At 43.9% G+C, this 144179-nt stretch overlaps 1 protein-coding gene across 1 annotated transcript; it reads right to left on the reverse strand.

The window, feature by feature from the left end:
• Positions 1-3346: 3346 nt before the first annotated feature.
• Positions 3347-66626, reverse strand: TNFSF11 (TNF superfamily member 11). Its single transcript, XM_044286743.1, has 5 exons — positions 66382-66626; positions 29803-29955; positions 28923-28968; positions 27849-27935; positions 3347-5685 (listed from the first exon to the last, which is right to left on the reverse strand). The coding sequence occupies exons 1-5, from the start codon at positions 66544-66546 to the stop codon at positions 5258-5260; spliced, it is 879 nt and encodes a 292-aa protein (XP_044142678.1). The 5' UTR covers positions 66547-66626; the 3' UTR covers positions 3347-5257.
• Positions 66627-144179: the final 77553 nt, after the last annotated feature.

A 144179-nucleotide genomic window follows, 5' to 3' on the forward strand; every position in this document is an offset into this window, starting at 1 on the left:
AATGTTTGCAGTTTTAGCTGCAGATTTCACCCTTTTCCAAGGAAGGGAGAGATCTGTGGCAAAACCGCATCAAATCCGCACCAAAAACCTCTGTTGGAAATTGAGGATTTTGGTGAGGATATGATGCAGAAACACACATAAATACGCACAGAAATTTGTGCAGATTTGATGTGCGTTCACCCGGACCAGTGTGCAGGTGGCCTTAATGGAATTCTTTTTCTTGAATCAGAGGGTCACTTTAATTGGAAAAGAGCAAAATTGGTAGCACCTCAAAATTAGTGAGAATGTCCAGAGTCTCTAACTTCATAGACTAAGCATTTAATACCAATGGACTTTTACATTATAATATCATACAGGTATATAGGATTGCCTTCAGCTGCTAAAATAAGACCATGTCACAATATTCAATAATAAGACAGGAGCTGTTAATGCAATTAAGGCCTCACAACCGTAGTTCGGGTCAACATCCGAGCCACAGTTTTTGCGGCTCGGGTGCAGACCCATTCATTTCAATGGGGCCGCAAAGGATGCGGACAGCACTCCATGTCCCATGTCCTATTCTTGTCCGTTTTGCGGACAAGAATAGGCATTTCTACAATGGGCCACCCGTTTCGTTCCACAAATAGCGGAAGGCACACGGGCGGCTTCTGTTTTTTGCGGATCTGCGGTTTGAGGAACGCAAAAAACGGCCCAGTCATGTGCATGAGGCCTAAGGCTCAGATTTTTTTCCCCAAGACAAGAAGGCGGCCATAGCTACTGTATATAGTCATTTGCTGCTGTTTGTTGATCGGCACCAGCAGACCATGGAATTAATTAACTGAAATGACAGTGCAATCGCTTATTTATAACCTCAGGAGGCGCGGCACATTTGTGTGTTAAGCCCTTTGATTTCAGTGGTCACTGTGTAATTAATTCCCATATGGTATTCCTGCAGGGGAATTTATTAGTTGCTGTCTGACTCTCCTGCAGATTAGTCACTTAAAGGGCTTCTGTCACCCCATTAAACCGTTTTTTTTTTTTTCTTTACTAATAATCCCTACACTGCGATCTCATCATACATAAGCTAATTAATGATTTTCGTTCAGTAGAATTTGTTAAAAATCGATTTTTGAAATATGTAAATTACCTTGCTACCAGCAAGTAGGGCGGCTACTTGCTGGTAGCAGCCGCATCCTCCGATGGTAATGACGCCCCCTCTGCTTGTTGATTGACAGATCCCGTCCGCTGGCCCTTTCTCTGCTGGCCCTGCCTGTTTTGATTCAATATCTGGCGCCTGCGCCGCGGCCGTACCTCTCTTCAATCTGCGCAGGGGCACTGAGAGGCGGCCGCTCGCTCCTCAATGCGCCTGCGTCGGGTGTAGATGTGACGTCATCGGCGCAGGCGCATTGAGGATGGAGCGGCCGAGCGAGTGACCACCTCTCAGTGCGCCTGCGCAGATTGAAGAGAGGTACGGCTGCGGCGCAGGCGCCAGATATTTAATCAAAACAGGCAGGGCCAGCAGAGAAAGGGCCAGCGGACGGGATCTGTCAATCAACAAGCAGAGGGGGCGTCATTACCATCGGAGGATGCGGCTGCTACCAGCAAGTAGCCGCCCTACTTGCTGGTAGCAAGGTAATTTACATATTTCAAAAATCGATTTTTAACAAATTCTACTGAACGAAAATCATTAATTAGCTTATGTATAATGAGATCGCAGTGTAGGGATTATTAGTAAAGAAAAAAAAAAACGGTTTAATGGGGTGACAGAAGCCCTTTAATGGGGACATTGTGTAATTAGCTTACTTTTGAGGTGGGTGGGTGTGAGGGTGGGTGTGTGGGGGGGGGGGGGAGTCTTAAAACCATAAGAAAAAAACTCTTTAACTTAATACAAAGGTTGGATTCCTTAAATAAGATATTTGAAGAAATGAGGATTCATTTATTTCTTAGATTATACATGGTGGGATTCAGGCATACTGTAAGAAGTTCTGCAAGATATCTACCCTAAACACATTTTCAGTAAGAATTCAAAGAGAAAAAGCTCTTCCTGTCAAAACTCCCCCACGCAAAAAAAGTTTATCAAGTAAAGCTGAAAAGAGCAAATGTCACTTCATACGACACAGAGGACAAAGTGTATTGTGACTATTATTAAATACTGCTGTAATGCTCTTAGATATTCTCTTTAAAGAATTTATGGTTGAAACTATATAGAAGAAAGCATAACAGAGCTACATAATTCATTTTATTACATCTGTGGCATAGGTTACAGCTGATGTGAGGTTCCTGGAAAAAGGGGACTCGTTCCAGGTGGTAAGAAGCTGCACAGGGATGTGATCCCCACATGTGCTGGAGTGTTAGCAAATTAAGTAAAAATATGTACTTAAAGGAGTTTTCTGAGAGAGACCTTTTAACAGACAATCAGTATCTGATTGGTAGGGGGTCCAACACCCAGGACCCGCCAATCAGCTGTTTGAGAAGGTGCGGCGCTCCTATGAGCGCCATGGTCTTCTCCAGCTTTCCCTAGGTCAGTGACATGACGTTCATTGGTCACATGGTCTAGGCGCAGCTCACCCCATGAACAAACTAGCCCTTGTTATAATTACTAATTTCAATAGTATATTCCTCCCCCTTTTTTTACCTTAGTAATATAGTACCTTTGCATTCCCTGTTATTCATTTTCCCGACAATTATTTAAAAAAATGAATGACGTAATAAACCACGCCCCTTTTATCATCTACAGCTCTTTTTTATTTTATTTCTGGCTATGAATTTTCATCTCAAATTCCGCGCATGTCTGATTAGTGTGATGACGCACATTCATAGCTGAAAGTATACTGGGCATGCGTCGGTTCATCCTCACTTGCGGTGGACCAGTACAAGCAGGAGTTATTTAGCAGGCAGAGTGTACATCTCGGGTAAACATTCTCCTGCTTGACTTGTACTGTGCAGTGGGCAGGCAGCAGCCAGCCTCACTGTTCACACAGACTCTCCCTGCTGCCCCACACTTTTTTGGTTTTGCATTTAGAACATTGGGAAGAGCTCTGTACATACATGTGACATCGCAAGCTGCCGGCCCTGATGCGCTCTCACTATGATAGTGAGATAGGACTGCAGGGATGGCAGCGTGCAATGTCACATGTATGTACAGACCTCTTCCGGATGTTCTAAATGCAAAACCAAATAAAGTGTGGGGCAGCAGGGAGAGTCTGTGTGAGCAATGAGGCTAGCTGCTGCCCGCTCACTGCACAGTACAAGTCAAGCAGGAGAACGCTTACCCGAGATGTACACTCTGCCCGCCAAATAACTCCTGTTTGTACTGGTCTACTGCAAGTGAGGATGAGCCATCGCATGCCCAGTTTACTTTCAGCTATGTATGTGCGTCAATACACTGGTCAGACAGCGCGCATGCGCGGGATTTTGAGATTCTGAACAAGTGAATAGGGGAGTGGCTACAGCACTGAATAGAAAAAACGATGGAATCATATCAAAGTTAGGCGTCACGCTGGACTCAAATCAGCTCATTAGCAAGTGGCATGTGGCATCTTTGTGAGTATATTATGAGGCTAACCATCTGTCACACCAGTAAGTGAATAAATCTAAGGTACTTTTTAATAGTTAATGATTGTATATAATGAGTTATATTATAATCAAATACCCACATGACAGGTTTCCTTTAAGTGAATGGGGCTGAGCTGCAATACCAAGCAGAGCCTTTTTTACTAATGGTCTGTTGCTGCACAGAGTCAGAATGCAAGCGAGAGTAAAGAGAAAAATGACATAATAGGATTTAGCACCACATACACTATACACCTGTTAATCTAGTTCGTGTGGTGTTTTGGAGCTGACAGACTCCCTTTAAGCAGCACCTGAAAGATCCTAATGTTATCTTTGCTTATTCTCTATGTATGCCACTGATCAATATTATCCCCCCAAAAAAACACATGTTCTGTATGTACAGTGCCTTAAAAAGTATTCATACCCCTTTTCCACATTGTTTCATGTTAAACCCACAAACCTAAATGTTGATGAGAAAATTGTTGGAAGGCATTTCTAGAGGAAAACCTGGTAGAGGCTGCAAAAGACTTGAGACTTGAGCGGAGGTTCACCTTCCGGCAGGACAACGACCCTAAACATACAGCCAGAGCTACAATGAACGGTTTAGATCAAAGCCTATTCATGTGTTAGAATGGCCTAGTCAAAATCCAGACCTAAATCTCATTGAGATTCTAAGGCAAGACTTGAAAATTGCCATTCACAGACGTTGTCCATCCAATCTGACTGCGCTTGAGCTATTTTGCAAAGGAGAATGGGCAAAAACTTCAGCCTCTAGATGTGAAAAGCTGGTGGAGACATACCTCAAAAGACTTGAAGCTGTAATTGCAGGAAAGGTGGTCCTACAAAGTATTGACTCAGGGGCTGAATGCACGCCACACATTTTCTTTTCCCTCCACATATACTTGCTACTTTGTGTTAGTCTTGTACCCAAAAAAATACATTTAAATTTGTGGGTGTAACGTCAAAAAGTTCAAGGGGTATGAATACTTTTTCAAGGCACTGTGAATCAGAATATGCACTTACACAACTCTGAAGTGGATACATACAGGTAAGTAAAAGTCCTTTTATTGCTGTTTTTATACTATAAAAAATAGTATTTTTGGCGTATGGACAATTTGATCTAGTTCTTGATTCTCTCAGGTACTGTAGCTAGTTCAACAATTTATTTTTATTTTTATCGTTAACCTAGGATGTAACCCCCTCTTTCTTCTAGCACCAACCTAAAATATTTTACTATTGACCATAGAAAGCCATGATAAGGCACAGCGTGAGAAACAAAAGACATAGCCACTGAAACAGTGTTACTAAGTAATATGTATATTGCTAAAGTCATTCATTCCTGGTACCCATTATATAGAGGCATTACGAATAAAATAAAATTACATAATTTATATTAGTAGATAAAACATGATGAATTCAGCAACACAAGACTCTACTGGATAAACACTGTAGACACCTAGTAAAGAAAAATTAAATAATAAAGATGCATGTCATGCCAGCATGAAAAAGAATCACCTGTGTTCTTATATTGCTCCTGGAAGTATTAAATGTTTATGACATTGTACTCAACTAGGTGATATATAAATAAGGCACTGTATGATATACACAAGTAATAACGACACATATTTAAAAAACAACACGGGTTTACAGTACCTGGATGCCAAAAATGTCAAACACTGTAGGTAAAAACATTAAGATTAACCAGCTGCCAATAAAGACAAAAACATTACAGGTGAATATCAAGGACCTTGAAGGCTCCAAAATAGGTTGCTTCTTGTGCGGGGTCCAATAGTGCCGCATTTGAAGCCTTGATAAATATTTCCTCTCCAGCAAGCAATCTGAAAATACCTCCTTGGTAGACAGAGTAGAAGTTGTACACTGAATCATTAGACCACATTGCAGTGCTCCCACCCTTCAGTAAGTATTCAGGAGGTAGTCCACTCTTATTTGATTTACATACATAAAGCATGAGCTGCAAAGTCTTCTCTGGGAGCTTCTGCGCCATCTTATGATTTCTAAAGCAAATATTAGCATACACAAAATAAAATCCATCTTGCAGGACTTTCAATGTTCCATTGTTGTAGCTCATATTTTGTATATTGGCCCAACCTTCTTTATGATTCCAAGATCTCAAGTGCACTATGGCACTGTCTCCTTAAAAAAAAAAAAAGTAAATCAATGTTAGTGTATATACCCGTGGTCTCCAATTATTCTAAAGGAGTGTTCACATAAAATTTTAGCACTCCCCTGAGCATCTCACTGGGGGCTTCTTCACTTCAAAGAGGAAAGCAGGAGAGTCCAGAATATTTAACTTTGGATTCCTTTTGACCTGCTTTCTGTCTGCGTACTTTTGTTTTTGAAGGACACAATAACAAGAACTGTTGCATCACCACATTAATAGTTAAAATACCAGTATTTTTTATATTTATGTATCTAAGCCATAATAGATTGATAAACTACTATTAACTGCATTCTCTGGGAACTATAGGTTATTTGTTATTGGCTGTGCATGTATAATTAAAATACTGAAAACACACTGAAATATATCCATGCAAAGACCTCAAATCAAATTAACCTAATTCCTAATCTATTTAATTATTATTATGATTATTATTATAGGACCTGCTCTGCTCCTTCACAGTAAAGTTAAGTAAAAAGCAGCTTTTGTATAGATCTACCAATCTAAAAAGCGTGGGAAAATTCAGGTGCGTGTGTCGTGGGGGATGGGTGGGTGGGCTGAAAAAGAGGTGTGGAGATTATATGCTAAAAAATTTAAAACGTGTAATATATATATATATATATATATATATATATATATATACAGTGCTGCCCATAATTATTCATACCCCTGGCAAATTTTGACTTAAAATTACTTTTATTTAACCAGCAAGTGACATAGGTGTCTCCAAAAAGATAATAAGACGATGTACAAGAGGCATTATTGTAAAAAAAAAAAAAAAAATACATTTCTCAGCTTTTATGTACATTTGAGCAAAAAATACAGGATGTTCCGCACTGTGGAAAATCTCAGAGGACATGGTCGGAAGCCAAAAAAGACACCTGTGCTGGCCAGGAGCATAGTTAGAGAGGTGAAAACAAATCCAAGGATCACCACCAAGGCCATCCTGGTGAATCTGCCCTCTGCTGGTGGCAATGTCTCAAGGCATACAATCCAACGGACACTGCACAATGCAGACCAAGGAGGACACCACTTCTCCAGATAAGGCACACAAAAGCTTGCTTGGCCTTTGCAAATGCTCATATGGACAAAAAAGAAGACTTCTGGTCTTCTGTGTTATGGTCAGATGAAACAAAAATTTAATTGTTTGGTCACAATGAAGTTTACTTCATTTGGTGTAAAAAAGGAGAAAGAACACCATCCACACTGTCAAACAAGGGGGTCGGAACCTAATGCTTTGGGGGTGTTTTTCAGCCAATGGACCAGGGAACCTAATCACAGTAAACGGCACCATGAAAAAAGAACAATACATGAGGATTCTCAATGACAACATCAGGCAGTCTGCAGAGAAACTTGGCATTGGGCACCAGTGGAAATTTCAGCATGACAATGACCCAAAAGACACAGCAAAAGTGGTGAAGAAATGGCTAGCAGACAACAACATTAATGTTTTGGAATGGCCCAGCCAGAGTCCAGACTTGAATTCAATTCAGAATCTGTGGAGGGAGCTAAAGATCAGGGTGGTGGCAAGAAGACCATCCAACCTGAAAGATTTGGAGCTCATTGCTAAAGATGAATGGGCAAAAATACCTGTGGAGACATGCAAAAAGCTGGTCTGCAATTATAGAAAGCGTTTGATTGCTGTAATAGCAAATAAAGGCTTTTTCTATTGATTATTGAGAAGGGTATGAATAATTTTGGACTGGACACTTTTTGCTCAAATGTAAATAAAAGCACAATAATGCCTCTTGTACATCGTCTTATTATCTTTTGGGAGACACCTATGTCATTTCCCGTCAAAAAATTACTTGCTGGTTGAATAAAAGTAACTTTAAGTCAAAATTTGCCAGTGGTATGAATAATTATGGGCAGTGGTATGAATAATTATACACACACACAGACAAATTTGTTGGTACCTTTACATTAAAGAAAGAAAACCCCACAATGGTCACTGAGATATCTTGAAACAGACAAAAGTAATAATAAATAAAACATTTACTGACATTGTTTCTGATTTGTGGTTCAACAGAATAATTTATGAAACAAACTAATGAAGCTGGCCTGGACATAAATGATAGTAGCCTTAATTTTGTTGCACAACCTTTTGAGGCAATCACTACAAACAAGTGATTTCTGTAAATCTCAATGAGACTTCTCCACATGTTCACAGGTATTTTGGCCCACTCCAGCTGTCTCATGTTTGAAGGGTGCCTTCTCCAGACTGCACGTTTCACCTCCCTGCACAGATGTTCAATAGGATTTAGATCAGAAGGCCACTTCAGAATAGTCCAAAGCTTTCCTCTTAGTCACTCTTGTTTTTAGCTAGGTGTGTTTGAGTCATTATCCTGTTGGGGGGCCAAGCTTTCTGACATTGGGCTCCAGAATGCCTTGACAGTTTTGAGATTTTATTGTATCCAGGACAGATTCAAGACACCCTGTGCTAGATGCAGCAAAGCAGCCCCAAAACATAACCAAGCCTCCTCCATGTTTCACAGTAAGTACAATGTTCTTTTGTTTGTATGCTTCATTTTTGCGTCCAGTTTTCTCCCAGAAGTTATGTGGCTTGTCAATAAGCATTTTGGCAAATTCCAGTCTTGTTTTTTCATGATTTCCTCCTTGGTCGTCTTCCATTAAGTTCACTTACAACAAACTAATGATACTGACCTGTACATTCCAGTTACCGTTTTGAGTAGTGATGAGCGAAGCGAGCGTCGGATCCTAGATCCAAAGTCGCTTCGCTCCGAAGCAGAGCAGACGGCTTCTCTGGCACCTCTCCGCATCCAGCTAACATCAAAAGCCATCTGGCTAATCCTTCCCCATTAGCAGGCTCAGTCTAGCCTCAGTTGAACTCCCCTTCTTGTTATCCATGTGGGGACCCCTCTCTCGTCCGTCTGGGCCCTTCAGATCTGGACTGGGCCTGGTCTGGCCTACAAGTCCTCGGCCTCAATTTCGGGCTTCAGCGCCGAGGGAGAAACCACTTCAGAGGCAGGAACTCCTCTACTCAAACTTGGGACCAGCAAGCGGTGTGGTGACCTTCGGGGGAGCCCGATGTGGCAGACCCTACGCAGATTGCCCCGGCGTCATTCACCTCCAGGCAAGTGCTCCCCCACCCGCCATTACCTAACCGCACCCACGGCCTCCGCTCACAGACTTAACCTGGTAGAGCATACACTAGACCCTTGCACTGGGTCCCTCTCGCCAACACACCTCAACCGGAGCCTCCTGCTGAAGTAAAAACACTCACTGCACCTCAATAGTCCTAGCGCTAGTTGGCATCATATTACTGGCACTAGTCCCCATCTCCCAGGAGCCCTAGTCTGGAAAGTGCTCCCTGACAGGTTCCAGGGTCCCATCTAGACCATTTCTCCAGTCCTTTACTTCTGGTCACCAGCCCTCTGCCGCAATCTTTGAGGATCCACCCCCTACCTGTGAAAGAGCCTCGCTCTAATTTTTACCTGTTCGCCCCGGGCAAACCCTCCATATATATCTGCACAACAGCACTAGCTCTTTAGTAGAGATGGCCTTGCGGTTCACAAGGCCTTTTTACGGCAAACTTTGCGTGTTCGCGATTCGCCGAACATGCGAACAGCCAATTGAGACATTTCAGCACTTGGACATACCCCCTACCTTATAAATAAATCTGATCTGGCCTCCATTTTACATTCAGTGTTTTGCCAGTGTAGGGAGAGGTTGCTGTGTGGAGCAGGGACAGGCTGTTAGGGACACCAAATGCTAGCTAATAGGCTAGGCTAAGCACTAGTATAGGTGTGCTATCGATATGTGTGATACACAGAGGGGTGAGATATACCTATAATATACAGTGGGATGCGAAAGTTTGGGCAACCTTGTTAATCGTCATGATTTTCCTGTATAAATCGTTGGTTGTTACAATAAAAAATGTCAGTAAAATATATCATATAGGAGACACACACAGTGATATTTGATAAGTGAAATGAAGTTTATTGGATTTACAGAAAGTGTGCTATACATTTGGGCACTGTTGTCATTTTATTGATTCCAAAACCTTTAGAACTAATTATTGGAACTCAAATTGGCTTGGTAAGCTCAGTGACCCCTGACCTACATACACAGGTAAATCCAATTATGAGAAAGAGTATTTAAGGGGGTCAACTGTAAGTTTCCCTCCTCTTTTAATTTTCTCTGAAGAGTAGCAACATGGGGGTCTCAAAACAACTCTCAAACGACCTGAAGACAAAGATTGTTCACCATCATGGTTTAGGGGAAGGATACAGAAAGCTGTCTCAGAGATTTCAGCTGTCTGTTTCCACAGTTAGGAACATAGTGAGGAAATGGAAGACCACAGGTTCAGTTCAAGTTAAGGCTCGAAGTGGCAGACCAAGAAAAATCTCGGCTAGACAGAAGCGACGAATGGTGAGAACAGTCAGAGTCAACCCACAGACCAGCACCAAAGACCTACAACATCATCTTGCTGCAGATGGAGTCACTGTGCATCGTTCAACCATTCGGCGCACTTTACACAAGGAGATGCTGTATGCGAGAGGGATGCAGAGGAAGCTTTTTCTCCGCCCACAGCACAAAAAGTGCCGCTTGAGGTGGGCTAAAGCACATTTGGACAAGTCAGCTTCATTTTGGAATAAGCAGTATATAAAAGACTGGGCACACCTCAAGATATTAAGCCACTAACTTTAATTAATTAAGACAGTTCAAAATAATACCATTAGAGTAACAATCATAAAACAGTATATATAAAATACGTAATAAATTATTGTGACGGTGCAATCGTATTAAATACACTAAAACCGCTAGTGGTCCTGATGGGTAGAGATATGTTTATACAACAGCTGAATATATGTGCGCAGCAGCTCAAATGACTTGCGTAATTTTGTCCCAAATAGCAGAGATAGTCAATCACTTATAGTGGAAACAATGTCCTTAAAAAATAGCAGCACAGCATCGGAACAGAAAGCAACATTTTTTAAGGACGCTATTTTTTAAGGACATTGTTTCCACTATAAGTGATTGACTATCTCTGCTATTTGGGACGAAATTACGCAAGTCATTTGAGCTGCTGCGCACATATATCCAGCTGTTGTATAAACATATCTGCTACCCATCAGGACCACTAGCGTTTTTAGTGTATTTAATACAATTGCACCGTCACAATAATTTATTACGTATTTTATAGATACTGTTTTATGATTGTTACTCTAATGGTATTATTTTGAACTGTCTTAATTAATTAAAGTTAGTGGCTTAATATCTTGAGGTGTGCCCAGTCTTTTATATACTGCTGTTACACTTTTCTGAGTAGCGGGGTGATACTACTCGACTGTGGGCACCCCGGCTGGTGGTCACACAAACCTGTGCGTCTGACTACCTTTGATTGTATCATTTTGGAATAAGGTGCTGTGGACTGATGAAACTAAAATTGAGTTATTTGGCCATAACAAGGGACGTTATGCATGGAGGAAAAAGAACACAGCATTCCAAGAAAAACACCTGCTACCTACAGTAAAATATTGTGGTGGTTCCATCATGCTGTGGGGCTGTGTGGCCAGTGCAGGGACTGGGAATCTTATCAAAGTTGAGGGACGCCTGGATTTCACTCAGTATGAGCAGATTCTTGAGACCAATGTCCAGGAATCAGTGACAAAGCTGAAGCTGCGCGGGGGCTGGATCTTTCAACAAGACAACGACCCTAAACACTGCTCAAAATCCACTAAGGCATGTATGCAGAGGAACAAGTACAACATTCTGGAATGGCCATCGCAGTCCCCAGACCTGAATATAATTGAAAATCTGTGGTGTGACTTAAAGAGAGCTGTCCATGCTTGGAAGCCATCAAACCTGAATAAACTAAAGATGTTTTGTAAAGAGGAATGGTCCAAAATACCTTCAACCAGAATCCAGACTCTCATTGGAACCTACAGGAAGCGTTTAGAGGCTGTAATTTCTGCAAAAGGAGGATCTACTAAATATTGATTACATTTCTTTTTTTGTGGTGCCCAAATTTATGCACCTGCCTAATTTTGTTTAAACAATTATAGCACACTTTCTGTAAATCCAATAAACTTCATTTCACTTCTCAAATATCACTGTGTGTGTCTCTTATATGATATATTTAACTGACATTTTTTATCATAACAACCAACGATTTATACAGGAAAATCATAACGATTAACAAGGTTGCCCAAACTTTCGCATTCCACTGTACTTTTATAATGAGTCAAAAACACATAGATCTATATAGTGATCACCTGGAAGTCAGGGGCCTAGGGGCTAGGGGCTTACTAGGGCCATTTTTTTTTATAGGGTAAGGTTCCGGACGAAGTTGCTCTTATCAGGGCGGGTGGTCTGTGGTTAGGCTATCAGGGCCAGCATAGCACCCCCCTGTAGGGCAATATCAGGGACAGTTCTTTGCCCACCCTGTCCTTCAATACCACATCATCATCTAGCCCAGGGATGGATGTTTTTTTGCTTTCCCTCCTGGATTCATCGATGTGCACTGGGACCCCCCGGATTGTGGTAGGACATATGGTTTCTGATTTGGTGCCGCCGAGCACTGGTTATTGCCTACCACATCTATCCTTTTTGCTTAACTTTAATCATTAAATTTATTTTCATTTTGAGGGATATCTTTTCCATTCACACCTCTGCAAAATGGGTCTGCATCCATTCCGAAATTTTGCGGAACGGGTGCAGACCCATTCATTTTCAATGGGGCCTAAATGTGCTGTCCGCATCCGCATTTGCGGATCCGCACTTCCGCATCTGTGCTTCCGTTTCCACAAAAAATAGAACATGTCCTATTCTTGTCCACAATTGCAGACAAGATTAGGCATTTCTGTTATAGTGCTGGCGATGTGCGGTCCACAAATTGTGGAATGCACATTGCCGGTGTCCGTGTTTTGCGGATCCGCAAAACACTTACGGACGTGTGAATGGACCCTCATAGTAACATTATTAAAGGTTACATTTTATCTTCATGTATATTCTAATGGAATGCCTTCCGTGTACAATGTTATAATATACTTTCTATGTTAGAAAGTATATTATAGTGCATTTCTATTGTGCGGCAGTTGTGTGCGGTTCTGCTGTGATACTGCAGGTATATAGAGGTACAAGCTTTATTGGAACAAATCATTTCTACTGGTGTGATATACCAGTCGTTCCCCCAAAAAACTGATTGAAACGGGGTGTTATATACCAATATACTTTCTTTATAGTGCATTTGGGTACTGTATAGTGCATTTGCGCATGCGAGTACGCGAAAATTATATTGCCGATATTTCGCATTGAAAAAAAAAATGTATGGAGATCGCAAATTCGAATAATACATCTGGTATGTCACTGTCCATGTTGTGGGACTATTTGTGCACTTCTAGTAATTATTTCTTGGCTGCAAATATGAGCTGAAGGTTTTTCAGGTTCGCCTGCCATTAAAATGAATAGGACCCGCCGCGAACTTGCGGTTCGCGAACCATCCCGGCAGATGTTCGTCCATCACTACTCTTTAGGGTCTTTGGCCAAATTTTTCCAAGTCAAGAAGCAATATGCAGGCTAAATAGTATCTCTGTCACCCGAAGGGGAGATCGCCCTGTTCCATGTGCATCATGCAAATATGTGAAACACTGTACAAAAGCAGCCCTTCTCACCCTAAACCTGGACTCCCATCGCCTGGGTTCTCGCTATGGTTAAAGTAGGCAAACAGTCTGAGATAGAGAAATTCTGGAAGAAAGGGGTAGCCCCTTCCTCAGCACCTTCTAAAGATAAGACATCACCTCCACCTGGGAGTGAACACATAGATAATCCCACCCCAGAAGAACCCAAGAGAGAGGAACTTTAGGAGGCAGATCAGATCCTATCAATCTCTCAATCCGCAATGCAGCGAATAATTGAAACAGAGAGATCAAGCACGACGTCCGTAATATTGGTCTTAGAGTGGAACAACTCTATAGTCACGTTTGGGGAAGCCACAACAGCCACTCTTCACTCATGTCACTCCCATCTCAATGCCCTTGTCTCTCACCTGGAGGATCAGGAAAACAGGAATAGGTGGAACAATTTACGGATCCGCGGCATCCCTGAAACTATCCCACCCTCTTCTCTAATGGACACTGTTTATGATATCCTGAGATCCTTGCTTCCAGAAGAAGAGGCCCCTCATCTGGTTTTTGAAAGAGCCCACAGAGCACTTCGCCAGAAACCGAGAAAGGGAGACCCTCCCAGGAAAATCATTTGCAAGACTTAAAATTTCCAATATCGCAAACTTATTTTAAAGGCAGCTAGAGATTCGGAAAATATTACATGCACGCTATATCATTCTATCAGGACTTATTCCCTATGACCCTTAACAAGCGCAAATGTCTCAAGCCGTTTACGAAAATCCTAAGGAGGAAGAAAGTCCCCTATCGGTGGCTGTTTCCATTAGGCCTCTCCTTCACCTTTAATGGTTCGCTGAAGGTTATCCGCTATCAGGAAGATCTTCCTCCCACCTGTTCGGATCTGAAGCTGGATGCCTCCACTATTCCCTCTTGGTTCCAATTCTCAGATGTCTTGAACCTTCCCCGGCTTCCCGAGATCTCGCCGTGGCAGACCGTGAGGGGGTCCGCTTCAACAAAGAGATCTGCAGTCTACAATGAGGACTATCTTCTCTCTGATCTTCAGCCTAAACCAAGGGAGGCTCTATGCTTAGGTAACACCATCTTGTTCTAAATATTTCTCTCCGCAAACCAGAAAGGAACAGTTTTTTTCTTTCTTTCTTGTGCTTGTGTGATCTTTTAGTGTCGGGGGTCAGCGAGGGGGGGACCTGTTCTTCCCAACCCGCACCCTTTGAGGGGAGTCGGTCCGTGCCCCTTTCCTCCTCCCTTAACCCCCCCTCACACACACACACACACTTTCATTTCTAGCTCCTCAGGATATATAGGATAGGATATAGCCATAGGATTATTTTGTATTGTTTCTGTATTTACTTAGTTTACGTTGTCTACCCATTTCCATTTCTCATGACTACTGTTCAAGTGGTCACGTGAAATGTCCAGCGAAGAGGTCCAGGGTCTTTCAACACCTACGGTCTGTACATGCGGACGTTGCGATCCTCCAAGAGACTTACAAACCGGATTCCCAAAAAGTTGGGACACTATACAAATCGTGAATAAAAACTTATTGAAACAGGGTGTTATATACCAATATACTTTCTTTATAGTGCATTTGGGTACTGTATAGTGCATTTGCGCATGCGAGTACGCGAAAATTATATTGCCGATATTTCGCATTTAAAAAAAAAATGTATGGAGATCGCAAATTCGAATAATACATCTAGTATGTCACTGTCCATGTTGTGGGACTATTTGTGCACTTCTAGTAAATATTTCTTGGCTGCAAATATGAGCTGAAGGTTTTTCAGGTTCGCCTGCCATTAAAATGAATAGGACCCGCCGCGAACTTGCGGTTCGCGAACCATCCCGGCAGATGTTCGTCCATCACTACTCTTTAGGGTCTTTGGCCAAATTTTTCCAAGTCAAGAAGCAATATGCAGGCTAAATAGTATCTCTGTCACCCGAAGGGGAGATCGCCCTGTTCCATGTGCATCATGCAAATATGTGAAACACTGTACAAAAGCAGCCCTTCTCATCCTAAACCTGGACTCCCATCGCCTGGGTTCTCGCTATGGTTAAAGTAGGCAAACAGTCTGAGATAGAGAAATTCTGGAAGAAAGGGGTAGCCCCTTCCTCAGCACCTTCTAAAGATAAGACATCGCCTCCACCTGGGAGTGAACACATAGATAATCCCACCCCAGAAGAACCCAAGAGAGAGGAACTTTAGGAGGCAGATCAGATCCTATCAATCTCTCAATACGCAATTCAGCGAATAATTGAAACAGAGAGATCAAGCACGACGTCCGTAATATTGGTCTTAGAGTGGAACAACTCTATAGTCACGTTTGGGGAAGCCACAACAGCCACTCTTCACTCATGTCACTCCCATCTCAATGCCCTTGTCTCTCACCTGGAGGATCAGGAAAACAGGAATAGGTGGAACAATTTACGGATCCGCGGCATCCCTGAAACCATCCCACCCTCTTCTCTAATGGACACTGTTTATGATATCCTGAGATCCTTGCTTCCAGAAGAAGAGGCCCCTCATCTGGTTTTTGAAAGAGCCCACAGAGCACTTCGCCAGAAACCGAGAAAGGGAGACCCTCCCAGGAAAATCATTTGCAAGACTTAAAATTTCCAACATCGCAAACTTATTTTAAAGGCAGCTAGAGATTCGGAAAATATTACATGCACGCTATATCATTCTATCAGGACTTATCCCCTATGACCCTTAACAAGCGCAAATGTCTCAAGCCGTTTACGAAAATCCTATATTTCTCTCCGCAAACCAGAAAGGAACTGTTTTTTTCTTTCTTTCTTGTGCTTGTGTGATCTTTTAGTGCCGGGGGTCGGCGAGGGGGGGACCTGTTCTTCCCAACCCGCACCCTTTGAGGGGAGTCGGTCCGTGCCCCTTTCCTCCTCCCTTAACCCCCCCTCCCCCCTCACACACACACACACTTTCCTTTCTAGCTCCTCAGGATATATAGGATAGGATATAGCCATAGGATTATTTTGTATTGTTTCTGTATTTACTTAGTTTACGTTGTCTACCCATTTCCATTTCTCATGACTACTGTTCAAGTGGTCACGTGAAATGTTCAGCGAAGAGGTCCAGGGTCTTTTAACACCTACGGTCCGTACATGCGGACGTTGCGATCCTCCAAGAGACTTACAAACCGGATTCCAAAAAAGTTGGGACACTATACAAATTGTGAATAAAAACTGAATGCAATGATGTGGAGATGGCAAATGTCAATATTTTATTTGTAATAGAACATAGATGACAGATCAAACGTTTAATCCGAGTAAATGTATCATTTTAAAGGAAAAATACGTTGATTCAAAATTTCACTGTGTCAACAAATCCCCAAAAAGTTGGGACAAGTAGCAATAAGAGGCTGGAAAAAGTAAATTTGAGCATAACATGGAGCTGGAAGACCAATTAACACTAATTAGGTCAATTGGCAACATGATTGGGTATAAAAAGAGCTTCTCAGAGTGTCAGTGTCTCTCAGAAGCCAAGATGGGTAGAGAATCACCAATTCCCACAATGTTGCGCAGAAAGATAGTGGAGCAATATCAGAAAGGTGTTACCCAGCAAAAAATTGCAAAGACTTTACATCTATCATCATCAACTGTGCATAACATCATCCGATGATTCAGAGAATCTGGAACAATCTCTGTGCGTAAGGGTCAAGGCCGTAAAACCATACTGGATGCCCGTGATCTCCGGGGCCCTTAAACAACACTGCACCACAAACAGGAATGCTACTGTAAAGGAAATCACAGAATGGGCTCAGGAATACTTCCAGAAACCATTGTCAGTGAACACAATCCACCGTGCCATCCGCCGTTGCCAGCTGAAACTCTATAGTGCAAAGAAGAAGCCATTTCTAAGCAAGATCCACAAGCTCAGGCGTTTTCACTGGGCCAGGGATCATTTAAAATGGAGTGTGGCAAAATGGAAGACTGTTCTGTGGTCAGACGAGTCACGATTCGAAGTTCTTTTTGGAAATCTGGGACGCCATGTCATCCGGACCAAAGAGGACAAGGACAACCCAAGTTGTTATCAATGCTCAGTTCAGAAGCCTGCATCTCTGATGGTAGGGGGTTGCATGAGTGCGTGTGGTATGGGCAGCTTGCATGTCTGGAAAGGCACCATAAATGCAGAAAAATATATTCAGGTTCTAGAACAACATATGCTCCCATCCAGACGTCATCTCTTTCAGGGAAGACCCTGCATTTTTCAACAAGATAATGCCAGACCACATTCTGCATCAATCACAACATCTAGGCTGCGTAGAAGAAGGATCCGGGTACTGAAATGGCCAGTCTGCAGTCCAGATCTTTCACCTATAGAGAACATTTGACGCATCATAAAGAGGAAGGTGCAACAAAGAAGGCCCAAGACGATTGAACAGTTAGAGGCCTGTATTAGACAAGAATGGGAGAGCATTCCTATTTCTAAACTTGAGAAACTGGTCCAGACATCTGTTGAGTGTTGTAAGAAGAAGGGGAGATGCCACACAGTGTTGAAAATGGCCTTGTCCCAACTTTTTGGGGATTTGTTGACACCATGAAATTCTGATTCAACATATTTTTCCCTTAAAATGGTACATTTTCTCAGTTTAATCTTTTGTTCCGTGATTCTGAATAAAATATTAGAAGTTGGCACCTCCACATCATTGCATTCAGTATTTATTCACGATTTGTATAGTGTCCCAACTTTTTTGGAATCCGGTTTGTACTTCAAAGTAGGTAAAATTCCTGCACTCACACGCACTAGCTCCTCACAATGGTTCCATCCATTCCACACCACTTTTAAGATTAGAGGAGTCTCTATTGCCTTCCAAAAAATCGGTCCGCTTTATGTTGTTATCCAGCTTATCCGATCCAAAGGGCAGATTTCTGTTTTTGAAAGGCACAATCGCCAACACGATTGTCTCCATTATGGGCTAATAAGCCCAGAAAAGCAATCACGCTCACTGGCTACAGGGGGCTCTAAGACAATTCGATTTGTTCAAAGAAGGCCTTTGCATAGTGGGCGGAGACTTCAATGTTGCTATAGTACCTCATTTAGATTCCTCTTCTCTTAAATCTCATTTGTCCTTCCGAAAACTCATATACGTGAAATTGGCCCTTCAGCCACTGGGAGTGAGAGATGTTTGGCACACCTTATACCCATCACACCATGATTACACCTACTCAACGCCCCACAACTCCTACCAAAGACTGGACTACATATTCGTCTCCACCCCTCACTTACACCTGGTGTCCAGAGCACATATCTAAAGATTCAGACACTCCCTAAGCGCACATACACCTGGAGGTTGAATTAACTTTTCCTCAATAATGAGCTCTTCAAACAGAGGATTTCAAAGGTCCTCACCTACTATTTTTCCAAAAACATGTCTGACTCTATTTCCCCAACAATACTATGTGAGGCCCATAAGGCTGTGGTCCGATGTGAATTTCTCTCCATAGGCACATATGCTAAAACTTGCCGGACCAAGGAAGTTGACTCGTTAAGTGTCAGAAAATTGCTAGGCTAGAGAGATCTCATAAACAATCATTGGCCTCTTCGACCCTAACTGATCTTACCAAATTGAGAGAGCAGTTAAAACAACTTCTCAACCTGAAGGCTGCAAAAGCATACTTGTACTCCCAACATAGGGTCTGCCAGCATGGCAACAAAGACTTTAACTCCATAGCCTTGCTAGCCAAACGCAGACAGGACCAGTTACTTTCACTCCCTTCGCTAACCGAGGCCCAACGATCCGACCTGGATAAACAATTCACCTTAGAAGAACTTAAATTGGTCCTCTCATGGTCGTCCCCAGGGAAAAGAGCCCTGGCCCCGATGGTCTCCCCATACAGGATTACAAATCCTTTCCAGAGATCTTGCTTCCTCAAATGTTGAACACCTTCAACTCACTAACGGAAGGAACAGAGTTCCTGGCACAAACCCTAGCAGCACATATAACAATTCTTCCAAAAGACGGTAAAGATCCCTCCCCCCCTATATCTCTCCTCAATGTGGACATAAAACTATAAGCAAAACTACTGGCAAATCGACTGAATGCTATGCTTTCAAATCTAGTAAATGCCGAACAAGTGGGGTTCATGAAGGGGAGAAAGGGTAAAGAAAATACGCTAAGGGTTCTGCAGTTGATCCAGCTTGCACAGTCTACTAAGACCCCCTTGCCTCTCTTATCCACGGACGCAGAAAAAGCGTTTGACCGAGTACACTGGATCTTCATGTCTCAAGCTTTGGCTAAGTTTGGTCTTCCTCCACACTTCATCTCCCGTATAATGGTGCTTTATTCTACTCCTACAACATCGGTACGAGTCAATGGTACTCTTTCTCTCCCCTTTCTTATATCCAAGGGGACACATCAGGGTTGCCCTCTGTCTCCTTTACTTTTTACTTCACAATAGAGACTCTCATTCAACACATTAGGCAACACCCAGATATCTCAGGTATAACGGTAAGAAACCAAGTGCACCTTACAGCAGCTTACACAGACAATTCTCACAACAAATCCCAATTAACACATGTGGAATTATATACATAACAAAAAAGTGTGAAACAACTGAAAATATGTCATATTCTAGGTTCTTCAAAGTAGCCACCTTTTGCTTTGATTACTGCTTTGCACACTCTTGGCATTCTCTTGATGAGCTTCAAGAGGTAGTCACCTGAAATTGTTTTCACTTCACAGGGGTGCCCTGTCAGATTTAATAAGTGGGATTTCTTGCCTTATAAATGGGGTTGGGGCCATCAGTTGCGTTGTGGAGAAGTCAGGTGGATACACAACTGATAGTCCTACTAAATAGACTGTTAGAATTTGTATTATGGCAAGAAAAAAGCAGCTAAGTAAAGAAAAACGAGTGGCCATCATTACTTTAAGAAATGAAGGTCACTCAGTCTGAAAAAGTGGGAAAACATTGAAAGTGTCCCCAAGTGCAGTCACAAAAACCATCAAGCGCTACAAAGAAACTGGCTCACATGCGGACCGCCCCAGGAAAGGAAGACCAAGAGTCACCTCTGCTGCGGAGGATAAGTTCATCCGAGTCACCAGCCTCAGAAATCGCAGGTTAACAGCAGCTCAGATTAGAGACCAGGTCAATGCCACACAGAGTTCTAGCAGTAGACAAATCTCTAGAACAACTGTTAAGAGGAGACTGTGTGAATCAGGAGTTCATGGTAGAATATCTGCTCGGAAACCACTGCTTAGGACAGGCAAGAAGCAGAAGAGACTTGTTTGGGCTAAAGAACACAAGGAATGGACATTAGACCAGTGGAAATCTGTGCTTTGGTCTGATGAGTCCAAATTTGAGATCTTTGGTTCCAACCACCGTGTCTTTGTGCGACGCAGAAAAGGTGAACGGGTGGATTCTACATGCCTGGTTCCCACCGTGAAGCATGGAGGAGGAGGTGTGATGGTGTGGGGGTGCTTTGCTGGTGACACTGTTGGGGATTTATTTAAAATTGAAGGCATACTGAACCAGCATGGCTACCACAGCATCTTGCAGCGGCATGCTATTCCATCCGGTTTGCGTTTAGTTGGACCATCATTTATTTTTCAACAGGACTGTGGCGAAACCAACCTCGCCACTGGGTTTTGGAGAGGCCTGTTTAAAAGCCTCTTGCCTCAGGATTATGGCCCATACTAACTTTAAAGAAGACAGGCCGGCCACACAGCTTAAATCTGTCTTTGGAATTGTATTTTGTTATGTGAGGGTACCCAGATGGCTAGTTTAATTGTATTCGTGTGGTCTGAGTGTCATTCGCCTAATGATATGCACTCAGACTTGAGCTATCTGGGAATATGTTAAATGTCTGTGGTTGCTGGGAGGGTGTGACATTGTGTTTTTAAATGGTGATGTCTGTCCTGTTGTCTCCACATGTGTATTGGCGATCTCCCCTTTGTCCTGAGAGATAATTGGATTATCCCCCGGTTGTCTCTGGGGCAGAGAGGAGGAAACCATGATGCATTGTGGGGATGTGTTGTATCTGTTCGGTGTGTCGCAGTCTCCATTCTGGTCCCCTGGGGGCGTGGCCACCAGATGGGGACCTGCATAAATACGGGCGGGTAGCCCTCAATAAAGTGTTCCTGTTTTATCCTTCATCATGTTGAGACTGGTGTTTGGATAACTGATCAAAACTGGGGGATTGCTATACGCTGGAGATTTGCTATACTCCCCTGGCATAACTACTAGCTCTTGTAAGAGCTGTTCCTGCTCTCTGGCTGTAGGAGAGGTTCACCCACTGGAGCCTGGAGCCTTGTCGTAGGTCCAGCGTGGGTGGAGGACGGTGAGACCCCAACCAAGCTGCGGCGGTTCGTGGGGTCTGCAGGGTGTACGGTGTCAAGTGGAGTGCTTGGAGTCCTCGGAAAGCACTAGGAGCATCTATCGACGGAGGTACCCGGTCGGGGTGCTAGGAGTTCCGTTACATGGACAATGACCCCAAACACACCTCCAGGCTGTGTAAGGGCTATTTGACCATGAAGGAGAGTGATGGGGTGCTGCGCCAGATGACCTGGACTCCAAAGTCACCGGACCTGAACCCAATCGAGATGGTTTGGGGTGAGCTGGACCGCAGAGTGAAGGCAAAAGGGCTAACAAGTGCTAAGCATCTTTGGGAACTCCTTCAAGACTGTTGGAAGACCATTTCAGGTGACTACCTCTTGAAGCTCATTAAGAGAATGCCAAGAGTTTGCAAAGCAGTAATCAAAGCAAAGGGTGGCTACTTTAAAGAACCTAGAATATGACATATGTTCAGTTGTTTCACACTTTTTTGTTATGTATATAATTCCACATGTGTTAATTCATAGTTTTGATGCCTTCAGTGTGAATCTACAATTTTCATAGTCATAAAAATAAAGAAAACTCTTTGAATGAGAAGGTGTGTCCAAACTTTTGGTCTGTACTGTATATATATATATAGAGAGAGAGAGAGAGAGAGAGAGAGAGAGAGAGAGAGGAATAGCATTATTTTTCCCTCTTCTATCCTACAAATAATTTTGTTTACAGTTTTGAAATACAATATATGAAACACTGTAATGGTACTATTAAAAAGAACAATATGATCTAAAAACACCAAGCCCTCACATGGCTATGTCTACAGAAAAAAAAAAAGTCTTGGCTCTTGGAAGGCAAGAAGGAAATAAAGAAAATGCTAAAATGAAAACTGGCTTCACTGGGAATAGGTTACCGAGAACCTGTTACCATAAAATGCAGTGCATTCTGCAGGCAGCATGTTATAGAGCAGATGGAGCTGAGCAGATTGATATATAGGTCTAGGGCAAAAGATTAAATAAAACTTTTAATTTACCGTATTTTTCGCCCTATAAGATGCACCGGACCATAATACGCACCTAGGTTTTTGAGGAGGAAAATAAGAAAAAAAATATTATGAACCAAAAGGTCTGCTTTTGGTGGGTTTTGAACCAATGGTGGTCTGTGGATGACACTATTATGGGGGATCTGTGGATGACGCACTGTTATGGGGGTCTGTGGATGACACACTGTTATGGGGCATCTGGGGATGGCACTGTTATGGGGGCATCTGGGGATGGCACTGTTATGGGGACATCTGGGGATGGCACTATTATGGTGGCATCCCACTTTTGGGGGGGGGGAAAGTGCGTCTTATAGGGTGTACGTTTAAATCTCTGCTCTTTCGGAATTCAAGCCCTGCCATTAGCAGTGATTGACTGCATTCTGTGTCACGGTGCGCCGACTTCGCACTGCCGTGGACGCCCTGCGATATGTTCGGAGCGAGGACGCGTGCTGCCTCCTCGTCTCCAGAGCAACGAGGGGCGAGGAGGACCCAGCCGCGCACGCCTCCCGTAGCGTGGCCTGCGTTCACTGCTCATATAGTGACTGCGAAGTGTCTGAGCGCCAAACTGAGCACTCGGCGCTCAGCTATATGCACGGGGATGAGTTATGTAATGTCACGTGACTCTTGCTCTCCACTATTTAACAGACAGCCTGCTGGCCACAGGTTGCCTGAGATTAAGGTCCTATACCTAGTATATACTCTGTTTGCATTTCTCCTTGTATTGAACTTTGGCTAGTTATTTGACTTTGTATTCGCTTGCTCCCTTCGTCCTGTTTTAGCTTCACCTGGTATTGACTTTTGGTTTGTTGTTTGACGCTGCTTCTGCTTGTTCCCTGGTACCGCTGGGATATCCTGGTTTTGACCTTGCTTGTTTGACCTCCCTGTATTTGTCTGTTTTTCTTTCCCTCCGCACTTATGCAGGTTAGGGATCGCCGCCCAGTTGCGCTCCGTTGCCTAGGACGGATAGTGCAAGTAGGCAGAGAGAGAGGAGTGGATGGAGTCAGGGGTGCACTACTCCCTAACCCCTTTTCGTGACAGTGTGTGTATATAGAGAAAGCTGTTAGTCACTGATAAGAGGCAAAGGATAAAAATCACCAAGTGGCGTCTGACCGCTAGTAAAGTGCAAATTTGTAGGCCAATAAAATCAATAAAATATACACCGATAGTGAGAGCTATGGATAAAAAATAAAATAAAATATAAACAAATATAATATAAACCCCTTACCATATAAAGGAGGGGAGCATTGCAGTGCTCAGTAACCATATGATACAACCAAGAATTAACTGGTGATTAATATCAAATGGAAAATATAGAAACAATTAGACGGGGATAAACACCAAACTCACTTCACCAGGGAGGGGTGTAGTGGGATAAAACTCAAGACACCCAAAACAACCACCTCCCTCGCCTGGCTCGCTTGTAGAATGACTGGAAAATACGGCAGTCCACACCGGGAACTTCTGGTATAATCCTTTAATGTAAAAATAAGTCAGGTGGGCATCCCTGCTTATAGTCCATCACCTAGGCTGCCCTGCTTCTGTTCCACGACCTTACTGTTCAGTATTTCCTGGACTATAATTCATTTTTGTTTTTTTCATTTATTAATAACCTCCTCTTCCACTTTGGTCTCCACCTTTGGCGCCCTGTGCGTTTATCCCATTTCTCCTTCCACAGGAGTACAGGATTAACCCTCTTTTTTTTCTCCCTTTACCTCGAGTCACTGATAAGACAGCCCTGTGTACAACTGAGCTCAGAAAGCGCACAGCCTTAATACAAGTTTTGCTGAATCTTTTCCCTCAGAACTATATATCTGCTCAGCCACTTCCTTCCTGTGCATCTCTTTTTTCAATTCTAATTAAGGTGCTCATTGATATCACAACTGAACAATACTTCCAAGAATGAGATGAGACCGTTATCTCATTGAGATAACCAATTGTTAAGAGAAAAATATACTAGAAAACGCTTGTTAGCTATTATCTGGCGGTGCAAAAGTGTCATCAATTACCCGATGAATGAGTAAAATGTTCATTCATGGGGTAATAGATAATTTGCACTGACACAAAAATAGTTTGCCGGCAGCAGATCGTGCTGAGTAAACAGCCTCTTCTGTGGACAAACAATGAGTCTGTATGGGGACGAGCAATGGCATTAGAGATCGCTCCTCCCCATACTGTGGAGGAGATCGCTGCATGTAAATACAGTGGTCTCCTTCACTGACAAGAAGGCTTTTGCCAGAAAGGAACGATTCCTTCCTGACAATCGCCTGCTGTATCGTCCTGTCTAAAGAGACCTTAAGATACAGATAAATTAGCTATTAAAGTTAGTATCACTTTCAAGACAGAGACATGAATGTACATAACTAGTATCAGGTTTGCAGACAAGTTTTCATTTTTGCAGATGGAACAATTTAGTCATAGAGAACTCCATTAAGGATTTGTGAAAGGCCTTCACTAAAAAAAAGCCTGGTCATCATCCATTAGACATTTTTTCCCATTCTCTTTAGGAAACTGAAGGCATTAAAAAGAAAAGTAGGCAGGAGTTTATTTTCACATCCTGGACCACAATTTTGTAAACTGTTTCCATTAGTAATAGTTCCAAAAAGAAAGAAAAAAAGAGGGTGATGAACTTATGTACCTACATGGTGGCTAAACATGCAGATTTATGCAGAAATAACTCTAGCTGATGTCATTCATAAAACTAATGATAAAAAGCAAGCATAAAAAAACATGTTATAACAAGAACATGTTGAAAAATGCTTTTGCTCAGAGATTAGACAAGTGGTTGAGTGGTCAATATTTATTTAGGACAGGCAGACTGGAAGCCAGCAAAAAATTATATATTTAAAGAGGAATATAAAAAGCTCCCGACAATTTTCTGGCAAGATGCGCTATGGTTTGGTTAATTTTAAGTTATGGTCAGTATATTACTATGTGCTCTCACAGACCTTATGTCTGGGTGGTCAAATAAGATTGCTCAAGTGACAAAATTCAAGATGTTAAAAAGACTACCAGAAGAAAACGAATGGAAGGTCAGTAAAAATAAATGTGTACTGGACTGGTCACTGATAAATATTTGCCCATTGACCATAAGCTAAAAGTAAGGCTATATGAACATACTATATCTGTTAAACACTGTATAGGTTTCATAAAAAATGTTGCCATTAAAAAGGACAATCATTATAAAAAAAAAATGAAAAAATAATTCCCCTGACCCACATCAAAGGCCTCAAGCCCAGCCAAACTGTAACCCTGCATTTGCACTGATGAGGGACAAAACCCCTGAAACAGCTGTCTGCAGTTCGGTGGCTTTTTCTTCCGAAAAAGATTCTGGGTTTGGCTTCTATTCCAAGTTATTGTTCCAAGGCCTGCTTAAAAGGCCAGACAGTAACTTATAGGGTAGCCATCCAATAGGGGCACTAGAGTTTTTGTCCTCCTGTATAAGAGCTTATTAAGAAAACACATTTATATGATTCAAAAGCATAGGTTAGAATCCTGTGTCTAAGGAAGAGTTCACATCAACGTTATTTTTCTGTTCTTCTGATCCGTCAGAAGAACAGAAAAACAAAGAAAAAAAACAGATCCTGTAAAAAGACAGATCCTGTGCATCCGCTATGCACATTTGGAATCTGTCTGAGCCATTTCCATCTGAGATCAGTTTTTTTAGATGGAAAAAAAAGACCTGCATGCAGTACTTTTTTCCGTCTGAAATAATGGATCTCTGATGGAAATGGCTCAAACGGAGCGGATGCACAGGATCTGTTTTTGACAGGGTCCAGTTTCTTTCTTTCTTTTTTTTCCTGTTCTTCTGATGGATCCCTACTCTATGATGTTCATATGCCCAATATCACACAAAGAGGGGGAGATTTCTCAAAAGTGGTGTAAAGAAAAACTGGCTTAGTTGCCCACTGCAACGAAACAGGATTCCATCATGAATTTTCCAAAGGATCTGTGAAAAATGAAAGGTGGAATCTGACTGGTTGCTATGGGCAACTATGCCAGTTTTCCTTTACACCACTTTTGGTAAACATTTCAGTGTGTTTCAGAAAAAGGCATTTTTATCAATTTTATTCGTTTGGCGGAGGCAGATGTTGTACTCAAGTCTACAGTATTAAGCTCCAAACAAACAGGGCACTTTTTTTTCATGCCACTTATCCCGTTGGCTTCTCTGTGGGAGATGAAAAATACCATAAAAAGATGCATGTTAGAAATGTACCAAAAAATAGGACATCAAAAACACAATACACACATGAAATTCGAGGTGGGATAGGTTTTTTAAAAGAAAGAAAAATTAAAAGTTGGAAAAAAGTAGGGTTGAAGGAGGAATAAGAGCTTTTGTTCCAGGTTGTGTGTGCCACTAATTATAGGAGATGTCTATGTACGCGCCTGCCCTATTCAATGACAGCTGCCCTTCGCTGGAAGCAGAAGGAAAATGACAACAAGACAGACAGAAATGAACAGTGAACATGATGCCTATAAGTTACCGTAGGCCTCTTTCACACGACCGTTTTTTTTCCGTTTTGCGGGCCGTTTTTTGCGTTCCGTATACGGTCCGTTTCCGTATTTCCGTTCCGTTTAGAGATAGAACATGTCCTATTATTGCCCGCAAATCACGTTCCGTGCCTCTTTTCAAGTCAATGAGTCCGCAAAAAAAACGGAACACATACGGAAATGCATCCGTATGTCTTCCGTATCCGTTCCGTTTTTTGTGGAGCCATCTATTGAAAATTTTATGCCCAGCCCAATTTTTTCTATGAAATTACTGTATACTGTATATGCCATACGGAAAAATGGAATGGATAAACGGGACGGAAACGGAAACACAACGGAAACAAAAAACGGAACAACGGTCGTGTGAAAGAGGCCTTAAGAAAGACAAAGCTTTTTCATGTTTCTACCCTTCCTGGTTTTTAGTGGACAGATATTAGCTATTTTTTCCACAACCATTTTTTTATTTTTTTTATGTGGAAGATACATGTTAATGAAGAGACCTCTTTTCTGAATTGTGGCGGGGGGTGCTTTTTCTTCCAAGTCATATGCAGTCTATAGCACCCATATTCTGCAGAGCGAAATGCAATCAAAATACTAATGGGTGGTGAAAGCCAGGGGCACTGCATATAACTAGTAATAAGAAAAGAAGCTTAAAAACTGTGATGTGTAGAGGTAGTTATATTTTGTATAATCAACAACTGTACTATTGTGATGTACAACTTACCTGCAGTACTGCTACCTAATGTAAGATGTGCAGCTGGCCACGTCTGGTAATTATGGCTTCTTGACAAGATTGGATCCTGCATTATATCTAAAAAATAAAATAGAAATTAAGCGACGTGAAACACGGACCGTGTGATACCGGCCTGGATTTCTTCTGAGTGCAGGAGCACAAGGCGTCATTGGTTGCTATGATCTATACCAGTGTATTACTGTACTGCGGTGGCAGCAAGAAGCGCACAGCGGCACAGCAACCAATGACGCTGTGCGCTCCTGCTGAAGAAATACAGGCCGGTATCACACGGTCCGTGTTTCACGGACGTGTGCATGAGGCTTAAGGCTGTGTTCACATGAGCAAAATCTTCTGCTGACTCTGCCATCAATAGCTTCCCACCGACTTCACTGTAAAAAAAAGTGAGTATGTGCAAATGGTTGTGTCTTTTTACGCAGCTTCTCCCAAGTGAATTTGAAGGTGTTTTTTTGCATTCAAGCCAATGGAGAAACCAAAAATGCTGCTGGGTATGTGAAGTGTGTTAAATGGGTTGTCCCACAAAAAATATTGTACAGTTTTCAAACCAGCACCTGGATCTAAATACTCTTGTAATTGCATGTAATTAAAAATTTAGTATCGCTACTGAGTTATTCAATAATATGTATAGCGTCACCTGCTATTTGTTCTTTTTCTTATTATTCTGTCCTGCTCACTGAGAAGGCCGCACATGCTCAGTTTCATCAGTCAACTGCCTCCTGAGCTGTGATAGGGTGAGAACTCCAGAAGAAAAGACACGCCTCCTGACACTCCCCTTGAGCTGTCAGCCTGATATAAATCTAGCAGAGCAACAAACGGAGATCTCTGGATCCATGTGAGGTACAGGACTGGTTCTAGCTTTGTTTGAAAGTCAGAGATTGTCATGTACTATATGATATCTGATTTTCATTTTTTACAGTAATCATGGGATAACTACTGACAAAGTTGTAGCCTGAAAGGGGTTGGTTTGGTGGCTGTCTGCAACTGTATCTGCCGCATGTGAAGGCACCCTTACAGTGCAAAGATAAATATAACTGAGCAATAGCTTACCATTTCCTATATGAAGCTGCTTTTGTGAAATTAGTCCTTGTAATGCCTATAAAGTTCAAAACACAAAAACAAGTTAGGTGACTGGCATCATGATCTGAAGTTAGGGGCCATACAGATGACAACACTATATTAGGAAATGAGTGGTCACACATCATTAATATATATGAGAAAAGGTTGAAAAAATAATGAAAAACCTCTTTAAAGGGGGTTTCTGAGTATTTAACACTGATGACCTGTCCTCAGGTCGGAACCTCACTGTTCAACTGTTTGAAAAGACTGTGGCATTGCTTGGTATTGCAGCTCAGTTCCATTGACTTCAATGGGACTGAGCTGCAACTAGGACATGTGACCAATCAATATGACATTCCTGGCCTAGGAAGAGGCCGCAACGCTCAAATAGCGACGAGACCTCTTCAACAAGCAGATCTGCAGAGGTGTTGGGATTTTAAACCCCCCCCCCCCCCCCCCACTGATCAGATACTGATGACCTACCCTAAACACTCAGACAACCCCTTTAATTTATGAAGGTCTATGATTAGTGTCTTGTACTGGCCCACACGTTGGGCTGGTTTACAACAAAAGAAAATATAACCTACAGTAATTAACATGGGCCATATGTAACTGCATGAGCTCTGCAGCTCTATCATATAATATCATATCATAGGTTTAATGCCAAGCTTATCTAGGACGAGAGGAGGGAGTAGAAGAACAATTACAGAATTATACCAGCCATTTACTCAGGAGACACATCCGATTCCCTTCCCTATGTCATTCAATGTGACAGACAGAGGCTAAATATGGGAAACTAGCAATTGTAAACTCTTCCACACAGGAAGAAGAATCTTGAGGAGTAATTCACCATTTATTTCAGTACACATACCTTTTCTACTGCCCCATTAAAAGCCAGCTGTATTCCTTCACATTCAATTCCTTCTTCTCTACCAAATGTATCCATAGTAGGAGGTGCTTCTCTCATCTTCAGAATAGACTTCCAACACTCAAGTTCTTTCTTAGTCATACAGTTTGGCTCCACCTTTTAAAACAATGGTTAAGATAAAAAATTAAGAACCTTAATGTGTACCCATACTTTAGGAATACTGTTGATATCTCACAGTGACACATGAAAGGTTTCGATCGATGGTGGTCCAAGTGCTGAGATCCCCATGAACACTAAAACAAGGATAAAGAAACAAGGAGAAAGAGTACTGTGTGTCCTCGCTGCAAGAGATGGACTACAGATGGGCTCATAGCATTATCATCTCTACATCAGTGTTGTGGTGTAAAAACCCTGGGTTTGTAACTTTTTTTTACTTTTTCCCAACTGCCACCCATAAATATATGGTGAAAGTTGGGTATCTAAAGACTGCTTGTGAGTGCAACGGGCATCATAGCCACCGGATACCTGCTACCTGCTAATGCACTGGAGTCTATGAGAGAAGCAATCTAATGATTGTTTGTTCATGGTCCCTAGGGGCACTATTGAAAAGTGTTAAAAAAAAGTTTTTTTTATTACAAATCACCCCTTCTCCAAAATAAAAATAAACTATTTAAAAAATAAACATCATGGGCATAATCAAAACAAAATCTGATTCGCCATTTTTTTATCACTTGGCCTCCCCAAAATTGAATATAAAGTGATCAAAAAGTTGTACACATGCCAATGGTATCAATAAAAACTACAGAACATGTCTTTAAAAAAAATTGCCCTGGCACAGCTCTGTAGACACAAAAATAAAAAAACTTATGGGGCTACTTTCACACTAGTGTTTCTTTTTTTATTGAGATATGTCATAGGATCCCAATACCGGAGAAAAAGCACTTCCGTTTTGTCCCCATTCATTGTCAATTGGGACAAAACTGAACTGAACAGAACAGAATGCTCCAAAATGCATTCTGTTCTGTTTGGTTGTGTTCTCATGCCGTAGAGTAAACCGCAGCAAGCTGCGTTTTTCTTTCCGTCATGGGATGTGGAGCAAGACGGATCCATCATGACCCACAATGCAAGTCAATAGGAGCGGATATGTTTTCTCTGACACAATCTGATAGGGGTGGGCGATATGGCCTAAAATCTATATTGCGATATAATTTTAAGCATGTGCTATATATATATATCGCGATATATTCTATATTTCGGGGGGTGGGGGTTAAACTTTTTTTTTTACTTTTTATTTAATAACTATTAGCCTCCTCAGGGGCTAGAACTCTTGTCTTATTCACCCTGATAGATCTCTATTAGGGTGAACAGGATCTCACACTCTCCCTGCTGCCGTATGCATAGTGCACACGGCAGCAGGGAGCTGACTATAGCGGCCAGGGCTTGAGTAGTGTCCTGGCTGCCATTGTAACTGATCAGAGCCCCGCGATTACACTGCTGGGGCTCCGATCAGAAGCTGCCACCCTGGGGCCACTGCCACCAATGATTTAATTGTGTGGAGGGGGAGCCGCAATTAATATAATACTTAGAGGAGGGGGAGTAGAAGGGAGGTGCTGTGGCCACTCCGCCACCAATAAAAATAGTTAATATGCCTGAATACAAATGTAGCCTGCATGTGCCGGCCATATCCCATACCTGGCCTCTATTACTGAGCGCCTTGATCCGCCGCAATTAACCCCTCAGGACCTGACGGCGCACAGTAATAGAGGCCAGGTATGGGATATGGCCGGCACATGCAGGCTACATTTGTATTCAGGCATATTAACTATATTCATTGGTGGCGCAGTGTCTACAGTCCCTCCCCTCCTCCTCCTCTCTGTTCTCATTGGTGGCGCAGTGGCCACAGTCCCTCCTCTTCCTACTCTGTTCTCATTGGTGGCGGAGTGGCTACAGTCCCTCCCCTCCTCCTCCTCCTACTCTGTTCTCATTGGTGGTCAGCGGCAGCTGCACACAGTGGGGAGGGAGGGACTCCCTCCCTCTCCACTGTGCTGGCTCAGGAGAACATGGTGCGTGCCGAGAGTGGCGCATGCCATGTTCTACCGCGATATGGCGATATAAACGAAATCTCAATCGTTGGCCAAATTTATATTGTTTATATTGCATATCGTCTATATCGCCCACCCCTACAATCTAACACAATAGAAAATGGATCCGTCCCCCATTGACTTTCAATGAAGTTAATGACAGATCCGTCTTGGCTATGTTAAAGATAATACAACCGGATCCGTTCATAACGGATGCAGATGGTTGTATTATCAGTAACAGAAGCGTTTTTGCAGAACCCTGCCGGATCCAGCAAAAACACTAGTGTGAAAGTAGCCTAATATGGTAATGCAGATTGATTCCTAACATCCACATCAAGAGTGCCTTAAAAACATATCTCTTTGTCCCTATGACATTCCTAATGTAACTTTTTTCTTATGCTATCACCTAGAACCTGTACCCCTCATTTGACCATAGCTCTGATACTCCATACACTTCAGTGCACTTAATATTTATATTATATGCGGCCTTATATGTACTTCCCTATACTATATTAAAAATGGCTGGATCATGGTACAATACAAGCACTTATGCTTCATGTATCACCCCTATCTCCTCATAGATTGTAAGCTCTCGTGAGCAGGGCCCTTATTCCTATTGTTTGGACTGTTGACTTTTCATTCTGTAATTTCCACTTTGTAAACATTTCCTCTGAATTGTGGCGCTATATATACAGTATAAAAATTATTATTATTATTATTAATAATATTATTATTAATACACAGTAAATAATACAGAGAGGAGCATATCCCATATCACATCCTACAAATAGTCTCACCGATTGAATAATCAGAAAAACATTGTTAACCGATAATAATAAAATAAATGGAATGAGTTTGGTTGGCATTATTTCCAGTTTAAATAGGGAAATACCCAGTACATATACATGGTGATTACAGCATAGATTACTTGTGGTCGGGTTCTCACGTTCCAGAATCCCTCTGTAAAACCTCACTTATAATTAGCAGGGCTTGCCTTTACCACAGGTCAGCAATCCGATATGATTCTTATATGAATTTTTGCAGAGTTATATTACTAAACATCAGTAGTGTTCAATTTACAGTAGAAAAACCCCAAATCACCCTTTTATGTTTATTGTAGATCAGTGAGAAGAAACGTTCAATGTCGGCCACTGTAATAGCAATGAGAAACTTAGTTGCTCCATTATCAGAAAAGAGTCTTTAGTCCTGAATATAGTTTCCTCTCATAGAGGACTTTAAATTAAAGGCTATACAGTATAAGAAAACAAATGACCCCATAATTAAAGGGAACCTGTCACCGGGATTTTGTGTATAGAGCTGAGGACATGGGTTGCTAGATGGCCACTAGCACATCCGCAATACCTAGTCCCCATAGCTCTGGGGGCTTTTATTGTGTAAAGAAACCGATTTGATACATATGCAAATTACCCCGAGATGTGTCCTGTCCCTGACTCATCTCACATACAGGACTCATCTCAGGTAATTTGCATATGTATCAAATCGGTTTCTTTACACAATAAAAGCACACAGGGCTATGGGGACTGGGTATTGCGGATGTACTAGCGGCCATCTAGCAGCCCATGTCCTCAGCTCTATACACAAAATCCCGGTGACAGGTTCCCTTTAACTTATGGCTCTATTATTTACTTTTTATTATTTACATTTTCTATTATCTTAACCAGAAAAGGTGCTTCACAGTTTTTTTTACTTGAAATAGTGGGGGGATGCATAATTCCCCCAACGCCAGTTTCCTGGCATAAACAAAAACTCATAAAACTTGTGTTTGCGTCTTTTTAAATGCCACTGCACCTAAATCCATGCTGCCCTCGTCACTTTCCCGAGAAGGCAGTGTGGCAGGGTGAGGTGGGCCAGTGACCCTTCCACATTTATCTTCTTTTGCGCCAGTTTTCTGGCATAAAAAAAGATTGAGATCTAGATTTCAATTTCAGCACATGTACAATAATAGAGGATGCGCCTAATTTATGACTTAAAATGCGGGTCTATGATAAATTCTTGCTACTGCCTGCCACTGCAGGGTAGCAGTTGCATGTATCTGTACAGTGGGCCCACAGAATGAATTTTCTGGCAGGTCCTAGGCACCCCAGTCTAACCCTGTGAGCTACTGTACTATTATTGTAGTGTCCCACTAGGTAGGGGTGGGCACTACACAAGGGTCAATTGGTGTGCGCGTTACTCCTACTCACAAGGAACAGAAATGTCATATTTAATTGTGCATTTAATGTATGTTTTAATGTGTTGTTATATGCAATGTACCCCTGTATGATGCAACAGCAGGCCTAGTTGGGTGTAGTTAGACATCCCAGACACTAGAGGGAGATAGGGAGCCCCTAGTATAAATGTCCAGGCCTAGACAGGGAGAGGCAGTGCAGAGTCAGGAGTCTGAGAAGACAGAGGTTAAAAAGCCTGCTCCTGACATGCAGCTGGATAGCCCTGGCTGCTAGTGATGTCCAGGAGGCTAGTGAGAAGCCCCAGCCTGCCTGAGAACAAGAGAGCCTAAGTTAGCTCTGAAGATACCCCAGTTGCAGGATCCAACCTCCTGGGAGAAACCCACAGTTATCCACCTTACAAGAGAAGGCGATCCAGGGTAAGCTAAGTAACCCTGATGGGCAGAGGAAATTAGAAAGTGCAGCAAGAATCTAATACCTGAGGAGGAAAGTAACCAAGGATTTAAGCCACCCTTTTAGGCATCCGGGCCTTGGGAGATAAAGCCAGAGCAGGAGTTCTAGAAAGGACAGTGTACATTGATTCTGAGGAAAGGTACAACCTGCTGCTGAGTGCTTGTGAATTTACCCTCTGCGTATCTTGCATGAATATTACCTGCCATTGTGTGATTAAGCCTACTTGTGGAACTGTGATTGAAAGACTGTACTACTACCTGCTGTACAAAGTTGGATTGTTCAGTAAAGTTACGTTTGGTTCACTATATACTTGTGTTCCTCCATCATTCCAACCACCAACCGGCGTGCCACCGTCCAAAGGCACTGGCGTCACGAATACAACAGGGACCTTGCCCCAGGCACTCAAAATACCTGTAACATCCAGGGCACCTCATCCACCATCAGGCCTGGTCCCTATATACAGAGTGTGCCCCAGAGGAACAGTCTCTACCTCTCCTTCACTGCCACGCGCCTGCCCAGGGTTCTTCAAATATAGTGAGTACCCTCGATTGCCCATAACCGTGACCTCACTTCGTCATACCCTGCAGGTCTGGCGTGTTGCATAAATTGGCGTCACGAACAGGATCCGAATATTCCTGCGCCATAGCGGATTTAAAAACTGTGTGCTGAAAATTGTCTTAAAGTGACATGCCCCAATTGTTTTATTGAAAATTGCTGGGCCAAAGTGAACTGTAATAATTGCGGTGTGAAAATAGCATTGTGTGGACTGTTTTCTACTTATTTAAGCCACCGCTTGCTGTCAATGAATAGACAGCTATTTTGCTCAAAGATGGCCGCTTAGCTTGATTGAAATTGTTTGCTGCGTCATCTTCATACTAAATTGGCGGTAAAAATTGGCGCCTTCTGCTAAAAGTGCGGGAAGGCTGTATGCTGGCGCCACCGCCCTGTCTGGACATTTGCATGTCTGCTGTGATGGACTCCGCCTCCCCCATACTGGAGTACCTGGGGGGCGGCCTCCCAGTGCAATGGGAGGATCTGTCTGAACTTGTTGGCGCCACCCTGTCGCTCTCCAGAGAAGGATCAAGCATGTTGAGGAGTGAGGACTGTTCTGCTGAGATGTCCGCGCCTGATTTATTAACAATGAATGTGACTGGTGTAGAGCAAGAGGATGCTCCACCGGCCTACTCTCCGGGACCGGAGAGACCCGCCTACGCGCCACCGAGGACGCAACCGGAGACCTACTACGGCTCCTGGAGAGACTTCTTCCAGCCCTCGTTCAAGTGGTCAGCGTTGATGGCAGAGATTCGGGAGGCCGCCATAAAGAAGACAACTAAAACCAAAATATACTATGAAGAACTGGCAAAGACCGTTCACGAGTGCCACACTGACACACAACCCCGCCTGGAAAGGAGAATGGGGTTGGTTGTTGCCTTTGACAAGGACCGAGGCTTCGGTTTCATAAAAGACTACCTGACTGGAAGAGACTTGTATGTCAATCGGAGGTCCGTCAAGCGGAGCTACCTCCCAGAACATTTACATAACCTCGGCGAGGGAGAGGAGGTTGAATTTACCCCTGCTGAGGGCCTGCGAGGCCCCTACGCCACTGCCGTGTCCCGTCCTAAAAAGAAATCGGAGGACTGGGACCTTGATGAGGACCACCCTGGCTGCGAGCAAGAACCTGTGTGCTCTCCAGAACCGGCCCATCACGCCTTTCAAGAAAGGGGCTCCTTCATTGGCCCGAATGTATTTTGGCAGCCGACAGTGGTGGAGAAGAGGGTTAGCCCATGGCCCTCACCTGAGTTGCCTCGCAGGGAGAAAACTGTCCGTGAGCTTCAGGATGCCGAGAGATTCCGAGCTACCCTGGAAAATATCCGCAGAGGGAGGAAAGCGGACACCTCACCTGAGCCTGTAGCGGCTGCGCAGGACGAACCACCCACCTTCCAAGTGCCGATGGCGACAGCGGAGACCAGCAATCCCAACTCTGAAAGCCTGGACGACCAGATTGTGCGGCTGGAGTTAAAGCTACGGGAGCTACGCCAGATTGCCTCCGCCAGGATCCGGACTCCACCTGACCTACAAGAAAGAGGACGTAAGGACTCGGACGTCTCCGGGTCTAAGGTGAGAGTACCTGTCCCTGCCAGTCGTCCCTCTTTAGTACCGGCACCTGCAGTGGGATCCTCATACGCTGTGCACCGGCGCACAGAGCCAGTTGTTCCAGAACCCACCGGACCGCTTGCAGCAGCGGTACCCAGGCCAGTGCAGCAGCCCACGATTGTTATGCCTGCTCCGGTGAGGTCAGCGACTTTGATTACCCCTAGGCCTATGGGGCCTATACCTATTAGGGGTCCGTTTATGTTGCAGTTGCCCCCCAATACAGTGTTGTGGGCACATCCATCTATTGAACCTCAGTACAGGCCCGATATACAAATGGAGCCAGGGAGCACCACTGAAATGCAAAGTGGATATGACTTGCCCCTGTGAATTGGCCTGCTAGGCCCTTGATGTTTGATTTATTTACCAAGGGATCCTAAAGAAGATTTAACCCTTTCAGGACAGGAGTCCTTCGTTGTTTTGGCCCTCTGTTGCTGCTGCCAGTTACCCACGGCTCAGTGGAGGCGGCAAGCCACTGAAATACCAAGTGCAGCAAGGCCATCTTGTTTACAGGACCTCCTGCCTGCTTTCTCAGAGTGAAAACCCAGTTGTGCCTGTTTTCATAAGTTGCACCTTTAACCCTTTAACCCCCTTTTCAGGTTGATTACGGGTATTGCAGCACTTGTTTTATATATGCCATTTGAATAATGTGGACTATTTTATGTGCTGCTATTTTATTATGCAACTTGAATTTCAAGAATTGGGCCCAGGGATAGACTCAAATGCACATGAGCCTCTGAGATTTTGCTACTATTTTAAAGTATTGTGCCCAGAGATGGACTCCACCTCGTGCGAGCCTCTGTGATCCTTGTACTTCTGCCCTTACTTAGCTTTCTCACTGGAACTGAACAATTATAAAAGAAAAGAACCTGGGTACGGACTCATTTTATATGCTTTGAGCCTCCAAGAATTGCTATTTAATGTTTTACATTTTCCATGGACTACAACTGTTCTTGCAGCTGGATAGCCCTGGCTGCTAGTAATGTCCAGGAGGCTAGTGAGAAGCCCCAGCCTGCCTGAGAACAAGAGAGCCTAAGTTAGCTCTGAAGATACCCCAGTTGCAGGATCCAACCTCCTGGGAGAAACCCACAGTTATCCACCTTACAAGAGAAGGCGATCCAGGGTAAGCTAAGTAACCCTGATGGGCAGAGGAAATTAGAAAGTGCAGCAAGAATCTAATACCTGAGGAGGAAAGTAACCAAGGATTTAAGCCACCCTTTTAGGCATCCGGGCCTTGGGAGATAAAGCCAGAGCAGGAGTTCTAGAAAGGACAGTGTACATTGATTCTGAGGAAAGGTACAACCTGCTGCTGAGTGCTTGTGAATTTACCCTCAGCGTATCTTGCATAAATATTGCCTGACATTTTGTGAATAAGCCTCTTTGTGGAACTGTGATTGAAAGACTGTACTACTACCTGCTGTACAAAGTTGGATTGTTCAGTAAAGTTACGTTTGGTTCACTATATACTTGTGTACCTCCATCATTCCAACCACCAACCGGCGTGCCACCGTCCAAAGGCACTGGCGTCACGAATACAACAGGGACCTTGCCCCAGGCACTCAAAATACCTGTAACATCCAGGGCACCTCATCCACCATCAGGCCTGGTCCCTATATACAGAGTGTGCCCCAGAGGAACAGTGTCTACCTCTCCTTCACTGCCACGCGCCTGCCCAGGGTTCTTCAAATATAGTGAGTACCCTCGATTGCCCATAACTGTGACCTCACTTCGTCATACCCTGCAGGTCTGGCGTGTTGCATTATGACAATAGTTTGGTGAATAAACGCTAATTAAGCAGCCTATGAAATTCCATGCAGATTAAGGCCTCATTTACAAGGGAGTACTTTACTCATGATTATCTTTCTGTGTTCCAAATGTAACACATCTTGCAGTTGTTCTCTAAAGCCATATATATACCGTATGTATATTTCCATATGGTGCTGTAAGTTTGGTTCAGGGAGGCAGGGAGAGAAAATCTGAGAATCATACCTACTGTGAGGTGGAGCACAGTGAGGGCGTAACTACTCTGAAGAGGGCTCAGAGAGGGCATTGCTATTGTGAAGGGGCTTAAAAATTGTTATAGGGCACAGAGAGGCCATATCTACTGTGAAGGGAGCACAATGAGGGCATAACTACTGTGAAGGGGCGGAGAGAGCCATATCTACTGTAATGGGGCATAATGCTGGCATTACTACTGTTAAGGGGCACAGAGAGGGCATTACTACTGTGAAGGAGGTACAGAAAAGGCATTACTATGGTAAAGGGGGCACAAAGAGGGCATTACTACTGTGAAGGGGCATACAATTGTTATGGAGCACAGAGCGGCCATATCTACTGTGAGGGGGGCACAATGAGGGCATAACTACTGTGAAGGGGCACAGAGAGGGCATAACTACTGTGGGGGAAGCATAATGAGGGCATAACTACTGTGAAGGAGCACAGAGAGGACATTACTACTGTGAAGGGGGCACAGAGAGGGCATTACTACCTTGAAGGGGGCACAGAGAGGGCATAACTACTGTGAGGGGGTACAATGTGGGCATAACTACTGTAAAGGGGTGCAATGACAGCATTAATACTGTGAAGGGGTGCAATGAGGGGATTAGTACTGTGAGGGGGGGCACAATGGGGGAATAACTAATGTGAGAGGGTGAAATGTTTTAAAGTATGCAAGGGGGGTCAAAGAAAGGACCCACCCAGGTGCAAAACACCTTAGGTACACCACTGGCCCCCAATACCTGTTTTTCATGTCTGTACTTTCTTTCTCTCTGTCTGGGCATCAGACTTTGCTGGCAGATATGCTTAATTTCCTAGTTTCCTGTTGAATAGGTAACTTTATTGAGAAAGCCTGGCTGCACTGCAGAATGATGAGTCACAGGCTGGCCCCACCCACACTATTCAGTCTGCAGAAGCTACTCCCACTACATGTGCCCATGTTACTGCACCCACACATGAATCCTGCTAGTCTAGTTCTCACTCAGCACACTGATGACGTCATAGAGTTTTCTACATTTGTATGTCAGTTCTGCAAAAGACAGAACATGTCCTATTCTAGTCCTCAAAATGCAGACCTCAAACCCATAGAAGTCAATGGCTCAGCAAAAAAAAATACCTGATCACACACAGAGAGAATCCTTTTTTAGCAGATTCACTAAAATAAGTCCAATCCTATCTTTGTTGGTCCTACCTGCTGAAGTGTTTATCTTGGTCTATCATGTGTGATACACCGGTGATACGACCACGATCAGCCCAGGAAACACGGTCCGTGTGCAGGCCACATCTTCCAGGTCAACCACACTCTCATGACCTGAAGTGACTGCATTACAGTAATGTATGATACAGCCAGTCTCTTATCTGATGGGGGGGGGGGGGGGGGGGTAAATACATGATGAGGTGAGTACACGACAACTGCCTTGTGGTAAATTACTATCATTTATTTTTTACTGTCATCTTCAGTCCCCTTCGGAGACTTGAATATGCAACTCTCTGATCCCTTCTAGCACTGATCGCTTATAGCATTATACCACTGCAGTCTATGGGATTTATACAGGCTTCCTATTACCAGGCAGTTTCCTAAGGCAGACCAGGAAGCCTTCACAAGGCCCCAAACTGCCACAGAGGATCAAACATCCTCTGTCTTAACTGTCAGATGCCACGTAGCATCTGAGGGGTAAAATGACTGGGCTCAGAGTTATCCCAGTCGCTGCAGATGGATGTCAGCTGTATTACACAGCCAGCATCCATTGCATATGGAGCCGGCTCACTACATCCTTTACACGCAAATGATGTACAGTTATGTCATTTTGCGTTAAAGGATTAATGAGTCTTCTCCGCTGACAGGAAGGCAAATTAACGCCTTAAAGAGGTTGTCCGGGTTCAAAGCTCAACCCGGACATATCCCCATCTTCACCCCTCAGGCCCTCCAGAGCATTTCATCACGCAGAGCAAGGGCCTTTTTACAGGCTAGGGCAGCGCTAAAGCCATTCCATTAGTGTCGGTGACGTCACTGGGCTCACTGCTAGGTGGAAGCCTCCATCTAGAAGTCCCTATGAAGAGCCCGGTACGTCAGCGGATGTCCAAAAAATGCCTTTTCCCTGCGCAATTCAGCGCAGGGCAAAGAAGAGCATTGGAGCATGAAATGCTCCGATGCTCATAATAGGGGGGCTGGAGGGATGAAGATGGGGATATGTCCGGGTTCAGCTCTGAACCCGGACAACCCCTTTAACTTAAAATGATGTAAGGAGATAAAGGACCTCCATACTGGTTCAATTGGGACCTTCTCTTTTCTACGCATACCAGCAACCCAGCGATTTTCTAGGTTTTTCACAAGTGAAAAACGAGAAAAGTCACCTTCTCTATGAAAAGACATTCTGGTCTTCATTTTTCTTGCCAAAAACCTGCTTTTGGATAGCTGCACTGCTACAGTACTTGTAAAATGCATTAGATAACAGTTTACTACAACAGAGGCCAAGTATTTTTATTTAAGCTATATATAATTGTAGGCAAAGGAAATATCATTCTAAAGTTAAAAAAAAATAGTTTTTCTACCACTTCCTCTTTTTGGACTCAAAAGGAAACAGCTAAAAGATGCAAAGCTCACAGCTTATCATGGGAACATGGTTTTGCCTGTGAGAGCTTCCACACAGCATAATATCCTGTCAGATCTGATCACAGATTCTCTTTCAGTTGTAGATGTAAATATTACCACTACCGGTGTGGCAGCCCCAAACTAATGCCACATTTCTAAAAATGTTTAAAATTCACATTTTTCAGATTACATACAAATTATACAATTGAAAACTAGTGACCCACAGTTGCACTAGTTGCAAAAGTGAACTCTTTTGAATTACCTGTATTTCTGCAGTACTTTATACTGCATTTATTTATATTTCTACAATTATAAACAAGTGCAATCTATCTAAACTAATAACACACAAACAGTTGTACCGTTTATGTACTGTTCATGTCTTTTGAGCACACTGAGTAAACATCCATAGCGCAAGGAGAAAAAGTAAGCGAATCTCTGTTCTAATGACTGCAAGACCTATTTGGAATAGGTTTTTTCAAATAGGTTAAAATTGTGAGGGTTCCACAGATGGTTAAATAAAGGCATACAAAGCCTGGTTACTGACAAATCTGTACTTCACAAGAAAGAGTGGCTGCTGTAAACCATGGCTCTATGCAACCAACTTTCAGAAGACCTCAAAAGATGTATTTTAGTGATAGATGAAGCGGTAAAAGGTTCCAAAAACTGTGAAAAAGTCTTGGGTGTACATCTGTCCATGGTCAGAATAATTATGTACATGTGGGTGTCTTGCTGGGATCACTCCAAAAGCCCAACAGGCAATCATGAAATAGGTGAGAAAGACCAATAGAATAATGGTAAAAGACCTACAAGAAGACACTACCAATGGCAAAAGCTTCAGTTCATGGATCCGGCATTAGAAAAAGACTAAACAAAATGGTGTTCAGGGAAGGACACCTCAAAGACAGCCACTGCTATCCACAAAAAATACTTTGCCGCCCCTCTCAGGTTTGCCCAAGACCACACGGATGTTCCACAATGCTTCTGAGTAATTACTTTATGGACATATGAGACAAAAGTAGAACACATTTTTGTGTACAAATGCACAACACATTGGAAAAGAAAAACTGCATACCAAAACCTCATCCCAACTATGAAGCATGGTGGACGGAGCATCATGGTTTGTGGCTGCTCTGCTGGCTCAGCGCCTGGACTCATTGTGCGAATAATGAATTCTAAGGTGTATGAAAACATTTTACAGGAGAATGTAAGGGCAGCAATCCATGACCTCAAGCTGAAGATACATTGGGTGATGCAACAAGACAATGACCCAAAGCACACAAGTAAATCAACTAAAGATTGGTTCAAAAGGTAGATTTGTGTGTTTGGAATGACCAAGTCAGAGTCCTAACATTAATCCTATTGAGATGCTGTGCCATGGCCTGAAGAAGGCTATGCATGCAAGGCATCCCTTAAATATTTATTCCAACTGAACATTGTACTGATCTTTATTTGCAGCTACTAGAAATGCTTGGTGTAGCTCACTGCTGAAAAAAGAGGTATCTACAGGCAGTAGAGTAACTAGAGTTCTATGGGCCCCAGGCCAAACTATGAATTGGGGCTCCCTACCCCCCATTAACCCGCAACCCCATTACCCCACCCCCTCCCCCCACCACTTGCTCTGTATATATATATCATTTGGCCCCCACCCAGACTGTATATATTTCATTTGGCCTCCACCCAGACTATATATATTTTTCATTTGGCCCCCCACCCAGACTGCATATATTTTACTTGGCCCCCACCCAGACTGTATATATTTCATTTGGCCCCACCTAGACTGTATATATTTCATTTGGCCCCCACTCACCCAGACTGTATATATTTCATTTTGACCCCTGTATATAATTAAATGATTGGCTGCCCCTGCCCCCTCTTACTCTGTATAGATTTTATTTATTTGTGGCCCCCCCTTTCTAAATTCAGTTCATAGGGCTCTTTTTGTGGACCCCCTTTCCCTCCCCGGCCCTTTCTAAATTCAATTCATAGTGCCGGGTCGGTGCCGGGTGCCCCCAGTATGGCGCGCAGCATGTGCATACCTAAAAAAATTAATAAAAATATTTACCTCTGCTCTGCTCTGTTCGGTCGTCCTGTCTCATTGGCAGCATCATCACATCTTCCTGTGAGACCCGTGACCTCTAGCGCCAGGTCTCGCCGACATTGAGCAGAAAGGGTTTATGTATGGGATTCTACGCAGCGCAGCCGCACTAGTCACTTATGTTTTAAAAAGGCAAAGCAAAGTGTAGGGGGACTGGCCTGGCTAAAAGCACTTGCAGCCCCCCCCCCCCCCCCTGCCAATCACTGTAGCACCAGCACCCTCTGCGACCGCGATCATTACGCCCCTGTCTACAGGTTATTAAATTTAAGAGTTTATTTACATTTCCACCCTGCACAATGGATGTTTACTCAATAAAATACATGAGTGGTAAAAGTGTTTGTGTGCTATTGGTGTAATTACACTGTGTTTTGATTGTGGCTTAGATAACAATTAAACCACATTTCATTAGTAATCAATCCAGAAATCCAGTTAAAGGGGTTGTCCAGAATTAGCAAAACATGGCTGCTTTCTTCCAAAAACTGCACAACTATTGTCGATGGGTTGTATCTGGTATTTTTGGTGGTGCGGTTTTTGGATGAAAGAAGCCACGTTTTTCTAATCTATGGACAACCTGTTTAATTATAAAGGATTCACTAAATTTTTGTTGCAACTGTACATAAAACGAATGAGGACATGATCTGAATATCTGAAAGTATACTATAACATCCAAATTAATTATTATAAATATTTTTGCAAGAGTCAGGCATATATAGGGAGATTTATCAAGAGAGACTTTTAAAGACCCCTTTACACAATCAATAGCAACATGGCACGCATAAACCATTCCATCAAAATCTGCCCTCCAAAAACCATATGGCACTCCATCTCTTTTGATCCCTGCTGTGTTGGGTGCTTTTTCTCCTGTTACCCCATGTGAAAATGAAAAATGGGGAGCTTATGCAACATTTTATTGGAAGAAATTAACATTTTCATTTTCACAGAAGTGTTTCTAAATTTTATGGGACGCCTGTGGGGTCAAAGTGGTCAGTACACCCCTAAATTCCTTATGTGCCTTTAAATGTGTCATGGTACTCAAAAACCATTCCAGCAAAATCTGCCTTCCAAAAACCATATGGCACTCCTTGCCTTCTGAGCCCTGCCGTGTGCCCATACACCAGCTTACGAAAACATATGGGGTGATTATGTAAACTGCAGAATCAAGGAAATAACTATTGATATTTGTTTTGCTGTTAATCCTTGCTGCCTTACACGGAAAAAATTTATTGAGAAGTAAAACCAGCAAATAAAATTGAAATTTTAAAATTTCACCTCCATTTTCTTTTAATTCTTGGGAAACATGTAAAGGGTTAACAAAGTCTGTACAATTAAAATTATTTTTAATAACTTGAGGGGTGTAGTTTCTAAGATGCGGTACGATAATTTATGGGTGGTTTCTACTATGTAAGCCCCACAAAGTGACTTCAAAACTGAATTGGACCTTAAAAAAGAGAATTTTGGAAATTTTCTAAAAATTTGAAAAATTGCTTCTAAAATTCTAAGCCTTCTATTGTCCTAAAAAAAATTAATGACATTTACGAAATGATGCCAACATTAAGTAGACATGGTGAATGTTAATTAATAAGTATTTTATGAGGTATCACTATCCATCTTAAAAGTAGAGAAATTCAAATTTTGATTTTTTTTTTTTATAAATAAAGCTAAAACATATTGACCGAAATTTACCTTTACCATGAAGTACAATGTGTCACTAAAAATCTATCTCAGAATTGCATGAATAAGTATAAGCATTCCAAAGTTATTACCACATAAAGTGACACATCAGATTTGCAAAAATAGGCTCTGTAAGGCTACTTTCACACTTGCGTTTACATTTTCCGGTATTGAGATCCGTCATAGGATCTCAATACCGGAGAAAAACACTTCCATTTTGTCCCCATTCATTGTGAATGGGGCCAAAATGTAACTGAACAGAACGGAATGCACCAATTTTAGGTTCACTGGCTACATTCTAGCAACATTGTTGCATTTACTAGATGTCTGCTCAGCTCAGGTGTGCATTCCAGCTGAAGTTCAGCTCTTTAGGCTACTTTCACATTAGCGGCATCCTTCTCTGGCAGGCTGTTCCTGCGGGTTGTACTTGATGGACTTATGTCTTATTTCAACCATATTAACTATGTAACTATGTAACTAGCAAAACATGTCGGGAAGCAGAGCCTTCAACAGATTTTAGTTGAGTTAGAGATGCACTGTAACAGGAGAGGAATTAGACATAGGTAAGGCTACTTTCACATTAGCGGCAGCCTTCTCCGGCAGGCTGTTCCGGCGGGTGAACAGCCCGCCGAATCTGTGCTGCCGCTAGTGCACACGTGCCGCCGGTGGTCCGCTCTGACCCCATTTACTGTAATGGGGGTGGGCCGGAGTTCCGGCCGCACTACAGCAAACATGCTGAGAGGCGGCCGGTATAAAACTACGACATTATAGTGAATGGGGCCGGAGCGGACTACCGATGGCACGCATGCACTAGCGGCAGCACGGATCCTGCAGGCTGTTCACCCGCTGGAACAGCCTGCCGGAGAAGGCTGCTGCTAATGTGAAAGTAGCCTTACCTATGTCTAATTCCTCTCCTGTTACAGTGTATCTCTAACTCAATTAAAAACTGTTGAAGGCTCTGCTTCCCGACATGTTTCGCTAGTTACATAGTTACATAGTTAATATGGTTGAAATAAAACATAAGTCCATCAAGTACAACCAAAGGATAGGTGGGAACGTGAATCCCAGAAACCTGGCGTCTTCAGGGGTACGGCAGCTAACACTGAATGGGCAGAGATCATATTTTTATAGCTTCCTATATGACAGCATCGATCGTACAGCCTATAGTAGTGTATTACTTAGGGCCTCATTTATGAAAAATGTATAACAGAAAACGGTCTTCGGGTACTTTCACAGTAGCAGCAGGGGACTCTGAAAGGCTGTTTCGGCGGGTGAACAGCCTGTCGGATCCGTCCTACCGCTAGTTCACGTGTGCCTTCGGAATGCCACTCCGTCCCCGCTGACTATAATGGGGGTGGGGCGGAGTGCCGGCGGCAGCAGTGCAGTACTTTTAGTCCTGCTGCTTCTCTGTGTGCGCTGCCGTGCTGCTGCCGGACTTAGGCGCCCGCCCTCATTATAGTCAATGCGGATGGAGCGGCAGTCCGGGCGCACATGTGAACTAGCGGCAGGACGGATCCGACAGGCTGTTTACCTGCCGGAGTCCCCTGCCGCTAGTGTGAAACTAGCCTTAGTTGTCTTAGAGCTCACCTTTTATTTCTTAAAGTGTTCTGAAAAATTAACGGTCAGCTCTGATTGGTTGCTTTGGGCCACTAAGACAAATTTCCTGGTAGACAGTCTTGATAAATGAGGGTCTTAGTTGTTAGATGTGTTATTCTCTTTCAGTGTTCATTATTGGACTGTCTGACTCTTATTCCTGCCCACCTGGGCTGTTCGTTCATTGCATGGTAGGAGCTGATCACTATCAGGGTGCATGTTTGGGGACTTATAGGGTCATTTATCAAACTTATGTAAAGTAGAACTGGATTAGTTGCCCAGACTTGTTCTACTTTACACCAGTTTGATAACCGACATCATTAGTCTTTTTTCTTACCTTTAGGTGCTGCTGCGCATGTTTCTCCACTTAGAATCTTTCACTCCCGGCTCACAGCATAGGGAGTGACAAATCGCATTTTCTATCTGTAGTCTGATGGATAAAATCCACTTTGCAGACATAAGTAGGTTGTCTAAAGTCAGCAAAATATGCTGATGGGCTTGGAATAGTTAAAATCTGCTAACTCATCCATTTTTTTAAATCTAAAGTGTTCTGCCAGCTTTATGCATGCAGCCTCTGTGTGTTTTCACATAAACTTTTCTGGGCCGGTGATCTTGCAGTCAAAGGGGTTATCTAAATTTCTTAACTGCTACAAAAATGAAAGGATACATCTGATCTGTTCCAGTAAGGCCCAATGAGCCTATGATACTGCTCCCAGACCACAGAGGTAGGAAGTATTGACCTTGGGACACACGAGCACTTCTCACTGGAGATGGCTTACTGGCGTTTTGTGAAATATGTCCTTTCGTACATGTCTAATTTGAAAAAGGGGAGAGAAAAAAATAGAATACCTAGAGCGAGCTGTGTTTTCGGCACAAAATTAAAAATATATATCCAAAGGGTCTTTGAAAGATAAAATATGGGAAAGCAAACATCTGGTTACAGATTTTTTGACAAAAATTAGGTATCAATGACCAACTAAAGTCCTATTATATTATAAAAAGACGTTATTAATTGGGAAAGAAAAATATGCTTGGAAGACTTAAATGCAAAAGAATTAAAGATTAAGCTGTAATATTCATTTATATGATCACACAAGTCAAGAGGATATTGAGGAGACAAATAAAAAAATTGGATTTTAGTAGAACACTAATGAAATGACTGCTTTAATAGCAGATAATAATAATAATTAATAACCATAATATTAATTATCTGTGGATCTAAAACGATGCCAACTACTGAACTGCTCTAGAACTGGAAGTTTACATAAATTGAGATCTAAGCACAGATGATTTATGGAACAAGCAGACTAGGAGAGATTTCCACAAGATAAATGTAACTGCAAGGCTGAAATAATAATCTTAAAAGCCTGAGATTAACATTCTGTCTCTTTTCCACACATCCTGTGACTGATTTTTGTGGTTATAACATAAGCATGTAGAGTAGAGCTTGCAAACCCTTATAAACTTTCACTCATCTTTCATTTCTTTGTGGTTGTCCAACACATTCTTCTTACAAGAACTCAATCATTTTAAAGTGGAACTAAGCCTAAATATATTATAAAGAAGCATCAACACTACTGCCCATTGTTTTCTGGTTAAAGCACACTTTGAACTAAAAAATAAATAAGAAAATATTGATTTAGATGTAGTTAATGTAGTAAGTAGCATTAAACAGTTAACACCTATCTGTATACAGAGGTCCTTCCAGTTACAATATCAATTGGCCCCTAGACAAACTTGAAACCATTGTAATTTGAGACCATAACACTATGGAAAACTGTCAATTGGTTCCAAAACCTCAACATGTCATTCCAAGATAAGAGGAAATTAAGATTTCTGAAGAATAAGCAGATAACTAAGAGAGATAAAGCAAGTCGCTACATATAACAGTCAGGTATATATTCTGGAAGCTGTAAATCTGTGAGGACAGGAGCTTTGTCAGGGTCCCTTACAGCAATAAAAAAAGATAAATAATAGTAATAAAAAAAATAAAAAAAAAAAAGAGCCACCCTCATCTGATATCCAAATGAGCAGTTTGTCTGGCACAGATAGAGGGCGGTACAGATCATGTAGCATCACACTGAACTGTAAAAAGCAGCTACTAGATAACGCATACAGGTGTTTTACTAGACAAATAGCAATGTTGATTGGTTGGATCTGAGTCTGAGGCACTGTATATTGAGTCTGGTTTCGATCGCCCAGGAAAGACCATTGTATGTTGAAACTATTGTATCCTGAGGTCATTGATCTGCATCTTCCATTGGTACAGGGTCTCTTGAATTGATGTGCATAGGCAGGAGCACCCTCTGCTCAGGTAAATCCTGGCATAGAACGTAGATATGTGATATGCCGGGATTTAGCCAAGCTGGGGAACACAGCCAGGAGCAGTGATATGCGCTTCCGTCTGTAGTGTATTTGCTGCTGCCCCCATAACAATGTTCCAGTGGAATCCATACACCGCTGGCATGTCAATCATGTACAACTATACTGATTCTAAAGTCACCCAGGACATAAATGGCAAAGAAACAATCATCAAAACTCAGAAGGCACCAAGCTTATCTCCTTTATGATTCCACGGTCCCCTTTCTGTGTGCAGTCGGAGGTACTTTTGATAGAATATAAAAAACACACACATACAGAACAAAAACCAATACAAGGATAGTGATACAGTATGTCAACCACTGAGAGCAGGCCCAGGAGAGCCGTTGAAGCAATATGAATGTAAGAAATGGGTGATGAGGCCCAGGAGGGATTGCAAGGCATATAAAAGTAGTGTAGAGGAGATGAAAAAAGGAAAGAGATAAGGGTAGGAGAGAAAGGTATGTGAAACCACCTGGTTAGAACTTTTACGTTGTTTCACGCACAAGAGTATTCACAATCCAATTGGAGGTCCAGATTTGGGACCATTTTCAATCAAGACAAGGCAAATCCTAAATCCGGTTCCCATTTAGGAACATTTGGGAGCAAAATGGGCAATAGGTCACTGTAGAATAGACAGTTAAGAAAAGGTCTGAAAAATGAGGATGATCTACACCTCTTTTCAAATGGAGTAAGTGTTTGGGGTCAGATGATGACATAAAGGGTGAGACAAAGTGTTTCTGCTGAAAATACGTGTAAAGAGTCTCACACAACTAATGCCTTGTTTCCGTTAGGCCATGAATGCATTGCATAGGATTGATACATGGGCTTTACCATTCTGCCTGTTTATTCAAAATTATATGATTACCTATTATATAAACAAATAAATTAAAAAAATAAAAACCTGAATACCCCTTTAAATGCTTGGAATTAAGGGTACTTTCACACTTGCGTTCCTGGATTCGGCAATCTGTATGCAAACGGAAACCATTTGTAGACGGATCTGGATGCGGATCTGTCTCACAAATGCATTGCAATACCGGATCCGTCTCTCCGGTGTCATCCGGAAAAACAGATCTGGTATTTATTTATTTTTTTACATTGCTAAAGGTCTGCGCAATCCGTCAATGCAGCAATTTTACATTCCAATGGAAAAAAATTGCGGATCCGGCATTCAGGCAAGTGTTCAGGATTTTTGGCCAGAGAGAAAAATGCAGCATGCTGCGGTTTTTTCTCCGCCCAAATACCGTAAGAAGGACTAAACTGAAGACATCCTGATGCATCCTGAACGGATTGCTTTCCATTCAGAATGCATTAGGATAAAACTGATCAGTTCTTTTCCTGTATTGAGCCCCTAGGACGGTACTCAATACTGGAAAACTTTGACGCAAGTGTGAAAGTACCATAAGACTGATTAACCACTATGCTGACCCAAAAGTTGACAGAATGTCCACAAGGTTGACTCAACTTCCCTTCAGGGGGGAACTCCCCACTTGAATAAATTGGGGGAAGGGAGGGGGGGAGGGAATTCTAACAGTACTTTCACAATGATTGCATCCTCTTCCAGATTATGATGGAGCCATGGGAAATGCTCTTCGAATACTGTTCCTTTAACCGATTTTTCGATCCTTGCCTATATGGAGCCATAACTGTTTTATTTTTTCATTCACATAGACATATGAGAGCTTGTTTTCTGAGGGACAAGTTGCACTTTCAAATCGCACCATTTAATATTGCATAGGATGTAGTGGAAAGCTGGAAAAAAATTCCAAATGGGGTGAAATTGGGAAAAAAAAAAGCCATAGTTTTATGGGTTTCCCTATGTGGTAAAACTGACCTGTTATGGTCATTCCCTGAGTCAGTATGATTACAGCAATACCACAGTTATGTAGTTTTTCGTGTTTTTTAATACTTTGAAAAAAATTTACTTTTCCTTTGCATTGCCATACACTGATAATACTTTTTTATCTATATTTTTTGTCTATGGGGGCATGTGGGCATTCAATTTTTGCAGGGCAACCTGAATTTTTTATAGATACAATCTTGGGGTGTGTATAACTTTTTGAGTACTTTTCGTTAAATTTTTTGGGAGACGAAGCGACAAAAAAATGTAAAATCGGCTATATTAATTTTGTTCCCGTACAGGTACTATTTCAATAGTACAGGCATTTTGGGACATGGCAATAACTATGTTGTTTTCTATTGTTTATTTATTATTTTTAATATGCTGAAAAAGGGGTGATTTGAATATAGATATATTTGACCACAGCATCTAAGGGGTTAAATGTCCTTAATCACAGACATTGCTTCCAGGTGTTTGCTGTGTTAAACAGCGGGCACCCGGCGGCTATGGTGCTCACTCTGCTCCAATGTGGGTGCCATCTTTAAAGACCTGACACGCTCTGTATGTATAGCGCATTTTGGGAAGGGGTTTATCTGACCCTATCTATATTAAAGGCTGGGAATTTTTTATTTCCATAGAGCTCTGAATCTTATTATGGTATCACAGCAAAAATTAAGTTAGAGGGGTTTTCCCATCACAGATCAATAGTTATAGTGACATATCAAAAGTATAGAATTGGTGGGGATCTGAGAGCTGAGACCCCCCCCAATCTCTAGAATAAGGGGAGAGAGGCTCTTGCTTAGTGCGTTCTCTCCCCTCGCTGCAGGACAGGAAATGAGATGGACTCAATAGAAAGTCTATGGGCCCACCTCACTCCCGTCTTGTGTAGCAAGGAGAGAGAGCGCACTAAGCGAGTGCTTCTCTACCCTCGTTCTAGAGATAGGTGGGGGTCCCAGAGCTTAAAACATTTGATATGTCCCTATAAGATAGCAAAAGTTTTCTGAAGGCATAGTGACCCTATTAATAGACATAAAGTAATGTGCATAGTCTGAATTAATTGTATTACTGCAGGTAAAGTAAATGAAGTAATACTGGGGAGAACAGAACAAGTAAAGGACTTGGGTATCCTGGTTACAAGTAAGGCTTGGTTCAGAACTGCAGTAAAATTCCTTTTTTCTGTTCTGGCATAGAAAAACGAAAAAACTGAATCGCCTGATCTGGCACCACCAGCGGCCAATGGATCACAATGACTATAATGAGGTCCATCAGCATAAAATACAGATAAAATACCGCTGCAGGCGTAACCTGTGAAAGTGACGGATGCCATAATTTACTGTACACCACAGATGTGAACCTAGCCAAAGATAAGCAGCAGCTGCAAAAAGAAAATCAGATTTTAGGGTGTATGAAAAGAGAGATAAAGCCAGTGATCCCAGCTGGAATATGCAATTCAGTTTTGGGCTCAATATTCTAAAATGGATATAAGAGAACTAGTTTGTTCTCAAAGGCAGGCGTCTAGATTATTAAATGGGATGAGAGTCTCTCTTATAATAAGGGTCCATTCACACGTCCGTTGTTTCTTTCCTGATCTGTTCCGTTTTTTGCGGAACAGATCTGGACCAGATCTGTACCCATTCATTTTCAATAGGTCCTGAAAAAAAATCTGACATTGTGCTGTCCGATTTTTTTCAGGACCCATTGAAAATGAATGGGTCCAGATCTGGTCCAAATCTGTTCCGCAAAAAACGAAACAGATCAGGAAAGAAACAACGGACGTGTGAATGGACCCTAAGAGTTGTGAAAAATTGGACTTCTTTAGCTTGGAAAAAAGATACATTAGAGTATTAGATCTGTAGCAGGCGTTCTCCCTCAGGGGGGAGTAATATTCTTTCCCCTGCCATTGTCTACTCATTATTATTGAACAGCCCCAGTGTAGGCAACTGTATTCCACACTGCTGCATAATTCACCTATTGGTTCCCATTGGTAAAAAAAAAAAAAAAAACATATACTGCAAAGTATGTCGGATCCCTTTGTATGGAAAAGCATGGTCAACTACTTTTGTCATAACAGTGCAATACAAGGTTTGCTAATATATCACGAGAATGTATGTCAAAATGCCCTTTTTGGTAAAGATCATACCCATTAAAGGCCATGGACACACTCGGCATTTACACTGGGAGCATTTCCCAGCCTATGTGACAAAGTCAGACCTCCAACATGTTGTGAATATAGCCTTTCTCTCATGGTGTCTTGAAGGATATTCAGTTTTTTGCCTTGGATAAACTTTGCAGTATTTCAATGATAACATTTGATGATTCATCATAACATTGTTTCACTACCCTCTTTGAACAGTGTGATTCATATTTACATAACAAAGGAAATAAAACTATGAAAAAAAACAAAAACAGCCATTAAAGGGAACCTGTCACCGGGATTTCGGGTATAGAGCTAAGGACATGGGTTGCTAGATCACCGCTATCACATCCACAATACCCAGTCCCCATAGCTCTGTGTGCTTTTATTGTGTAAAAAAAACGATTTGATACATATGCAAATTAACCTGAGATGAGTCAGAGCTTAAAAATATGACTCTTCTCTAGTCACACAAGTAAGATATGATTCTTTTATGTTAATTTGCATATGTATCAAATCGTTTTTTTTTTATACACAATAAAAGCACACAGAGCTATGGGGACTGGGTACTGCGGATGTGCTAGCGGCTATCTAGCAACCCATGTCCTCAGCTCTATACCCCAAATCCCGGTGACAGGTTCCCTTTAAAACGGATAAACTGTCAGTTTTTCATGCCATTTTGCATCAGTGTGTGCATCCATTTTCTGGCTGTTCTAAAGGCCCTTTTGCATCTGTTTTGCAAAGGCCATTCGAGATGGCTTTTTCTGCGACTGTTGCGTCGCAGTCACAGCATGTTGCAATGTGACACCATAGACTGCCATTATAAAAATTGTCGCGCGACATTAGTGCAACAGAATGTTGTGCTACAAATGTTGCAGTGTAGTTGTGCCCTACGTCGTGTAGACGTAGCCTAAATGAGAATTTGGCTTCTGGGGCAAAGTATCCTGATTATGAATTTCAGGACCACCTAATCATTCTTTCCTATAAATTCCTCTTCCAGATCAATCTCTGACTTCAGTTCAAGGGGAGGAGAGGGGGACATGGCCTGGTGGAAAGTTTGTGTGCCCTAAAGGTTTTTTTTTATACTTAGAAATTGATCACCTATGCTATCATCAGGTAGGTCATCAATGTCAGATTGGTAGGGGTATGATACCATGCTCCCCCTCGATCAGCAGTTTTGGGAAGCTTTCAGCACTCAAAACTATACAGTTTCCATTGCTGGAAACTAAATAGTGTATAGTCCCAAAACAGCTGATCAATGAGCGTGCCTATTAGAGATACGTAACTAAGTACTCGATAAACAGTTAAAGTGGCGTCAGTAGGCACTAAAAAATGTTGATAAAGTAAGCCAACTACTAGGTGATATGAATGTAGACTAGACAGTCTACATTCTGGCGTTTTTTAATCAATGGGTATTTACTTCAATACAAAGCTGCATTCTCAGCTTGAGGCTTTTGACATGGATCTGCGTCAAAAAACACGTGGAAAACACACAAAAACCACATGGAGCTGTTTTTTTATGCTTCCCAATCATTTCAATGGGAGATTCAGCATTGATTCTGCTTCATTTTTTCCACACCTATTTTTTCTATGTGTAAAAAAAAAAGCAAGTACTGCTTCCCATTGAAATTAATGATAGGTTGATTTCAGGTGTTTTTTGCAGCTGATTTTGAGGCAAAAATGCTCCAAAATCAGTGCCAAAAAACTGGCCCTAAAGATACACCAAATTTATCATCCACCATCAGCCACTTTGAGAAACCTGGGGCATTTTTAGACTGTGTAGCCTAAGGGGGTAATACCATACAGACCAAAAGTTTGGACACACCTTCTCATTCACAGAGTTTTCTTTATTTTCATGACTATGAAAATTGTAGATTCACACTGAAGGCATCAAAACTATGAATTAACACATGTGGAATTATATACATAACAAAAAAGAGTGAAACAACAGAAAATATGTCATATTCTAGGTTATTCAAAGTAGCCACCTTTTGCTTTGATTACTGCTTTGCACACTCTTGGCATTCTCTTGATGAGCTTCGAGAGGTAGTCACCTGAAATGGTCTTCCAACAGTCTTGAAGGAGTTCCCAGAGATGCTTATCACTTGTTGGCCCTTTTGCCTTCACTCTGCGGTCCAGCTCACCCCAAACCATCTCGATTGGGTTCAGGTCCGGTGACTGTGGAGGCCAGGTCATCTGGCGCAGCACCCCATGACTCTCCTTCATGGTCAAATAGCCCTTACACAGCCTGGAGGTGTGTTTGGGGTCATTGTCCTGTTGAAAAATAAATGATGGTCCAACTAAACGCAAACCAGATTGAATAACATGCCGCTGCAAGATGCTGTTGTAGCCATGCTGGTTCAGTATGCCTTCAATTTTGAATAAATCCCCAACAGTGTCACCAGCAAAGCTTCACGGTGGGAACCAGGCATGTAGAGTCCATCCGTTCACCTTTTCTGCGTCGCACAAAGACACAGTGGTTGGAACCAAAGATCTCAAATATTGACTCATCAGACCAAAGCACAGATTTCCACTGGTCTAATGTCCATTCCTTGTGTTCTTTAGCCCAAACAAGTCTTTTCTGCTTGTTGCCTGTCCTTAGCAGTGGTTTCCTAGCAGATATTCTACCATGAAGGCCTGATTCACACAGTCTCCTCTTAACAGTTGTTCTAGTGATGTGTCTGCTGCTAAAACTCTGTGTGGCATTGACCTGGTCTCTAATCTGAGATGCTGTTAACCTGCGATTTCTGAGGCTGGTGACTCGGATGAACTTATCCTCCACAGCAGAGGTGACTCTTGGTCTTCCTTTCCTGGGGCGGTCCGCATGTGAGCCAGTTTCTTTGTAGCGCTTGATGGTTTTTGTGACTGTACTTGGGGACACTTTCAAAGTTTTCCCAATTTTTCGGACTGCCTGACCTTCATTTCTTAAAGTAATGATGGCCACTCGTTTTTCTTTACTTAGCTGCTTTTTTCTTGCCATAATACAAATTCTAACAGTCTATTCAGTAGGATTATCAGCTGTGTATCCACCTGACTTCTCCACAACGCAACTGATGGTCCCAACCCCATTTATAATGCAAGAAATCCCACTTATTAAACCTGACAGGGCACACCTGTGAAGTGAAAACCATTTCAGGTGACTACCTCTTGAAGCTCATCAAGAGAATGCCAAGAGTGTGCAAAGCAGTAATCAAAGCAAAAGGTGGCTACTTTGAAGAACCTAGAATATGACATATTTTCAGTTGTTTCACACTTTTTTGTTATGTATATAATTCCGCATGTGTTAATTCATAGTTTTGATGCCTTCAGTGTGAATCTACAATTTTCATAGTCATGAAAATAAAGAAAACTCTTTGAATGAGAAGGTGTGTCCAAACTTTTGGTCTCTACTGTATATCAATATGCAACTTATGCAATTTTTTGGAGTGTCTGGATGGTTACAATGGCACATGCCATTTAATTATGTTGCACAAAATACCATATTTTTTCCCCTATAAGACGCACCTGACCATAAGATAGAGTTGCAAGAAAAAGTATGTGAACCCTTTGGAATGATATGGATTTCTGCACAAATTGGTCATAAAATGTGATCTGATCTAAGTCACAACAATAGTCAATCACAGTCTGCCTAAACTAATAACACACAAAGAATTAAATGTTACCATGTTTTTATTGAACATAACATGTAAACATTCACATTGCAGGTGGAAAAAGTATGTGAACCCTTGGATTTAATAACTGGTTGAACCTCCTTTGGCAGCAATAACTTCAACCAAACGTTTCCTGTAGTTGCAGATCAGACGTGCACAACGGTCAGGAGTAATTCTTGACCATTCCTCTTTACATAACTGTTTCAGTTCAGCAATATTGTTGGGATGTCTGGTGTGAATCGCTTTCTTGAGGTCATGCTACAGCATCTCAATCGGGTTGAGGTCAGGACTCTGACTGGGCCACTCCAGAAGGTGTATTTTCTTCTGTTTAAGCCATTCTGTTGTTGATTTACTTCTATGCTTTGGGTCATTGTCCTGTTGCAACACCCATCTTCTGTTGAGCTTCAGCTGGTGGACAGATTGCCTTAAGTTCTCCTGCAAAATGTCTTGATAAACTTGGGAATTAATTTTCTTTTGATGATAGCAATCCGTCCAGGATCTGACGCAGCAAAGCAGCCCCAAACCATGATGCCCCCACCACCATACTTCACAGTTGGGATGAGGTTTTGATGTTGGTGTGCTGTGCCTCTTTTTCTCCACATAGTGTTGCGTGTTTCTTTCAAACAACTCAACTTTGGTTTCATCTGTCCACAGAATATTTTGCCAGCACTGCTGTGGAACATTTTTGGACAGCAGTGGCTTCCTCTGTGGTATCCTCCCATGAAATCCATTCTTGTTTAGTGTTTTACGTAGCGTAGATTCGCTAACAGGGATGTTAGCATATGCCAGATACTTTTGTAAGTCTTTAGCTGACACTCTAGGATTCTTCTTCACCTCATTGAGCAGTCTGCGCTGTGCTCTTTCAGTCATCTTTACAGTACGGCCACTCCTAGGGAGATTAGCAGCAGTGCTGAACTTTCTCCATTTCTAGACAATTTGTCTTACCGTGGACTGATGAACAGCAAGGCTTTTGGAAATACTTTTTATAACCCTATCCAGCTTTATGCAAGTCAACAATTCTTAATTGTAGATCAGTTTAAGCAGACTGTAATTGTCTATTGTTATGACTTAGATGAAGATCAGATCAAATTTTATGACCAATTTGTGCAGAAATCCATATTATTCCAAAGGGTTCACATACTTTTTGTTGCAACTGTATGCACCTAAGTTTTAGACGAAGACAATAAGACAAATTATTTTTCATTAGACCTCAGATCACAACAGCAATCAGACCCCCAATGTTAATCAGACCTCAGCTCACAGCCCCAATCAGACTCCCAATGTTAATTAGACCCTAATAAGACCTCAGATCAATCCCACAATCGGATGTCAGCTCAGACCCCAATTAGAATGACCCCCAATCAGACCTTAGATAAGAGTACACCACAAATAAAGATAGTCCAGATGGCACCACTCCCCTTATAAAACGCTGAGTAATAACATATTGCTGTCCTCTGTGTAAATCGGGTATAAGGCGACAATATGGAGGTGCCTGCTTTCCAATAGTGAATATACTTGTGTAATCAAGAAGATAGAAAAAATCTGTGGCACTCACCAGTTGCAGGTTTTCAACACATCATCACTTTTATTGTGACAATAGGTGCATGCTTCTACAGGGCTGAGGCGGACAAGCCTTTCACGGAAATCAAAAACCGCCTAGGCGGTGTGTGGCAGCGACGGCCGTTTCACACAGAGTGTGCTTCTTACCTGAATGACGTGCACAGGTGTGCCAGCCCATTTAAAGAGGAGCGTGAGAATTAACCCTGTATGGGGTAACTAGATCTCAATCGCAATTAAAGGCAACACCTGTGTACGTATACAACTGAAACAAAATCAAAGGCAAATCAGTACATTCAAATGAATACATTGAGGTCATTCCGATGGTTCAGACCTAGGGGTCCCATGGCATCTGTGAGGATTATCCATCTCGCTTCTTTCTGTAACAGGAGGCGATGCCTGTCGCCTCCTTGTTTCAAATGTGGGACCACCTCAATTCCAGCAAAACCCAGGCATTTTTTGTTACCCCCGTGTTTCTGCCATACATGGTCTATTAAGCGTGGGCAGCCCTTCTTAGTCTTGATGGAACTGAGGTGTTCACGGAACCTCTCCAGCATAGGTCTTATTGTTTTTCCTATATAAAATGACCCGCATTCACACTTGACTACGTACACGACATATGTGGTTTTACATGTGCAAAATTGCTTCATTCTGTGTGACACTTCTCCTATGGACAAAATTCTGTCCCGGAGCATGTGATCACAGAAGGAGCAATTACCGCACCGATGATTCCCTGAAGGTTTTTTCACATTCAGCCATTGACTAGGAGACTGTTCACACTTCATGCGGCTATTTACCAATTGGTCCCTGAGGGTATGCGTTTTCCTAAAGGCAATGATGGGTTTCCTGGCTGTAAACTTGTCTAAACATTTCTCACTTTTTAATAGATCCCAATTGTCATAGATGATTGTTTTGATTGCATCGGCCATGGGGCTATATTTGAACACAAATACAAATCTGTTGTCTTTTTCAGGTTTATCTCCCTGATGCAGTAACTCTTTTTGTGTTCTTATACTTGCCCTACGCCGCATCTAACATTCTTACTGGATACTCCCTCTTCACCAAGCAATTGTTTAGTTCTCTAGCCTGTCTCATATAGCCTCCATTGCAGCTGTTAATGCGTCTTAGTCGCATGAACTGCCCGTATGGTATGGCCTCCTTCATGCTACGTGGATGGAAACTTTCATGGTGTAGAAGGGAATTCGAAGCGGTAGGTTTTCGAAAACCTTCTGTTATGATCTCACCATCTCGAATAATGACACAAACATCAAGAAATTCTAAAATCTCACCACCAAAGTTCAAGGTGAAAAACATGTTAATGTCATTCTCGCGATTTAAATTTGCCACGAAATCTTTGCATGTTGCTTGACTTCCCCTCCACACCATGAAGACATCTGGGAACATCTGGATGTTAGGTAGAAAGGGGTTACCTGTGCTGAATACATATTTGTTTTCCAGGGTGTTGAGGTATATGTTGGCAAAGGTACACGACACTGGCGTCCCCATCGCCGTGTACCTGCCGATACCATTGTTCACCGAACCTGAAAACATTGTTGCTTACGACAAACAACAGTGCTTCCTCTACAAAATGGACATACATCTCATCTTTATCAGTTGATCTCAACATATCTGCGACTGCCCCTACTCCCGTTCGCTGGGGAATGCAGGTATATAGGCTTTCTATATCCAATGACACCAGGTCCCAATCCTCCTGCCACTGGAGATCCTCCAGTGCCAGAAGAAAGTCCCTGGTGTCCTTAAGATATGTGACCGATTTCTTCAGGGCTGGCCGCAAGAGCCATTCCAGGTACTTCGACAAAGGTTCAGTCACCGACCCGATCCCCGCCACGATAGGGCGGCCGGGGGGTCGGGTGGGTGACTAATGTACCTTTGGCAAAAAATACCAAGATGGTCTCATGGGATGGGTTGGTACAAGTTTGTCCTTAGATAAGAGCCCAAATATAAATAAGACCCCCCATTTAGACCTCAGATGAGCCCCCCCATACCTCAGATGAGACCACCATGCCCCATATCAGCCCCCATACCTCATATCAGCCCCCCATGCCTTATATCAGACCCCATGTCACAGAGCAAATAAAATAAAATAAAAATCCACTTACCTCTCCTGCTTTGGACGCCACGGGCTCCGAGGATCCTGCTCTATCTTTTTCTTCCTGCCATCGGCTGTGCTGTGGCTGCGCACAGTGTGAGGACGCTCTGCGACCTCACTCTGTGCGCGTCGGGTCACTGCAGAGGACCAGGAAATGGTAAGTAGACAGCCCGGGGAGTGCTGCATTCACCACTTCCTGGTCATCTGTTACTAACGAGCGTTTCCATAATGGGGGTAAAAAAAAGTGCATCGTATGGGGCGGCGAAAAATACTTTTTCAGTCTAAAGTCTTATATTATCTATTACAAAGGTTTAGGCAGTTTGTACTCCACCAGGGAACTGGGCTAAATTGCAACTTTGTGTCTTTTTACAAAAAAATCACAGTGGCAAATCTGGCATAAAATAGTTCTGCCCACAAAACATCTGGCTGCCCCTTAGGGTACATTCACACTAGCGTTTTTCTTTTCCGGCATACAGTTCCGTCCTAGGGGCTCATTACCGGAAAAGAACTGATCAGGCATATCCCCATGCATTCTGAATGGAGAGTAATTCAGTTCAGTCGTTTTGACTGATCAGGCAAAAGATAAAACCGTAGCATGCTACAGTTTTATCTCCGGTGAAAAAAACGGAAGACTTGCCTGAATAGGAATGTATTAGTGCCGGGTCTGGCATTCAAAATACCGGAATGCCAGATCCGTCCTTCCGGCCTGCGCATGCGCAGACCAGTAAAAATGTGAAGAAAAAAAAATACAAGACTTATCTGTCTGTCCGCATGACAAGCGGAGAGACGGATCCGTTCTTGCAATGCATTTGTGAGACGGATCCGGATCCATCTCACAAATGCTTTCAGTCACATCAAAATCAGCAGATCCGACGGGCAGTTCCGACGACAGAACTGCCCGCCGGATCACACTGCCGCAAGTGTGAAAGTAGCCTTAGTTAATGCAAACTGCTGGACATGCTGCAAACAATCCAAAAAGTGGAGCAAATATGTCATAAATATGGCGCATATGCCTACTCCATCCAAAAAGTAGGCAAAAGCATTACAATTTTCTGGCGCAGCATACTTGATAAACCCTAAGTTTGCACTAAACATTAGACAGGAATAATAAAGTGACCCGTGTGTACTGCCTCTGCATGGTAACTTGGAGACTTACAACTGACAGCGTGTAAGGAGCTGTGATTCATCAATGTGCACGAGGCCTATGAGTACTGTTTCCTGTTTTCTCTTTGGAGCATTTATGATATAAAGTACAAGTGTCCAACTGTAGCACCTGTATCTGATGTCACTTTGCCACTCTGTAATGGCACAGCGGAGGTAAGTTAAATGTTGTCTTGCTGGAGATGGAATGTGGAAATTATTCTGCAAGCCAAGAAATCTCAGTATCATGCTCCAGAAATATATCAAGTGTTTGTAAGGTTTCAATGGAATTGACTCCCACACAGTAGTTTTAGTCCCACATGACAGGAATTGCTTCATTAAAGTGTACCTGTGCTTTCAAAAACATTTCATATGTCATAGTTACACTTCAAAGGTTTTATTAGGGATGAGCGAATTGACTTTGGGTGAAACATCCGAAGTAGATTTGCATAAAACTTTGTTTTAATACTGTACGGAGCAGGAGCTCCATTCAGTATTAGAATGTATTGGCTGCGATAAGCCGAAGTTATTGCTTCACGAAGTCTTGTGAGACTTTGCGCAATAACTTCATAGATTAATTTTTACTGTAAAAAAGCATTTCCCGAATTTAGGTTCGGCTCCAATAGGTACCTTGGAACCGAACCCAAGTTCGGGAAATATTTTTTTACAGTACAAATTAATTTATGAAGTTATTGCGCAAAGTCTCACAAGACTCTGGGAAGCAATAACTTCGGCTCATCTGAGCCAATACATTCTAATACTGCTCCGTACAGTATTAGAACAAAGTTTTATGCGAATCGACTTCGGATGTTTCATCCAAAGTCGATTAGCTCATCCCTAGTTTTAATAGTTGGGGCCCGAGTGTTGAGACCCCTGATGAGTGCTAAAACGAGGAGAAAGAAGCACGCACACAGACTGCTGTCTCTCCATAGAAAGTCTATGAGCCCATTTCCAGTCCGTCGTCAGCAAGAAGGATAGACAGTACTTTGTGTAAGTGCGTCTTTCTCTTTACGGGGGTCTCAACACTCAGGCCCCCAACTATCAAAACTTTTGATATGTTACTATGACATAGCAAACATTTTAATGATGGTCACCTATATTGGCATAAGGCAAGGGGGCTGGAGGTATACAGAGTATGGCCTCATGCACACGAACATATTTTGTTTCCGTGTCCGTTCTGGGGTTTTTTTGCGGAGAGGATGCGGACCCATTCATTTCAATGGGTCCGCAAATAATGCGGACAGCACACCGTGTGCTATCAGCATCCATGGGTCCATTCCGTAGCCTAGCAAAAAAAATATAACATGTCCTATTCTTGTCCGTTTTAGGCATTGTTACAATGGATTCGCAAAAAAAAAGGGGTAATCCGTTTTTTTAGGTGGATCCGCAATTTGCGGACCGCAAAACTTATACGGTTGTGTGCATGAGGCCTATGGTAGTAATGAGGGTAACCAAGCTACGTAAATGTAAGTTGGGGTCTGCAATTTTTGTGGATCAGATGTAGACCTATTCATTTCAATGGGGCCACAAAAGATGCGACAGCACATCGTGTGTTGTCCGCATCAGTGTGTCTGTTCCACAACCCCACAAAAAATAAAAATAAAACATGTCTTACTCTTGTCATGTCCGTTTTGCAGAAAGAATAGGCATTTGTAACATAGTGAATGTGCGATGCACAAGGCCGGTATACGTGTTTTGTGGACCACAAAACGGATACACTTGTGTACATGAGGCCTAAAGAAGGTTTTTATTTTACAATTATAAGGAGCCACTAAAATGTTATACCAGTAGCACAAACAAAATGTATCGCTAACCCATGTCTGCTTTAGGAAACACTCATGTATGCTTAGCTGAGTAATAAGTGCGATCCTGATTATGTGACAGCTATTAAACCTGCAGAGAAAAGCCTCTGTGGTCCATGGAGGCTACAAAATAATGGTGGCTGAATCTACTGTCAGCAAGGTCAAGAAGGGCCACATTTTCCCTCCTGGTTCAGACTGTATTACCACAACAGCTTGCTATACAGAATAGACACAAAACATTTTATAATCACACGTAAAAAGGAAGCCACAATAGATCTTCTTATCAAAGAAAGTCATTTTGCTAAAAAGAAAGTGTGGTAGTGTAAAGTTCATAGAAAGAAGGAGGCATTCTACGAAAAGCAAACACACCACCTATAGTATCAAAGACTGAATTTTACACTAAGGGCTCGTTCAAAGCACCACTGCTCCTCTGCTAATCATCTCCATCCTGCGCTGTCGTAGGACCAAAACAATGAAGATGATAGAAATGCTGCATCCAGGGGCTTAGCTACCATGTGTCTGCTATGGGTCCTGAACTCAGGAAGGGGCCCAGGAAGAGGACAAACGGATTTATTTTCAGGGACCAGGGAGCGGTAAACTCCTAGCAATGGTATTACTCACTGCCTCGAGGTCTTCTTCTCCAGGTGACTTCACTGCACTAAGTCCTGGTAGCGCACAGCTTCAGGATGGATGTAGGGTGCGTAGGAGCGCACTATGACCTGACAATGTGTGATGTCAGGTCATGGTGTAGTGCATGCCTAGACACAGTGCTGCATGAAGGGCGGAGGCGCCTGCAGGAGGAGAAGAGAAGCAAGGTTTTTTTTTTGGTTCGGCCTGAGGTCTGCATTAAGGGGACCAAGCAGGGGGGCCCGTTCAAAAACTTGCTGTGGGGCCCAGTTCGGGTTTTTGCTGAGGAATCCGTAATTTTACCAGCCAAAATAGTGCAGCATGCTGGGCTACTTTGTTGAAGATAAGATACATATGTGAACACACCCTAAGCAGAGATAGGAGCCTACATGAGCTGTGGTGCTTACTCCACAATATATACTTCAGTAATGACCGGCACGAAATCCACGTACAAGTGCTGAATGTAAAATCAGGATTTTACCCATGACATCCAGTACTGAAATACTAGGGATTCCTTCAACGCTGTGAATGATGAACTCATAATAATCAAGAAAATTATACAGAAAGACACCCAGCGCAGTTCTTCATACCCAGAATATAGAGCAATCTGAATGCAATCTAGTAGCCCACTTTCCCCATGTGGCTATCAGTTTCTAGGTCTCCTCTCTTCTCTCTTTTTATCTACTGTCATCCAGCAGCCAAAGCATTACGTCACGACTGTAGCGGTGGGTGGAGGAGTGGCGGTGCTAGAATGGAGGGAGTTCGGGCCATTATGTCAGGACTGTATCGGTGGGTGGAGGAGTGGTGGTGCTGGAATGGAGGGGGTCCGGGGACACTATGTCAGGACTGTAGCGATGAGTGGAGGAGTGGCAGTGCTGGAATGGAGGGGTTCGAGCCATTATGTCAGGACTGTAGTGGTGGGTGGAGGAGTGGCAGTGCTGGAATGGAGGGGGTTTGAGCCATTATGTCAGGACTGTAGCGGTGGGTGGAGGAGTGGTGGTAGTGCTGGAATGGAGGGGGTTCGAGCCATTATGTCAGGACTGTAGCGGTGGGTGGCGGAGTGGTGGTAGTGCTGGAATGGAGGGGGTTTGAGCCATTATGTCAAGTCTGTAGCGGTGGGTGGAGGAGTGGTGGTAGTGCTGGAATGGAGGGGGTTCGAGACATTATGTCAGGACTGTAGCGGTGGGTGGCGGAGTGGTGGTAGTGCTGGAATGGAGGGGGTTCGAGCCATTATGTCAAGTCTGTAGCGGTGGGTGGCGGAGTGGTGGTAGTGCTGGAATGGAGGGGGTTCGAGCCATTATGTCAGGAACGTATCGGTGGGTGGAGGAGTGGCAGTGCTGGAATGGAGGGGGTTCGGGCTATTATGTCAGGACTGTAGTGGTGGGTGGCGGAGTGGTGGTAGTGCTGGAATGGAGGGGGTTCGGGCTATTATGTCAGGACTGTAACGGTGGGTGGAGGAGTATCAGTGCTGGAATGGAGGGGGTTCGAGCCATTATGTCAAGACTGTAGCGGTGGGTGGAGGAGTGGTGGTAGTGCTGGAATGGAGGGGATTCGAGCCATTATGTCAGGACTGTAGCGGTGGGTGGCGGAGTGGTGGTAGTGCTGGAATGGAGGGGGTTCGAGCCATTATGTCAAGTCTGTAGCGGTGGGTGGAGGAGTGGTGGTAGTGCTGGAATGGAGGGGGTTCGAGCCATTATGTCAGGACTGTAGCGGTGGGTGGAGGAGTGGTGGTAGTGCTGGAATGGAGGGGGTTCGGGCCATTATGTCAGGACTGTAGCGGCGGGTGGAGGAGTAGCAGTGCTGGAATGGAGGGGGTTCGAGCCATTATGTCAGGACTGTAGCAGTGGGTGGAGGAGTGGTGGTAGTGCTGGAATGGAGGGGGTTCGAGCAATTATGTCAGGACTGTAGCGGTGGGTGGCGGAGTGGTGGTAGTGCTGGAATGGAGGGGGTTCGGGCCATTATGTCAGGACTGTAGCGGTGGGTGGCGGAGTGGTGGTAGTGCTGGAATGGAGGGGGTTCGGGCCATTATGTCAGGACTGTACCGGTGGTTGGAGGAGTGGTGGTAGTGCTGGAATGGAGGGGGTTTGGGGTGGTACCTCAACATTTTTTTTATTATTATTGCAACAGTGTCCCTTCCCATAAAAAATAATAATACACTGATCCAATTAGATCCCATATGATGCATGATATCTGTAAAGATGGGAATGGTTTTCCATATGGAAAGATTAAGCATTTGCCTTTCTGCAGTGTATTTTCACTTTTTACACATATCCCTGTTCAGATCATGGGACTGACATCCCACCAGCCAGAAACAGTCATCATTCACCAGCACAGACATAGTATAATAATAATCCTGGATGCAGTAATACTCCTATTAACACCTTTACATTTCTAGTAAAAATTAGAAAGTTTGCTGCAAAAGTAGAATTAAACGGCATGCTCTGGTAATGTTATGGTCCAGTGATCTCTAGTCACAACACAAGCTGCAGCAAGAGCTCCATCCATTCTCTACAACTACATATATATACATATATATATATTACCTGTGCCTTAACGTAGAAGAACAAGCCCAAGGTGCAGCCAACCTGGAGCAGCCCCAGAAAAAGGAGCGCGATGAAGACAGATCTGGGAAATGGGTGCGCTCTGTCACGGATCTCCGGGGGACCCGCAAGGTCCACTGTCCCCCGCAGGTATCCGCCGGGGCTCATCCCCGCAGCGTTCACCGGAGAAGCCGCACCACAACCGCACAGCGGGGAGAACTGTCACCAGATGAGCAGAGCAGCGCCCGGCTCCAGCTGTGATAAGGCTACCTGCAGGGGGCGGAGCCGGACGGCGAGCAGGCGGGGAAGGGGCGGGGCTCCCACATCCATTCTTCCTACATGTGCAGCGATAGAGAAGTCCCGGCCACTTACTGACAGGGGAGCGCTTCCCGCCTACACGGCTGCGCTTCTAGTAAGTGACGTGGTGACCGGACAGGGGAGCAGTGTGCCCCGATCTAGGAAGGTGTCCACAGAGTACTGCACATTTATCCGTGCATTTATATATTACCACAGAGTAGGGCACATATATCTGTGTATTTATATATTACCACAGAGTACTGCACATTTATCAGTATATTTATATATTACCACAGAGTACTGCATATTTATCCGTGTATTTATATGTTACCACAGAGTACTGCACATTTATCCGTGCATTTATATATTACCACAGAATAGGGCACATATATCAGTGTATTTATATATTACCTCAGAATAGGGCACATATATCAGTGTATTTATATATTACCTCAGAATAGGGCACATATATCAGTGTATTTATATATTACCACAGAATAGGGCACATATATCAGTGTATTTATATATTACCACAGAGTAGGGCACATTTATCCGTGTATTTATATATTTCCACAGAGTACTGCACATTTATCCGTGTATTTATATGTTACCACAGAGTACTGCACATTTATCCGTGTATTTATATATTACCACAGAGTACTGCACATTTATTCGTGTATTTATGTTACCACAGAGTACTGCACATTTATCCGTGTATTTATATATTACCACAGAGTAGGGCACATATATCAGTGTATTTATATATTACCTCAGAATAGGGCACATATATCAGTGTATTTATATATTACCACAGAATAGGGCACATATATCAGTGTATTTATATATTACCACAGAGTAGGGCACATATATCAGTGTATTTATATATTACCACAGAGTAGGGCACATTTATCCGTGTATTTATATGTTACCACAGAGTACTGCACATTTATCCGTGTATTTATATATTACCACAGAGTACTGCACATTTATTCGTGTATTTATGTTACCACAGAGTACTGCACATTTATCCGTGTATTTATATGTTACCACAGAGTACTGCACATTTATCCGTGTATTTATATGTTACCACAGAGTACTGCACATTTATCCGTGTATTTATATATTACCACAGAGTACTGCACATTTATTCGTGTATTTATGTTACCACAGAGTACTGCACATTTATCCGTGTATTTATATGTTACCACAGAGTACTGCACATTTATCCGTGTATTTATATATTACCACAGAGTACTGCACATTTATTCGTGTATTTATGTTACCACAGAGTACTGCACATTTATCCGTGTATTTATATATTACCACAGAGTACTGCACATTTATCCGTGTATTTATATATTGCCACAGAATAGGGCACATTTATCAGTGTATTTATATATTACCACAGAGTAGGGCACATTTATCAGTGTATTTATATATTACCACAGAGTAGGGCACATTTATCAGTGTATTTATATATTACCACAGAGTAGGGCACATTTATCCGTGTATTTACAGTCATGTGAAAAAATTAGGACACCCTTTGAAAGCATGTGGTTTTTTGTAACATTTTTAATAAAAGGTTATTTCATCTCCGTTTCAACAATACAGAGAGATTAAAGTAATCCAACTAAACAAAGAAAACTGAAGAAAAGTCTTTTCAAGATCTTCTGTAAATGTCATTCTACAAAAATGCCTATTCTAACTGAGGAAAAAGATAGGACACCCTCACATGTATTCCCTCTTAAATTGGCTCAGATCTCACACAGGTATATCACACCAGGTGCACATAATTAGTAGATCGTTACTCTGCATGTTGAATGAGGCTTGCCCTATTTAAACCTCAGACATTTAGTTTGGTGTGCTCCTGACTGTTGAAGTGAGAGTGAGCACCATGGTGAGAGCAAAAGAGCTGTCAGAGGACTTCAGAAAAAAGATTGTAGCAGCCTATGAGTCTGGGAAGGGATTTAAAAAGATCTCAAAAGATTTTGAAATCAGCCATTCCACTGTCCGGAAGATAGTCTACAAGTGGAGGGCTTTCAAAACAACTGCCAACATGCCCAGGACTGGTCGCCCCAGCAAGTTCACCCCAAGAGCAGACCGCAAGATGCTAAAAGAGGTCTCCAAAAACCCTAAATTGTCATCTCGAGAACTACAGCAGGCTCTGGCTACTGTTGATGTAGAAGTACATGCCTCTACAATCAGAAAGAGACTGTACAAGTTTAACTTGCATGGGAGGTGTGCAAGGAGGAAACCTTTGCTTTCCAAGAGAAACATCGAGGCCAGACTGACATTTGCCAGAGATAAAGTTGACAAAGACCAGGACTTCTGGAATAATGTTCTTTGGACAGATGAGTCCAAAATTGAATTATTTGGACACAACAGCAGAGGACATGTTTGGCGTAAACCAAACACAGCATTCCAAGAAAAGAACCTCATACCAACTGTGAAGCATGGAGGTGGAAATGTCATGGTTTGGGGCTGCTTTGCTGCAGCAGGACCTGGTCAGCTCACCATCATAGAATCCACGATGAATTCTACTGTGTATCAGAAGGTGCTTGAAGAACATGTGAGACCATCAGTTAGAAAATTAAAGCTGAAGCGGAACTGGACCATGCAACATGACAATGACCCAAAACATACTAGTAAATCAACCACAGATTGGCTGAAAAAGAAGAAATGGAGAGTCCTGGAATGGCCAAGTCAAAGTCCAGATTTGAATCCCATTGAGATGCTGTGGGGTGACTTGAAAAGGGCTGTACGTGCAAGAAACCCCTCAAACATCTCACAGCTGAAAAAGTTCTGCATTGAGGAGTGGGGTAAAATTTCCTCAGACCGATGTCGAAGACTGGTAGATGGCTACAAGAACCGTCTCACTGCAGTTATTTCAGCCAAAGGAGGTAACACTCGCTATTAGGGGCAAGGGTGTCCTATCTTTTTCCTCAGTTAGAATAGGCATTTTTGTAGAATGACATTTACAGAAGATCTTGAAAAGACTTTTCTTCAGTTTTCTTTGTTTAGTTGGATTACTTTAATCTCTCTGTATTGTTGAAACGGAGATGAAATAACCTTTTATTAAAAATGTTACAAAAAACCACATGCTTTCAAAGGGTGTCCTAATTTTTTCACATGACTGTATATATTACCACAGAGTACTGCACATTTATTTGTGTATTTATATGTTACCACAGAGTACTGCACATTTATCCGTGTATTTATGTATTACCACAGAGTACTGCACATTTATCCGTGTATTTATATATTACCACAGAGTAGGGCACATATATCCGTGTATTTATATATTACCACAGAGTAGGGCACATATATCCGTGTATTTATATATTACCACAGAGTACGGCACATTTATCCGTGTATTTATATATTACCACAGAGTAGGGCACATTTATCAATGCATTTACACCAGTTTTCTGCTCCAGTCCATATTTATGAAGTCCTTGCTCCATCTTTTTCAACGCATCCAAGGTGTAATGTTTAAAGACACGAGTTTTTGCACTTGTTTCTAGTGTCTCCTTTGGGGGGTGGGGGGGCATCTTTTATTATGATTACTGGAGATGAGCGAAGTGTTGAAAAATTCTAATCTGCTGCTTTGCCGATTTTTACAAAAAAATTAGCTTTGTGACGAATTCCTTTGTAAGTAGCGGGTGCAATGACAGGGAGCGGCTATTGTGCCACCCTCGTCATTGTACCCTTCATATCCCGCGTCATCTGATAGCAATATAACAGTGTAAAATAGAAAAAATAAAATCATACTTACCTCATCCATTTGATCGCAAAGTGCCAGCCGCCATCTTGATTGAAGAACTAATGCTAAATCTCGTGCGGCCAGTGATAACGTCATCATGCCGCCCGGGTGACGCCATACGTCACTGCGCAGGGGATTTCGTGTGAGATCTTCAATCAAGATGGCGGCTGTTGGCTCTTTGTGCTCAAACAGATGAGGTAAGTATGATTTTTTACCGCCATTCAGGGAAAATATTTTCGCTACCACAAGGAAATTCAGCTTCGTCGTGAATCGAATTTTCTTCATGGAGTTCGATTCGCTCAACACTAATGACTACCTTTGTCTAAAGCTGTCATAAAAAGTCGCAAGGCCGTGGTTTGCAACTTTTTCAACACCGCTGCTCCTGAATTTAGCTGCATGTGGCTTTTGTACACCATCGTCGCCACTTTCTAAAGAACAGGTTGTGGTGTGGATGGGGCCATCATCCCTAGCACAATCACTATCATTTATGCTGACATAAATGAAGACTGAAATCTACCCCAGCTAGTTTAAGCGTTAAGCGTCTTTGTCTTGTCTTAATTAAGAGCCACCTCCGGCAGGAGATATCAAAGGGCACCTAAAAATGCTGGTCCTTGATATGACCACCATTGTTTTTGTGACAAGCTTACAAAATGTTGGACATCGTTTGATAAATTTGTCACACGAACGTCATGGAATTTTCAATCTTGAGTCTAATCACATATTATTACAAAGGTTCTCTTGTACAGTTTAAAATAATTGAAAAAAATCACAATAACAAATCTGCCTCTATATATAAGTATATAGCTCCCACACAAATTATCTGGCTACCCCTTATTAAATGTAAATTTACAGGCATGGCGCAAATCACCTTTAATATGGTGCAGACAAATCATACATTTTGCACAGGTGCCTACTCTACCGACAGCAGGCAACACCACTCTGCGCAGAACACATGGTATATTATCCCTAAGTGTAGTGAAAAAAACAGACAGAGCTTTAAAGGGGTTGTTCATCATTAGGGACCTTATATACAGACTTCCCCCAGCCTCGGTGGTAATCATACTTGACCCCTGCTGCTGGGTTCCAGCAGCTTCACTGTCCTGCCGGCTCTGCAGTTACCAATTCTTTCTGAATCAATATCCAGTTTCATGTCCCTGGGTCACGTGATGCATGAGTGACATGTCACCGCTGCAGCGGTCACATGATCTATGTCAAACCACATGTTAGCTACCATGGATTTGGCCACGCTGGAGGGGAGGGGGATCTGTACAAAATGTCCCCTGGGGGGAACAACCCTTTAAAGGGGTTGTCTCACTTCAGCAAGTGGCATTTATCTTGTGGAGAACGTTAATACAAGCCACTTACTAATATATTGTTATTATCCATATTGCTTCCTTTGCTGACTTGATTAATTTTTCCATCATATTATACACTACTCATTTCCATAGTAACGACCACTCTATAATCTATCAGTGGTGGTCGTGCTTGCACACTATAGGAAAAAGCACTACCCTCTCTGGTGGCCGGGACTGTGGGAGCTCACATAAATTAGTGCTTTTTCCTGTAGTGTGCAAGCACGGCCACTGCTGATGGATTGCAGTGTATAATGTGATGTAAAAATGAATCAAGCCAGCAAAGGAAACAATATGGACAATTACAATACATTAGTAAGTGCTTTATATTAACGTCCTCTACATAATAAATGCTATTTGCTGAAGTGAGACAATCCCTTTAATGTGAGCTTAGGTTTACATCGGTTAGGAGCCACAGTCGCAAATTCCATCCAAATAAGTAAAATGACAGACCCCATTATGGAATCGTCCCAGACCCCACTATAGTCAATGAGGACTGTTAGTTTCCATTGGTATCCGCAATATGACTGCTGTTGCACGTTGTACATGACACTCAGGTCTGTACTGCACCCCTCGTTCTCTGTGCAATGTACAGGACATCCATACATTGCACATAAAAGGTGCCCCCACTGCATCTGTCTCACATACTGACAGCTTGTGACAGGTGTCTGTCCTGTCCGTATATCATGCAGAAAGTGATAGGGGGGAACATCCATGGACCTGAGTGCAATGTTACACTGATATGGACATCCTGTGGAAGGATGGAGGGTTGTTTAAGCACAAGTAATTGTAATACAGTGTTCACACCTTCAGAATATGATGACGATATAAAGGGGTATTTCAGTCAGAGCAAATTTCCCCTATTCACTGGATGGAGGATAACACGTTGGTAGGAGTTCAGCTGCTGGGATGTCCCCAATCATGGGAATGGGGGTCCCGTGCCCATATATGAATGAAGTGGCAGGTCAAGGACGTGCACTGTCATTCTATTCATGTCTATGGAACTGCTGAAAATAGACAAGTAAGGCGCTCAGCTATTTTCAGCAGTCCTATAGAATTTGAATTTAGTAGTGAGATGCATGCTGGATCCCCTTTCTTGTGATTGGTGGGAGTCCCAACAGTCAGACCTCCATCGATCTAACAGGGAGTCCCTATCAGGCGGATACTGCATCCAATGCCTTATTAAATCCATTGACATTCTGCATGTAATGCAAATTAACGTGATATTTTTATACTCCATTCACATGCAGCAGAAAAAAACAGTATGCATCTGCAGTATGTTCTATAATAAACACAAAAAGATACGGATTAGCCCCATTCAATGATAATGGGGCTTATTCTCAGGCAGATCTGCTGGCATATCCAAGTGTCAGCCTCTGATTTCTGCTGCAGATTCTTTGTGAAATACACATGGAGTTGGATATGCCATAAATTTCCTGAGGCAGTTTTGGAAGCCTGTCGGAACTATAAAATAAAGGATCAAAGGAAACATTTCAAAGGGAATTGATCCTAGAGGTGGACATATAAAACACCTCAAAAAAAGTTCATCGTTAATCTAATTATAGTGTGCAATCAGTAAAACATGGTACAAGCGTCTGCAAAAATATAAATAATTTATTATACAATAACTAAAAATACTATTAAAACATAATCAATATAAAATTCAATAATATGCAATAACACGCAGTAATATGTAGTGTCCTAAATTCGCCACTAGATGGTTCTAACACAAATACCAGCGTTCCATATTACCTCTCAAACATAAAATGTAATACAACCATCTCGACCACAATTATGAAATATACTATAAATTGACACAGTAAACTCAATAGTGATTAGGGTAGATACAAACCCTTGCTCTGCTCAATCTCGTATATCGGGTAGTATTGCTACACAACTTATAAATTATCAGGCCTGATATTGACTATGGAATGTGAATATAAAAATCACAGAGTTTCTCCGATATCAATATTAGATCTTTTATTTAGGAGAATGCAAATGATATGCAGAGTATAAGGGAAGTCAGCTCTAAAGTCCATTCTGATCATTGGTGTGTTTCTCCTGGGGTCTCTTTTTTCTTTCTTTTCTCTCTTTTTCCCCCTCTTGTATGTGGTTTATTATCCAAAAACGTATCAGTTAGACACACCTTCCTAGCTTGGACTTTTCCAATCATTGTCAGTTAGGCGTGTACATATGATAACGACTGTGATGTCACTGTGTTACCCAGAATGCATTTCTGCTGTTGGTGTAATGTTACTTATTTATACCTCGGTGGCACTATCGCATAATCTACTAGCATCATTACTAGTAAGGGTTAAATGTCCAGGTCTTACTTCATCTTACATTCCATACACATAACATATGGAATCCTAAATCAGAGCTTCCGGGGTATAACTTTGACATATCTCCCAACTATCAAATTTATGGTACCGATAAGAATATAATAGACCTTGTACTCTCACAGACATGTGTGTCTCCCCTGTCACTTCAATGGGTGATTGATTGTTAGTTAAAATAACACTGTCTTCCCTGAACGGAGACTCATTAACAAAGTCTATACTTAAAATTCTTCTCATCATATTTTAGGAGTACATGCATTCCTAGTGAGAAATATATAATAAAATAGATGCATTGACGTCCTTCATAATATTTAACAATATAAAGCAATACATATGTCCTATTGATCATCTTATACAAAAAAAACTAAGGTAACCTATGAAAAAGCACAACAAGCCAAAAGCAGGAGTGGGTCATTAAAGCAGTGAAGGTATAAAGGACAGATATCACTTCTCTTTTTTGAATTCACTCCTGGCTTAAGCTTCCAAAACTGCAGAAAACTGATCGTGTGGCTGTACCCTCTAGCCCTCCAATTTAAAAATGAGAGAACTAATTAAAACAGATAGCAGATAGATCTGGCTTAGCTAGGTGAGAGACCTTGGTTCGGATCCATGGGTTAGTATTTCTGTTTATGGAGAGCACCTAATAGATGTGAGGAGTCTTATAGGCCAGGCATTGTTCATCTGGGTTTCTGGGAAAAGGCTATGCAAATTAGATTTCCTTCCTAAAGGAGAAGAAAGCTAAGGGTGGATTTCTGTGCAGACTATATTGCCAATTGAAATGAATGACATTCAGCTTTAAAACAACTGCAGCAAACCGTTATTTAACATTCCACAGCCGTATACAGCCCAGGGGCAGTTTTCAGAGGAACGTTGCCTGGCCTCAAAATAAAGACTACCCCCATTTTATATGGGGCAGAAAATTATCAATAACTGCACCAGGTTCTGCTGTGGAATAACCATTCTGCCTAAATAATGGTTTACTGAATGAATCTAAACATATTTTGAGAAATTTGCTCATCCTTAATTGAAAGCATGTGATCATCAAATCTCAAAACTATCTAGTTAAACTTGAGAAGATTTACCATTCATTGTTGAAGAAAAGCTGGGGAATTGTAGTGGCTACCAAAAAGGTAGTGACAGATTTCACTGAAACAGAAATGCTGGAATATGTTTTTTATTACAGAAAAAGGAACTTTGCGGTAGATTTATCAAAGACTGGCGTTTTACATTGCGTGCAGATAAACTTACCACTGCCCCTTTCTTATTGTTACTGCATGTAAAAGCTGGCCTTGACATGATTTTCTAATATAATAAGAAATAAGCCATTGACAGATTAACTAAGCTGATGTCATTAAGCTTGCTGTCACTAGAGGAGGCTAAATAACTTCTATAGACAAACAGTTTCACATGCAACCGTACATGCCACTATATCACTGCACCTGTGTAATACTGTACACTGCCGTAGTGATTTGCAGCATTTCTCTATAATTCTGATATTTCCTTTCTTATAACCTCTATAAGACATTTATGAAAACATACGCTTAGCAGCCATAGATTATGCTGCATCCATAGTACCTGTTAAGGGGGGAGATATATTAGGCAGCAAGGAAACAGGAAAAATGTGCAAGGGTAAGGCCTTATTCACACGGCAGTGATTCACAAAAGTGTGCTGTCCGAGAACACGTACTCATTTTTTGTAATGTGTGTATGGGTCCGTGAAAAAAGACGCCATCTGTGTTTCATCCATGTTTCATGGGCCATCTATAGGAGATGCACTGACAAATGATTTTTAAGCTATGCAGTGTCCATGGAACATGGATGACACACGGAGAGCAAGAAACATGTCAAGAAGGGAGTGTCCCGTCATGTAAAATGTCATAAAATAATAAAAGTAGTGATACTTACGCTCATTCCTGCTGATTCTTCCATGTCCCTCTCAACTTAGACACGTGATTGCCGCGGCCAGTGATTGGGAAGTGAGCGTGGGTGAGCAGTAAGTTACTACTGCTTTTATTATTTTATAACTTTCTAACTTAAAAAAAGAAACTACATAGCTAAACAACCCCATTAATTTTGAGTTCTCACCTGGGGTTTGAATCTCTTTTGGGGATTGGTCTGGAGTTTGTTTTGGGGCCCATCATTTTGTAGTTCTGTATCTGTGTCCTTGGGCACTTTTATTTTAGCAGTACATGTATTTGTGATAATTGGGTGGTACAGTATTGTAGACACGTCGGGCCGCAGCAGGAACAGTATTGGTGGAAGCTACAGGATGGCTACAAGGGGGCAGTTGGATAGTTTTTTTTTTTTTTTTTGCTATATAAGGTGGGGATGGACTGCTGAAGCAATGAGTCAAAGTCACAGGTGTAACCTGAATCTCATGGTCCCCCATGCAAAATTTCTAATGGCAATGGCCATTTGACATCAGGTTCATCAGTCATATGGCCTAGGCGCAGCTCAGCCCCATTGAAGTGAATGGGGCTTAGCTTTGGTACCAAGCATATCCACAGTAAAATGTATGGCACTGTAGCTGGTAAGCTGTGAAATGGCTGTAGCACTACTGCAAGCACCGATGCCCTCTCAAACAGCTGAACGGTGGGGGTCCTACATCTACGGTCCCCACCGATCAGATATTGATGACCTATCCAGAGGATGGGTTCTCAATTAAAAATCTCAGAAAACTCCTTTAAAGTACAGCCATTGTTCCTACATTTGTGCTTGAACAGCCATGGCCTTTTTTGTCCTCCATCTTCATCTTCCTTGCTCTGCAGTCTTTTGATTGCTAAAATGGTGAATGCCATTTTGAGTGATCCGTTCAAATCGAATTGCAAAATTTGGATTCACTTGGTGTGACACTTGTAGATAGGGACCCACACGGATTGTGAGCCCTGACCTGGAACCAAGCCCACATTCCCTACCTACTTGCAGTTCAAGCCCTAGGTAGCAAAATTGCAACTAGTCGACAGTCCCTATGCTACTAAGGTGAACACCAACAGTAAAAAACAACACAAAGGAATAGCCATACGGGAATGGGTCAGAACCAGGCGGAAAATGCACTACAAAAGCATGAGACAAAGAGTAGTCAGAAGACAAGTCGAGGTCAAAAGCACAAACAAATCCAAATGAATCCGGGAACTTAGCTAGAGAGCCCAAACAAAACTGATACTGGTATATGGCCAGGAAGGGGTTTAAGTAGAGTACCGAGTCCCAGGATCAGAACCTGATAAGTCATTACTTGGCAATCCATTAGTCAGGCCACTAGCACACAGGAATAAAGCATCTGACCAATCAGCCCACTGCTAGTCTCCTCCAACACACGCCAGCTGTGGGGAGAAATAGAGTATTGCATTCTGTTGATAAGGATGCTGTTGCATCACCAATGGGGCGTGGCTTATCAGCGCATCTCTCCCAGCGCGGTCACACCAAAGCAAAATATAAGACCCTACCTAAGACAATCGGCCAAAAAATAAAAAAGCTATTTGCTCTCAGACTATGGAAACACTAAAACATTATTTTTTTGTTTCAAAAATGCTATTATTGTGTAAAACATAAATAAATAAGAAAAAGTATACATATTAGGTATTGCCACGTCCGTAACGACCTGCTCTATAAAAATATCACATGATCTAACCCCTCAGGTGAACGCCGTAAAAATAAATAAATAAAAACTGTGCTAAAATTACCAATTTTTTGGTCACCTTTGATAAACAATTCATATGTACCCAAAAATGGTAGCAATAAAAACGTCAACTCTTCCTGCAAAAAACGAGGCTCTGCACAAGATGATCAGCAGAAAAATATAATATGGCGTTCAGAAAATGGAGACACTGTAACTGTAAAACTGAAAAAAACTAAGAAAGTAGACATATTTGATATCATCGCATCCATAACAACCTGCTCTATAAAAATAGCACATGATCTAACCTGTCAAATGAACGTTGAAAAAAATTAAAATAAAAACTGTGCCAAAATAGCCATTCTTTGTTTACCTTGCATCACAAAAAACTTAATATAGAGTGATTAAAATCATATGTACCCCAAAATAGTACCAATAAAACTGTCATCTTATCCCGTAGTTTCCAAAATGGGGTAACTTTTTGATTGTTTCGACTGTAGGGTGCATCTGGGGGACTTCAAATGGGACATGGTGTCTAAAAACCAGTCCAGCAAAATCTGCGGAGCTCCTTTTCTTCTGCCCTCTGCTTTGTGCCCTTACAGCAGTTTACGACCACGTGGGGTGTTTCAGTAAACCGCAGAATCAGGGTAATAAAGATAGATAGAGAAAACTTTATATCCAGCTCACCTTCCTGGTGTGGTATATAAACCCGGCTCCAAAGGCCCTGGGGGAGTGTTCCCGTAGCAGGCAGCAGACAAATTAGGAAAAAAGGTTTCTGGAGACAATAGAGGTCCTCTTAGCTCTTCTTTATTAGTAAATTCATAAAACCGACACAGTCACTGGATCCATGGCATGGTCGCTGACGCGTTTCGGGTGTGTACCCTTAGTTGTAGCACCATAATGTGGGGTCACACTTAGCATGGTGCTACGACTAAGGGTACACACCCGAAACACGTCAGCGACCATGCCGTGGATCCAGTGACTGTGTCGGTTTTATGAATTTACTAATAAAGAAGAGCTAAGAGGACCTCTATTGTCTCCAGAAACCTTTTTTCCTAATTTGTCTAATAAAGATAGAGTTTTGTTTGGCTGTTAACCCTCGATGTGTTAAAGAAAAAAATGGATTACAATGGAAAATCTGCCAAAAAAGTGAAATTTTGAAATTTAATCTCCATTTTCCTTTAACCGTCGTGGAATAGCTAAAGGGTTAACAAAGTTTGTAGAATCAATTTTGAGTAACTTGAGGGGTGCAGTTTCCAAAATGGAATCATTTATGGGTGGTTTCTACTATGTAAGTGACTTCAGACCTGAACTGGTCCTTAAAAAATGGGTTTTGGAAATTTTCTTAAAAATTTTAAGAATTGCTTCTAAAATTCGAAGTCTTCTAACATCCCAAAAAATTAAAATAACATTTACAAAATGATGCCAACATAAAGTGGACATATGGGTAATGTTAAGTAATAAATATTTTATGAGGTATCACTGTGTTTTAAAACCAGAGAAATAGACATTTTTAAAATTGAGAATTTTTTCAAACTTTTTGGCAAATTAGGGATTTATTCATAAATAAAGGTGAAATATATTGACTAATATTTATGACTGTCATGAAGTACAATGTGTTACGAAGGTGCAAAATGGCTTGGTCATTAAGGGGTTAAACAAAAAGCATGAACATCCCGAGGCGGCACCCATGTTCACTTCTCAGCACTATATCCCTTCCAATGAATTAGATAGTGCAGAGAGCTCTGAACTCTCTGAGAGTCAAGAATTTTCTCCATCTCAAACTTAACCTCGCCTAGAATTACCATTGGATCAGGGGGTTTAGGTGGAGGAATCACAGGAGAAATGTACTTCTTAAGCAATGATTTATGAATTTATTTATGAAAACATAATTTACGTATCTTGAACGAAGATGGTAAATAAAGGCGAAAAGATAACAGGTTTATAACAGACATGGTCTTATATGAGATGCAAATTTTTTGTAGAAAGCCAGATGATTTCTCCCAAGACAAAGTTTTATTAGCAGGATTCACAGAGTTTGACCCAGACACTTAAGAAAAGCGTTTATTAAAGTCAGAATTACAATAAAAAGATAGAGGAGCTGATGTGGTTGTTAATAGCAAACTCTACTACGGGCAAAAACTTATTCGACACGTTCTGACAGTCAAAAACAAAGCATCTTAAAAACTGCTCCAAAATCTGGTTGACGCTTTCAGTTTGGACATTTGTCTGAGTATGGAACGCAGAAGGAGAGTTTGATCCCTAACTTGTTAAATTCTCTCCAGAATGTTGAAACAAACTGGACACCTTTGATATAATGGACTCATGTATCCCATGTAAACTAAGAATATTGCCGCCAAACAAAGCAGCCATTTCTTTGGCGTCAGGAAGTTTCTTCAATCGAATCAGACAACACATCTTAGAGAACCTTTCAATGACCACCCAGACAACAGTCTTTCCCTGGGAGGGTGGAAGGTCTGTAATGAAAATCCATTGAGATGTGGATCCAAGGTGTCTGTGGAATAGGCAAGGGGCAAAGTAAACCCACAGGATGGCCATCAGTAGGCTCTGAAGACCAGAAGTTTAGTCCCAGCAATACCCAGATGACCTGCCAGTACAGAACAATGAGATTCTTCCAAAACAATAAGGCAAAGATTTTGAGGAACAAACAATTTACCAGAGGGAAGGTTACTAGGAACCAAATTCTGATAACATTGTATTTTGACAGCAAGATCAGGACTAACAGCAGCAATGACAACCCGAGGGGGAAGAATATTACCAGGTTCATTATGGATTAGAATCACAAGTACCAAAACTACGTGATAAACAGGGCCGGCGCTACCATAGAGGCAAGGGGGGCAATTGCCCCCGGGCCCCCGCTCATTAGGGGGCCCCTAGCGCCGGCCCGGCCTTACTATTCTTATTGTCAGTTGTGACTTGCGTTGCGTCACACACTGACAGTCTGACACTACACTCACAGCCAGCCAAGACCAGCCAGTGCTGCTGGACTCTGCGGGCTGCCGCCGGCGCCGCGCGGCAGCCGGCAGTAATGTAATTAATACATTAAACTAAGTTAATCACTCTGGGTGAGTCAAGTGTTGGAGGGGGCCCCCTGCCGGGCGCAGGTGGCTGCTGTGCCTGCGCCGCTGCCGCTGATTCGGTCTCTTTCAGAGAGTCAAGACTGTCTGGAGGCTGGAGCAGCAGCGGCATGCACGGCACAGGCAGGCACAAGGCTCCGCCCCCTCGCCCAGAGCAGTACTTAAGGACAGGTGCACTGAGCAGGGCAAGGAAAAGAAAGAAAGAAAATCAATCAAGCAGCGCCAGGGAAGGCCCGCCGCCCCCAGCCAAGTTCCAGTCTGATAGGTTCATAATTCATTGGTTAGGGTACTTTCACACTTGCGGCAGGACGGATCCGGCAGGCTGCTCTCCCTGGCGGATCCGTCCTTCCGCTATATCGCTGCTCTGTCCCCATTGACTATAATGGGGACGGGGGCTGAGCTCCGGTGCAGCACGGTGGTGCACAGCGAAAGCCGCCAGACTAAAAGGTCCTGCATGTCCAACTTTTTAGTCCGGCGGCTTTCGCCGTGCTGCGCTGGGGCTCAGCCCCCGTCCCCATTATAGTCAATAGGGGCGAAACAGCGGAAGGATGGATCCGACAGGGAGACCAGCCTGCCGGATGCGTCCTGCCGCAAGTGTGAAAGTAGCCTTGTTTGGTTGTTGTTAATTAATCCATCATCCATCCATCCATTCATTCCAAGTGTTTCCCACTCACTGACTTACTTTGTCCGGCATCATCTCACCCGTCCGGGCCGTCCCAGTGTACTAATAGCCCGGCCTGCGGCCCTGGTTCTGTTTGTGTTTGGAGTCAGTTGGACTGGAGAAATGTGCATTGGGGGGGGGGGGGGGGGGGTCAGTTACTGGAACTACCCGTAACTGCCCCCCCCCCCCTCTCCCATGCACATTTCTCCAGTCCAACTGTCCAAACAGAACCAGGGCGGGCTAGTATACTGGGACGGGTGAGATGGTGCCTGGGATGGATGGATCTGATCCAGTTTAATCAACCAACCTACCAGTAACTGGTTGATTTAAACTGGATTGTGATCCATCCCAGTCTGGTAGGTTGGTTGATTAAACTGGATCGGATCCATCCCAGGCCCAATCTCACCCGTGCCAGTGGTGTACTAGCCCGCCCTGGTTCTGTTTGGAGTCAGTTGGACTGGAGAAATGTGCATTTGGGGGGGGGGGGGGGGGGCGGAGGATGGGAAGTGTGCTGCCATGATGAAGGGGGGGGGGGGGAATAATGTGACGCGAAGGGGGTCATGACGTGACATGGAGGGGGAGAAATTTGACATTGAGGCCCGGGGGGCATCATTGGGGGCACTGTGCCCCACAATGTACAGTATAGCGCTACACTGTGCCCCACAATGTACAGTATAGCGCTACACTGTGCCCCACAATGTACAGTATAGCGCTACACTGTGCCCCACAATGTACAGTATAGCGCTACACTGTGCCCCACAATGTACAGTATAGCGCTACACTGTGCCCCACAAAGTAAGCAAGCGTCATGGCGGGGGCGGGCGTCATGGGGGGGGGGGCCCTTATTGTTTTCCGCCCCAGGGCCCCATTTCGCCTAGAACCGGCCCTGGTGATAAAGCATCCTCTTTCACACTACTGGACCCAGGATGAAAAGTAACAAAAGATAAACCAGGTAAAGAACAAGGCCCATCATGCTTTCCTAGGATTTAGGCGTTTAGCAGTACCCATATAAATCATGTTCTTGTGATACGTAAGCACAATGATTTAGTGCTGAGCCTTTTTAACCGCCTCCGGACCGCCTAACGCAGATGTGCGGTCCGGAGGCGGCAGCCCTGCGCACGACGACGCATATACGCGTCATCTCGCGAGGGCCGGGACTTCCTGTGAACGCGCGCACACAGGCGCGCGCGCTCACAGGAAAAGAAGGTAAGCGAGTGGATCTCCAGCCTGCCAGCGGCGATCGCTCGCTGGCAGGCTGGAGATCTGAATTTTTTAACCCCTAACAGGTATATTAGACGCTGTTTTGATAACAGCGTCTAATATACCTGGTCCTCTGGTGGTCCCTTTTGTTAGGATCGACCACCAGAGGACACAGGCAGCTCAGTACAGTCGCACCAAACACTACACTACACCCCCCCCCCCGTCACTTATTAACCCCTTATAAACCCCTGATCACCCCATATAAACTCCCTGATCACCCCCCTGTCAGGCTCCGTTCAGACGTCCGTATGATTTTTACAGATACATGGATCGGATCCGCAAAACACATGCGGACGTCTGAATGGAGCCTTACAGGGGGGTGATCAATGACAGGCGGGTGATCACCCATATACACTCCCTGATCACCCCCTGTCATTGATCACCCCCCTGTAAGGCTCCATTCAGACGTCCGCATGTGTTTTGCGGATCCGATCCATGGATCCGTAAAAATCATACGGACGTCTGAATGGAGCCTTACAGGGGGGTGATCACCCATATACACTCCCTGATCACCCCCTGTCATTGATCACCCCCCTGTAAGGCTCCATTCAGACGTCCGTATGATTTTTACGGATCCATGAATCGGATCCGCAAAACACATGCAGACGTCTGAATGGAGCCTTACAGGGGGGTGATCAATGACAGGCGGGTGATCACCCCCCTGTCATTGATCACCCCCCTGTAAGGCTCCATTCAGACGTCCGCATGTGTTTTGCGGATCCGATCATGTATCAGTGGATCCGTAAAAATCATACGGACGTCTGAATGGAGCCTTACCAGGGGGGTGATCAGGGAGTCTATATGGGTGATCACCCCCCCTGTCATTGATAACCCCCCTGTCATTGATCACCCCCCCCCCCCCCCTGTAAGGCTCCATTCAGACATTTTTTTGGCCCAAGTTAGCGGAAATATATATATTTTTTTGTTTGTTTTTTCTTACAAAGTCTCATATTCCACTAACTTGTGTCAAAAAATAAAATCTCACATGAACTCACCATACCCCTCACGGAATCCAAATGCGTAAACATTTTTAGACATTTAAATTCCAGACTTCTTCTCACGCTTTAGGGCCCCTAAAAAGCCAGGGCAGTATAAATACCCCACATGTGACCCCATTTCGGAAAGAAGACACCCCAAGGTATTCCGTGAGGGGGCATATTGAGTCCATGAAAGATTTAAATTTTTGTCCTAAGTTAGCGGAAAGTGAGACTTTGTGAGAAAAAAATAAAATAAAATCAATTTCCGCTAACTTATGCAAAAAAATTCTATGAACTCGCCATGCCCCTCATTGAATACCTTGGGGTGTCTTCTTTCCAAAGTGGGGTCACATGTGGGGTATTTATACTGCCCTGGCTTTTTAGGGGCCCGAAAGTGTGAGAAGAAGTCTGGGATCCAAATGTCTAAAAATGCCCTCCTAAAAGGAATTTGGGCACCTTTGCGCATCTAGGCTGCAAAAAAGTGTCACACATCTGGTATCGCCGTACTCAGGAGAAGTTGGGGAATGTGTTTTGGGGTGTCATTTTACATATACCCATGCTGGGTGAGAAAAATATCTTGGTCAAATGCCAACTTTGTATAAAAAAATGGGAAAAGTTATCTTTTGCCAAGATATTTCTCTCACCCAGCATGGGTATATGTAAAATGACACCCCAAAACACATTCCCCAACTTCTCCTGAGTACGGCGATACCAGATGTGTCACACTTTTTTGCAGCCAAGGTGGGCAAAGGGGCACATATTCCAAAGTGCACCTTTCGGATTTCACAGGCCATTTTTTACAGATTTTGATTGCAAGGTAATTCTCACACATTTGGGCCCCTAAATTGCCAGGGCAGTATAACTACGCCACAAGTGACCCCATTTTGGAAAGAAGACACCCCAAGGTATTCCGTGAGGGGCATGGCGAGTTCCTAGAATTTTTTATTTTTTGTCACAAGTTAGCGGAAAATGATGATTTTTCTTTTTTTTTCTTTTTTCCTTACAAAGTCTCATATTCCACTAACTTGCGACAAAAAATTCTAGGAACTCGCCATGCCCCTCACGGAATACCTTGGGGTGTCTTCTTTCCAAAATGGGGTCACTTGTGGCGTAGTTATACTGCCCTGGCAATTTAGGGGCCCAAATGTATGAGAAGAACTTTGCAATCAAAATGTGTAAAAAATGGCCGGCGAAATCCGAAAGGTGCACTTTGGAATATGTGCCCCTTTGCCCACCTTGGCTGCAAAAAAGTGTCACACATGTGGTATCGCCGTACACATGAGAAGTTGGGGAATGTGTTTTGGGGTGTTATTTTACATATACCCATGCTGGGTGAGAAAAATATCTTGGTCAAATGCCAACTTTGTATAAAAAAAATTCGAAAAGTTGTCTTTTGCCAAGATATTTCTCTCACCCAGCATGGGTATATGTAAAATGACACCCCAAAACACATTCCCCAACTTCTCCTGAGTACGGCGATACCAGATGTGTGACACTTTTTTGCAGCCAAGGTGGGCAAAGGGGCACATATTCCAAAGTGCACCTTTCGGATTTCGCAGGCCATTTTTTACACATTTTGATTGCAAAGTACTTCTCACACATTTGGGTCCCTAAATTGCCAGGGCAGGATAACTACCCCACAAGTGACCCTATTTTGGAAAGAAGACACCCCAAGGTATTCCGTGAGGGGCCTGGCGAGTTCCTAGAATTTTTTATTTTTTGTCGCAAGTTAGTGGAATATGAGATTTTGTAAGAAAAAAAAAAATTAAAATAAAAATCATCATTTTCCGCTAACTTGTGACAAAAAATAAAAAGTTCTATGAACTCACTATGCCCATCAGCGAATACCTTAGGGTGTCTACTTTCCGAAATGGGGTCATTTGTGGGGTTTTTCTACTGTCTGGGCATTGTAGAACCTCAGGAAACATGACAGGTGCTCAGAAAGTCAGAGCTGCTTCAAAAAGCGGAAATTCACATTTTTGTACCATAGTTTGTAAACGCTATAACTTTTACCCAAACCATTTTTTTTTTTGCCCAAACATTTTTTTTTTATCAAAGACATGTAGAACAATAAATTTAGCGAAAAATTTATATATGGATGTCGGTTTTTTTGCAAAATTTTACAGCTGAAAGTGAAAAATGTCATTTTTTTGCAAAAAAATCGTTACATTTCGATTAATAACAAAAAAAAGTAAAAATGTCAGCAGCAATGAAATACCACCAAATGAAATCTCTTTTAGTGAGAAGAAAAGGAGGTAAAATTCATTTGGGTGGTAAGTTGCATGACCGAGCGATAAACGGTGAAAGTAGTGTAGTGCCGAAGTGTAAAAAGTGCTCTGGTCATGAAGGGGGTTTTAGCTAGCGGGGCTGAAGTGGTTAAGAAGTGTCACCACTCCTCAAAGGCCCATTTGATGACCAACAGTTCTCGACTGCCAATATAATAATTTATCTTACAGAAAAATGCACATGGATGCAAATTAGTTAGGGGAGACAACCCCTGAGATACTACAGCACCCACTCCTACCTCAGAAGCATCTACCTTAACAATGAAAGGTTTGCTAACATCCGGCTGAATGAGTAGAGGTGCCTGAATGAAACTTTAAGTGTATCAAAGGCTGACAGACCCCCAGGAGACCAATGGAGAAGATCCACCCCCTTCATGGTTAACTCAGCCAAAGGTTTGGAGATAACTAAAACATTTTTAATAAATTTTCTATAATAATTTGGAAACCGCAGACAGCCAATCTGGGGGGGTGGGAATTATCATCACAAGGTATTCAAAATGCACTTTGGCGGTATTGAATGCTGTTTTCCATTCGTCATCCTCTCCTCTAAGATCAATGTGATTGAATAGATCAGGAATGAGAGAAAGGGGGTGCTGTTATTTTTTTAAGTTCCCGGTAGTCAATACTGAGGCGCAAGCCTTCATCTTTTTTTACTTATAAAAAAGAAGACAGCACCTACAGGAGATATAGACAGTCGAATGTTCCCTTTTTCAGACTATCCTGAATATAATCTTTCATAGCCTGTCTTTCAGGCCCAGAAAGATTGAAAATCTGGCCCTTGGGAAGCTTCGCACCAGGGACAAGTTCAATGGCACAATCATAGTCTCGATGAGAGGGAAAAATTCAGAAGCCTCTTTGGAGAATACATCCTGAAAGTCCTTGATGAACTCAGATAGTGGTCCCTCCTCCTACACAATGTTATATACCTGTCCACTCTCCAATTAAGTAAACATTTGAAAGCGCTATGGTGGTTGAGTCACATTATAACTGTCAATGTTTTCACTTTATGCTGTATAGCAGTTTACAAATATTACGACATATTTCTTGACTCCTAATATACTGCTAGGTTTAGTTTGACATTCATTTGTTTCCTTTTGGATTTGAAAGTGTAGATTTTTTTAACCTTTAAAATGATGTCACTCTATCTTCATTTCAAACCAATTTTGTGCTTTTTTGGTATTTTTTTTATTCATGTGATATTTACTCCACCTTGTTAAGAAGTTTAGTTGTTTGATTCATGATAAACTAAAAAAAAAAAAAAAAAAAAAATTAAATTTTGAATGCCACTCCAAATGTTGTGCTTCCATCACTGACTTATTTCAAAATATAAAGGAGACTCGAGTGTCCAGTGAGCACATGTGAACATAGACCTGGTAAGGTTTATAGCATGTTAATAGAAAAGGTTTAGTATCAACCAATGCAATCAATCAATCAACTGTGTTTCAACTTTGGCCACTGTCCTGCAACCACAATTCTTTTCAAAGACAAAAGTGGGACAAATATTCTGCAGATCGGATATGGTGTCCTTTTAAAGCCCTTTAAAAAATGGGTCAAGTAAACAAAAGTTAGTCTATATGTAATTAAGGATGTTTCAAAGGTCTTAACCCTCACCTTAGCCTGACAAGATAAAACAAATATGTTGTCTTCCATGGGATGTATTTTAAATAATAATTAGGACAACTAAACACATGCAATATGCATACTTTAATCTACATTAAGACTGCTGGATAGATAAGAATTCTTGCTTAAAGGGAACCTGTCATGTGGATATTTGATTATAATCTAACTAATTATATACAATCATTAACTACTAAAAAGTGTCTTAGATGTATTCAATTACTGGTGTGACAGATGGTTACCTCATAATATACACACAAAGATGCCGCATGCTAATGAGCTGATTCGAGTCCGGCGTGATGTCATTGAGTCCAGCGTATATTTAATTCAGAGCTATAGCCACTCCCCTGCCCACCTGCTGCTGATTCATATGGAAACAAACTGTTATTCAGCAGCAGGTGGGCGGGGAGAGTCAGGAGCTCATGAATATTCATGACTTAGCATTATCAGCTGGAGCTTTTCAATACAAGATGTTGGCAGATTGACTGGGTCAATTAAAGAAAGTGACCCAACATTTTGCTAAAAGAATCAGTCACTTATTTATGTTGCCCTTAGGACACCATAACACTGGTGACAGGTTCCCTTTAAGAAAAAAAGATGCAGTAATCATTGAAACGGACTTTGAAATAAAATGTATTATTAGAAGCTTTCAGAGACACGGTGCAAACAATGTAAACATGTTTGGAAGTGTATCTATAGACCTGCTGTAAAGTTCCATTCTCCTGGGACATGAAATGCCCAGCATGTATCAATAAAGCAAATTATGTGAAGTCATTTTTCCTATACACTATTCTACATATTATAATAGTTGAAACAAAGTAAACTTCTGGTCCAATAAATGAATTTGCCTTTGAAGTCTAAATTCAGTTAGAGACATCATTTGGATCATTTGCAATGCATGCCATTTAATATGATTTCAGTAATTTTCTTGTGAGTTTACACCTCCTGTCCAAAATGATATTCTTCTGTGTGCATCAATCAATAATTTACTATCTCAGCGACCATAGAGTGTAGTCTCTTAACAGACTTTACTCTCATGGGCGACAGATAAAAAAAAAAAATAATAATAAAATTTACACCTGGTAGATACAAGAGCAAGGAGATCCCAGCTATGAAACCAGTTATGGAAGATTGCTTTTATCGTTGGGCTAAGTTGGGAGAAGAAAAAAAGGTGTTGATATGCATAGAGCTTCGTTTATTGTTAGTTTGGTAAATAGTAGTTTCTGTGGGGGAACTAGGCATTATGGGAGTAAATGTGGCCATGCAACTAAGATAGCTGTCAGCCTAACAGTTATCTCCTGTCCCCATACACATGCACACTTGGCTTTAGGAACACTAAGCATGTGTTCTGAAAGGGGAGAAGGCATTAAGCTGGTGCCAGACACCATTAATCTTAGGTTTAAAGGGGTATTCCCATCTCAGACATTGATGACTATCACTAGGATATGCCATCAATGTCAGATATGTGCAAGTTGCATCTCTGGGACCCACTCCTATTTCCAGAACAGGGCCCCCAAAGTGAAAGAGAGCACACTGTGCATCCACTGCATGCTCTCCATTCACTTCTATCAGAGCTCTGAAAATAGCTGAGTAAGCACTCTCGGCTATTTTGGAAAGTCTCATGGAGAATGCATGACACATGCACAGCCACCTCTCCATTCACTACTGTGGGACTGCCAGAAATAGCCGAGCTACTGTTCTGCTATTTTCGGAACTCCCATAGCGGTGAACAGAGGGTGGTTGTGTATGCACGGCTGCTCTCCCTTCACTTCCAGAGGAATAAGAGTGGGTCCCAGAGGTGGTAACCACACTGGATATAGGAGTGGGTCCCGTAGGTGGGATACACTTATCTGACAGTGCTATGCCATCAATGTCTGAGAAAGGAATACCCCTTTAAGTGCAAAAGGGGTTTCCCACAAAGGTCAACTATCACAGGGCACTTGATAACTATATGATCACTGGGTGCCCAGGGCAAGGCCTACACTGGTCACTAGTATGACCAGTTTAGGAGGGGGGAAGAAGGGGACTGAGGGGTACAGACAGGGCGGAAACGCGTCACTGACTGCAGGAAAGGACTCCACAGTGTCAGTGGTGTGTTTCCATCTTGCCTGTACCTCTCTCTGTAATTGTGTAATAAAGTTAGGGCTCCATTCACACCATGGTATTTTTGTTCCACATCCAATCCCCAGTATTGGTGGATTGGAGGTGTACCCCTTCATTTGAATGGGGCCGCAAAAGATGCAGAGAGCACACTGTGTACTGTGTGCATCTTTTGTGGACCCATTGAAATGAAGGGGTCCACATCCAATCCACCAATACTGGGGATTGGATGTGGAGCAAAAATACATATGTCTGTTCTGCGGCTAGGGTTGCCACCCAACCAGTATCTCATCGGCAAGGCCGGTAATGTAGTGGCCCTGCTGGTGCCGGTAATTTTTTATGTTCCAAACATGTTAATTGCCGGTATTTTCCTGTACAGACTGTTACTAATGAGCGCTTCAATTGCAGAGCGCTCATTAGTACAGCCTTTACCTCCACCACCACTTGTGTTAATATTTAAAAAAAAAACAAAAAAAACTTACCTCCTCCATTTGTTCGCATTGTAGGGAACGCTCACTGCTGACTGGAAGCTCAGGACAGGACTTGCGAGACGTCATCACACTGGAGCGCAGGTCCTGTCCTGAGGTTCCAGTCAGCAGTGAGCAAATGGAGGAGGTAAGTTCTTATTTTTGTTTGTTGCAAAAGCAGAGATGGGAGCATAATTCTTACTGGGGGCAGTAATGGGAGCATTATTATTACTGGGGGCAGTAATGGGGGCATTATTCTTACTGGGGGCACTAATGGAGGCATTCATCTTTACCGTTGGCATTCAGCTCAGACCTTCACCTGACTGTAGACCCAGGTACCTGGACTTTTAATAAAACTAGTTGAGTACCCCTGGTCTAGAGTAATGTAAACATATAATAGCAACAATCCTGGTGATCTAGCATAGTGAATGGGTTCTTGCTACCATCCCTGGTGGTCTAGGGTAATAAAGCAGTTATGGTAATGCCCCATGTCTGAGGTATTGAACAGGTTAATACCAACAACCCTAGTGTTATAGAATAGTTAAATGGGTAAAATGCAACGTGGTTCAGAGCTTTAAAGGAGTTTCCCTGTGGTCAAAGGCAATGAAGTGGTTAATATCTGCATTGCTGGTTGTCTGCAGCACCAATGTGGTATATAGGTGTTGTTTAATCATGACAACACCTTTCCATGTGCCTTATTATGGCAGATGGACACCATAGGAGGGGGTTCTACACCTAGGACATTCCTTTATGAACATGTAGAGCAGGGGTCATCAACCTCGGGCACCCCAGCTGGTCGGAAACAACTCCCAGAATCCTCCCTTCACTTTTATGGGAGTTAAAAGAACAGAAGAGTAAGAGTGCATGCTGGGAGTTGTAGTTTCACAGCAGCTAGAGTGCCAAAGGTTGTGATCCTGGTGTAGAGAGTTTGATGTAAAGATATACTCGTCACGTCACCTGAAATACAATATCCTAACTCCAATGGACTAGAGATGCCGCTATTAATACAGATACAATCAAGAACATCCGGCCAATACATAACTAACTTCAGGCAACACCGCATTAATTGTATTCAATCAGCCTCTGCCACATGATATTTTGGACTTGTAACCTGACTCTTGCATTTTTATGGCATATAGTCATTTAGGAGTAAAATAAATTCTATGTAGAATGTTAAATTGGGTCACTCTATGATTGTTGTTAGGTAAATATCTGTCAGATATTCTTCAACATTCTGAAGAATTATACTTGGAGGGTTAAATATAGCTTAGAAATAACTCCTTTGAAATTAGGTGTTTCAATAAGCTTGCCAAAGAAAGGACTAAATTGAACAGTCAGTCTAGGATTATTCTTAGTGCCTGATACAGTTAAAGGGGTTGGCCACTCTCTCAGTACTTTCCACTACTGTGTGGCAGGCAAGGACAAAAATTAAGTTCCTTATATACTTAATTAAACACCTCTGCCTGCTTTTCTTTCAATTGCAAGCCACAACCTGAGCCCTGCTCCACCCACACAGCCTCTCATAAATGGGAGCAGGCTATGCTGAACTCATTAGAAAAATGATATATACACAGTGTATATATATCATGATACAAATATCTCTTGGCTTTAGTTAATGTCTGGGGCACTTTTTTGTTTTATACTTATGGTGGACCAGCGCCATACATGTACGGCGGGCTGATTGGGTGGGTGCAGGAGCTGTGCCCGCCCGATCAGCGTCAAGGACCCGGCAGTCACTGACAGCAGGGCCCCTGCTGCATACGCCGGCATCGGTGAAGACACCGATACCAATGTATTAACCTCTTGCATGCAGAGGGTTTGGGGAGGATACGAGTGCCCTCCGTATCTCCATTGAGTCCCCGCACTGCAGTGGCGAGGATAGTATGGCAGAGAAGGCAAGCCCGATGCCTTCCATAGGCATCCAGGCCTTTGAGATCCAGTCCTTAGGCTGGGTCTCACAGGCAGGCTGTCAGTATACAAACTGACATGCAATGTATTACAATACAGGATGTATTGTAATTAGAGTTGAGAGGACACCTGGATGTTCGGGTTCAACGGGTTCAGCCGAACTTCGGAAAAAAGTTCGAGTTCGGGACCCGAGCTTGACCCCAAAGCCAATGGGGACCCGAACTTTGGCTGTAAAAATGGCATGGAAAGGGCTAGAGGGCTGCAAATGGCATCAAAATGTGGTTAAGAGCATGGCAAGCTCTCTGCAAACAAATGTGGATAGGGAAATGACTTTAAATAACATAAAATATGTAAAATTAAAAAATAATAATCTTGATCTAGGAGGACGAGGTCCATATGGAGTAGGAGGTTGAGGAGGTGGTGGATGTGGAGGTGTAGGTGGAAACAACGGTGGAGGAGGAGGAGGTAGCCTACACTGCTTTTTGCTTTTAAATGTATTTTTTTTTTTATTAGGGTACAACCCAAAACATTGGGAAATATAACCTGTGATAACCCCGTGCTAAACACACATTCAGACAATACACTGGCTGCAGGGCAGGCCAGCACCTCCAAGAGGTAAAGGGCAAGCTCAGGCCATGTGCCCAATTTGGAGACCCAGAAGTTGCAGGGGCTGACCCCTGTCAGTCAGTTCGTGTAGGCGTGTGCACACTTACTTCCCCACCATGTTGTACATCCCCGTGATGTTCACGATCCAATTTAATATCTGCTCTATCAACTTTCGATGTTCTTTTCTGCGCCTAACATGGTGATCACGGGTGGCAGGGAATCAGGGTTCCACACCGGAGAGGGAGCGTGAGAAAGAGAGACCACATCCAAGGGAGGATTCATTTTTTCAAATTTAAAATTATAGAGTGAAATTATGGGACAAATTATTAAAGCGTAAAAGTGGGACAACTTTTTAAAGTTTAAGCATTGAATGAAAGGATGTGCCGCGCATTAATTAATTAAGAATTTATTACATTTTATTCCCTGTCAACTTTGCAGAGCAGGGGTTTCTATCCGTCAAAATTTGAAAAATGTCACCTGACAATGTAATTGACTTTTTTTTTACATTTATGTTCCTGTCACCTATGTAGAGGTGCCCCAGTGACATCCACCATCCATTTCGATATCTTCTCTATCAACTTTCGATGTTCTTTTCTGAGCCTACCATGTTGATCACTGTTATTGGCGAATCAGGGTTCCACGCCGGAGTGGGAGCGTGAGAAAAAGAGACCAAATTTAAGGGAGATACATTTTTAAAAATGTTTTGGGATCGAGCGGAAATGTGGGAAAATCTGTTAAATCACAAATGTGGGACAAATTACAGAAGCCCAAATGTGGGCCAGAAGAGTAAAGCGGAATTATGGGAAAAGTTATTGAGGTGAAAATTTAGGACAAATTACAGAAGTCCAAATGTGGGCCAAAAGAGTAAAGCGGAATTATGGGAAAAGTTATTGAGGCGCAAATGTGAGACAAATTACAGAAGCCCAGATGTGGGCCAAAAGAGTAAAGCGGAAATGTGGGAAAAGCTGTTAAAGCGCAAATGTGGTACAAATTATAGAAGCCCAAATGTGGAAATGTGGGACAAAGTATTGAAACGCAAATGTTGGCCAAAAGAGTAAAGCGGAATTGTGGGACAAATTATTGAAGTGCAAATGTGGTACAACTTGTTAACGTTTAAGCATTGAATCAAAGGAGGTGGCGCACATCAATTAAAAAAGAATTTCTGAAATTGTATTCCCTGTCACCTATGCAGAGCAGGGGTTTATTCACGTCTAAAATTGTATAATGTCAACCCAAGAATGTAACAGAAAAATTTGTGAAATTTATTAACCTGTCTACTTGGTAGAGCTGGGGTCTATGACAGAAAAAAATTGTTTATTGTCACCCAAAAATGTAAAACAAAAAATATTGAAATTTATTAAGCTGTCAACTAGGTAGAGGAGGGGTATATTACACCCAAAAATTTGTGAATTTCACCCAAAAATGTAACTGACAATTTTTTATATTTTTAAGCCTGTCTTCTAGGTTTAGAAGTGGTACTATACACCCAAAGATTGTTGAATATCACCAGAAAATGTAACTGATAATTTTTAACATTTTTTTTTACCGGTCTACTAGGTATATCAGTGGTACATCACACCCCAAAATTGGTGAATTTCACCAGAAAATGTAACTGACAATTATTTTTATTTTTATACCGGTCTACTAGGTATAGCAGTGGTACTTCACACCCCAAAATTGTTAAATTTCAACTGAAAATGTAACTGACAATTTCTTTTTTAATCTGCCTACTAGGTATAGCAGTGGTACTTCACACCCAAAAAATGGTGAATTTCACCAGAAAATGTAACTGACAAAGTAGTGAAATGACATAAAATAACCGCCTCCGGACCGCCTAACGCAGATGTGCGGTCCGGAGGCGGCATCGCTGCGCAGAGTCACGCATATACGCGTCATCTCGCGAGACGCGAGATGACGCGCTATGCCGGCCCGCGCATGCGCAGTTCGGGCCGGCATTTCGTCAGGGACTAAATCGTCATCAGCTTGCCAGCCAATGATCGTGGCTGGCAAGCTGATGATTTTTAAAAAATCCAATCAGAGCGCCAGATAACAGATCATATTTGTAAATATGATCTGTTATATGGCTGCCTGCTCCTCTGCTGGTTCTTTTCGTCGGTTGGATCCAGCAGAGGAGCAGGCTACACAGTGAGTACACCAAACACCTCATACTAGCCCCAGATCACCCCCCTGAACCCCTATTAACCCTTTGATCACCCCTTGGATCGCCCCTGTCAATCACTAGTAAAAGGAAAAAAGTGATCAGTGCAAACTGTCACATATTTTTTTCACTGGTATTGACCGTTAGGTTTTAGGTATAGTTTAGGCCCCTTGGTTAGGTAGTTTAGGGATCGGTTAGCGCCCAGCCCACCGCACCACAGTCCGTTATTCGCTGATTAGCGTATCGCTAATCAGCATTTGTACTTTTATAGTATCTGGAAGTGATCAAAACTGATCACGGTCAGATCTATAATTGTATTAGTGTCACTTTAGTTCTCCCTCCACCCAAAATGCAGTGTTTGCCCGATCAGGCCTGATCGGTCGCCCACACGTGCGTTCGCCCACGCCCGCCCCACCGCAGTGACAAAAAAAAATTTTTTTTTGATCGCTGCACATTCACTTTACACGCACTGCGGCGATAAAAAAATCAGTTTTGATATTTTTTATCAACCGCAGCGGCCTCCGGTACTTCGCTAGCCTCCCCTTTGTAAGACAGGCTTGCTTTTTTTTCTTGGGTAGTCTCAGGGAATACCCCTAAATTTAGTTGCCCACATGTCAAACAGGGGGTATTCTTCTGAAGAGGCCTACAGGCTTCTGACCCAGTCGGATGAGGAGTGGGAACCCTCATCTGATGAATCCAGCCGGTCAGAATACGAACCTGTAGAAAGCAGTGGCTCTCTGACCCAAAGTTCGGACGAGGAGGCTGAGGTCCCTGATAGCACCAGGCGTACCCGGCCCCGTGTCGCTAGACCACAGGTTGCGCAGGATCCGCTTCAAGAGCAGCAGAGTGGGGCTGGTGCTGTCGGATTACGTGGTGAAGCATACACCAGCAGCCCAGCCCTTCCTGGACCTAGTACCAGCACTGCCGTACAACCTGGTGAAGTAGCGAGCACCAGAAGGGCAGTTGAAGCTGGTACGGTGGCACGTGCAGTAGTGACCCCGTCGCAGCCACCGCAAAGACGTGCCCGTAGAGCCCCTAGAATCCCAGAGGTGCTGGCAAACCCTGATTGGCAGTCCCCAACTTCAGCCGCACCTGTAGTTTTCCCTTTCACTGCCCAGTCTGGAGTTCGGGTTGAGACAGCTCAGATCGGTTCGGCCCTGGGATTTTTTGAGCTGTTCTTGACTGCGGAGCTCTTAGACTTAGTTGTGGCCGAAACAAACAGGTATGCCACACAATTTATAACCGCTAACCCGGGAAGCTATTATGCCCAGCCTTTCCGGTGGAAACCAGTCCAAGTTTCCGAAATTAAAACTTTTCTGGGCCTCCTCCTCAACATGGGTCTAACTAAAAAGCATGAATTGTGGTCATATTGGTCCACGAACCCGATTCATCACATGCCCATGTTCTCTGCTGCTATGTCCAGGACACGATTTGAGGTCATCCTGCGTTTCCTGCACTTTAGTGATAACAGCACCTCCCGTCCCAGAGGCCACCCTGCTTTTGACCGGCTCCACAAAATTCGGCCCCTCATAGACCATTTCAACCTGAAATTTTTAGATTTGTATACCCCAGAGCAAAACATCTGCGTAGACGAGTCCCTGATACATTTTACCGGGCGCCTTGGCTTCAAACAATACATCCCAAGCAAGCGCTCCCGGTATGGGGTCAAATTGTATAAGCTCTGTGAAAGGGCCACAGGCTATACCCACAAATTTCGGATCTATGAGGGAAAAGATCAGACCCTGGAGCCAGTCGGTTGCCCTGACTACCTGGGGAGTATTGGGAAGACAGTTTGGGACTTGGTGTCACCCTTATTCGGCAAGGGGTACCATCTTTAGTCGCGCGGGCTTCCCCCAACGGCTCGTTAGCACCCATCTTGCAAGGGAGCAGAGGGCCGCACTGTGTAACGAAGAACTGCTCGCGGTGAAATGGAGAGACAAGCGTGACGTTTACATGCTCTCCTCCATTCACGCAGACACGACAATACAAATTGAGCGAGCAACCCGTGTCATTGAAAAGCCCCTCTCAGTCCACGACTATAACCTTCACATGGGAGGGGTGGACTTCAATGACCAGATGTTGTCTCCGTATTTAGTTTCCCGCAGAACCAGACGCTGGTATAAGAAGGTGTCTGTATATTTAATTCAATTGGCTCTGTATAATAGTTTTGTTCTCTACAGTAAGGCTGGGAGAACTGGATCCTTCCTCAAATTTCAGGAAGAGATCATCGAGAACCTCCTGTATCCAGGAGGTTCCGTGGCCCCATCCACCAGTGTAGTTAGCCGTCTACACGAGCAACATTTCCCCAATGTCGTTCCTGGTACCTCAACCCAACCGTCACCCCAAAAAAGATGTCGTGTCTGTAGCAGGAGTAGAATAAGGCGTGACACCCGCTATTTCTGTCCTGACCACCCTGCCTTATGCTTTGGAGAGTGTTTCCGGAAGTACCACTCACAGGTACACTATTAGCATAGGGATCATCTCACCAGGACAGGCACACAGGGCTATTACGGCCCATTCACTCACACAGCTGCTGCAAACGTCTCCTTTCACATGGGACAAAGTGCATAACGCACTTCGCCACATCTTTGGGCGATTTGCACTTTGCACATTGACCCATGGGGAAGGAGAGGTTTGTTCTATAAAGAAATCTGTGCCGTTCATTTTTTTCTTTCAACCCAGAGGCTGAACGGAAAAAAAAATCTCATTACCTGTATGCTCAATATAAGGAGAATAGCAGAAACTTCTAATGCTGGCCATACATGTAATGATTGCGGAGACCCTCAAATGCCAGGGCAGTACAAACACCCCACAACTGACCCCATTTTGGAAAGAAGAAGGTATTTGCTGAGGGGCATATTGAGTCCATGAAAGATTTAAATTTTTGTCCTAAGTTAGCGGAAAGTGAGACTTTGTGAGAAAAAACAAAAAAAAAATCAATTTCCGCTAACTTATGCGAAAAAAAAAAATTCTATGAACTTGCCAGGCCCCTCATTGGATACCTTGGGGTGTCTTCTTTCCAAAGTGGGGTCACATGTGGGGTATTTATACTGCCCTGGCTTTTTAGGGGCCCTAAAGCGTGAGAAGAAGTCTGGGATCCAAATGTCTAAAAATGCCCTCCTAAAAGGAATTTGGGCACCTTTGCGCATCTAGGCTGCAAAAAAGTGTCACATATCTGGTATCGCCGTACTCAGGAGAAGTTGGGGAATGTGTTTTGGGGTGTCATTTTACATATACCCATGCTGGGTGAGATAAACATCTTGATCAAATGCCAACTTTGTATAAAAAAATTGGAAAAGTTGTCTTTTGCCAGGATATTTCTCTCACCCAGCATGGGTATATGTAAAATGACACCCCAAAACACATTCCCCAACTTCTCCTGAGTACGGCGATACCAGATGTGTGACACTTTTTTGCAGCCAAGGTGGGCAAAGGGGCACAAGGTATTCCGTGAGGGGCATGGCGAGTTCCTAGAATTTTTTATTTTTTGTCGCAAGTTAGTGGAATATGAGACTTTGTAAGGAAAAAAGAGAAAAAAAAAATCATCATTTTCCGCTAACTTGTGACAAAAAAAAAAAAATTCTAGGAACTCGCTGTGCCCCTCACGGCATACCTTGGGGTGTCTTCTTTCCAAAATGGGGTCACTTGTGGGGTAGTTATACTGCCCTGGCAATTTAGGGGCCCAAATGTGTGAGAAGTACCTTGCAATCAAAATGTGTAAAAAATGGCCTGCAAAACCCGAAAGGTGCACTTTGGAATATGTGCCCCTTTGCCCACCTTGGCAGCAAAAAAGTGTGACACATCTGGTATCGCCGTACTCAGGAGAAGTTGGGGAATGTGTTTTGGGGTGTCATTTTACATATACCCATGCTGGGTGAAAAAAATATCTTGGTCAAATGCCAACTTTGTATAAAAAAATGGGAAAAGTTGTCTTTTGCCAAGATATTTCTCTCACCCAGCATGGGTATATGTAAAATGACACCCCAAAACACATTCCCCAACTTCTCCTGAGTATGGCGATACCAGATGTTTGACACTTTTTTTGCTGCCAAGGTAGGCAAAGGGGCACATATTCCAAAGTGCACCTTTCGGATTTCACCGGTCATTTTTTACACATTTTGATTGCAAAGTTCTTCTCACACATTTGGGCCCCTAAATTGCCAGAGCAGTATAACTACGCCACAAGTGACCCCATTTTGGAAAGAAGACACCCCAAGGTATTCTGTGAGGGGCATGGTGAGTTCCTAGAATTTTATTTTTTTTGTCGCAAGTTAGTGGAATATGAGACTTTGTAAGAAAAAAATAAATAAAAAAAATCATCATCATTTTCCGCTAACTTGTGACAAAAAATAAAAAGTTCTATGAACTCACTATGCCCATCAGCGAATACCTTAGGGTGTCTACTTTCCGAAATGGGGTCATTTGTGGGGTTTTTCTACTGTCTGGGCATTGTAGAACCTCAGGAATCATGACAGGTGCTCAGAAAGTCAGAGCTGCTTCAAAAAGCGGAAATTCACATTTTTGTACCATAGTGTGTAAACGCTATAACTTTTACCCAAACCATTTTTTTTTTTTTGCCCAAACATTTTTTTTTTATCAAAGACATGTAGAACAATAAATTTGGCGAAAAATGTATATATGGATGTCTTTTTTTTTTGCAAAATTTTACAGCTGAAAGTGAAAAATGTCATTTTTTTGCAAAAAAATCGTTACATTTTGATTAATAACAAAAAAAGTAAAAATGTCAGCAGCAATACCACCAAATGAAAGCTCTATTAGTGAGAAGAAAAGGAGGTAAAATTAATTTGGGTGGTAAGTTGCATGACCGAGCGATAAACGGTGAAAGGAGTGTAGTGCCGAAGTGTAAAAAGTGCTCTGGTCATGAAGGGGGTTTCAGCTAGCGGGGCTGAGGTGGATAAAATACGTACAAATAAGAAAAAAAAAATTTCCTGTGGGATCCATGCCTGGTTCATTTTAATGAACGTGAGCTTGTCCACATTGGCTGTGGACAGGCGTCTGCGCTTGTCTGTGATGACGCCCCCTGCCGTGCTAAACACACGTTCAGATAATACACTGGCCGCAGGGCAGGCCAGCACCTCCAAAGCATAAATGGCAAGCTCAGGCCATGTGCCCAATTTGGAAACCCAGAAGTTGAAGGGGGCAGACCCATCATTCAGTACGTGTAGGTGTGTGTACACATACTGCTCCACCATGTTGGTTAAATGCTGCCTCCTGCTAAGACGTTCCATATCAGCTGGTGGGGCTGGTTGTTGTGGCGTGCTGACAAAGCTTTTCCACATTTCGGCCATGCTAACCCTGCCTTCTGAGGTGCTGGGGTGCTGGTGGAGCCCCAGCTGCGTTGGTGACCTCTTCCTCATTCTCTGTCTTTGCCTTGTGCTTCCACTGTGCCCCCGCTGTCAGGTGGGAATGCCACCAGCAGCGCGTCTACCAGCGCGCGCTTGTGCTTGCGCATCTTACGATCACACTCCAGTGACGGAATTAAGGACGGTACTTTGTCTTTGTAACAGGGATCCAGTAGCGTGGCCACCCAGTAATCAGCACAAGTTAGAATGTGGGCAACTCGGCGGTCGTTGCGGAGACACTGCAGCATGTAATGCTCATGTGTGCCAGGCTGCCCAGAGGCAACAAAAAGCTATCCTCTGTGGGAGGTGTATCGTCTGTGTCCTCTGTATCCCCCCAGCCATGCACCAGTTATGGCCATTTTTTCAAGGAGGCGTTTTTTCAAGGAGGCATAGAAGTGGGATAGTTACGCTGAGAATGGCGTTATCGGCACTGGCCATGTTGGTGGACTTCTCGAAACAGCGCAACAAGGAACACAGGTCTCTCATGGAGGCCCAGTCATTGGTGGTGAAGTGGTGCTGTTCCGCCGAGCACCTCACCCGTGCGTGCTGCAGATGAAACTCCACAATCGCCTGCTGCTGCTTGCACTGTCTGGCCAGCATGTGCAAGGTGGAGTTCCACCTTGTGGGCACGTCGCATATGAGGTGGTAAGCGGGAAGGCCAAAGTTACGCTGCAGCGCTGACAGGCGAGCAGCAGCAGGTTGAGAACGCTGAAAGCGCCCACAGACGACCCGCACTTTATGCAGCAGCTCTGACATAACGGGGTAATTTTTAAGGAACCTCTGCACCACCAAATTCATCACATGCGCCAGACAAGGCATGTGCTTCAAACCAGCTAGTCCCAGAGCTGCTACGAGATTTTGCCCATTATCGCACACCACCAGGCCGGGCTTGAGACTCACTGGCACCAACCACTTATCGGTCTGTTGTTCAAGGCCCGTCCACAGCTCCTGCGCGGTGTGGGGTTTGTCCCCCAAACAGATATGTTTTAAAACTGCCTGCTGTCGTTTACCCCTGCCTGTGCTGAATTTGGTGGTGAAGATGTTACTCTGACCGAATGAGGAGCTGGTAGAGGATAAGGAAGCAGAGTAGGAGGAAGCAATACGAGGCAAACTGAAGCGCCCTGCAATCCTCGGTGGTGGAAGGACGTGCGCCAAACTGCTATACGCCTCAGGCCCAGCCGCCACTGCATTTACCCAGTGTGCTGTTATGGAGATATAACGTTGCTGACCGTGCTTACTGGTCCATGTATCCGTAGTGAGGTGCACCTTGCCACAGATGGCGTTGCGCAGTGCACACCTGATTTTGTCCCCTACTTTGTTGTGCAGGGAAGGGATGGCTCACCTGGAAAAGTAGTGGCGGCTGGGCATGATGTACTGTGGGACATCCACCGCCATAAGGCCTTTAAAACTATCTGTCTCCACCAGACGGAATGACAGCATTTCAAAGGCCAATAATTTTGAAATGCTGGCATTCAGGGCTAGTGATCGCGGGTGGGTAGGGGGGTACTTTCTCTTCCTCTCCAGCGTTTGGGATATGGAGAGCTGAACGCTTCCGTGGGACATTATGGAGATGCTTGGTGACCCAGGTGGTGGTGTTGCTGGAAGATCCTCTGTTTGCGGGGTGGCAGGTGGCACTGTCACTCCAGAGGTGGATGAAGAGGCTGAGACTGCAGCAGAAGAGGAAGCAGGAGGAGCCAGAGACCTTTCTTGGTTTTTGAGGTGTCTACTCCACTGCAGCTCGTGCTTTGCACTTAGATGCCTGGTCATGCAGGTTGTGCTCAGGTTGAGAACGTTTATGCCTGGCTTCAGGCTCTGATTGCACAGCGTGCAAACCACTCATGTCTTGTCGTCAGCACATTGTCTGAAGAACTGCCATGCCAGGGAACTCCTTGGAGCTTGCTTTGGTGTGCTCGGTCCCTTGCTGCGGTGGGCAGTAGCAGGCGTACTGTTTAAAGGATGGCCGCTCCGCTTTTGCACCCTGCTCCCTCTTCTGCTGTGCTGGTGGCTCTGTATGACCACCGCCTCTTCCTCCGAACTACATAGGTCACTCGCATGACCTTGATTCCATGTGGGTCGAGGACCTCATCGTCCTCCACATCATCTTCTACCCAGTCTTCACCCCTGCCCTCCTTGTCGGTCTGCACACTTTCGAAAGCCCCAGCAGTTGGCACCTGTGTTGGTCCTCCCATGTACTCATCTTGAAAGATAAGTGGTTGGGCATCGGTGCATTCAATCTGTTCCACTTCTGGGGCTAGGTGGATGGCCCTGGGAAACCCTGCTAAGAGAGTCATCAAAAAGCAGAAGTGACTGCTGCATGACTTGGGGCTCAGACTGCTTGGCTGATTTGCAAGGGGGTGAAGTGAAAGACTGATGGACATTGGCTGCAGGTGCCAACTGTGGTCTTTCAGCATGAGACTGGGTGGGAGACAATGGGAAGGAACTTAAGCTACTGTCAGCAACCCAATCTACTATCGCCTGTACTTGTTCAGGCCTCACCATTCGTAGAGCCGCATTAGGTCCGACCAAATACTGCTGCAGGTTCTGTCGCCTACTCGCACCTGAGGGAGGGGTTTCACTCTTTTGTGTAGCTGGCACAGATCGACCACGTCCTCTCCCTGCAACAGTAGCTCCACCAGCAGCCCCACGACCTGGGCCATGTCCCTTATTTGACGCTCTCATATTTCTCGAATTTAGGATCTTGCTCTAAATGGGTGTTTAATTAATAGTAGAATAGAATGAGAGTATGTACAGGGTGTATCTCACACGCCCTGAACCAGACTAGGCCTCAATTTAATTTATTTGCCCAAAATGGCTGTATTTCAAATACCTGAATAGAAGCTCTGTATTTAAAGGGTGTATCTCACACGCCCTCAACCAGACTAGGCCTCAATTTAATTAGTTTGCCAAAAATGGCTGTATTTCAAATACCTGAATAAAACCCCTGTATTTAAAGAGAATTTTCAAATGTCTTGATGATGTAAGGGCGCAACAATTGTGTATTTTGCCCCAAAAAGGGTGTTTAATTAATAGAAGAATATAAGCCCTGTATATACAGGGTGTATCTCACACGGCCTGACCCAAACTAGGCCTCAATTAAAGATTTGTGCACAAAATGGCAGTATTTCAAATATCTTAATAGAACCCCTGTATTTAAAGGGTGTATCTCACAATGACATATGCAGCAAAGGTTGCCAATTTTTTTTTTTCCGCCCAAACGTTTTAGTGTTAGTTTAATAACTGAATATGACAGCAGTTTATAACCCTGGAATTTCAAACGTCTTAATGCTGCAAGGCATGAAAAATTGTGTATTTTGCCCAAAATAGGGTGTTTTATAAATAGAATATAAGCCCTGTACATACAGGGTGTATCTCACACGGCCTGACCCACACTAGGCCGCAATTAAAGATTTGTGCACAAAATGGCGGTATTTCAAATATCTGAATACAACCCCAGTATTAAAGGGTGTATCTCACAATGACATATGCAGCAAAGGCTGCCAAATATATATATATTTTCTAAAACAGGTGTATGTTTAATAACTGAATATGACAGCAGTATATAACCCTGGAATTTCAAATGTCTTGATACTGCAAGGGTGCAACAACTGTGTATTTTGCCCAAAAAAAGGTGTTTTATTAATAGAACAATATAACCTCTGTATATAAAGGGTGTATCTCACACGCCCTGACCCACACTAGGCCGCAATTAAAGATTTCTGCACAAAATGGCTGTATTTTAAATACCTAAATAAAAGGTATAATTTGATGGTGCTATGTGCTAACTTAAGGTGAGAGTGGCAAAAAGCAATGAACGCCATCAAGTAGGTTATGTGCCCCGTGCCTCCAGGTGGGTAATTTTCCTTAAATTTGCTGAACAACCCCCAAGCAGTCTCGTATACTCTAAGCGTGTTGCTGGACAACGACTTAGCCAAAAGGGTCCTAGCTGTAGCGAGGTGTAACGCTAGTCCATCACCAGTTGACTGTGATGAGGGGTTGGTGTCGGCAAGGAGTCTGCCCCTGGGTAAACCTCGAAGAGGAGCCGAAAGTTAATCCGGGACAGAACGTCTGCTGCCACATTCTTTTCCCCACTAATGTGTGTATAAATAAAATGAAAACCATGCTGTAGTGCCAGCCAAACAAATCTTCTAACGAATGCCATTATCTCAACGGGACTTGATCTACCCTTCATCAGAATGTCTGCAGTAACCGCATTGTCCATCAAAAACAAGACCGTATGATTCCTCCATTGCCTACCCCAGACCTGCGCTGCCCCCACTATGGGGTAGATCTCAAACAAAGGGGATGACTGACCGAACCCTGTAATGTTCACTACCTCAGGCGGCCAAGGACTGGCCAACCAGTGTCTACCCCATATGGCAGCGAACCCTACCGATGACGCCATCGGCATACACCAAGGGGGATTGATTCGACACAGCAGGAACAAAAAATGAAATTCCATTCCACTGTGTCAAAAAGGTGTCCCATGTGAGTAGATCGGCCACCTCTCTGATCCTGAATAATTTATCCTGCGGAAGACTGGGCTGCATCTTAACTGTGTCTAGCTGTAGCCCCAAGAAGGTAATTGCAGTACTAGGACCTTCCACCTTATGCGGTGCTACTGGTACTTTAAGATCCTTGAATACCGTATTCAATATATGCAGATCCCTGGGGCTTGTGACGGGGTTCGATTAACAGAAAGTCGTCTAAATAATGAATAACATGGTTAGCGTGGAATCTATTAATCAAAATCCAGTGTAGGGCCTTTGCAAACTGGTCAAACATCCACGGACTGGATTTTGACCTGAAGGTCAACTTATTAGCAAAATAATACCGGCCTTAGGTAAGTATGTAAGGGATGTCATTTAAAGGCGTCTGTGATGTCTGCTTTCGATAACCATGTGCCTTGACCTAAAAGAAGTATGACCTAGATAGCCTCGTCAATGGAAGCGTACTTCATAGAGAACTCCTCTGATGGTATCAAGGAGTTCAGACTAGAGATAGGCAAGGAATGTGGTGCTGACAGATCATAAATTTATCTTTTTTTATTGGAGAATTTCCCGGTTACCACCCCCACCGAGTTTACCCTCCAACAGTCGAAGGGGGCTGACTAAACGGACCTACCAAATAACCCTTCTCCAATTCCGACTGTATCAGTTCCGAGACTGACACAGGGTCTTTGAAGGCTGAGAGCAGGTTCCTACACTAAAAGGATCACTGAGGTAGTGCCACTAGCCCCGTATGGAAACCATTAACCATACCGTTCACCACATATTTAACCCAGCCAGGCTCCGGATGATCTCTTAAATAATAATCAAGCAGTTCCGCGTCTACCATCCCTAGTCATGCCGTATGGTTATTCCTCTGAGGACAAGCCACATGGGATGAGCCCTAAAACAAAACGAACATAAGTGTAGCAACCTACTGTCACCAGGGTGTCAAGAGCCACGTCTGACACCGTTATACCCGGGGTCAGGAAGTCGCAGGGGGTGGATGTCTAAAGATCGCGCTGTTACTTAATGGTAGTTTTCTGTGTTTGCCTTGCAATCCTTTTTGTCTCACTCAGGGATCCGTAGCTTCTTCTCCTCAGCTGTTTCTTGTCCTACACTTCCCACCTCCTTATATTCCCCTCTCCCACTTCTCTGGTTGCCAGATATAGAGCTTCCTGCCTGGACGTCTATACTGAACCACTGGAGCTGTCTAGCTGTTATTCCTGGTTGTCGTACCAGAGCATTACCCTCCGGATCCCTGTTGGTCTTTTGTTGTCCGCTGTTGTCGCCCACCTGGGATTATATGTTTCATCAGTATTGTCTGTCCTCTCCCTGGTCTTTTCCTTTAGTGTTAGTGGTGCGGACTAGTGTTCCCACCACCCTATTCACTACTTAGGGCTCATCTTAAGATCTTAAGGAAAGCCAGTTTTTAGGCACGTGAACGGCGTATGGATGAAAAACCCGTCTAGGGACGTCAGGGCAATCAGGTGCCAGCCTTAAGGTGAGTTAGGGGTCACCATCTTTCCCTCTCCCTTGGACAGGGCCTTCCCGTCGGTCGTGATATTATATCTGGTCCTTATTTTGTGTAGAGAAAAAATATATATAAAACCCCTCCCCCCCCCTGCCTATTTAGAATCCAGCATGGATCCTATTGCCACTTTGACAAAGCAACTTCAAGACCTGTCTTTGGAGGTGGCAGGATTGAAGGCGTCGGTCCTCCAGCAACTGCAGCAGTTGCTATGGGTAACCAGGTTGCTCCGGAACCCAAGGTTGTTCTTCCTGACAGATTTTCTGGGGAAGAGACAAATTTGTGACGTTCCGTGAGGCCTGTAAGCTATATTTTAGGCTGCGCCCCTACTCCTCTGGTAATGAAGAACAGCGGGTGGGGATTGTTACTTCCCTGCTTCAGGGGGATCCTGGGCTTTCTTTTTACCCACTGATTCTCTGGCTCTCCGGTCTGTGGAGGAATTTTCGGGGGCCTTGGGTCTCATATATGATGACCCTGACCGAGTCGCCCTGGCTGAGTCAAAGTTACGGAGACTCCTACAGGTAGATCGGCCAGCAGAGCAGTATTGCTCAGAGTTCCGTAGGTGGGCTACGGCTACCCAGTGGAACGATCCGGCTTTCAGGAGTCAGTTTTGCTCTGGGTTATCCAAAAGGGTTAAGGATGCGCTTGCGCTGTATGAGACCCCCTTTTCCCTTGATGCTGTTATGTCCCTTTCTATCAGAATAGATAGATGTCTTAGGGACAGATTGAAAGATTCTGAGCAATTAGTAACACCTCCCAAGTAGCAGCTAGTCTGTACGGACCTAGACGAGCCTATGCAGCTAGGAGGAGCTATTCGTCAGGTCCGTCCTCCTGAGGCTCGCTGTAGGCGTGGGGTTAGTTTTTTCTGTGGGGGGGGGGGGTAATTTCATTAATGTCTGTCCTTCCATACTCAAAAACAAAATACCGTCGTAAAACTACTAACCCCAGGCTGTGTGGAGGATGTCAGCCAGGGGGTATACAGTTGCAAGAAAAAGTATGTGAACCCTTTGGAATGATATGGATTTCTTGCCAAATTGGTCATAAAATGCGATCTGACCTTCATCTAAGTCACAACAATAGACAGTCGTAGTCTGCTTAAACTAATAACACACAAAGAATGAAATGTTACCATGTTTTTATTAAACACACCATGTAAACATTCACAGTGCAGGTGTCACAACTAGACATCTGAGAAGCTCTGACAGATGCCTTTCAGAACCTCCTCCTTGAGCTATTCTTTGTTTTGGTTTTCAATTCTTCATCTCGTTAGCCTCTCTCAGCTGTCATGTAGTTGGACTGATTGCATCCCTTTAAATTCCTCCCATAATGCATTAGTGTGCGGCTTATACAACTTCCTGGAGTGTGTGTGCATGCTGATCCTATTTCCCAGTCTTCTACAAGATAAGTGTTACATTCTTTTGTGATTTCCTGTTTGCTGGATCCCAGGTGACCCTGACTCCCTCCGTGTCTAGTGTAGGGAGCCGGTGGTCGTGTAGGGTGTTCAGGTGTTATACAGTCGAGGTACGAGGATATGCGATCATCTACCATTGGGATTTTCGCATAGGCTGAGCAGTCAGGGAGAGTGCCAGGTCTTATGCAGGGGTCTCCCTTTTGTTCCTTAGTTTTGGATCCAGTGAGTCATACATTCATTTTGCATTGTCTTATTACCTGTACACCTTCCGTGACATTATAAGCCGCCTAAACCGTCTCAAGCATGGATCCGGTTTCACTTTTGACTGAACGCTTTCAGGGTCTTTCATTGGAGGTAGCTGATCTCCGTAAGACTCTTTCTCAGTTTCTAGTGACCGGTTCAGCTTGCGTTCATGGAGTTTGTTCTGAGCCTAAGATCTCGCTCCCGGATACGTTCTCCGGGTACGTTCTGTACGTTTCAGAAAGGCTTGCAAACTCCTTTTCGCCTTCTTCCCCATTCCTCTGGTGATGAGGAACGGAGGGTGGGGATCATTATATCGCTGCTCAGGGGTAACGCTCAGTCGTGGGCCTTTTCGCTGCCGGTGGGGGCGCGCCCCCTCCGTTCAGTGGATGAATTATTTTTAGCCCTGGGTCAGATATATGATGATCCGGATCGTGTTGCTTTGGCTGAGTCTAGACTACGTCTGTTATGCCAGGGTAAACAGTCCGCAGAGATATATTGCTCAGAATTTCGGAGATGGGCAGCTGATTATTGCAGAGACCGACGGCACTATTGTCTATTGAATTTAGTGAACACGACCACACAGGTCCTTTTTGATGTTTTAAGATTTTTTATTGTATTTTATATTGTATTTTATTTGAAAAAATTTATTTGTGACAGGTGACATTATTTCTAATTTAATTCTATCTAATAAACCATGTTTATATTCCATATATAAGTGCCAGTCCAATACAATTATCCATTTAGAATTTTCTTTGAGGGGTGTCTCAATTTTTGGACTAGAGCACCTGCCCTGAGGGGACAGAGGTGAGCGGGTCCCTTCCTTCGATTTTTTACTGGTTGGAATGATGCTGCACTCCGAAGTCAATTTTGCCATGGTCTTTCTGAGGGATTGAAAGATGCATTTGCTTTTCATGAGAGGCCTATCTCCTTGGACTCTGCTATGTCTCAGGCCGTTCGTATTGACAGGCGTCTTAGAGAGAGAGGAGAGATCTCTCCTTCCTGTCATACTCAGTCCCAGGACAGTGCAGCGGTCTCATTCTGTGCGCAGGGGTCTCAGTCGCTGTCAGCCCCTTCTGAGCAGGAGCCCATGCAGCTGGGGTTGATCGCCTCTGACAATAGAAGATTCAGCCCGCATGGGAAGGTTTGTTTTTGTTGTGGAGGTATAAATCATTTGGCAAATGTTTGTCCCTCTAGGAGATTCAGGCAGTTTTCTGGGAGTAATAAAGAAACAAAAAGGGAAAAATCTTTTAAAAATGTTCCATCTGTTACTATTGGCAGGGTTGAGGCGGAAATTGAAGGTTTTCCGTTTGCTTGTAGTTCCCGTTTTGTCCTGCCTGCCAGGGTGGCGCTAGAGAGCAAGAACATTTTTTGTGAGATTTTTGTAGATAGTGGAGCAGCTGTCAATCTCATTGATAATCATTTTGCGATAACTCATGGTTTCCAGGTATGCACTTTGGGAAAGGATATTCCTGTTTTTGCTATTGATTCCGCTCCACTTTCTCAGAAATCATTAAAGGGCATAGTTCACAATATTCGTTTAATTGTGAGTGATTCTCATGTTGAGGATGTGTCATGTTTCGTCCTTAGCGGATTACCTACTCCTCTTGTGTTGGGGCTACCCTGGCTCACTAAACATAACCCCACCATTGATTGGCAAGCGAGGCAAATAAATGGTTGGAGTGACTTTTGCAGAGAGAATTGCCTCACGACATCTGTTTCTGAGGTTTCTACTAAGACTGTACCACCTTTTCTCTCAGAATTTTCGGATGTCTTCTCTGAGAGTGGAGTTCAGGATTTGCCCCCGCACAGGGAGTACGATTGCCCTATTAATCTCATCCCAGGCGCCAAGCTGCCTAAATCTCGTTTATACAATCTTTCCCAACCTGAAAGGCCGCTATGCGTGCTTATATCTCTGAGAGTCTGAGAAAAGGACACATACGACCCTCGAAGTCACCTGTTGACGCTGGTTTTTTCTTTGTTAAGAAAAAAGATGGTTCTTTAAGACCTTGTCTGGATTTCAGGGAGCTGAACAGTTTCACTATTCGTGACCCTTATCCGCTTCCTCTGATCCAGGACCTGTTTAACCAGATTGTTGGGGCTAAAGTCTTTTCCAAATTAGATCTAAGAGGGGCAAACAACCTGGTCAGGGTCAGAGAAGGAGACGAATGGAAGACGGCCTTCAATACCCCTGAGGGCCATTTTGAGAATTTGGTTATGCCTTTTGGTTTGATGAATGCCCCAGGCGTTTTTCAGCATTTCGTGAACAGCATTTTTTTGTCATTTAATGGGAAAATTTGTATTAGTGTATTTGGATGACATTTAGATTTTTTCTCCTGATTTCAAAACTCATAAGGAACATTTACGTCAGGTCTTGCTCATCCTGCGGGAGAATAAATTATATGCGAAACTGGAAAAATGTGTGTTTGCGGTTCCAGAAATTCAATTTCTGGGGTTTCTTCTCTCCGCTTCTAGTTTTTCACATGGACCCCGAGAAGGTCCGCGCTGTGCTTGAGTGGGAGCTTCCTGAGAATCAGAAGGCGCTGATGCGTTTTTTGGGCTTTGCCAATTATTACAGGAAGTTTATTTTGAATTATTCCTCTGTTGTTAAACCACTCACTGATATGACCAGAAAGGGGGTAGATTTTTCTTCCTGGTCGGTAGAGGCGCGTAAGGCCTTTTCTAATATCAAGGAGAGTTTTGCTTCCGCTCCCATCTTGGTACAACCTGATATTTCTCTACCCTTCATAGTTGAGGTTGATGCTTCTGAGGTGGGGTTGGGTGCGGTCTTGTCTCAGGGTTCCTCTCCTGCCAAATGGCGACCGTGTGCCTTTTTCTCGAAGAAACTCTCCTCCGCAGAGAGAAATTACGATGTGGGAGATAGGGAGTTGTTGGCCATCAAGTTGGCTTTTGAGGAATGGCGCCATTGGCTAGAGGGAGCCAGACACCCTATTACCGTGTTTACTGACCATAAAAATCTGGCCTACTTGGAGTCAGCCAAGCGTCTGAACCCGAGACAGGCCAGATGGTCTTTGTTTTTTTCAAGGTTTAATTTTGTTGTCACGTTCCGCCCTGGGGTTAAGAATGTGAAGGCAGATGCCCTGTCACGTTGTTTTCCGGGAGGTGGGAATTTTGAAGACCCGGGTCCCATTTTGGCTGAAGGTGTGGTGGTCTCTGCTCTTTTTCCTGAATTGGAGGCAGAGGTGCAGGCAGCCCAGTCAGAGGCTCCTGATCTTTGTCCTCCTGGGAGGTTGTTTGTGCCTCTCGCTTTAAGACACAAGATTTTTAAGGAACACCACGATACGGTCCTTGCTGGGCACCCGGGGGCAAGAGCCACAGTGGATCTCATCGCTCTGAGATTCTAATGGCCTGCGCTTCGTAAGTCGGTTGAGGGTTTTGTGGCAGCCTGCGAGACTTGCGCTTCGTGCCAAAGTCCCTCATTCACGGCCATCAGGTCCTCTCCTTCCCTTACCCATTCCTTCCCGTCCTTGGACACATCTGTCCATGGACTTCATAACGGACCTGCCTCGTTCCTCGGGGAAGACTGTGATTCTGGTGGTGGTGGACCGTTTTAGCAAAATGGTGCATTTCATCCCTTTTCCTGGTTTGCCCAATGCTAAGACGCTGGTGCAGGCATTTATTGATCACATTGTCAAATTGCATGGTATTCCTTCAGACATAGTCTCTGATAGGGGCACGCAGTTCGTTTCCAGATTCTGGAAGGCTTTCTGTTCTCGCTTGGGGGTTCGGTTGTCTTTCTCTTCTGCTTTCCACCCGCAGTCGAATGGCCAGACAGAGCGCGTCAATCAGAATCTGGAGACATATCTGCGCTGTTTTGTGGAGGAGAATCAGGAGGATTGGTGTTCTTTTTTGTCTCTTGCTGAGTTTGCTTTAAATAACCGTCGTCAGGAGTCCTCTGATAAGTCACCATTTTTTGGTGCATATGGGTTTCATCCGCAGTTTGGGACTTTCTCGAGAGAGAGGGGTCTTCTGGTTTACCTGATGAGGACCGATTCTCCTCGTCTTTGTCATCTATTTGGCAAAAGATTCAGGATAATATAAAGAGCATGAGTGAGAGATATAAGCGTGTGGCAGATAAGAGACGTGTGCCTGGTCCGGACCTGAATGTTGGTGATCTGGTGTGGTTGTCTACCAAGAATATCAAATTGAAGGTTCCTTCCTGGAAGTTGGGTCCTAAGTTTATTGGGCCTTACAAAATCCTGTCTGTCATCAATCCTGTTGCCTACCGTCTTGATCTTCCTCAGACTTGGAAGATCCATAATGTTCTTATTAAAACCTTATGTTCAACCCATTGTACCCTCGCCTTTGCCTCCTCCTCCGATTATGGTTGATGGGAATCTTGAATTTCAGGTCTCCAGGATTGTGGATTCTCGTGTTGTCCGCGGTTCTCTCCAGTACCTCGTTCATTGGGAGGGTTATGGTCCTGAGGAGAGGATGTGGGTCCCAGTGACGGACATTAAGGCCACTCGTCTCATCAGGGCTTTCCATAGGTCCCAACCTGAGAAGGTGGGCTCTGAGTGTCCGGAGTCCACTCGTAGAGGGAGGGGTACTGTCACATCCAGACATCTGAGAAGCTCTGACAGATGCCTTTCAGAACCTCCTCCTTGAGCTATTCTTTGTTTTGGTTTTCAGTTCCTCATCTCGTTAGCCTCTCTCAGCTGTCATGTAGTTGGACTGATTGCATCCCTTTAAATTCCTCCCCATAATGCATTAGTGTGCGGCTTATACAACTTCCTGGAGTGTGTGTGCATGCTGATCCTATTTCCCAGTCTTCTACAAGATAAGTGTTACATTCTTTTGTGATTTCCTGTTTGCTGGATCCCAGGTGACCCTGACTCCCTCCGTGTCTAGTGTAGGGAGCCGGTGGTCGTGTCCCCTCACTATTGTAGGGTGTTCAGGTGTTATACAGCCGAGGTACGAGGATATGCGATCATCTACCATTGGGATTTTTGCATAGGCTGAGCAGTCAGGGAGAGTGCCAGGTCTTATGCAGGGGTCTCCCTTTTGTTCCTTAGTTTTGGATCCAGTGAGTCATACATTCATTTTGCATTGTCTTATTACCTGTACACCTTCCGTGACAGCAGGTCTAAAAAGTATGTGAGCCCTTAGACTAATGACATCTCCAAGAGGTAATTGGAGTGAGGTGTCAGCCAACTGGAGTCCAATCAATGAGATGAGATTGGAGGTGTTGGTTACAGCTGCCCTGTCCTATAAAAAACACACACCAGTTTTGGGTTTGCTTTTCACAAGAAGCATTGCCTGATGTGAATGATGCCTCGCACAAAAGAGCTCTCAGAAGACCTACGATTAAGAATTGTTGACTTGCATAAAGTTGGAAAGGGTTATAAAAGTATCTCCAAAAGCCTTGCTGTTTATCAGTCCACGGTAAGACCAATTGTCTATAAATGTAGAAAGTTTAGGACTGCTGCTACTCTCTCTAGGAGTGTCCGTCCTGTAAAGATGACTGCAAGAGCACAGCGCAGACTGCTGAATGAGGTGAAGAAGAATCTTAGAGTGTCAGCTTATGACTTACAAAAGTCTCTGGCATATGCTAACATCCCTGTTAGCGAATCTATGATATATGTAAAACACTAAACAAGAATGGATGTCATGGGAGGACACCACAAAGGAAACCACTGCTGTCCCAAAAAAATTGCTGCACGTTTACAGTTTTCACAAGAGCACCTGGATGTTCCACAGCAGTGTGGAGAAAAATCGGCACAGCACACGAACATCAAAACCTCATCCCAACTGTGAAGTATGGTGGTGGGGGCATCATAGTTTGGGGCTGCTTTGCTACGTCAGGGCCTGGACGGATTGCTATCATCGAAGGAAAAATGAATTCCTAAGTTTATCAAGACATTTTGCAGGAGAACTTAGGGCCATCTGTCCACCAGCTGAAGCTCAACAGAAGATGGGTGTTGCAACAGGACACCGACCCAAAGCATAGAAGTAAATCAACAACAGAATGGCTTAAACAGAAGAAAATACGCCTTCTGGAGTGGCCCAGTCAGAGTCCTGACCTCAACCCGATTGAGATGTTGTGGCATGACATCAAGAAAGCGATTTACACCAGACATCCCAAGAATATTGCTGAACTGAAACAGTTCTGTAAAGCGGAATGGTCAAAAATTACACCTGACCGTTGTGCACGTCTGATCTGCAATTACAGGAAATGTTTGGTTGAAGTTATTGCTGCCAAAGGAGGTTCAACCAGTTATTAAATCCAAGGGTTCATATACTTTTTCCACCTGCACTGCGAATGTTTACATGGTGTGTTCAATAAAAACATGGTAACATTTATTATTTGTGTGTTATTAGTTTAAGCAGACTGTGATTGTCTATTGTTGTGACTTAGATGAAGATCAGATCACATTTTATGACCAATTTGTGCAGAAATCCATATCATTCCAAAAAGTTCACATACTTTTTCTTGCAACTGTACGTTTCCTCCATACGAACATCTCAATTTGTGTTGCCAGCGGTTGTTGTTTTTGGTGTTAAGACGGAGACTATTTCTTTCTTCCTAGACAGTGGAGCAGGAGTAAATTTGATAGATGCCCAGTTTGCCCAGACTATGAGTTTGTCTTTCTGTACGCTACAGAGACCTATTCCCATTTTCGCTATTGACTCTGCTCCTCTGTCTCAGAGAAACCTTACTCACATTGTCCATAACTTACACCTTCGGGTAGGGGACCACCATAACGAGTGTCTTTCATCTTATGTTCTGGAGGGCCTTCCCTTTCCTGTGGTATTGGGTCTTCCCTGGTTGATAGCGCACAATCCAGTGGTGGATTGGCAGTCCAGGGAGATATTGGAGTGGAGTGAGCATTGCAGAGGAAATTGCTTAAATAGCAATTGCTTAGTCGCCTCCATAGCTACTCTACCTACATTTGTTTCGGACTTTGAGGACGTTTTCTCTAAAGAGGGGTGTCAGAAGTTACCACCTCACCGTCCTTATGATTGCCCGGTTAACCTGATTCCCAGTGCAAAATTACCCAAGGCCAGGTTATATAATCTTTCGGGTCCCGAGAGACAAGCCATGAAAGATTATATCTCCAAGAGCTTGGCTAAGGGACACATCAAACACTCTTCATCACCCTTGGCTGCAGGGTTTTTCTTTGTTAAAAAGAAAGATGGGGGCCTGCGTCCTTGCCTAGATTTCCGTGAACTAAACTGGATAACCATCCGAGACCCATACCCTCTTCCTCTCATTTGACCTGTTTAATCAGATTGCGGGTGCTAGGTGGTTCTCCAAACTTGATCTTGGGGGGGGGGGGGGGGGGGGCTACAATCTGATTCGTATCATGGAAGGGGATGAGTGGAAGACAGCCTTTAACACCCCGGAGGGGCATTATGAAAATCTAGTCATGCCTTTCGGTCTGATTAATGCTCCTGCTGTCTTCCAGCATTTCGTAGATTATATTTTTAGTCATCTTATCGGCAGGTTTGTGGTGATATACCTAGATGATATTTTAATTTACTCGTCTGATCTGAAGACACATGAAGTACATGTCAGACAGGTACTGCAGGTCCTACGGACAAATAAATTATATGCAAAAATTGAAAAGTGTGTTTTCACCGTTCAGGAAATACAGTTCCTGGGATATCTATTATCTGCTTCAGGTTTCCGTATGGATCCTAGGAAAGTCCAGGCAATTTTAGATTGGGATCTTCCTGAGAACCTTAAAGCACTGCAACGGTTCTTGGGTTTCACAAATTTCTATCGAAAATTCATTAAAAATTATTCTGTGATTGTCAAACCCCTTACTGACATGACTAGGAAGGGGACTGATTTTTCTATATGGTCTGACGCCGCCAAAATGGCATTTTTCTCTTTAAAAGAGAGATTTACCTCGGCACCTGAACTAATCCAACCTGATGTCTCCCAGCCTTTTATTGTTGAAGTAGATGCGTCAGAGGTGGGAGTGGGGGCTGTACTGTCTCAGGGTCCGTCTCCTGGCAAATGGCGTCCTTGCGCTTTCTTTTCTAAAAAACTATCTGCAGCGGAGAAGAACTATGATCTTGGCATAAGGGAACTATTAGCTACTTAAACTAGCGTTTGAAGAATGGCGTCACTTTTTAGAGGGGGCAATCCACCCCGTCACGGTGATTACAGACCACAAAAACCTTCTGTACCTCGAATCAGCTAAGCGTCTCACCCCTAAACAAGCTAGGTGGTCTCTATCTTTTACCAGGTTTAACTTTTTCATCACCTATTGTCCTGGGGCAAAAAATACAGCAGATGCATTATCTCGTAGTTTCCCTGGAGGGGGTAATGTGGGTGATCCAGTACCCATTCTACAAAGAGGAGTGCTTGTCTCTGCTTTACACTCTGTTCTGGAGGGGAAGGGTCTCTTGTCCCTCAGAGAAATTGTTTGTACCGTTAAGCCTACGTCTCAAATTATTAAAGGAACATCATAATTCGGCACTTGCTGGGCACCCGGGTAGTAAAGCAACCTTGGAGCTATTTTCTCGTCGTTTTGTGTCTACTTGTTCTACTTGTGCATGCGCTAAAGTCTCTCATACACGTCCTGCAGGGTCTTTATTGCCACTTGTCATTCCTAATAGGCCATGGATACATCTGTCAATGGATTTCATCACTGACTTACCTTTGTCTGCGGGTAAAACAGTTATCTTGGTAGTAGTGGACAGGTTTAGTAAAATGGTACACTTTATTGCGTTACCCGTACTACCTAATGCTAAGACTCTTGCTTAGGTATTTATCAGTGAAATCGTGAAGCTTCACGGGGTCCCTTCCGATGTTTCAGATCAGGGAACCCAGTTTATTTCTAAGTTTTTGAAAGCTTTTTGTTCCCATTTGGGGGTACACTTGTCCTTTGCCTTAGCTTTCCATCCTCAGTCAAATGGACAGACTGAGCGTACCAACCAAAACCTTGAGACATACCTAAGGTGTTTTGTGTCTGAAAACCAAGAGGTGTGGTCATCATATTTACATTTAGCTGAGTTTGCTATAAATAATCGCTGTCAGGAATCCACTGGCAAGTCACCATTTCTTGGTGCATATGATTTTCATCCCCAATTCTGTACTTTCAAAGAGGGGGGGTCTTCTGGGGTTCCCGAAGAGGAACGGTTTTTATCATTTCTTTCATCTGTATGGCAGAAAGTGCAAGCTAACTAGGATTATTAAGTTAAAGGTTCACTCTTGGAAATTGGGTCCTAGGTTCATTGGTCCTTACAAAATAGTAGCCATCATTAACCCTGTGGATTTTCGCCTGGAGCTACTTTAAACTCTTAAAATCCATAACGTCTTCCATAAGTCGTTACTCCTCCTTATATCCCTGTAACAGGGCGCCGAAGGCGCACTCGGTCTCTCATCAGCCGTAGACCTGCTGCTTAGCTTCGGGAGCAAGGATCTGTGTTCGGCCTCATTCCCAGGGCGGCTTTGCTAGCTGGGAGGCTCCAAGCTCCTAGGTCTGCCTTGAGCGCCGAGCTGATTACTCGGTGCTCGACTTGTCTGTCTGTCGGTCATGTGATGCTGGCCACATCACATGACCCTCACTCCCTACTATAAATACAGACAACCTGCTGGCTACAGGTTGCCTGTGATTTTGGTCCCTTAGCCTGTGTATTATTATTGTTATTTAGCTTACCTTTGGATTTGACCCTTGATCTGCTTCCTGACACCTCTTCTGCCTGCTCCCTGAACCTTGACGCTACCTCTCGGATTTTGACCTCGGCTTGCTTTTGGATTTTGTCTTTGCCTCTTCCCTCGTACTGACGTGACCTCCTGGACTGACACCGACTAGTTGACTCGCCTCGCCCTTCCATTTTTGGTGGTACCTTGCTTGTTCCACCTCTCTGTCCGCTCGAATGCTACCTCTCATTGGCTGTCCGCTTCCCTGCTATCTCTATCTCTCTGCTTGCACTTACTCAGGTCAGGGACTGTCGCTCAGTTGCGCCATGTCACCTAGGGCAGGTGGTGCAAGTAGGCAGGGACAGGGGACCAGGTGGCAGCTCAGGGGGTGCACCTCTGCTCTATCTTTATACCCGTGACGCTACCCCTGTGACAGAATTACAGGCCTTAATTTAGCATGGACCCTCTACAGAGCCTCACCGAACATGTGCAGGGTCTTGCTCAAATGGTACAGGAACTTGGGGAGAGACTACAGGTTCAGGAAACCGTCCGAACTCCCCCCATTCTTGCTCCAGCCCCCGTTCAGGTGGAACCCCACATTAAATTACCCGATTGGTTTTCGGGTGACCGCAGAAGTTTATTAGCTTTCAAGGAAAGCTGTAAACTTTATTTTCGACTACGTCCTCACTCCTCAGGTCCTGATCCACAGAGGGTTGGTATTATCATCTCCCTGCTTCAAGGGGACCCCCAGGAATGGGCCTTTTCTTTGCCTCTGGATTCCCCTTAATTCTGTGGACCTCTTTTTTCCAGGCGTTAAGGGTTCTTTATGATGAACCAGACCGAGCCTCTGTGGCAGAATCCAATCTTAAGGCCCTCACCCAGGGGAATCGTCCCGTGGAGGATTATTGTACGCAGTACCGCAAGTGGTGCGTTCCCTCGGGTTGGAACGAACCAGCGCTCAAATGTAAATTTAGGGCACGCTTGACTGAGAAGTTAAAAGACATGTTGGTTTGTTATCCCTGTCCTGACTCTTTAGAGGAGACCATGACGCTAGCCATCAGACTAGATAGACAGATCAGAGAGAGACAGCGAGAGCATTTCTTTTCTCTTCATACCCTTCTTCAACCTGAGGTTTCCCCCATTGAACCCAAGATGGAGGCCACTCGGATGAGCCCATGCAACTCGGTTTGATGCGAAGAGAGCTACGCCGTCGTCGGGGCTCTTGTTTTTATTGTGGATCTGGCAGTGTCCTAAAGCTCCGCCTTCTGTAAAGTCATCCAAGTCTAAAGGATCCAAGGACAAGGTACTCCCGGAGGTGGTAAGAAGTAAATTATTGTTGCCAGTTTATATTGCCTTTGGAGTCTTAAAGGGGTCAGGAAATGCCTTTGTGGATTCAGGGTCAGCTTTTATTTATTTTTATTTTTTTCACCAATAAAGTTTTTATTGAAATATGGTTTTGCAAGTTGAGTAATTATGCAATTATAAACAGATAAAGAAAGGTTCCATGCAAAATACACGTTACTGTGACATATTGAAGGTTTTTGCAGTGATCATGTGCAATATACAGTAGTCATGTGCAGTATACAGTAATCCTGTGCAATATACAATTACAGACAGGTATATACCCCAGATTTTCCAGTTATAGGAGATATAAGGAAGTGGTTCAGCATACTAGCTGGACAGCCATAATAGCCTCAAGTTATACATTGCTATCCTATGTTTCAGCGAGTAGGCGAAAACGAACTCACACTGCATATGGTAGTTTACCAACTTGAGTACTTCACTGATTGAAGGGGATTTTATTCCCTTCCATTGGCGTGCAATCACCTTTTTTGAGGCAGAAAGGATGTGGGCTACAATGCCCCTGGCGCTGTGAGGAATTTCCGCCAGACCAATGCTTAGAACGGCTAGTTCCGGGCTTAATATTCCCTTTACCCCTGTCACCTCTTCTAGGACTCTGGATACTGAATTCCAAAAATGTGAGAGTGAAGGGCACAACCACCACATATGGAAAGGGGTGACTATTTGACCACATCCCCTCCAACATAGTGGAGAATAGTTCGGGATAGTATGGGATAATCTGTTTGGTGTTAGATACCACCTTAGTTGAATCTTCCTGTTCTGCTCTGTATGATTTATACATCTCGAGCATTTCATGGGCCAGTACATAGTGTCTGACCAGGAGTCTAGGGTAAATTCTTTTCCCATCTCAGCCTCCCACTTAGTCATAAAAGGTTTTTTGTATTCTTTGTCTACTGACATAAGAAACAAGTACCAAAATGAAAGACTAGAGTGAAGGGTGGTGCCTTCTTTGAGTAGGCCGCAGAGTGTGTCGCTGTCTCTCCTCTCCACATGAGCTAGGAGAGAGGAGAGAAAGTGGCGAATCTGCAGGTACTGGTAGAATAGAGAATTAGGCAGGTTGTAGGTGGAGTGTAATGTTTCATAAGGCTTCAAAATGGATTGTTCAAATAGGCTTCCCAGTGTATCCATCCCACAGTTTAGCCAGTTTGTAAGTAGGAGTGTAGGAATATGGTATTCTATGACCGAGATAGGAAAATGTTTATGATCTAGTGGGAAGGGTGCTTTAGATCTGAACAATTGTGCCCAAGCAAATATGGTGGCTTGCATTGTGCTTAAAGGCAGGGAGAAAGTAAAGGGTTTTAGTAGGTATGCTGCTAATAGTGATTTTAGGGATCTCCTAACATAGTGCTCTTCGATATGTAGCCACTGATGGGACTAGGATGGGGACCACCATTCCATGGCTTGGTCTAACAAGTTGGCTAAATAGTAATTGTTCAGATCTGGAACCCCCAGACCTCCTTTGCGTAGAGAGGGATATAGAGTTTTCTTGTTAACTCTAGGATGGGTGTTTCCCCAGATAAAACTTAGCATATCATCCTGCAATTGCTTGATACAAGGTTTGGGAAACTTAAGGGGGATACATCTAAACACATATAGGATTTTTGGGAGCATTAACATCTTGACTGTTAATTTTTTCTATCCATGAAAGCTGTACCTTGCTATATTTAGAGTAATCTTTCTGAAGTTCAGACCATAGACTCTTAAAGTTAAGGGAAACCATTTCAGATATTGAGCCTGTTAGGTCTACCCCTAAATATCTAATTGATTCAGTAGCCCAATTAAAAGGATGACGCTCGCTGATCTCATGCTTCAGGCTATCCGGTACATTGATGGGAAGTAGACTAGTTTTGTTAACATTTAGCTTGTAATATGATACCAAGGAGTATTGGTGAAGTATCTCAGTGACTGCCTCTAGTGAATTTAGGGTATCTGAAAGCATTAGGATGACATCAGCGTATAATCCAATGCAATGTGAACGTTTTCCCACCATAATCCCTGAAATCTGGCTGCAATTACGTATCTTTTCTGCTAATGGCTCCATAACCAACGCAAAGATCAGGGACGATAATGGCCACCCCTGTCTAGTGCCATTGGTGATCGAGAAGGGTTCTGACAGGAACCCCGATGCCAACACATTCGCTGATGGAGCTGAGTACAATCCTAGTATAGCCTGCAAAATATGCCCACTAAACCCAAATTTCTTAAGGATCTGGTCCAGGAACCCCCAATGCACTCTATCAAACGCTTTTTCAGCGTCTAGGGAGACAAAGATCGTTGGGATCCTGGACCACTCCGCAATTTGGATTAAGTTGACCATTTTTCTGGTGCAGTCCCTACATTGCCTACCTGGCACAAAGCCGACCTGATCAGGACTAATTAGAGCAGGTAACACAGTATTGAGGCGAGAGGCGAAAATTTTTGCTAATAATTTGAGGTCAGCATTTAACAGGGAAATTGGTCTGAAATTCTCAGGGGCATTAGGAGTTTTCCCAGGCTTGGGCAGAGTGACCACCACTGTGGCCGCTAACATTTCAGGAGGGATGTTTCCAGAAGTGAAGATTCCATTATATAACTTAGTTAAGTAAGGGAGTAACGTGGGATGAAAGGCTTTATAATATTCTACTGGAAAGCCGTCCAGCCCAGGTGCTTTATTAGATGGGGTGGCTTTGATAGTAGTGAGAATTTCTTTAGTGGTGATTGGCCTATTTAGTATGCTTAAAACATCTGTGGCCTCTGCAGAGGGTTGAGTGGTGTTACTGTCAAGCCGTAAATTGTACAAGGAGTAGTAGTATGATGCAAAGGCGTTGGTTATTTCTTAGGGGTGAGTGAACACTTTATTAGCATACTTTAGACTAGTTAATCTAGCTGCAGCTTTCCTGCTATTTAGTCTACGTGCCAATAATGCTCCTGCTCTATCGCCTATGTGGTAGAAATGTGTCTGCAATCTTTTCATACCCAATTCTTGGCGGTATAAGAGTAAAGATCTCAGAGCAGATCTGCACTCTTGGAGGGAGGTTAATGTTAGGGCCGGGGGTTGTTGAGAAGCTTGTGATTTTTTTTCCTGCAGTTTTGTAGACAGGATAGGGCGTCTTGCATTGCTTTATTCCTATTTCTGTTCAATCTTGCAGCTGACTTGTCATGGCTGAGGATGGGGAAAACCCTCAGCCGTGCGATGACAGAAGATGGTAGTCGCTGCTCGACCAGGACGACAGAATTAGGGAGCAGGTCACCTCCTAATCGCATCCGTAATCTGACCCTGACTCCTAGCTGTATGAGCCGACCCTGATGGTAGGAGGGCTCATACTCCGGAACCTTGAAGTCCCTGCTAGCCCTCAGGGTGGCCCTAAACTAGGAGCAGGGTAAGACGACCTGTTCCTTCTGGACACGGAGGAACAGGAGTCTCACTAGCCAAGCTGCAGGGAAAAGTGGAACACAAACAGTCCTATAGATATGGCAGGTGAACTGAACTAGTTCCACCTACCTGCCACAGCCTTGCTGACTGGATCCCTGTCCTGGCAAGCTGATGTCCACACAAGATTAAATGAACCCAGCAAACACACATCCACACACAGGAACCCAGACCCATAGCTGCACCAAATAACAAAAGGAAAATATCAACTGAACATCACATAGACATAAACTTATGACCACAAGGGTGGCCCCCACTGGCAGATGGTAAATAACAGGAGGAAGTCTCCAGCAACCATGGCTGAAGAACCCCTCAGCTAACTGAAACCAGCAGAGGCTTTATAGCCCAAAGTAGCCACACCCACACTCAGACACACCCAGTGCACACACACTAGGAAGGAATTAACCCTTCTCACACCAGGGAAGGGAAGACAACCACTTAAAGGGGAAAGTGCACACATAACATGTAACACCCCGTACACACCGATAAAAGGCACACCTATAAAGAGAGGTTGCCAGGTGCAACTGCATGCACATTGCAGCAAACTGCCTAGCACCAGCTCAGGCTGCTATACTGCCACATACATAATAAAAACATGTTGCCAGCAGCAACCACAAGTGTGGCAACAAATAAGCGTCCCTCGCCTGTGGTCGAAACAACCAAACGAGACCGCAGGCAACAGCATGCGGTTCAAGAGTCACGACCATGACCATGGTCGTGACATGACTGCAGTAAGATCCCTCTCATAAATGCTTTGTGTGTGAGCCATAATGTGTTAGCATTGGTGTCAGGTACATCATTAAAGTGCAGGAATTGGGGGGCGCATGCGCGAAGCCGGAGGCGAAGGACATGCTTCTCTGAGCTCCGTGCCGCGGGCTACAGAAATCCCTCATTAAGTGCCGCTATACCGGCTCCACAAGCCTCCGGATTACGTGACAAGTTCCACGAAGATGTCCCGTCACAGAGGAAAGGCGAGAACGGAGAACACGCCGACCCCTTCACAGACTTTACCCGAACTCTTTAGAAGCCCCGCCTCCTCCACAGCTAGTGGATCCATGCTGGAGCCCCGGGAACAGCAACCAGGGCAGACGGAGCTCTTTACCAACATAGCGTCGCTGTTCCGCACTGAGCTTTCGCAAGCAGTGGCAGAATTCACTCGCCAAATCCAGGACCTGGGGCAACGGGTCTCGGACTTAGAGTCCCGGACCGACGATATTGCAGACGCTCTGGGGACAGATAGAGCGGACATTAATGCGCACACAGCGCAACTAAAGGCACTCGAATCCAAGATCGAGGATCTCGAAAATAGGTCCCGCAGAGGTAACCTTCGGGTGAGAGGTCTGCCAGAGACGTACACAGATCTGCCTGCCACCATGACAGCGCTGTTCAGCGCCCTTCTCCCACAGGAGGATCAAAGCCGCCTGAAAATGGACAGAGTCCACAGGGCCTTGGGAAAACCGCGCACCAGTGATCTACCCAGGGATGTTATACTGAAATTTCACCACCCTGAAACCAGGGATCTGATTTTGGCAGCAGCCAGAAACATCTCTGAACTACCAGGCCTCCCGCCATCTGTACATCTTTATGCAGACTTGGCGCCATCTACCCTCCGCCGCCGCGAACTGCGGCCAGTCACTCAAGCATTACAGAGGGCTCAAGTTAAATACAGATGGGGCTTCCCCTTCGTGCTGTCCTTCCAGCTCAACTCCCGGACCCATGTGGTTCGCTCACTATCGGAAGGCCTGGAGGTCTTACAGAAAGCGGGCATACCTCACGACCAAAGAGACGGACCGGATCCGGCCCCCAAGCCTCAAAGACCAGCTAGAGTCTGGACCACAGTGGCCCCGTCATCTGGTTCCGTGAGTCGGTCGCCGAAGACCTGAACTATGCTGACTAAGGTGACCCGATATTCTAAAGATTTGAACTTATTGTTCTCATGTTTCTGAGGATCACTCCCGCTCCTGTTTTGTTGTACTTTGTTCTCTTAGACAGTTATATCCACTCCCTTGTCGACTCACCTTGTACCAAGGATTCCTCAGCTATGCCTACTTCTCACCTTGATCTGGAGTCCTGCACCAGGGAAGTAGCCTAGTGGACTTTCATGTTGCCTCACCTAAGAGGGTTGATGAAGATGGGGATTCGCGCCATTTCTGGTCGAAATCCCCCCTCATCCAACCTGTTAGAGTTAGCTGACCCGAGTCAGTCAATGTTAGACGTTGCTTTTCATGCAAAAGTCATAATTTTTCTTGTTTCTTTGTTTGATTCTTATGTTTTGGATCCAGTGTTATGCGGTACTAATGAGAGCTTGACAACAAGTGTACAGTTGGTTAATGGGGTAACTGAGCCAGAGAGCGTCGCCATCTTTAGCATACATAAGATCCCCTTAGTTGTTACGGATCATGTATAAAGTCATGTCACATAATGTAAGGGGTCTAAACTCTCCTAGAAAACGGAAGGTGGCATTCTCAGTTTATTTGAAGCACAAACCAGACGTTCTCTGCCTCCAGGAATCTCATTATACTCCAGGGTCCCACCCGAAATACTTCCACCCGCAGTATACCAGGTTCTATTCATCTACTTTTCAGTCTAAGAGTAGGGGTGTGATAACGCTACTAAGAAATTCCTTCACAATCAATCCTGGACCCCAACGGAAGATTTGTCATTTTGCTGGGTACATATCAGGAGGAAACGCTTTGCTTAGTGAATGTGTATGCACCTAATGAGGACCCCATCTCATTTTTTAGTGAGATGGGTTCTATCATTGACGCACTTACATTTCACAAGGTGATTTGGTGCGGGGCTTTAATTTTACTGTTAACCCTGTATTGGATCGATCTTCCCTTCCTGCCCAACCACGCCCTTGTTTGCATGACATCAGAATCCGCAAGGTTCTTGAGACCATGAACGTAGCAGATACGTGGAGGGAACAGAATGGATCACAAAGGAGCTATACTTATCACTCGCCCATACATTGTGTATATACTCGCATTGATATGATCCTGTCCTCCGTGTGTCTTCTCCCATTTTTGTCCTATTCAAGGCATATCCCTTCCTCCTGGTCGGATCACGACATGGTACTGGTCGAGATAGATTGCCCAGGCCAGACATCCAGGCCTTTTCACTGGAGACTGAATGAGTCTCTGTTGTCCAGACCGGGCTTGGTAGACCAGTTACAGGGGAACATTCGCAGATTTTTTAGGGACAACACCACGGACGACTCCAACCCGTTGAATGTATGGCTAGCCCATAAGGCATTTATGAGGGGGAAACTTATCCAAGTAGCTTCACGTATGAAACGCGAACGTACTGAGGCCCAGAGATCTTTAGAGGCTAAACTGGAGAGATTGGTTAGGGCTCATCAACGTTCACCTTCCTTGTATTTGATAAAAGCGGTGAAAGATACTAAATTACAGTTAAATACCATTCTTTCTAATAACACAGAAAGGGCCCTACGCTGGACAGCCTCATATTATTATCGCTATGCCAACAAGCCTGATAAAATTCTGGAGGTTGAGGTAATTATAAATGATCTCAAATTGGGTAAAGCCCCTGGCCCAGATGGGTTTTCAGCCCTATACTACAAGAAATTTGCCCCACTACTCTCCACCCACATTGCAAAGTATTGCAACCTCCTTCTGCAGGGACGCGTCCCTCCAATTGAATTTCTGCAGGCCAACATTACAGTTATTCCCAAGCCCAACAAAGACCCTCTGAACCCCTCGAACTATAGGCCAATTTCACTCCTTAATTTAGATAACAAAATCTTCACTTCTATACTAGCCCGACGGTTGAACGCCATTCTACCCGATTTAATACATAAGGACCAGGTAGGGTTCATCCCTGGGAGGGAAGCCCCAGACAATATTAGAAAAGTATTGAATCTAGTGCAAGGAGCTAACCAGCGTAAAATACCCCTAGTATTATTAGCATTAGACATAGAAAAGGCGTTCGACTCAGTCACCTGGGATTATTTAAACAAAGTTCTGTCCATAATGGGAATAAGTGGTCCCTTCCTTAATGCGATAGGCTCATTGTATTCTAGTCCTGAAGCGAACCTTAAAATTCCCACCTCTAGTCCTTCCCCTATAAAGATTCATAGAGGTACGCGACAGGGCTGCCCCTTATCTCCTGCCCTCTTTGCTCTAGCAATGGAGCCCTTGGCCATTCATATTAGAGGCAACCCTGACATAAGCGGAGTGACTATAGGTGGGACGGAATACAAACTGAGCCTATTTGCTGATGATTTGTTACTATCCATTACAAATCCCACAGTGTCCCTCCCTAACCTGCTGCTATTGTTGAAGTCCTTTTCAGAGGCCTCGGGCCTTAAAAATAATCATAACAAGTCTGAATTCCTCACCTGCAATGTCCCCCCCCAGCAGAAAGACCAGCTAGTAGGTAACTTCCCTTTCCAGCTTATGACGCAATATATTTTATATTTAGGGACATCATTGCCGACCAAAACCGAATTGGTCTACAAATTTAACTTCCCCCCAATGTACAAAAGAATTAGACAGGATTTGAAGTCTTGGGCCTCCTTACCGGTATCATGGGTTGGTAGGATTCATATAATTAAAATGGTAGTACTTCCAAGACTACTGTACATGTTTAGAACGCTGCCCGTCCCAGTCCCCTCAGCCTTAAAGTCCCTGCAGAAGGATGTCATGAAGTTTGTCTGGGCTAACAAAAGACCTCGCATCTCTAAATCTACGATGTGCAAACATAAATCCCAGGGGGGGTTATCAGTGCCAGACTTCCTGAAATACTATAGAGCAGCTAGATTGGCTCAACTCTTTCTAACACATCTGGACAAGAAAAAACAGCCATTATGGGTCCCCCTAGAAATGTCTAATTTGGCACCATATACATGGACAGCCTTGATATGGACGACATCATCTTTGCCGTCGTCCGTCCGCAGCACATCCCTCCTATCTCATTATTCGTTGATACTTTGGAGATCAGTAAGGTTCAAATATAAATTGCAGTCCACTCCATCCCCGCTGACCCCGATTTTTGGCAACCCAATGTTTCGCCCGGGTTTACGTCCCATGTCATTTCATTGGTGGTTCGGCAACAACCTTACCACGCTGCATAAATTCCTCCGTAGAGGCACCCTAGAATCTAAAAGCGACTTTTTGGAAAAACACTCTCCTTCTAGTGGAGAACATTTTAATGTTAATAGAATTTTCTCCTTCTTGAGGTCACTAGTAGGGTCAACCCAGAACATAGACTTTACCCCTTTTGAGAGAATGGCCGCTTATTCTCTGTATAAGCAGGGTCTTTTGTCCAGAGTTTACGGATACCTTGATGCTCACCCAGAGGGGATAAAACTTCCTTACATGCTGGCGTGGGAAAGCGACATGGGAATGGAATCCTCTGTCTCCACTTGGTTCCAGCGCTCACAAACACTTACGAAGGGCTCCTGGCAAGTTACCTTAGCTGAAACCTCTATTAAAATCTTGCATAGAACATACATGGTTCCAGCCAGGTTACACCTTATGTACCCAGAGGTATCCCAGAAATGTTTATGGGGATGTGATGCGGACGGCACGATGCTACACATTTGGTGGACCTGTCCAGTGGTGAGGCGTTTCTGGGATCAGATTTGCTCACTGATTGCTACCACCCTTAGTTGTAGATATCTGGCTACGATTTCTCAGTGTTTATTAGGCGACAAGCCTTCCGGGTTAACCATGGCTAATTTCAAGCTATCACAATTTATTTTACTAGCAGCAAGAATTCATGTCGCTTTTAAGTGGCGCACACCTTTACTTAACAAACAAGCAGTTATAGACAGGGTCAACAAACTGCTCCTCTGTGAAAGACTAATTGCAATCAGGACAGATACGGTCGCTGTCTTTGAAAAGGTCTGGGACCCTTGGTTATCATCCACTTTCTCTGTGGACCTCAGATATACCTTCACACTGTAATGCTTCTATTTACGATTGTATGGCCTCTCATTGTACCTACTTATCTCTGATACTGATTGATCCGAGTTGTTTATTTTTCATTTTTTTTTATTATTATTAGATTTCCTCTGATAACACATATGGACAGGGCCGGCGCCACCACACGGCAAACCAGGTCAAGTGCCGGGGCCCCCTGCTCCTGGAGGGGCCCTCTGTGCACGCTCACTCCTGCAGCTGTGTCCTGCCTGTTCTGAATTCTAGGGCAGCTTACCCCAGCAATGCAGACAATTTTCGCCATGTGCACTGCTGGGGTAAGCGGCCCCAGGACTCAGAACAGGGTAGATGGAGTTGTTTCGGTAGATGATCGATCCTATACTAGAATGTAGTTGCTAGAAGGAGGTCTGTGACATCACTGGTCACATGCTCCTTCATGGTCACATGACAGACCCTGACGGCAGCAGCAGCTTGTGGAAGGAGGAGGGGCTGTGTGCCTGCAAGATGCTGTAGAGTGAGGTAGGATGTGCTGCTGGAGAACATAGAACTTGTGAGGGGAAGCATATGGAGCTCATATATGAGGGGGCAGGTGGAGCACTCAGGGGCAGTGGGGTTCAAGTGGAGTGGAATCTGGTGCAATTAAGGGGGGTTATCATACAGATCCAGGTGTATTCTGAGGGCCATGATGTGTGTCTGTCTGTCCCTGTGTATGTGTGTGTGTCAGTCTGTCTGTCCCTGTGTGTGTGTGTGTGCCAGTCTGTCTGTCCCTGTGTGTGTGTCAGTCTGTCTGTCCCTGTGTGTGTGTCAGTCTGTCTGTCCCTGTGTGTGTGTCAGTCTGTCTGTCCCTGTGTGTGTGCGCCAGTCTGTCTGTCCCTGTGTGTGTGCGCCAGTCTGTCTGTCCCTGTGTGTGTGTGCGCCAGTCTGTCTGTCCCTGTGTGTGTGGGCCCCAGTCCATCTGTCCCTGTGTGTGTGGGCCCCAGTCCATCTGTCCCTGTGTGTGTGGGCCCCAGTCCGTCTGTCCCTGTGTGTGTGTGCGCCCAGTCCGTCTGTCCCTGTGTGTGTGGGCCCCAGTCCGTCTGTCCCTGTGTGTGTGTGCGCCAGTCCGTCTGTCCCTGTGTGTGTGGGCCCCAGTCCGTCTGTCCCTGTGTGTGTGTGCGCCAGTCCGTCTGTCCCTGTGTGTGTGTGCGCGCCAGTCCGTCTGTCCCTGTGTGTGTGTGCGCGCCAGTCCGTCTGTCCCTGTGTGTGTGTGTCAGTCCGTCTGTCCCTGTGTGTGTGTGTGTCAGTCCGTCTGTCCCTGTGTGTGTGTGTGTGTGTGTCAGTCCGTCTGTCCCTGTGTGTGTGTGTCAGTCCGTCTGTCCCTGTGTGTGTGTGTCAGTTTGTCTGTCCCTGTGTGTGTGCCCCTTTCTGTGTCTATGGCTTCATGCACACCAGCCGTGTGCATCACGGATGCGGACCTATTCACTTGAATGGGTCCGCAATCGCTCAATGGGAAGCACTCCTTAGTGCTTCCATGGTGTTTCCGTCCATGCCTCCGCACCGCAAAAAAATAGAACATGTTCTATTTTTTTGTGCGGACGGATCATGAACCCATTCAGGTTGAATGGGTCTCAATCTGTCCCGGCCGCCGCACGGACGTTGCCAGTACATTGGGGACCACAAATTGTGGTCCCCAATGCACGGAACAGATGCATAACGGCAGTGTGCATAAGGCCTGAGGCATTGCTTAGACTCCATCCCACAGTCTAGCCAGTGCCTAATGGGTTACAGTTTAGACCACCTTCTGGTACATGTTGATAATTCCCTTTTAAACCTCAGTCCATGTCTCCTTAGTACTGGGTATCAGTGGGAGTCATATTAGAAGGTAACAAAAGGTTGGAGCATAACTAAAGGTGGAATTCCCTTTTAATGTCCCCTAAAGGTGGCCACACATTAGATAGAAGTTGGTTGATGATCGCACAGGTGTCTGTCCCTGTGTGTGTGTGTGTGTCTGTCCCTGTGTGTGTCTGTCCCCGTGTGTGTGTGTCTGTCCCTGTGTGTGTGTGTGTGTCTGTCCGTGTGTGTCTGTCCCTGTGTGTGTCTGTCCCTGTGTTTGTGTCACCATCACCATGCCTAGAGTGTTCCCTTTGTCTTGACGCAGCTGCATCAGGACATTCTGTGCGGGGCAAGATGAAGATGGAAGAGGAGGCAGCACCACCAGCATGGAGTCCGTGGTAGAGGCACAGGGAGGCACACTAAGGACGCAGGTAACACTACTACATGATCTACACTAGTGTTATCTGTGGTTTTACATAGGACTGCAGGTAGCACTACTACATTTTCTGTACTCAGATAGCCATGACTGTGTTATCTATGCTGTTAAATAGGACTGCAGGTGATATCTACTGTATTATCTGTACTCAGAGTTATCACTGTGTAAGGGGGCCCACTGAGACTTGCATATGGATAATGATCTGTGATGCAGTATTATTCTGTAATGTATCTTTGTACTGTAATTTTCCTACCTAAAATAAATGATTTTTGAGACTAAAGTGCAGGAATTCTTGCAGCTTAGCAGAAAACCCTTTAACTCTTTCAGGACATTTGAGAAGATAAGTGTTCAATCTCCATTGTGGGCGGGAGAGGTTAGGTAGATCATCTTCTATAATTATGCTCACAGGTGCGTGGTCAGACCACGTCACTCCCCCAATGTCTGATCTCAGGACCCTGTGCAAAAGGTTTTTTGAGACTAGTATGTAATCTATACGAGACTGAGATAAGTGCTCTGTCTACATGAACGTGAAGTCCCGTTCGCCGCTATGTTGATAGCGCCAAATATCATGAAAAGCTGACTCATGAAGAGTTACTTGAAGGTCTATACGGCGGCTCTCATTTACAGTCTTGCAGTCTAAGTCTAAGTTAACTGGGATATTAAAGTCCCCTCCCACTACAACTTCACCAACAGCTATTTTTTCCACTTTGTTAAAAAGTCTTCTGCAAAAGGCCACTTGTCCGACATTGGGGGCGTATACAGACACTAACATGAATGGTTTACCATCTAGTGTGCATATAAAAATAACATATCTCCCTGCTAAATCATTTAGAGAAAAAGTAAGCGTGGATTTTATACCAATAAATACCCATGCTTTCTTCTTTTTCCTTGTATGAGAGTGGTGTATTACAGGGAAATTCGTATGTGTACATCTATAAGAATCCTTTTACAATAGGTGTGATTCTTGTATGAAAACCACATGACATTTAGATTTAAGGGTTTCTGACCACAATTGGGTATGTCTATATGGAGAATTTAGCCCACGGACATTAAGTGAGAGAATTTTTATCACCATTTTCTGTAAATATAATCACCCTGTGAGATGTACTGCCACACCCCAATGTAGTAGCCCTGTGAAACTAAGCTGTACATTACACTTAGCACGTTCATAGCATTTGCAGGAACAAACTTAAAAACAAAACTAAAAACAGTGAAAAGAAACTTAAAAGTTGAACACAATAAGGTCATCATGGCGTATCGAGCCTGACCAAAAATTAGTGGTCAAATGACCAAGGTGAGTCCGAGTTGGGACAGAGAAACAAAAGCTTCCTGCTACGGACCAACACTGTTGACTACAGTCAATCAGCTACTCCCGACTGATGGAAGTCTCACGTATCAGGCAGTGTCCCAGTCTGGAGGAATCTTGTCTGGACGCGGTGAGTTGTCTTTCACCTTTTGAGCATCTTCAGTGATGAGACCCCATTCAAGTAGCCAACGAGACTCCACTGGTGGTGAGTTGAGAAACTGCAGGGCTCCATTGTAGATGACAAGTAACTTTACTGGGAATCCCCAACGGTACTTTATCTGTCGCTGTCTTAGCACTGTAGTAATCGGAGCAAACTCTTTCCCTTAAGCAAACGTTACTGCTATGTCCTTAAAAACCTCCGATGGGGTTGGGTTTTGTCTTAGGACCCTCAGGAATGCCTCTTTGGTGGTGTAGAAGTGGATCCTTGCGATAACATTGCGTGGTAGGGATGCGGTTTAGGCACTCTGTGGATCCGGTCAATTATCAAGTCCCTTTCTGTGGACTGGAGAGACCAGCGAGCATGCTGGCGGTGGAGTCCCTCTCTGGCTTGTCTCTGCTTGCCTCGATTTACCGAAGAATTCGGTCAGTTTTGCTGGAGCAGGGCGCCTTTTAACCTTCCCCATGGCTGGCATTTAGTGCAGAGCTTCAGATCGCTGGTTCAGATTGTCAGGAGTAGATGCTGTGAGCCGCTGGTTAGTGTGTTAGCCCAGAGCAGAAGCGCTATGCGACTGGCGCCATCAGCGTGCAGGCCATGCCCCCTACCCAACTTTTAGTTTTATTGATTGCAAATTTGTTGAACAAATGGGAATTCCTATATACTAGAATTGTCCACCCCAATCCATGTTGTCGCCATCGATTCTACCCCCTGCTAAGGGGCACAGTAAAACTCCGTACTCCGGAGGTTACCCTGTCTGTGGGGGGGCTGCCAGATATTATTCCTCATTTTATTTCTTATTATTCAGATGTTTTTTCCACCACTGAGACAGATACTCTCCCTCCCTATAGGTCTTATGACTGTGTTATCGACTTGGTATCCGAGTCCAAATTTCCTAAAGGACGGATTTATAATCTTTGCGGTCCTGAGCACAGGGCCATGAAAGACTATATCCAGGAGAGTCTCAAGAAGGGACATATTAGGCCCTCCACCTCTCCCCTGGGAGCAGGATTCTTTTTCGTTAAGAAGGACGGTGGTCTCAGGCCCTGCATTGACTATAGAAATTTGAATAAAATCACTATTAGGAATCAGTATTCCATCCCGTTGATTCCTGATTTGTTTAACCAGATTTTGGGTGCTTCGTGGTTTTCTAAATTTGATTTGAGAGGAGCGTATAACCTAGTTTGTATTAAGGAGGGAGATTAGTGGAAAACTGCTTTTAATACTCCAGAGGGAAACTTCGAGTATCTTGTTATGCCATTCGGTCTTTGCAATGCCCCAGCTGTGTTTCAGAATTTCATGAATGACATTTTTAGAGAACTCATCGGCAAAGTTATGATTGTTTATCTCGATGATATTCTTGTCTTTTCACCTGACTGGGATTCTCATGTGTCTCACATCAGATTGGTTCTTAAAATCCTCAGGGAGAATCATCTGTCCATTAAATTAGAGAAATGTGTGTTTAGAGTTCAAGAGATTCCTTACCTCAGCTATATTCTTACTCCTCATTCATTTAAAATGGATCCCAGTAAGGTTCAGGCTATCCAAGACTGGGTAAGACCATCCTCCTTAAAGGCACTCCAACGCTTTTTAGGATTCGACAATTTTTACCGTAAATTCATAAAGAATTTTTCTGTTATTGCCAAGCCCCTTACTGACTTAACTAAAAAAGGTTCTGATCTGGTTAACTGGTCGTTGGAGGCCTGCCGGGCCTTTGATACCCTTAAAAATTGTTTTCAGATGGCTCCAGTTTTGGTTCAGCCTGATACCGAGGAACCTTTTGTGGTGGAGGTTGATGCTTTAGAGCAGTGATGGCCAACCTGAGGCTCTCCAGCTGTTGCAAAACTACAACTCCCAGCATGTCCAGGCTACCTACAGCTATCAGCCTACAGCAGGGCATGGTGGGAGTTGTAGTTTTACAGCAGCTGGAGAGCCTCAGGTTGGCCATGCCTGCTTTAGAGGATGGTGTGGGGGCCATCTTTTCTCAGGGGTCTTCTAACCTCACTAATTTAAGGCCTTCTTCTCTCGTAAGTTCTCTCCGACGGAGAGAAATTACGATATTGGAAACCGCAAATTACTGGCCATAAAATGGGCATTTGAGGAATAGAGCCATTTTTTAGAAGGGGCTAGACACCGTATTACTGAAGTGCTTGGGTTGGACGGCACTCCTCTAGTGTCCCTTTGGTACGGTGCTCAATAGTAATTTGAGGTAATATATAGTAAAGGAGACCACGGCACTCGTTTTTCGTATATTTAAAATTTTATATTTTCATTTCATAATATTTTATATCATATTTCATCATTTGTAATTTCATTTTTTTGTTAGCATCCAGGAATGCACAGACTTGGCCAACGTTTAACGTTTCGGTCCTAGTATTGGACCTTGATCACGGCCTAGAGTAAAATACAATGCAATGTATCAGGAAACATTATACATGATCAGGATAATTCAAATTTGAGTTCATAGTATATATCACATATATGTCAAATTGTCCAGTGTCTAGTGGATAGAGACACAGAGGATAACAGGTAAGCGTACTTTCATTTCATATAGACATCCTCTACTGTGGAGTTACATACATACAATTAGGTACAACATTGATTGGCAGAAAAGGAGAAACAGTGCAGAAGTCAGCAGCAGATGCAGTAATGAAATATTTGGCGAAGTACATAGTTAGCAAGGTTAATAATTAGCAGGCATGGGCAGAGTCATGCAGGGCAGCGGAGCTTCTCAGGGGTGGCGAGACCTGTAAAGTGTTGCAGAGGTTATATCATTTGTCAATAGCTTAGTAGCACGTTGTGGTAAGGCTAGATATATATGCATACACCAATAAGAGAAGAGAACTGCCGGTATAACAATAGGTAAGGGTCATGGTCACATCCCCTGGGGACATCTTATCTGGAGCTGCCGGTGGAGGAGAGAGTAGGTAGGGGTGTCAACAGAACGGCGTAATATAAGTAGTCAAGGGTCCAGTATTTACCTTTGTCCTGGCTGCATGTTGCCTGCGTAGGATGCGCTGGTGTGTGCTGCGCTAATGCCTGTTTTTAAAGTGTGCCGCTGGTGTCGGCGAGCGTCCTGCGCACGCCTCTGGCTCCGTCGCACGCATGACGTCACCGCGCTCAGGCGAGTGACGTCACCGCGGCGCCGGCGCGCATGCGCATTTGGCTGGCCGAGACCTGGGCTGGCAAAGTAGTACTGGCAGAGGTAATGTAAGGGGCATTGGATTGCCCAAACATAAAGGAATCAGACTAGGACCCGATTGGGATAAGTAGTGCGAGCATGGTCGCAAAGGGCTTGTCAGGTAATGCAATATATCGCCTAAGAGAGAAATCGGTTAGAGCAGACCTGGAAATGGGATATATGACACTCCAACCAGGATATATATATATGCTAATAGACATGAATACTTGATTAGTACAATCATTGTGGAATTAGTAAAGACATATTATGAGTATAGTACAGTCTATCTGAGTTCTATGCTACAAAATACATATTATTATTGTATATTAGTATAACTATATAGAGACTGTGTAGAAACTATACTTAAAGTACTATATGGCTATATTATGTCATATACTACCTGGTTGGGATGGACTTTATGAGTCATTTTGTCTGTGGAAGGTAAAGGAGAGAATATGGTGTTAGTAAGCATCTCATTACAGGTTAAGGATAAAGGCATTGACATGAAATACAAAAGAGAAGGGGGGAAGAGGTTGTGAGATTTTGGTGTCCAATCCTAGTTATATATCCTCACATTTAGTGATACAAGTCTGGGGGAATTATCACGATGTACAAAAATCCCGATTCATACCATTTGGAAAAAGGGTATTGAGTTCGAATATCCAAAAGGATTCGCGTTCTTTGAGACGCGCAATCCGGTTCCCGCCTCTTCTTCCCGCCGGTATTTGTTCCAATATTTGGAATCTAAGTTGACTGATTTGATGTTTTGCAAGGGAGAAGTGATGTGGGATGGGTTGTTCTGTTCTGTTACAATGGATATCAGATTTATGTTTGGAAATTCGGTCGCGTATGTTTTGGGTAGTTTCCCCCACGTGGGCCAGGCCGCAAGGGCATTTGATGAGATATACTACAAATGAGGAGCTACATGTGAAAAAAAAATTTGAATGGTCAATTTTACCTGAACGGGGATGTGTTATACGGTTCCCTTTAATTACGTTAGTGCACTGTGCACAATGTAGGCATGGGTATGTGCCAGTTTTTTTCGGGGCTAGGGTGGTTTGTTGTAATGTGGGTTTGAGTGGGCCGATGTCGGCGTGTACTAATTTATCTCTAAGATTGTTCATTCTCTTATAGCACATACGGAAGGGATGTTTGAATTCAACGACTTCAGGGTAAGACTGTTGAAGGAGGGGCCAGTGTCTTTTGACAATAGACTGAATCTTTGGGACAAACGGATGGCAAGTCACCACTAGGGGGACACGCGGTGGGGACGCAGTCTTAGGCGGTATGGGTTCTGTGGATGTGGCTAGTGCAAGTTCTTTGGTGAGCAAGGAGGTAGGGTAACCCCTGTCTTGGAATTTGTGGGACATTTCTGTAAGGCGTTGTTCTTTCAAAATGGGATTTCCTACGACCCTAGTTACTCGTTTGAACTGCGAGTGTGGTAAAGATTTTTTGGTATTTTTTGGATGGCAGCTGGAATAGTGTAACAGGGTATTACGGTCAGTAGGTTTGGTATATAGATCTGTTGTAAGGGTACCTGTCTCTGTTTTCAGAACTACTGTGTCCAGGAAGCTGATGGATAGCGCATCGGTGTGGGAGGTGAATGTTAGGTCGGGGTCTTGACTATTGATATATTCAGTAAATTCAGTAAATGAATTTACATCACCGTGCCAGATACAGAAAATATCGTCGCTATACCGGTGCCAAATTTTGGCATGAGTCTGAAAAAGGGGGTGTGTGTAGACTAGGTCCTCCTCAAATTTAGCCATAAATGCATTAGCGTATGGCGGCGCTACGTTGGCCCCCATAGCCATGCCCCGTTGTTGTATATAGAAATCATCCCCAAACATGAAGTAGTTATTCTCCAGTACAAATCTAAGTAGATCCGTACAGAACCTTTGCGTGTCTGTGGAGTAGTCAGAAGTAGTTAGGAGTGCTGCGACAGCTTGAATGCCCTTATCGTGTGAGATTGAAGTGTAGAGACTGTTGACATCAAGTGTTATCAGTAGGTCCTCAGGAGTGATGTTGGTGGTGTTTAGGATAATGGATAGGAAATGTGATGTGTCTAGGAGAAAGGAACGTGTCTTTTTCACTAGTGGGGTCAATATTTTTTCGAGAAGAATAGACAGGGGAGAGAGTATAGAGTCTGTGGAGGCTACAATGGGTCTACCTGGTGGGTTGGACATGTTCTTTATGTATTTTAGGTAGTGTGTAAAATACTGGGGTAACGGGATTTTCATTAATGAGGAACGTGTAGGTGGCCTTATCAATAGTGCCTATCTGGAGGTGGTGATCAAGGAAATTACCAATCTCTCTTTTGATGCGGAAGAGTGGGTTAAGTGTTACTTTTTTGTACGTACTGACATCAGTCAGTTGTCGTCTGATTTCAGCTATGTAAGCTGTGGTATCCATTACCACAATGGCTCCTCCTTTGTCCGCTGGTTTAATGGTTATAGATTTGTCGTCTTGGAGAAATTTAAGAGCCATATGTTCCTCGCTTTTCAGGTTTTGCGGAGTGTGTATAGCTCCTGTCTTTAGGTCATTTATGTTTTTAGTGATTTCATTTTGTACGAGACTAATAAAAGTTTCTGCGGCATGATAGTGTTTAGGGGGCATATATTTACTTCTGTTGCTTAAGTTTAGGGACTTTAGGGAGAGTTCTGTAGTGGTACTGGGTGTCGGAGCCGTTGGTGGTATTGTTGGCTGTGTGGAGAAGTGTGCTTTTAGTCGTATGGACCTGTAGAATCTTTGAAGTTCCTGTTCGAGTGTAAAGCGACGTAGGTTACTGTAGGGACAAAAGGATAGGCCTTTTGAGAGTATATTGAGTTCTGCCGGGGATAATGTGCGTGAGGCAATGTTTACAATTATGTTCCTACCTGGGAGCGGGTCTGGATGCCTATCTGACTGTGGTCGGTGGGAACCTCGTCCTCGGCGTATGCGGCGGGTCTTCTTCTCCCCAGTCGGTATCCACGTCTGTGGAAAAAATGTTGGTTGCGGTAATTGGTTGGTCTGTCGCTTCCTGAGGAGGAGGATGCGTATCCTAGGAAGGAGGAGTAATCGGAGCCCTTGGAGGTACTTTGCCATTGCCAAACAAGCCCTTGCGATTGTGCTCATATTATTTATCCAAATCGGGTCCTTGTCTGACCCCTCTATGCTTCGGCAACCTAAATGCCCCTTACATTACCTCTGCCAGTACTACTTTGCCAGCCCAGGTCTCGGCCGGCCGAATGCGCATGCGCGCCGATGCCGCCACCGCAGTGACGTCACTCGCCTGAGCGCGGTGGCGTCATGCGTGCGACGGAGCCGGAGGCGTGCGCATGACGCCCGTCCACACCAGCGGCACACTTTAAAAACAGGCATTAGCGCAGCACACACCAGCGCATCCTACGCAGGCAACATGCAGCCAGGACAAAGGTAAATACTGGACCCTTGACTACTTATATTACGCCGTTCTGTTGACACCCCTACCTACTCTCTCCTCCACCGGCAGCTCCAGATAAGATGTCCCCAGGGGATGTGACCATGACCCTTACCTATTGTTATACCGGCAGTTCTCTTCTCTTATTGGTGTATGCATATATATCTAGCCTTACCACAACGTGCTACTAAGCTATTGACAAATGATATAACCTCTGCAACACTTTACAGGTCTCGCCACCCCTGAGAAGCTCCGCTGCCCTGCATGACTCTGCCCATGCCTGCTAATTATTAACCTTGCTAACTATGTACTTCACCAAATATTTCATTACTGCATCTGCTGCTGACTTCTGCACTGTTTCTCCTTTTCTGCCAATCAATGTTGTACCTAATTGTATGTATGTAACTCCACAGTAGAGGATGTCTATATGAAATGAAAGTACGCTTACCTGTTATCCTCTGTGTCTCTATCCACTAGACACTGGACAATTTGACATATATGTGATATATACTATGAACTAAAATTTGAATTATCATGTATAATGTTTCCTGATACATTGCATTGTATTTTACTCCAGGCCGTGATCAAGGTCCCATACTAGGACCGAAACGTTAAACGTTGGCCAAGTCTGTGCATTCCTGGATGCTAACAAATATGAAATTACAAATGATGAAATGATGAATGATGAAATACGATATAAAATATTATGAAATGAAAATATAAATTTTCAAATATACGAAAAACGAGTGCCGTGGTCTCCTTTACTATAGACACCGTATTACTGTCCTCACCGATCATAAGAACTTAGTGTTTCTTGAGGCAGCCAAACGCCTTAATCCTAGACAAGCCATATGGGCCCTGTTTTTTTTACTTGTTTTAATTTTTCTGTTACTTTCAGACCAGGAAGTAAAAATATTAAGGCAGATGCCTTGTCCCGGAGTTTTAATGCCGTCCAACCTCCTGACCCCCCCGGAACCCATCTTGCCGGCAAGCATCTTTGTAGCAGCAGTTTCTGTGGATCTTTCCTCTGAGATTCAACGGGCTCAGCAACTTGCTCCTCCAGAAACACTGGCAGATAAATTATTTGTTCCCGAGTGCTTTCATTTTCAATTATTGGGTGAATGTCATGACTCCGTGCTCTCTGGTCATCCAGGTATAGCTGCCACTAAGGAATTGCTGCTGAGGTCTTTCTGGTGGCCCACTTTGTCTAAGGATGTACGGTCTTATGTTTTGGCTTGCGATGTTTGTGCCAGGTCTAAGACCCTGAGAACACATCCCGCTGGTGAACTACAACCACTACCCATTCCCTGCAAACCATGGTCTCACATTTCCATGGATTTTATTTCTGATCTGCCCCCTTCTGAGGGGAAATCGGTGGTGTGGGAGTGGTTGACCTTTTAGAAAGATGGTGCACTTTGTTCCTTTAAGTAGGCTCCCTGATGCAAAGAACTTAGCATCCTTGTTCATTGAACATGTGGTACGTCTGCATGGTGTCAGAACTGGGAGAGGAAGAGACACGGCGGCACTGCCCCCACTGATAAGGCCGCTTCTGATAAATATCAAAGTCAGCGTTCATGCGGTCTGAAGGTAATCCAACACGTGGTGCTCAGCAACAAAAGAAGCCAGACAAAAGTTCACGATGTGTGGAGAGAGAGATAATAGAGTTGCGGCACTCACCAGGATATAAGCAGGTATCTTTATTCAGGCTTCCTTAGAAGTTGATACAAAAGGGATCCAGGGGCGGACACAGTGTAGCAAGCTACACTGTGTCCGCCCCTGGATCCCTTTTGTATCGACTTCTAAGGAAGCCTGAATAAAGATACCTGCTTATATCCTGGTGAGTGCCGCAACTCTATTATCTCTCTCTCCACACATCGTGAACGTCTGCATGGTGTCCCTGAGAATATCGTCTCTGATAGAGGCGTTCAGTTTGTTTCTGGTTTCTGGAGGGCTTTTTGTCGAAGATGCAACATTTCTTTATCCTTTTCATCTGCTTTCCATCCACAGACCAATGGGCAGACGGAACGGTTAAATCAAGCAGTGGAGCTTTTTCTAAGGTGCTATCTATCAGATAATCAACTCTTATGGGTGAGATACCAACTGTTGGCAGCATTCGCTATTAACAATCAAGTTAATTCTTCCATGGGGGTGTCTCCTTTTTTTTGTAACAGTGGTTTGCATCCTCGCTTTTGTTATAGTCCCTCTGTATCCTCACTCAACCCGCAGGCAAATTCTTTTACCTCTAGACTGTGCACAGTCTGGGCACAGGTCAAACAAACCTGGAAAAGGCCCAGGAAACCCAGTGTAAACATGCCAATAAGGGGGTAAATTTTGTACTCGGCAATAAGGTGTGGTTGTCTACTAAGAATCTTGCTTTCATTGGACCATACAATATTATTGAGGTTGGTAACCCAGTGTCCTTTAGACTTAAGCTACCCGACTTCTTTCATATACATGATGTGTTTCATAAGTCGTTGCTTAAGAAATATGTGTCACCAGTGGTTCCGGTTAAAAAACCTCCTCCACCTGTGGAGGTTGAAGGTCAGGAGGAATTCATCATCTCTAGAATTATTGATGTTAGAAAGGTTAGGAACTCCTTTCAATACTTGGTCCACTGGAAGGGCTATGGACCCGAGGAGAGGTCTTGGGTCCCAGCTACTGAGATCCACGCCCCGAGGCTCATCAAGAAGTTTCATGATGAGCATCCTGGGAGATTTGTACCCAAGGGCTTGGGTCCGGTGGCCCCTCGTAAAAGGGGGGTACTGTAACGGGGCGCCCTCGGTCTCCCATCAGCCGCAGACCTGCTGCTTAGCTTCGGGAGCGAGGATCTGTGTTTGGCCTCGTTCCCAGGGCGGCTTTGCTAGCTGGGAGGCTCCCTGCTCCTAGGTCTGCCTTGAGCCCCGAGCTGATCACTCGGTGCTCGACTTGTCTGTCTGTCGGTCATGTGACGCTGGCCTCGTCACATGACCCTCACTCCCCACTATAAATACAGGCAACCTGCTGGCTACAGGTTGCCTGTGATTTTGGTACCATAGCCTGTGTATTATTATTGTTATTTAGCTTACCTTTGGATTTGACCCTTGATCTGCTTCCTGACACCTCTTCTGCCTGCTCCCTGAACCTTGACGCTACCTCTTGGATTTTGACCTCGGCTTGCTTTTGGATTTTGTCTTTGCAAGTAGGCAGGGACAGGGGACCGGGTAGCAGCTCAGGAGGTGCACCTCCGCTCTATCTTTATACCCGTGACTTTACCCCTGTGACAATTCCCCTCTCCCACTTCTCTGGTTGCCAGATATAGAGCTTCCTGCCTGGACTTCTATACTGACCCACTGGAGCTGTGTAGCTGTTATTCCTGGTTGTCGTACCAAAGCATTACCCTCCGTATTCCTGTTGGTCTTTTGTTGTCCACTGTTGTCGCCCACCTGGGATTATATGTTTCGTCAGTATTGTCTGTCCTCTCCCTGGTGTTTTCCTTTAGTGTTAGTGGTGCAGACTAGTGTTCCCACCGCCCTATTCACTACTTAAGGCTCATCTTAAGGAAAGCCAGTGTTTTGGCACGTGATCGGCGTACGGGTGAAAAACCCATCTAGGGACGTCAGGGCAGTCAGGTGCCAGCCTCAGTGAGTTAGGGGTCATCAGCTTTCCCTCTCCCTTGGACAGTGCCTTCCCTTTTCCCTCCCTTTGCGTCACGCATGTGATCGGCACGCCGGTCGTGATACCTACACTGGTTGTAGTGACATGCCGAGAAATTAAAGTTGTTACACACCTGTGACCTGCCCAGATATTTAATTGGTCTTCCTAATTTGTCCACCTCTACCACAACCCTGCCACTGCTGGTCGATGGACACGGAATGTTCCTAATCTATGAGGCCTCTGTTGGTATGCTAAGACTGGAACACCAATCCGTAGTGTGTGAGTAGGAACTACACGTGGCACACGTTGGGGCTCTGAGACCCACAAAGTGGCTGCAGAATAGTTCAGTGACGACGACTGACCAGTCAACAACATGTTGGCTCTGCGCCAGGGCTGCCGCTTCCTTGGCCGAAAACGAATGGTGGTAGTCATAGAATGCTGTACCACAGTATTTATAACCTAAATCCACCACCTTGTACAAGTACAGATCCAACTCCTCCTCTGTGGGCTGAGTGACGCGACTATGTCCTGAAATAAACTAAAGGCAAGGACAAATTCTGCCACGCTTAGCTTTCTGTTGAGCCTGGCATCTTTGGACTTAAGGACAATGGACACTTCCCCACAGGCTATCATCTTATTATCGGGCACTTCGTGCGTAGCTATAAGTAACAGCGCTAAATTAACATCCTTACCGGCAAGGATGTCCTGGCGGATGTTGGCTGGGATGAAATGTGATGGCACCACAGAGGGAAGATTAACTACCCCAGTAGCCACACCGGTCTGTGATGTCGAGGCCCTTGAAGGTCCCTGCATCACTAACCCAGCTGCCACCTTCCTACTTTCCACCATCTCGAGCCTAGCCTGGACGTCGTGACAGACTTCGTAACCTTGCGCCTGTAGTCGTGACAGACTTTGTAACCTCGCAACTGTAGTCGTGACAGACTTTGTAACCTCGCAACTGTAGTCGTGACAGACTTCGTAACCTTGTGCCTGTAGTCGTGACAGACTTTGTAACCTTGTGCCTGTAGTCGTGACCGACTTCATGTCCTCGTGCCTGTAGTCGTGACAGGACTTAAACATCGTGTCTGTAGTCGTGACAGACTTATAGTAACGTGCCTGTAGTCGTGACAGGACTTAAGCACCGTGCCTTTAGTCGAGACAGACTTCGTAATCATGCGCCTGTAGTCGTGGAGGACACCGTAATACCATGCCTATGGCCGCGATAGATTAAAGTAACCCTAGCGCATTCGGGTGCCCCCAATTGACCTGAACCTTCCGGACCATACCTACCCGCTGAACAGCCGTATGCTAAGATGACGCTGAACTGCCCAAGCCCGGCGTCCAAGGGCCGAACCAAACTATGGACAAACAACCAAAAACAAAATTTTATCATCCCCCTTTTTTTATTTATAATATATTTATTTATATATATAATTTGTTTCAGGGGCGTACATAGAAATCATTGGGCCCCATAGCAAGAATCTGAATTGGGCCCCCTAACTCCGCCCACTAGCCAACCCTTGGCCCATCCCTGTGCCCCACGTTAAACACGCAGGCCACAGTGGGTACAAGCTTACTTACACACAGCCCCAGAGAATAAAGAGTTAAAGCAGTGACGTCACCTCCTTCTGCAAAACAAGAACGTTTCTGAAAACTGGATTCACAGGAAGGGGGAAGACGACAACATCGCCCCCCTGACGGCCACAAGCAGAACAGCATTTCCCCGGATGATAAAAGTCAGCAGTCAGACGCCCCTGTGAAAAATAGAGGTTGAGGAGACACAGGGTGAGGAACTGCAGGCAGATGGGGGCGCAATAGAACAGCCAGGCTGCAGTGCATTGGCCTGAGCAATACTTATACCAGCTGTACATATATAATTATATACAGGAAATGCCCAGGTTATACCAGCATGCTCCATATCACTATATACAAGAAGATGTATACGGTATTGCATCTTCTTGTATATAGTGATATGGAGCATGCTGGTATAACCTGGGCATTTCCTGTATATAATTATATATGTACAGCTGGTATAAGT

The sequence above is a fragment of the Bufo gargarizans genome, chromosome 3 (assembly GCF_014858855.1).
Source record: "Bufo gargarizans isolate SCDJY-AF-19 chromosome 3, ASM1485885v1, whole genome shotgun sequence".
Taxonomy (NCBI): Eukaryota; Metazoa; Chordata; class Amphibia; order Anura; family Bufonidae; genus Bufo; species Bufo gargarizans.

Coding starts and splice junctions, on each gene's coding strand:
- TNFSF11 (XM_044286743.1), bottom strand. CDS start 66,546: ATGAGCCCCGGCGGATACCTGCGGGGGACAGTGGACCTTGCGGGTCCC. Junction 27,936..28,922: donor GCAGCTTCATATAGGAAATG/GTAAGCTATTGC, acceptor TTTATTTTTTAG/ATATAATGCAGGATCCAATC. Junction 5,686..27,848: donor ATTAGGTAGCAGTACTGCAG/GTAAGTTGTACA, acceptor TTTTTTTTTAAG/GAGACAGTGCCATAGTGCAC.